A 144,179-nucleotide genomic window follows, 5' to 3' on the forward strand; every position below is an offset into this window, starting at 1 on the left:
CCCAAATATCAAGGTTGCTCTTTTTGAGGTGGCAATAGAAATGTCCATTAATTATGGAATGACTGACCAAGTTGTGTTATATGATTGTGATTAAAAAATCATATGTACTTTGTGATAGCAAAGATTTGGAAATTAAGGGGATTCCCATCAATTGAGGAATGTCTGAACAAATTGTGGTATATGAATGTAATGGAATACTATATTCCTATAAGAAATGAATAATGATTTTAGGGAAAAAATTAGAAATTTTTTTTTAGATTTTCAATTTTAGAAAAACTAGAAAGACTTATATGAACTGATGCTGAGGAAAGGGAGCAGAACCATGGGAACATTGTCTGAAGTTGTAGCAAGATTGTGTAAGGATCATTTTTGATAGGCTTAGCTCTTCTCAGCAGTAAAACGGTCTAAGACTATTACAAGAGAATCATGATGGATAATGCTACCCATATCCAGAGGAAGACCTATGGAGTCTGAATGTTATTCAAAACATGTTATTTTCACTTTTGGGGCTTTTTTTGGTTTTCTTTCTCATAATTTTTACCTTTTGATTTTTTTAACATCATGAGTAATGTGGAAATGCATTTAATATGATTGTACTTGTATAACCTATATTAGATTGCTTTTCATTTTGAGAAGGGAACAAAAAGGAAGGGAGAAAAAATGGAAATCAAAAGATTATAATATCAAATGCTGAAAACTCTCTTTACATGATTGGAAAAATAAAATGCTATTAAGTATGGGGGCTGAAGAAAATTGATATACATCATGGTTTCAGAGCAACCTGCAACGACTTATTGAAGTCATTAAAAGTGAAGTAAGCAAAACAGGGAGAACATTGTATACAGTTACAGTATTAGAGTGAAAAGACTTAGCTAGTCTGATTCCAAGGAACCCATGATGAAAAGTGCTACATACCTCCAGAGAAAGAATTGATGAGCCCAAATGCCCATGAAAACATACTTTTTATGCTTTCTTTATTTTTATTGTTTTATTTTCTTCGATTTTTTATAATATAGCTAATATAGAAATATATATTACCTGCCTATGTATTCTTAGTCATTTTTTTCAGTTGTGTTTGACTTTTCATATTCCTATTTTGGGTTTTCTTGGCAAAGATACTGAAACGCTTTGCCATTTGCTTCTCTAGTTCATTTTAAAAATGGGGAAAGTAAGGTAAACATAGTTAAGTTACTTAGGGTCACACAGTTAGTATCTGAGCTCAACTTGAACCCAGGAAAATAAATCTTCCCTACTCCAGCAACTTTCTCCATTATGCAACCAAATTTCTTGCCTTCTCCAGATGTTGGAAGGGGTAGGAGGAAGAAAGAGAACTTGGAACTTAACATTTAAGAACATGATTGTAATTTTTAATATATATTTAGAAAATATTTAATGAAATAAATAAAAATAAAATTTAAAAGTTATTTTATTGGTCTCAATATTTCTCTTGAATTTTCCACAAATATTGTTGGACTTCTGAAAGAATTGAATAAAAGTCTCAAGGCTGAATGGGCAACAGATAGCACCAGATAATCAAGGATAATTTCACACTTCCTAAAATAAATGTACAGGCACTGGCACAGGATGAAGGGGTAGTCCAAGAATTCCTAAGTCCAGTTATATTTCTATGGATTATAGGTTAAGAAAATTTGAGGTTCCAGATCTACTGGTGGGCGATGTAATAACTGGCATTATAGCCTGTTATTTCATTTACATATGTAGGAAGTTCATGGGATCCCATGGGAGAAATTAAGTTATCCTAATCATGCAACTATACCTCTCTGAGTGTCAGTTTTCTCATCAGTAAAATATATGGTTAGATACAGATATATTTGGTATAGTTTTAGATATATTTAGAAATAGAGATACATATAAATATATTATATATATTATATATTTGTTTATTTGCTTAACATATATACATTATATATGTTTACCTCTATCATCCAAGGACCAGCCTAGTACTTAATCAATAATTGTTGATTCTCCCTCTCTATTATTCATACATGATATGTTTATATACACATATAATCCTGGCCTGCACTGGGAAAAAAATTACATTTCTGTTGTCTGGATAACTGTTATCCAGACAACATGTATGTATATGTAAACACATAAATATAGATTTACAGATACACACACCTTCTCTATGAATATGCTTCTAAATCTGTGATTTTATATTGTGCCTTTTTTATAGCTGAGCCCATTCAATGCATCCACAAAGATTGCAAACAAGCTGTTCTTCCAATAAAGCAAGAACTTTTTAATAATAACTTTAATTTCCTCAGGCTTTAAGGTCTAAAGAATTGCTTCTTCACAACATTGGGGTATGTTGTATCATTGTTATTGTTTCCATTTTATTGATGAGGAAATGGTAACTCTTAAAAATTAAGTGATTTTCACAGTTTTCTTGCCAGAGAAAAGAAGCAACCTTGGAGCCTCCTTTCATTTGGCTTTTAAGTAGCTGAGTCCAGATTTGAACTTAGTTCCTTTTTAATGCAAACCCAATGACCTGTCCACTAAGCTCAGTTATCTGCATCTCATTTTACAAATATCAAGTGTCTAGAAAATATGACTTTATACAATAATAATAAGTATACCTTTATGGTAGGACAAGATTATTGTGCTCCAGTGATTATAAACAATTGCAATGAGATTCTTATTGAAATACATATCAAGATAACCAAGAACAATATTGGGGGAAATCTCAATTTGAAAAAGGATTGTCACTTTACAAAAGTAACTTTATTTAGAATGTATTTTTTATAAATCACATGTCTTAAGGATCATTATTTGAACTTCCTCTCTTACATAAATGTTTCAGATCAAAGATCAAGCCTATTTTACTTACTCAGGGTGTTATGTGACTTAGAGAGAGGTTGAAAGTGAATTCAGCATCATCAGCATCAGTACTGACTGATACACCTTCCTCTTCAAATAGAAATTTAAACTCTTTTGAGCCTGTCATCTTAAAAAGTCCTTAAGTACCTCTTTGAGAAAGGGTTCCTTTATTTCTTATACTAAAAATATTTTGTAGAAAACAACTCCCAAAACTTTGTTATTCACTCTCTCCTAAGTATATTCGGGGTCCAGGGAAATTGTTCTCAAACTTAGGGATAACAGGAAAAAGAGATAATTCATAGGATAGGGGTGTTAGAAGTCATTTTCTTCTATTTCTGGGGTGCTCAAGCACTTCCCCTTAAGAATGGTAAATCTGTAGCCAGTTTGTTCTTGAATATTGAAGCAGACATGGTCATTCCCCAGTGTTGTACTAGAGGACAATGCTGGGACCCTGCAGAAGAGATAGGAAGAACAGATCATGTAGATCTTTGAAAATCTCACATCTCAAAGTCCACTTCCAGCAGAGTGTGTGTGTGTGTGTGTGTGTGTGTGTGTACTTCCAGCAGAGTGTGTGTGTGTGTGTGTGTGTGTGTGTGTGAGAGAGAGAGAGAGAGAGAGAGAGAGAGAGAGAGAGAGAGAGAGAGAGAGAGATCTAATGCTTGACCTAAGGACTTTCACTTTTCTACTTGGGCAGTTCTGTTTCAGAGGCTTTTAGCCAAACTCAACATTGACTTTGCTTTCTGGAACGCTTCAATCTCAGCTAACTCAATCCTTTTATTTAGGACCCAATGAGTATGATAAAATCTTTCATAGTATAACAGACTTCCTCTCTGATGTCATTTTATTTCCTCTGGTGTCTTTTAAAGATTTTTCATATTTAGTCTAAAGCCTGTGTTTAATTGAAATGTGTTTTCATCATTTAGCATTATCAATGCTAAAATAATATGTGGTAGTTTCACGTTGTCTCCCCCAAGGAAATCTATCAAAAAGCTTTTTATTAAGCTAAATGCCTACTATGTGTCAGCCATTGTGCTATAATTTGAGGTCACAAAGAAATGTATAAACTGTTGCTATTCTCAAGGAGCTAATTTTTAATAGTATAGACAAATGTAAATAATCAAGGACCTGTGAGATACATACAGAGAAAATGGAATTTTACAAACATTCTAACATCTGGGAAGATTTGAAAAGACCTTCAGGAAGTGCAATGTAAGCCACTGCTCTGCCCCATGAGTCGCTCAGTGACAAGACTTATAGTGAAATAAAGTAGAAATACATATGGTGAGTATGGGAAACCAAGACCACAGGCAGAAGATATGATGTCCAGGCTAGTTCTCTGGAGGGCCTCAGGATCATTCAGAGTCAGGATCAATCAAAGTCCTTGGTCTTTAGGGGGAGAAGTGAAGGAGGCAGGCAAGCTGACTTGCCAAAGATGAATCCTGGACTCTAGAGTCTGGAGCCTGAAGTCCTCTCTTCTCAACGTGCTGTGGCAGAGAGGCTCTGACCTTTTCCCTCAGTCCTCCATTCCTTGCCTCTGATTACCTCATCACAACACATTCAGCAAGCGTCAACCATGAGGAGAGCCATCACATCACCATATGTTTATAAAACCATTATCACACCTTGAGTAGGTAATTATCCTTAAGTGCTCTGCTGTCTTAAATTCAAATACACCTTTTCAGAGGAAAGAGGCAAGTGACCAGTTGGAGGAAAACTCAGTGTTAGATTTGGATGGTGGGAGTATGACCTCAAGGAAGCCAAGTTTAATGCAGAGGACATGTACCTGTCCTGCTATTCTATAAACATACGAGTGGGTAAGAGTCTAGAAGTAATATTAATGAGAGCAGGGGCTTGTTTGTCCTCTTGGTCTTTGGATCCTCAGTTCCTATGATATTGCTTGGCACAGAGTAGGTTCTTCATAAATGGTTGCTTTTTTAGCTGAGTATAATTTAATGTATACTAAACATTATTCCATGTGCCCATCTTTTAAGTGATATTATTTGTTCATTGCTCTTGTTTTTGGTGAAACCTGTTCTCAAGGCAAGAAATGATATGTCTAAATAGACTTGAATTCAGGAGACCTGGAATAAAATTCTTGATTCTTTCACTTTCTTATGAACCTCAGGATACGTTTCCTCTCCACAGACTTCTATTTCCTCAAACCTAAGCAAGGGGTTTGGATTAAAAGATCACTCCAGTCTCCTCCATTTATGGGTTTGATATCTATCATCTTCCCTCTTCCTCTCCCATGCTTCTCCCTAAAACCTAGCCATTGGTTTCCACAATATAGCAGTTTTATGTCACTGATTCACAAAAAAAGGGAAATGGCTGGATTCAGAAGTATTGGAATCAGCAAAATGTAGTGATCACCCTTCTGCCACCTGAAAGTGGCTAGATTTTTCTTGCATGGCCTGATGGATTTGATATTTTGTGATCTAGAATTCTATGTGTAACACACTCCTATCATACTTGGTCTATGTTTCATATAGCCTATTGTGTCTAGGCAGCCCAGCCATACTTCCTTTTACTCTGTGACATCCTCTTGCCTATCACCTTGAATCTAATCTTTTCTCTAACACTTTCCAACTTTCCAATTCTGAATCATTATAAAAATCTATACTGTCATTATTACTGGAAAAGTTTATCAATCTACATCCCTATGGTTCTACTTACCATCAAATTACTTTCCAAACTAAAATATACATCCCTAAATACTGCTCCCTTTTTAAATGTTAACACCTCTTTTCTGAAAACATTTTTTTTTTTTTTTGCTGAGGCAATTATGGTTAAGGACTTGCCCAAGGTCACATAGCCAGGGAGTATTAAGTGTCTGAGACCAGATTTGAACTCAGGTCCTCCTGATTTCAGGGCTGATGCTCTATCCACTGTGCCATCTAGCTGCCCCTCAAAACAAACTCTTTCTGTTTAAGGACCACCTTTGTTTTATATTTGTATTCCCAGAGCTTTTCACATAAATAAGTTCTTAATAAATTCTGTTTATTCATTCATTCACTCCCTCATTATTGGAAATAGGAAAAAAACCTCTTGTGAGAACAACTTATACATATCTTTCTAGGTAATATATAGATATGAGTATAGATGTATATATATATATTTTTTTCACATATATGTATGTGAATATATGTATATATACACACATTAATTCCAATGAGACATATAATTAATTATTGGAAACACTATCAGATTACATTCATGTACACTTTGCCCAGCCTATTTAATATAATTTATGGCCAAATATAGATCTTATTTTCCCCATTTGGACTTGAACTTATTCAGGATTTGGCCTACAATCGCCTTCAGATTTGTTTGCTGGTCATTAGGATGGTATATTGTGGGAAAATCATGAAGAAGAGTGATGAGATAAGAAACAGTGAGAACAAGAATGATAAGAAAACAGCTTTATTTTTAACATGAAGAAATGTTAAGCATTTTCACAATGTTTTCTAATATGGCAATTATGTGTAATTTCTATTCATCATATGCATAATTAGACATCACTCAAGTTCTCCTTTACTGCCCCCTCATGAAGTAAAGATAATTCTGGATTCTTGAGGTCTTTGACAAGGGAAAACAAGCTGTGGCTGTTTCTAGCAAGCTGAAAAAGTCTTCACTCTAAAAATCTGGGAAAGAAGACTATTTTTTGGTCCAAAAACTATCTATATAAGGTTGGGGGAAGTTCACTGGCAAGCTGTCCTTAGAATATAGAGTTCCTTGATCAGGACATATTTTAAAGCTTACCTACCAGGGCATGGAGACATTGTCAAATGTATTGGCGGAAGAAATAACAATGAATTATAGACTGGAGTATTGTAATGTGCCAAAATGTGACCTGGCTATTTTTATTTTTGTTTTCCTTTCAAGCAGATAACAGTTTAGGCTGCTTGCTATACTTGATAGCCTATATTTTAAAGGTATTTTCTTTCATGAGAGCTGTAGTCTTTGATTACATGAAATTCCTCATGTAGCCTAGAGAAATAAAATGATTTATCCACTGTCAGAAAGGTGAGTAGTGGCCAAGTTAGTATTTAAGTCAAGTTGTCCAACTCCAAATTCACCACTCTTTGCATCGCATATATTTTGTATTTACTTCTCGGTGTTTATGATATGTCCCCATTACTCCACTAGAAATAATCTCTTTGATCAGGGACTATTACATTTCATCATTCTATCACCAACTCTTTGCACAAGGCTTGGCCCATATTAGGCATTTAATTTAATTTCCAATCATATCTAAAAACAGTGTTTTAATTTTTTTTTAATTTTTAGTTTCAAATTTTCTCCCTCCTGCCCTAATCTCCCCCTTATTGATAAGGCAAGCAATTTGATATGGATTTTATGTATTTAGTGATGCAGAACATATTTCCATATTATTCATATTGTAAAAGAAAGCAAACAAAAAAACAAGAAAATGAAATTTATAAAAAATATTCTTCCATCTATATCCATACTACATCAGTTCTTTATATGAAGGGGTTAATATTTTTCATCACCAATGCTTTGGGATTGTCTTAGATGACTATATTGCTGAAAATAACTGTCATTCACAGTTGATCATAGCAGATTAACAAGTAGAAAAGTCGTTCATTTTTATGGCAATGACAATGAAATTTTACATATAGTTCCAAATGTACTTTAGACCCATAAAATATTTTATTGACTTGAACAAAAGCTGTCATCTATTCTTACTTAAATAATAGGGACTATACACCTGATGTGTCAGTTTCAGTACAATATTTTTGTTACTGTGTATATTGTTCTTCTGGTTCTGCTCACTTAATTTTGCATCAGTTCATGTAAGTTTAGGTTTTTTCTGAAAGCAGTGTGCTCATCTTTTCTTATGGCACAACAGTATTCCTTCACAATATTCCTTCACAATCATATACCACAACAGAGTAGATATTTTTAAAATAATTTCTGAATTCAAATTTAATTCAATGGGACATATCATAGAAGATTGCAATATATTTTAAATGCTCATAATTTGAGACAATTAAGAAGAAATAAATAATTAGGGAATAACTCAAGTATCCTTATAATCCAGAGGAAAATGGAAGAAGGTTGGAGATAATGATCATCTTTTATATGATACTGGTAAATTTGTACCTGGAAATTTGATGTTTTAATTTTTTATTTGCTCAGGGAACTTGAAGAATAGAGATGGACTTGATAGAGTACGGAGGCAAATAGAAAGAATACAGACATTATTGAAGTTTCCTCCAATTCCTCTTGCTTGAAAGAAGAAGAAAATGAAGAACATTTTACGCTCATTTTAGTGTCTGAGAAAAAAACATAATATGGCACTTACACATGAAAGTTAAAGGAACTAAACAAGCATTCATTAAGAACCTCCTTTGTGCTAAGTGCTTTACAAATATTGCATTTGTTTTTCATAACAGCTCTGGGAGTTAAGTGCTATTATTATCCTCATTTTGTAACTGAAGAAAATTGGGGTCGATAGACTTGAAGTGACTTGCAAGGGTCACACAGAGGAAAAATCTCTGAGGCCAGATTGAAGCTCCAGTTGTCTTGACTCTAGGAACAATTCTTTATCTATCTGAAAGGTTAAAAAATAAAAACTGAAATGCATGAGTATAGTCTGGAAAGAGAAGTTGGCATAATTAGGAGCAATGGGATGATATATACAAATATATAAAGCAATAATTTAGGTTACACATAAAGAATATATGTCTCTGAAAAGTGAGAATATTTAGCCACAGAAGTATGTTAAGACAACAATCACCCTCTGAAACCAAGGACAAAGGAATTTATATGAAAAGAATGAGAACTCAATGAGCAAATATTCCCATATAGATTCTTCCCCTCTCATAATGGACTTTGAAGTCAAGAGAATTTTGACCTGTATACCTCTAGAACAAATCATCAATTAGCTATGGGACGATAGTCGAGTCACCAAACCTTCCTGAAATTCAATTTCTTCATTTCTAAAATGAGCAAAATAATGGCAATCTATGTCATATGCTTGTGGAGATAAAAATAAAGTCATATATGTCAAGTTCTTTATAAATCATAATGTTAAAATTTATATATTATTGCTTAAACTTTTAAAATATTCCACTTGAATTTACTTAAACTAACCTAAAACCAAAAATATGTCCCTTCTTGAAGTCATAATTGTTTATTTAATACTTTGGGTTTTCTTAGATATTTTTTTGTGATAGCACCTTTTAAAATTTCACCAATGTACCTTTTTTTATTTAATAGCCTTTTATTTACAGGTTATATGTATGGGTAACTTTACAGCATTAACAATTGCCAAACCTCCTGTTCCAATTCTTCACCTCTTATCCCCCACCCCATCCCCCAGATGGCAGGATGACCAGTAGATGTTAAATATATTAAAATATAAATTAGATACACAGTAAGTATACATGATCAAACCATTATTTTGCTGTACAAAAAGAATCAGACTCTGAAATATTGTACAATTAGCTTGTGAAGGAAATAAAAAATGCCGATGGGCATAAATATAGGGATTGGGGATTCAATGTAATGGTTTTTAGTCATCTCCCAGAGTTCTTTCTCTGGGCGTAGCTGGTTCAGTTCATTACTGCTCCATTGGAAATGATTTGGTTGATCTCATTGCTGAGGATGGCCAGGTCCATCAGAACTGGTCATCATATAGTATTGTTGTTGAAGTATATAATGATCTCCTGGTCCTGCTCATTTCACTCAGCATCAGTTCATGTAAGTCTCTCCAGGCCTTTCTGAAATCATCCTGTTGGTCATTTCTTACAGAAAAATAATATTCCATAATATTCATATACCACAATTTATTCAGCCATTCTCCAACTGATGGGCATCCACTCAGTTTCCAGTTTCTAGCCACTACAAAGAGGGCTGCCACAAACATTCATGCACATACAGGTCCCTTTCCTTCTTTATGATCTCTTTGGGATATAAGCCCAGTAGTAACACTGCTGGATCAAAGGGTATGCACAGTTTGATAACTTTTTGAGCATAGTTCCAAACTACTCTCCAGAATGGTTGGATTCGTTCACAACTCCACCAACAATGTATCAGTGTCCCAGTTTTCCCGCATCCCCTCCAACAATCATCATTATTTTTTCCTGTCATCTTAGCCAATCTGACAGGTGTGTAGTGGTATCTTAGAGTTGTCTTAATTTGCATTTCTCTGATTAATAATGACTTGGAGCATCTTTTCATATGACTAGAAATAGTTTCAATTTCTTCATCTGAGAATTGTCTGTTCATATCCTTTGACCATTTTTCAATTGGAGAATGGCTTGATTTTTTATAAATTAGAGTTAATTCTCTATATATTTTGGAAATGAGGCCTTTATCAGAACCTTTGACTGTAAAAATATTTTCCCAGTTTATTGCTTCCCTTCTAATCTTGTCTGCATTAGTTTTGTTTGTACAAAAACTTTTCAGTTTGGTATAGTCGAAATTTTGTATTTTGTGATCAGTAATGATCTCTAGTTCTTCTTTGGTCATAAATTCCTTCCCCTTCCACAGGTCTGAGAGGTAAACTATCCTGTGTTCCTCTAATTTATTTATAATTTCATTCTTTATGCCTAGGTCATGAACCCACCAATGTACTTTTAAAAAACAAACACAAACCATAAAGAATATTTAATATGACAAGAAGTGGTAAGGTCTTAAAAATCAATGGATGAATTAGAACTTGGATGAAGATAAGAAGTCTTACAGTCCCAGAGAGTCTGAGTGTTTTGTTCCTGATTAAACAGAAAGTACCAGCACCAGAATTTGAATCCAGGTCTCCTGATTCTAAATTTAGATAAATGCCTACATTATCACTAGTAGTGAAGACTTTCATAAAATGGACAGCTTGTATATCCCATAACTATTCTTTTGTAAATTGAGTAGCCTTTGTTGTTGGGTACTGCCTCTAAATTATCTCCTCTACTAGCAACTTTCGCCCATCTTATATACTTATCTTAGGTTCATTATGACTAAAGAATGTTTTGTTAATGAATATAAAAGATGCTAAGGCAAGATACACTTAACACCATCATTAAGCCTCAAGTAACTAGGGAGGAAGAATTACATCTTCTCCATGGGAGCCTATTCTATTTTTCCCTTTCCTAGAATTAGAAAATCTTTCCTTATATGGAATCCAAGAAGACATTTCTTTAACTTTTACTTCCTGGTTAGACATCTGCTCTCTAGAGAGATACAGAAAAAGTTCAAATATCTTAATAATAAACTGAAATCTAATAGTGTGATGGAGGAGAAATATGAGGACCAGAAAACCCATCTTCTCCTCTCAGAGAAAATGCTGGATTGGATATCTAGGTAAGGAATCAATTACTGAACTAAAAACTGTAACTTCCTTAACAGCACTTTAGTCAGCTACAAGAGTTAATGGTGCTCAAAAAGTACCTGCTTTGCTCCCAGTGCATAGTTTTAGAATAGAAAATCAGATTTAGTGTAAAATCTGGATGTGTGTGTTATATTTTGTCTCTTCTTCAGATCTGGGATTGGCAGACAGAGTTTTAAATATTAATTTTGTCATTTTAGTGATTAATTTGGGGAGAACTCAAATGTGTGTATAAGGGAAACAGAGCCACCTTGAGTAACCATGGGACCACTAATAGGGAGAGAGTCTTTTATTTTTGAGTGACTACCAAAGAGTAGTCCATCAGTTTGAATTAATTATTCTGGCTTGGTCTTTTTAGTGGTTTTATTTGTTTTTGAGTCTTTGTGCCCATGTCTGAGATTTTTCTTCACAAATATACTAGAGTGGTTCACCATGTCCTTCTTCAGCTCAGTTTACATATTTGGAAACTAAGGCAAACAGAATTAAATGTCTTGGCTAGGGTCACACAAGTAGTAAGTGCTTGAGGCCAGATTTGAATTCAGGAAGATAAATCTTCTGGGCTGTAGAGCCAACAATCTATCCACTGTGCCACCCAGGTGACTGATTAGTCTTACTACTAGCTACTGAGCTTTATTGCTTCTCTACTTTGGAAGGAATCCAAATATTACCTGAATTCTAAAATTCAGCTCTTTGCTGACTCTAATTTGTAAGAAACCAAGCCATTCTCCAATTGACAAATGGTCAAAGGATATGAACAGACAATTTTCAGATGATGAAATTGAAATTATTGCCACTCATATGAAAGAGTGTTCCAAATCATTATTGATCAAAGAAATGCAAATTAAGACAACTCTGAGATACCACTACACACCTGTCAGATTGGCTAAGATGACAGGAAAAAATAATGATGATTGTTGGAGGGGATGCAAGAAAACTGGGACACTGATGCATTGTTGGTGGAGTTGTGAATGAATTCAACCATTTTGGAGAGCAATCTGGAATTATGCCCAAAAAGTTATCAAACTGTGCATATCCTTTGATCCAGCAGTGTTTCTACTGGGCTTATACCCCAAGGAGATACTAAAAAAGGGAAAAGGACCAGTATGTGCCAAAATGTTTGTGGCAGCCCTGTTTGTAGTGGCTACAAACTGGAAAATGAATGGATGCCCATCAATTGGAGAATGGTTAGGTAAATTGTGGTATATGAATGTTATGGAATATTATTGTTCTGTAAGAAATGACCAGCAGGATGAATACAGAGAAGCTTGGAGAGACTTACAGGAACTGATGCTGAGTGAAATGAGCAGAACCAAGAGATCATTATATACATCAACAATGACACTGTATGAAAATGTAATCTGATGGAAGTGGATTTCTTCGGCAAAGAGACCTAATTCAGTTTCAATTGATCAATGATGGACAGAAGCAGTTACACCCAAAGAAAAAAAAACACTGGGAAATGAATGTTAAAAAAAATAAAAATAAAATAAAATTCAGCTCTTTATTTGAGAAAAAATCCTGATTACCTTCACATGCTTTCATGTGAATGGGGACCTTTATTTGGAAACGGTGTAAAGTTTGGGTTATTTAACCTCAACATGTAATCCAGACAAATGCATAAATTTGGCATTCTGGCTTCTCAGGCAAATCTTTAACTGCCAAAAGTGGGGGCGATGGGCTCATTTTCACTATTTCAATGCAAGACTCTCTACCATTTCATCTTTTCTTCCTTTTTCCTTGATAACTTGAAATCATCAATGTACAGTGATATTCTCTGAGGTTGTGAATATATATATATATATATATACATATATATATACATATATATATAGATAGATAGATCTGTTTATCCTTCTGCTGAGTAAACTATACAGCTCTTAAATCTGTCTTCTGTTCTTTTCATGTCTGTTTATATGTATGCATGTACTTTTTTTCAGCTTGAGATCTGTGGCAGATGGGGAAACCAGGTCTCCAATCTGATTTAAATTGCATCTAAAATACAATGAAATTGATTTTGAGGCCTGATGCATTCTCCCACGAGAATGGAAGGATTGCGTTTTACTGCACAGATTTCATGGCCAAAAGTCTTCTCTGCTTAAAACCTTCATGCCTTTGTTCAGATCTATTCTTAATAGTTGAAGCTTCCAGATAATTACCCAAGAATCAAAGTCAAGCTCACTGGCCTATAGTTTTATAGATAACATTGTCTTGAGTTCTAAGAAAATGAGAGGATTTTCCCTCTTCTATCCTGTAGTACTGCTCTTGCTCTACAGTCTTTCAAAGATCACTGACAATGGCTCACTCATTACATGCTGATGGAGGCAATGTAGGCTTGGTGTAAAGGGCAGCTGACGTGATCTTCCTACTTATCCTGTATTTCAATTTCTCACTGTGTATTCTTATTCTTTCCTTTTTGCACTAAAAAAAATTCTCCTTGACAGGTAAATTAGATGCAAAATCAGACTTAAATAGTTGTCTTCTTTCCTTTTAGTGTTACCGAAGAACTAGAAATTAAATATCTGCCCAATGATTTGGGAATGGACAACTAAAGTGAGATATATGAATGCAAAAGGCACTCAGATGGCTCATTGGATAGACAGGAACATCCACATTCAAATCTGTCTGAAGACAATTATTAACTATGTGATCTTGGACAATTCATTTAATCTTTTTTACTTACTTCACTAAAGAAGAACATGACACATTACTCTAGTGATTTTAGCAAGAAAATCTCACTGAAGGTATGCTCCACAAGGTCTTTCATGAAGAGTTGGACATAACTAATATGACAAAATAATATTTTAATAGAAAGCATTATTAATATAATCAATATAATTTCTTTTCAAGGATTTACATGAACTGATGCTGAATGAAGTTAGCAGAGTCAAGAAAATAATAGACATAGTGACTACAATAATTTAAGTGCAAAGAGCAAAAAGCATAAAATAATTAATAGAAAAACTAACATCCCCAAAATAAGAAAAGACACTCCTTTTTGGAGAGGGGGCACAGGTATGAAGCATAGAATTTATTGATAATTTTTGATGTATTGATCAATTTAGTTGATTTTTTGTTTTCTTCTTCCCCTTTTTCTTTTCAAAAAATTGTTATAAAGGGTCATGGAGTCAAAAGAACCCGAATTCAAATATGGTTTTAAATGCTTAACATTTAGTACCTGTCTTATCTTGGGCAAACCACTTAACCCCAATTGCTTTACAAAAGCATTTTTAAAATTAAGGAGGGCTGAGTCTAGGGCCTGTTAAAGATATTTAAGAGAGATTTAAGCAATAAAATTAATATAAACAATTTAATTGAAGCAAGCCTAGAAATGTTAAGTAACTTCTTCACTGAGTAAGAGTACAATTCTGAATAATTGAAGTTCCCATAGCTAGTTTATCATTTCTTCATTCTGGATTGTGTCTAAAACTCATAATTTAATATCTAATATTTATATAGTACTTTAATATTTAGAAGGCAGCTAGATAAAACATGACTTGGAATCAGGAAGCTTCATCTTCATGAGTTCAAATCCAGCTTCAGATCCTTACTGGCTGGACAAGTCATTTCACCCTGTTTTCTTCACTTTCCTCATTTGTACAATGAGCTGGAAAAGAAAATGGCAAATGATGATTACAAAGAATTGGACATTATTGAAAAAAATTCAGAAAAATTTGCAAAGCTATTTGAATAAATTAAATCATTAGCTCCAATCCTATTAGTGAAGTATTATTAGTATTACCTTTCTCTAAATGAAGAAACTGAAGTACAAAGAGGTTATGGGACAGGAATTAAACTTAAATCTTCCTTGCTCCAATCCTCCTACTCAATCCACTCTATCTAGTCTGTAGAATGCTCTAATGAAATATCTCTTCAGTTTTTGCATCTGTTGGCCTACAGTCAAATTTTCTTCATTCTGCTTGACAATGGTTTTTTATAGCAATTAGTTATCCCTTCCCCTCCCTCACTTAATATATATATATATATATATGTACATATATATGTCACGTTTTAATAAGGTATCCATTTCTTGAATATTATTTTAGGCAACTCCTTGACCCCTTTAAGACTCAATGGAAAGTAGGAGGAGAAACTTACCTCCTTTAGGTTTTGTATTCTCAAATATTCCACAATGTTTGCTGATAATAAATGCTTCACAATTGTTAAATTGGCAGGATACCTACAAATTACTCTAGGGATATATGAGGAAGGAGAGAACATTTTTTTGCCAAGATTGGTGGAGAAAGAATGGATCATGGAGAAAGTGACACTTAAGTAGGGTCTTAAAAGGAATGACAGAAGAGGGCATTTCCTTTGTGGAAAAATTGCCTTTGAAAATCCAGAGACATAGAAGAAAATGGCATTTTAAAAATCTTGGAATAGATATTCAAGTTTGAATTGAATGACAACTGCATCGAGTAGAATAAATTCAGATAAGGTTTGGAAATCTATATTGGTGTCATTCTCTGACCTTCCCTTTCCTCTTTTCTTTTTCTGGAGAAAAAAATACTTTCCCAGAGTTCCACTGAGTGGAAATTCATTTAATTGATGAGTAGATAGTATGGGAACCATTAATTTCTTTTACACTATTAACTGTTGGCTTCAGAAAAGAGCAATGTGATAGAATTCTCCTGATTGCATCATTAGTTTCCTAAGAAATAGATTGAAATCACAATTTCTTTTATACTTATACACTTAAAAGCCAGCAGATGGCAAGCTTGAGACTTTTAAGGTATTTCTGATTTGACTTTCAACTTGAAATCTTTCATTTACATATGCATGCACTGATCCAGCAATTACTGAATCTCATGAATGAATCTTCATTTTTAAGTCTATACTATTCTAGAATTTCAGGGTTCACAAGTATTTCACTAGAATCTCAGCCAACAAAGTACCTACTTTGTATTGTTTTTTCTTTGTAACCTCATCCAAGAGCTCCAGTGTTTCATAGGAACTTAGGGCCAACCTGTATCTGACAATAGTTTATCCAGGCTTTAATTGAAGACTTTCAATAAGGAGAAATTTAGTACCTTCTTAGGGACCCCATTCCACTCTGAGTAGATAGAGAGATAAACAGATAGATAGAAAATATACATATAGATATCTTTTAAGAAGTCTTTTTCTCCCTCTGATATGAACTCTATCTGTGTTTTGGAACTTTTACTATTATTTTAGTTTTTGCCCTCTGGATAAAATTAAATAATCTAATAGCTTTCACATGAAAACACAGCAATTATTTGAAGGTACTCATTATGTATTCTCTCAGTCTATTATGGAGGCCAAACTAAATATTCCCATGTATTTCAACTGCCTCTTATAAGATAACAAAAAATAATAAACAAATAAATACATTTTTGTTGCTGTCATTTTAAAAAAGTGGTATCCAGAATTATATCCATTTTATCAAATTTGGTCTGACTAGGGAAGTATGAAATGGTTGGGGGGGGGTTCACTATTACTCCCCCATCTCTGGGAATTTTACTTCTGTCAGTGAAACATAAGATTCCATTATGTAACTGACATATGATACTGTTGATTTTGGCCATCGAAGGAGTCCATTGAAACCCCCGTACCTTTTATAAATTGATTGTTCTCTAGGAAATTATTTTATTATATAGTTTTCCAAGAAGCAACATTATATTGTGGAATACAATTTGTCTTGCATTACACACATTCTTGATTGTTATGATTAAAGATGTTACTTATTCTTGTTTGACTTGGTAAATCCTTGTGTTATCTAATATGATATTCAATTGCACAATTTGTATAATGAAACCGGTCCCAGAAAATCCTTATTTGATTCTCAATATTCTAAATATGCATTAAGCTATATTAGATACTAGCTACAACTGAGAGAAATATATTTCCTTTTCCATTTCTATGACAGCCACAAACTTTCTTCACAGCCACCAACCAGGTCCATGTATCAATAAAAATTTGTCTCAATTTCATTAAGTGAATTGGAACTTCACGAGACTTAATTTCATCCAGGGATCCAGGCTATGTCGGTATGGTTATATATGTATAATGTGGCTTTTTAACTGAGTAAATATGATTAGCTTAGAATAGAATTGTAACCATAATTCCTTACTTTACTCATTATTTTCCCCTCTGAATTCAAATGCTCTCCTAATATGACATAATTTAACAAGCATGCATTAAACATTTTCTATATAGCAAGTAGAGTGCTTGGATCCAAAGATGCAATGATAAAAACAAAAGCTATTTCTACTATCAAGTCTATTAATAGGTCTGAGCTTGCTTCCTCTCTCTGACATAGACATAATAACCTGAACTATCATTGTTGTTAATAATGATAGTTATTGTATGCTATATTAGCCAAACACACATCTCTTCATAAGCACATCACATTTACTTAGGTTTCTACAATTATTACTTAACTTAATCTTTAAAATATTTTATAATAAATTTATGGCTCTTCTCTTAAGAATAAAATGAAAAATGAAAATGAAAAAAAATATAGTGGTGATTAGTAGCAGGAAAGGGGGCAGGCAAAGGAAATGTTTCATCATTTTCTTGGAGATGGTTTTAGGAATAAACTTATGTTTGTTAGAGGAACACAGAACTGATTAGAAAGTAATGAAAATGCAAGACTTTAGAAAATACTAACTTACTAATTAATACTCAACCAGAATGATAGGGTAGTTTTCCAAGAATTTTAAAATATTCAGTAAAACTACAAAACCAAAGACTTTTGTGAATGGTCCTCCTTGTTGGCAAGATGAAAAACAAATTTCAAAATATATTTGGGATCTTAATTATGGTGTTGAATTGTGTTAAACACCTAAAAAATCAACTTGAATCATTTTAATACTTCAGTGAAACAATTTATGAAGAGTACCTATACTACTATAATATCCTAGGAAAACTTCTAGTTGAAGAGACTGTGGAGAAGGCTGGAGAATATGTGTGTGGTTTGTGAGGGAGAGGGGGGGTTAACCAAGCTTTTTCTCAATTCTAGCTTTTATTATTCTACTATCTTAACAGCTGGGAATACCCTGTTCTAGTTAAACAGAAGAAGGTATGAATGAAAAAAAAATCTGTTTAGTTATGGATAGGCACTAACAGATGTCCCAAAAGTCTTAAGGCAGTTTTAAACTAAGAATTTTGTGACACCTTATATCTGTATGTGAGGTTAAAAAGAGGGAAACATTTTCTAGATTCACTTCTTTTTGGAAAATATAAATATATCATTGCACTGGAAACAAAGACTTGAGCTTGGTGACTATATACAGTGATTCTAGGATTAATGTATCACATGAACCTTGCATTCAAATGAGGTAAAAAAAATATTAGCTGGACAACCATGCTTTGCATGCTCAGCACTCTGAATCTTTACTGAGGACAGGTATCTATTATGGATAAGTCAAATGTGAATATGTATAAGTGCTTATTTTCTTTTATCAATGTCTTTTTCAAAGAATTTGAAAACATATCTTGTCAATTTGAGTGAGAGCCCAATGGCCCCCTTCCTGCTCTGATCGGGACTGGCTAATAACTGGAATGGAAGAAATGCTGCATCTGCTTCCCACTGGGACTCAACCATACAATCCCCGAGAATGAGTGGGACAGAACAAACAGGTTCATCCTTCCCCAGCATCCCTAGTAAAAAAAAACCTCTGGGGATTAAATGTTCACCTTAAAGTTGACTTGAGAACTTACCTCTACTAAAAGGGTTTGGGTCTGAAGAAAGAGCCTTGTCCCTTCTAAGGAGTGATGTGTTTCTATAACTATGGCCTTTTGTCTTTTAGGCTCGGTAGTACTATTCTCTACTCTCCTTCCCTCCCTTTCTCCTTCTCCCCCTGTCTCTCTCTGTCTCTCTCTCATTCTCCCTGTCTCTCCCTGTCTCTCTCTCATTCTATCTCTCTGTGTCTCTCTCTCGACACCCTCTTCCTTCGCCCTCCCTCCCCGCCCAGAAAGTTTTGCGCAAAAAGAGCTTTGAGTGTACACAGGTATCTTCTCCCCTCCCAAATCCCTGGAAGCGCTAAAGAGGGAAGACGGGGGAGGTCTGAGGGGAAGGTGCCTCTTGGTTCGTTTGTAGTTCATTAGGGTCTCTGGGCGGGGCTGAGCCAAAGCCAGCTAGGGTATTGGCTCTAAACGCATACATATATATCTGTCTTTTTCCCTCCTCCATCAACCTCCTAAATTCCAATGAGGTCACTGCGATGAGCAAGAACAAGACAAAAAGAGAAGGGGAGGAAGAAGAGGGTGGCGGTGAAGAGGAGGAAGAAGACACAGACAGAAAGGGGCAATCAGACAAGGTCGACTTTTTCTGAGAGACAGCAACTGTGAGGAGCGTGGTGCTGAATGTAATCTGCCTGGAAGAGAGACGGAAGCGGAGATAGAAGGACTGAGCCACTTTTCTATTACGACAGTAACAAAGGGAGAGGAGGCAGAGAGGAAGCTGAGAGAAGGGAGCGAGCCCTCCCACTCGCCCCCCGCAGAAAACAAAACCTCCGGGCTGGGGAAAAGAAGCAAAGGAGCTCCAAGTGCTGGAAGACTCGGAACAGACAGGAGAACAAGCCGGTTACCAAGAGAGGGGGCGTGCAGGTTTCCTGCGGGGACTTTGGATGCAGCAGCACCTTGGACAGCACCCGGGTGAGCGCGTCCCTAACAAAAAGACCTTAAGCTCCAAGCTGCCATCCTCTTGAGAAGAGGCTACTTTTGCAGCATCCCCACTCTGTCTTTCCTTCCCTCCACTTCAGCTTGGCTCCAGCCCCGGAGCAGAAGGAAAGCCTTTGTCCTTCGGCACTTTGAACGTGCCAGGAGGTGCCCCGGGTGCTTTGGCCCGGTCCGGAGAAGCTCGTCTCTGTCTCTGGGAACTGCCTATCTTCCGGAAAATGCTAAACTGGTGAAGAAAGGGGGAAAAAGTTTTGGGGGGTGTACTAGGGGGAGAGAGAGGAGCGCACGGGGAAAGCCGAAGACCAAAGGTGGATGGTCTGTTTCCCGGGCTGATCTGGAAGGAATGATGACCGAGGAAGGATGTGCACCAGCGGCCAGATCATTGGAAGCCTGCTGGTGCTCTCTGTGCTGGAGATAGGGCTGGGGGCGTCCAGCGTGGCCGTTGGGGCAGTGAGCTTCAGCCTGGCCCTCAGAGAGCACCAGCCGCAGCTTGGAGACTCCTCTCCGGTATGGAGCGGGCTGTGTGTACGTTAAGCCATTTCACTCTCTTTAACTCTTGTTGCTGATGATCATTGCGTGTTTAATAGCTCCTCCCCGGGAGGGAAGGCCATAATAAAGCTCCCCCTTGCATGTCAATCTGAAGAAGCATCCCCTGTGCATTGTTCCCATAGGTAGGCTGTGGATGTCCTCTGTGGTCCCTTTTTTTTTTTATTTTTGAATGCCTTATTTGGGTGAAAACTCAGTGAAATAAGGAGTTCTGGTTTATCTGGAGGAGGAAAGGGTCCCCTAAGAGATCCTAGGGATGGCCTTGTTAGTGGGCATAATTAGGGGGTGGCTTTTAAGAATGTCAAGGGCATGTCCTTTGACTCCTCTGTTCCCATTAGAAGAAAGATCAGGCAGAAACATGTCATGGATTTCTTAGGACCATTAAGATCATTAAGAACAAGCAGGGTTGTAATTATTCTTTTGTCGTAGGGGAAATGGTGACCAGGACATACGAATGGCAAGCTATATGTGACAAAGCAAGATACATGGGGTGTGTGTGTGCCTGTGTGTGTGTGTGTGTGTGTGTGTGAAATCTCATACACCTCAAGTAATGCTAATATTGTTTTCCATTGTCTTTTTTGGATGGTTCTCTTTAGATGATTATTTATCACTTAGAAGTATCCACCTGGAAACCACTTTATAAGTTCTAGGCAATCACTTGTTTGTGGTAGAAGGTAGGGGGTAGACAACAACAGACTATGATTCGTGAGAACATTTCTAATCACATACTTCCTCCTGGGAGGTTTCATACATTTTGTGAGGCAAACTGTCAGAATCTGCATCCGTTTTGTTTCTTCCCCTAAAGGTAAGCTTCGAGAAAGCTTTAGGAATTCATTCCTTCTGACAGGGAGAGATCAATGAATTAACTTGTAATTTGGACCTAACTGTGAAAAAAAATGGTTTTTTTCCTCCCTGGGTTCCAGTGAATCTCGTTACCTTTCTAGATTCAAAGTGTACTTTGGAAAACTGATACTAAATAATGTGACTTAAATTTTCCTAGTAATTCTTTTCATGGAACTATAAAATTGTGTAGTTGAGCTTTAAGTAAAAAGAGGATCATTTGGGTGCACAAATGTAATAACACCAAAGATATTTATTCTTAATTAAGTTGATCACAAAATATGTATAATGATGAAGGTTCTCATGGGGTTCTCGAATAATTTAGCAACCGGGTTACAATTTTTCAAATTAAATTTGAGCAGATTTTTTTTCTTTACAAAAAAGAGAAAAAGTGAAATCTAGCTCTAAAAATCTGTAACGTGCTCAAATGATTGTGGAATTTGCTTTCAATGATAATATCGATGATTCCTAAATTGTGTAGCATGATTTATAAAACTTTACACACATCATCACTGCACATTCTTTTGACCCTATCATAAACAACCCAATCATATTGTAGTACATATATATGTATATAATAACTAGTTTATTAGCTAAGAATGCAATGAAAACCTTCAAAATAAATTGTCTTTATCTTATAAAGATCAATTAATATTGTGGAAGTCACGGAGTAACCACAGCATGGTAATAAATGTTCATAATCTTCCCATGGAAATGTTAGTTATTATAAATTATTAGTAGCTCTAGTATTTAGGCCTATATGGGGAGGGCTAGCTTTACTCATGACTTGATGATTGGGACTCTTTCATTGTTCCCCAAGTTTCCTCTTTGGAAAAGCAAAATAAAGAAACTGAAGCCATATATTCTAGATGCCCAGACAGCAGGTGGAGATAGTAAGCAGAGATTAGTCAAAGCGGATGTTTGCTAGCATTTATAGAAAATCAACTAACTACTCGGTTGACTCAATTTCACCTTGCACCTGCTTGTTTGGCATCTTGGAGAAGCAAACTAAAAAAAGGTCATGGTTCTATCTTCATGAGGTTAAAATGCCTGGTTAATTCAGTGAAGGAAAACAATTATAACTTGTCAAGACAACAAGGGTCTGAGAGAAGGTCACCTAAATTGCTTTAAATTGATTTGTTCAAGGTATATGGAAATTGTTCCTAAGTGCCAAAAGCAGCAAATAATAAGTAGGCAAAGGGCCAGTATTTGTGAGTTATTAAAATTAGAGATGGCATTGAAGACCAAGGAAAAGTCATAGAAAAAGTTTCAAGAGCAAAAGGAATAAAATGAGTAGGAAGTAGCTTTTTTCCAGCATATTGTCACACAGATGATAACATTGAACTTTAGGGTTCAGTTATATGCACTTTTGCCTGCCTGGTCCTAAAAAACTCATGAAATCAGTCTTGAGTCAGAAGAGAATTCAAAGGCCATCTCAGTGAACCCATACTTCAACATGAATCTCCTCTCTAAGACTGTACAAAAAAGTCATCCTTCACTAATTCACAAAATAGCTCAATCCATTTTTGCTAAGCTACTTAACATATCTAGATTTTCATTTCTTCATCCATAAATAATGGTATCGGACTAAATGATCTCATTTCTTATTCTTGGCCCTAAAATTCTATGATTTTGTGACCTTATTATTTTGTAGCATTCATGTGTTAAGAGCTAGCTCTTTTTTTCTCCCTTCAAATACAACATAAGGCAAACTTTTGAAAAAGTATAAAACATTGCAAATGTTTATATTAGCTTAAAAACCCTGCCTACTATTTGGTGGAATGTCGGATGAAGATTAAGGAAGATGACGATTTTAATTTCATTCTAGATATTTATTTACAAATTATTAAGTGCTGGGTAAGTCACTTAACTTGTGTTAGCTGTAAGTTAAGTATGATTATTCTTGTAAAAGTTGTTTAAGGAGGTTGTTGTAAATAACGTGAAAAGTGTTTTCAAAAACAGTCAAAGATATTTGAGTTATTATGGTTATTTATTTTCTATGTTAACTCACTCTTATAGTGAATCTACTGCTTCAGATGAGTAGAATGTTGATGAAACTTCAAAGATCTAATTTTTAATGGACTTGTCCTTAACCAGGACATCAACTCAACAGATTTCATGTTGTATTATAGTCCACATATATCCAAACCTTAATCCAGACTATAGCTAGATAGAGATGATAGTGTGTACCTAAAATGAGATTGCACAAAAGAGAAATAAAGAATTTCCTTTTGCTATAATTCTGAATTTATTTATTTTCCTTTAACAAAATAAAAATTAGGTGTAGAAGATATCAAAATATAAGGAGCAACATAGTTGAATTTGATTTATCCATAACCCTCTAAAGGATTATTTTCACCCATGAATATGAAGTAGGATTTGCACACTTTGAACTTCTGACCTCTACTTGGGAAGCAATGCTAAGTATCTGAAGAAAATAAATTATTTGCCTCAGTATAACTTGTAGCAATGCTAGGCTTATTGAATCAAAGAAAAGAAAAGTCAGCAGACTATGAAGCAGATCTGGTAGAGATGACTACCATAGTTGAAATAGTACAGCCAGTAATGAGTCTTTCTTTCTCCAGATACTAGTGAAATCCCTGTCCTTCAGCAGCCAAGGATGTAGTTAGACTTGTAGTAAATCACCATGGGGACATCTGGTGCTTACAAACATCTCCTCCATTCAGGAATATGTGGATTAAAAACACTTTAGGTTATCAGTTTCAATATTTCAGATGCCAAATCTGTGTCATTTGTTGGATCATTTTATGAAGCATCTGGCTCTTTGGCCTAAATTCATACATATATAATGTGTGTATGAGGTGTATGTGTGTCTATACATACATATACACCTCACCGATGAGAAATAACCTAGATGTGTCTTCAAAATTTCAATGAGTGTTAGATTTTACATTATTGTTTACATAGCTAATAGCTACTTTTAATAATATGTAATACTATTACTGCATTAGAAAAAAAGAACAAATTCTAGGGTGACAATCTGTTAATAATGGAATCAGTAACATCAAGTAGTCACTGGAGGAAAAAAATAATATATTAATTCCATTTTACTGTCAGAGTCCTAAAATAAGGAGTGGATTTCCTCAAGTTAGTTAAAATAAAGTTTAACTAAACCACAGTTCACTCAGTGTGAAACTTTCGGTTGTCTTAGCAACCAAATACAATTGCTAAGTGACTCCTATGATACTGAATGGAAGATTCCAGATATCCAATTAGTATATCAATATGCCTGTCTACGGTATTTTCAGAGTTGGTATGGGGAATAGGAATTAGTCCCATTCTATTTGGTCCCAGAGGGAAGAAGTAGGAACAATAGACAAAAAACTATATAGGTTTATATTATTTGGACAGGGGGGAAAACTTTCTTACCCTCCAATGATTCACAAATAGAATAGGATGTTTCAGAAGATACTGTGCTCCCTCTAATGTGACATCTTCAAGAAAAGAAAGAATGACCACTTGTTGGAAATGTTTGGGAGGGATTCTGAATTAAACATTTGTGATTTTTGAGGTCTCCTCCCATTGTGATGTTATGAGACTCTATTTCATATCTATAAAATCTGATCTATATCTATCAAATATCCATATTTATCTCTGTAAAAACTGATCTATATCTATAAAATGCCTATCTTGTAGTAATTAGGTATGAAATGTAAGGAGAAGTTGGAAATCAGTTACTGAAAGGTGTTTGACTATAAATAACCATACTGACAAAAATATTTAGTGCATTAGCTATAACAGAGAAATCTGTTTCCACTGTTTATTTCACTAAGCAGAAATAATGCCCCCCCACAAAAAATAGTAAGATACAAAAGATTTGGAGAGTGTGAGAGATGCCAAAACAAATGTAAAGATTAACTAAGGTTCATCCAAGCAAAGCCAATTATAGTCTTTGCCTGGGGTGATTTTGTATGTGCCAGCTCAGCATCTTAAAGAGTTCAGGATCTCTTTTATGGCAGTTTCAGTTCAGAAGGTGGTACTATTTTATTTTCCATACAGGAATGAAATGTCAAAATATCTGCATTATGATTTGTCTCTTTGAAATTGTCCATATTGTATAACCCAAGCCAGATAATTAGAAAATGTAAAAGTTTCAACAGAATAGAATGTGAGGAAATTTGAGGAAAATTATTTTGGGAATTTCAGTCAGAAAGAATATGGCACTTATTGGTTAGTCCAATGTGGGAGATGGCTAGCTCTCAGAGTCAAGAAGCCTTTCAATTAAAAAATAAAAAAGCACCATGATAACGCATTATCTAGAGTAGACAATTTTTAATTGTGGAAGATAGTTTGTATCTCTACTTTATAGTGAGCCCTTTGGCGTTGCAATGAACTTGGGAGGAAAATGGGGAAATGGATCAGAGTTCAAGCATGAACCACTGACTTCCTCCTTATAATTTACCCTATATTTTTTCCTAGTGTGCTCCCCAAAGCACAGAGATCATAATGGAATAGGAAGGGATAAATATATAATCCTTATAATTTTCTCCTTTCCCACACTCATCTTAGGATAATAGTTGTTATTGTTGAATCATTTTCATTTGTGTCCAACTCTTTCTGACTCCATTTGGGATTTTCTTGTCATATCCTCCTCCAGTTCATTTTACAGATGAGGAAACTGAGGCAAACAGGGGTAAGTGACTTGCCCAGTCTCACATAGCTATTAAATCTCTGAGACTGACTTTGAACTCAGATCTTCCCAATTCCAGGGGCTGCCATACTATTCACCTATGTGCCATGGAGCTGTCCCAAAATAATAGTAGTGAGGACTAGGTGGCACAATGGATAGAGAATTGAGCTGGAAACCAAGAAGACTTATCTGAGTTCAAGTCTGGCCTCAGACACTAAGTACAAGTGAACATGGTAAGTCATTTAACCCTGTTTGTCTCAGGTCTTCACCTATAAAATGTGCTGGAAAAAAAGGCAAAATACTCTAAGACCTTTGCCGAGAAAATTACTGATGTGCTCATGGAGAGTCAAATACAATTGACCAACAAAATTCAGATAATTTGGTCTTAAGAAATCCATTTCACAGACAGGATATTAAAGATGTAGAGATACAAAATTACTTGGCCCAATTCATTCAACTCATGAGCTGAATTTGGGATTTGAACTCAGGCTCTCTAATTTCAAATCTAATATTTTTTTCACTATTCCTGAAAACAATTAGCATATTCAACCTGTGAAAATTTTTTTAAACATATTTCTATTACTTACTCAGGAAAATGCTAATTCCTAGAAAATACAGAAGCAGAAAAATGGATCCCTGAACTCAGGGTTTATTTCAGATTCATTAACTGGAAAAGAGTAAAACAAACTAAATAAAAACAATTATAACAGTCTATAAGTTTTGAATGGTCTGGTAGAAATTACAAGTGCAATGGTTCAAAAAAGAGGGATCCTGAATCTTAGTGAACCTTTTGACGATCAGGTAAGCCAGAAGAAGAGCTCTAATTTAGGTTTGGGGCACTTAAAACTTATACATAAATGAAAATTGTTATTATGATTAATAGCCTAGTAATGTGATAGAAGGCAATTGGATTTGGAGTCCAAAGACCTGCTTTTAAATTCCAGCTCTGCCACTACCTATGTGATCAACTTGCTAGAGAATCTATATTTCAAGATCCTCATCCATAAAATGGTGTTGGATGAAACAATCTACAAAGAACCTTCCAGCTCTAAATTTATGATTCTTTAATCTTGGAAGAACAATTAGAAATTGGATTGGTAAAAGGAATAAGGATCTAGCAGAAGGTAATGAGCAGTTGCATTGCACAAGTATGTTTGTAAGGCAGTTTATGAGATTAACTTGGATGGAATTTAGAATGAGTTTAATAAAATACAATGATACCTAGATGGATAGGCAAGGTAAGACTGCAGTATAGAGGATCTTTAAATCCAGGCAAATGTCAGCCACAAGCAAAGGATCTAATTAGAGGAGACTACTGATAAAACAAGACCACAAGCTCATTGAAAGCTTTCAGTCCCTCATATCTCAACTCTAAACTCAAGAGGTTGAAATATCATTGCCCCTGATATATGGTCATATGGAACTCTGAGTAAAGGAACAAGAATATAAATTTGCAAATCTCTCATTTAAGATCTATTACCTGTTGAGAACTGGTCAAATCAAGAGAATTCTTTGCTGTTAATATTATTAATCATTATTATTATTAAGGTAAGAAAATCAATTTTCAAGTTGTAGTCACTTATTTTGCTTCTGGACTTAGTTTTCTTATACTGCCCCCCCCCCCAAAAAAAGATTACAGAACTACTGTTAGTTATATAGTGGGCAAACAGTCTTATTAGCAATTATGTCATGTTCTTGGTTTTAAATGAATCTTTAAAAATATATAATGGTAATGACTTCCATCAAAGGAATCAATCTAGGGACAGGTAGGTAACATAATGGATAGAGCAGCAACCCAGAGTCACAAGGATCTGATTTCAACTCCTTGTCTCTGACACTTACCCCTTAGTAGCTGTGTGAGCCTGGACAATTAAATTAAACCTGATTGCCTTGCCAAAAATAACTTAAAATGAGTTTTGAGTTAAAACTCAACAAAAGCTCTAAAGTAGAATAAACCTTAGAGACTGACATGTAGTCCAACCCATGATTGAACAAGCACCTTCTCTATAGCATGTCATGCACATGGTTACCTAGCCTTAGTTTAAGTAATAGAATACCTGTGATGAATTGACAACTCTGAGATACCACTATATTCCTTTCATATTAGCTAAAACATCAGGGAAAGATAATGATAAATATTGGAAGAGACATGGAAAAACTGGGACGATAATACATTGTTTGTGGAGTTGGGTCTGATGCAACCATTGTGGAGAGCAATTTGAAACTATGCTCAACCACGTGTTCAAAAATGTTTGTGGAAGCCCTTTTTGTAGTAGCAAGGAACTGGAAACTGAGTGGATGCCCATCAAATGGGGAGTGGATGAATAAGTTATGTATGATTGTTCTATAAGAAATGATCTTCAGGATGATTTCAGAAAAGCCTGGAAAGATTTGCATGAACTGATGCTAAGTGAATGACTAGAACCAAGAGAACATTGTACACAGCAACAAGATTATGGGATGACACAATGTCTTTTTTTTTTATTATTATAACTTTGTATTGACACAACCCATGCCTGGGTAATTTTTCTACAACATTATCCCTCGCACTCACTTCTGTTCCGACTTTTCCCCTCCTTTCCTTCATCCCCTCCCGCTGATGGCAAGCAGTCCTATACATGTTGAATATATCACCGTATAGCCTAGATACAATATATGTGTGCAGAACCGAACAGTTCTCTTTTTGCACAGGAAGAATTGGATGAAGAGAGTAAAAAATAACCTGGGAAGAAAAACAAAAATGCAAACAGTTTACATTCATTTCCCAGTGTTCTTTCTTTGTGTGTAGCTGCTTCTGTCCATCCTTGATCAATTGAAACTGAGTTAGATATCTTTGTCAAAGAAATCTACTTCCATCAGAATACATCATCATACAGTATCGTTGTTGAGGTATATAATGATCTCTTGGTTCTGCTCATTTCACTCAGCATCAGTTCATGTAAGTCTCTCCAAGCCTCTCTGTACTCATCCTGCTGGTCATTTCTTACAGAACAATAATATTCCATAACATGCATATACCGCAGTTTACCCAACCATTCTCCAATTGATGGGCATCCATTCATTTTCCAGTTTCTGGCCACTACAAAGAGGGCTGCCACAAACATTTTGGCACATACAGGTCCCTTTCCCTTCTTTAGTATCTCTTTAGGATATAAGCTCAGTAGAAACACTGCTGGATCAAAGAATATGCACAGTTTGATAACTTTTTGATCATAGTTCCAAATTGCTCTCCAGAATAGCTGGATGTATTCACAATTCCACCAACAATATATATGTCCCTGTTTTCCCACACCCCCTCCAACATTCCGCTTTACCTTTCCCTGTCATTCTAGCCAATCTAACAGGTGTGTAGTGGTATTTCAGAGTTGTCTTAATTTGCATTTCTCTGATTCATAATGACTTGGAGCATCTTTTCACATGGCTAGAAATAGTTTCAATTTCTTTGTCTGAGAATTGTCTGTTCATATCCTTTGACCATTTATCAATTGGAGAATGGCTTGATTTCTTATAAATTAGACTCAATTCTCTATATATTTTGGAAATGAGGCCTTTATCAGGACCTTTGACTGTAAAAATGTTTTCCCAGTTTATTGTTTCCCTTCCAATCTTGTCTGCATTAGTTTTATTTGTACAAAATTTTTTCAATTTGGTATAATCAAAATTTTCTATTTTGTAATCTATAATGATCTCTCGTTCTTCTTTGGTCATGAATTCCTTCCTCTTCCACAGGTCTGAGAGATAAACTATCCTATGTTCTTCCAATTTATTTATAATCTCATTCTTTATGCCTAGGTCATGAACCCATTTTGACTTTATCTTGGTGTACGGTGTTAAGTGTGGGTCAATGCCAAGTTTCTGCCATACTAATTCCCAATTTTCCCAGCAATTTTTGTCAAATAATGAGTTCTTATCCCAAAAACTAGGGTCTTCGAGTTTGTCAAACACTAGATCATTAAAGTTATTGGTTATTTTGTCCTTTGAACCTAACTTATAACATGGATCAACTAGTCTATTTCTTAACCAATACCAGATGGTTTTGGTAACTGCTGCTTTTATAATATAATTCTAGATCTGCAACCACGATGTCTTAAGGCAACTGATTTCACATTTAGAAACACAAAGACACACACAGATACACACACACACCTCAAAGGATTCTTTTTTGGGGCTAATCATGCAGAATTCAATCATATTATCCTTATATGGAATGTACTCAAGGTCATTCATCACTTGAGCCATCCTACTCTGGAAACTATCCAGATTCTCAATGTACTTCCTAAAATGTGGAGGTTTGTTTAATTCTCCAAATGAATATTTATTAAATCTCCTCATCTCTTACTGCTGGGACATTGATTAAAACCTTCTTTTTATGAATCTTAGAAATGACTCTGCTGTACAGCCTGTTCTGAAAAATTCATGTAATATAGATAATGATACTACTAATAACAGTTATTATATTATATATCTATATATGTAGTAGTATGCATTATGATATATAATATATGTAATATTATATATTTAATATATATAATATATAGAACTATAATAACAATAATAACAGCAAGAATATTGATGTTACCATTTACTTCGAGACTAAGTGCTCCTTTTACCTCATTTGTGTTGACATTAAGCCAATTTTCATGAGGAAGTTTCTTCATTTATGGGGCATAGAGACTGAAAAACAGAAAAAAATTAATTTGTCAGCTCAAGACTAAATTCATTATGACCTAAACCAATGTCAGTAATTTTCTCATCCAAAAGATTTGACCAACAGACTAGAAGACCTGGGGAAAATGATAATGCAGTCAATGTAGGGTGTGGTTAAGTTTCCCCTGAAATACAAGCTATTCCTGGGTTTTGATTCAAGGATGTGGCAATGGAGTGACATCTCTGATTTTTGTATTATATCAGTAGCTTCAGATGACAAGGAGACATGTTAATTTGTGGAGTAGAATATGCCAGGGAACTTCTGTGGATTCTGGTTATAATAGTTTCCCTTGGGAAGACAGAAATTTCCTCATTTGACCATGAGAGAAAATTCAATGAAGATAAACCACAAGTCAGAGGCTCATAGGATCTCTCTTGATAATCTAATATGTTTATCTTTCTCTCCATAGCTACAAAAATGGAAAGGACCTCAAAGGACAATGAATCCAATCACCTCACATTTCAAATATGTGTTATACCTCAGGCACATACATTCCTAAATATTTTATTAGAAATAATTTTAACAGGAGGCCCTAAGTAATTCTATTTTACCTTACTTGGAATTAGAATGTATCAAATTCATCAAATTAACTCATGAGGCATCTAAAAGTAGGAGATACATGGCCTAATTTAAAAAAAAAAATCTAGCTACCACTGTGTAAAAAAAAATCCCAAATATTTAAAGAAAAAAATCTCTAGGCAACATATTATTATTGCCCAAAACTAGAAAATAAAGTGAGTGTCCTTTAGGTTTATAGACTCTCTTTAAATATATGATAATCAATATGAAACAAATAAACATCATTAAGTTTGCCACTTTTGTTATTGCTTTTGGTTTTATATTAGTCATTTGTTAAATACACCCCCCATCACTTAGTGACCTTTCCCTTCTAAAAAATAAAAAATAATAAAGCAAAAGCAACTGGCATGCTCAATCTATCTCATGGTATATTGATATTCTACATCTATCTTCTCCAACCTCTGTGTGAAATTCTGGAAGAGACATTCCCTCCAATATTCTCTACAGTTGATTGGCAATTGCAGTTACCCACTTCCTATTTCATTCAATTTTTTTAAATACATAATTGTAGCTATTGAATATATTGTTTTCTGGTTTTATTGAATGCACTCTGCAAAAGTTGACACATGTTTTTTCTGTGTCCATGAATTCCTCAAACGTTTTATTTCTTACTCCATGATAACATTACAATACATTCAAATATGATTATTTCTCAGTTAATAGATGTCTGTGTTTTTTCTTCTTTTTTTCTTAGTATGAAAAATGTCACTCTGAAAATCTTGTTACATGTTGATTTTTTTCTCTGCTTCTTCTCCCTGTAGTATTTCCCTAACAGTGAACTTTTCAGGTCAAAGGATAAGAATGTTCTTTTGGAATGCAGAGTATTCCATCCAAATTTGTCTTACCAGATGTTTGAACCAGCCTCCAGATCTAACAGCAATATGCTATTGGTTTTGTCTTTCTATGGATCCTTCAACATTTACTTATTGTCATTTTGTCATCTTCCCCCCCCCTACATTTCTAAGTGTGAAGAGAATTCCATGATATATTTTAATTTTGATTTTTCTCATCAATAGTGATATAAACCAATTGTGTATGTGCTTGTTAGTAGTTTGCAATTCCAAAACTGAGGAAATGAACCATATATTTTCACTACTTCTCTATTTGATAATGGTTCTTGGCTTGATTGGAAGAGTTTTCGAATTGGAATTAGGAAGAAATGAATTCAAATCCAGCCTTAGACACTTAATTAGACATATAAATAACTTTTTCTTATGTCTGTCTGTTTCTTCTTTTGTAATCTCAGGATAATAATATCACCTACCTTACAAAGTTGCTGTGAGGATAAAATGAGATAATATTTGTAATAAGTTTTTCAAACCTTAAGATAGTACTTATACACACGCATATATAAAACACATAATATATAGTGTGTATACATATGTAAACATATATATGTATATGTCCATGTGTATAATCTATACCATATACACACATTCATGTGTGTAAAAATATCCAGTATTATTACTACCTTGATTATTTATGTTAGTCAACAAATCTATGTTAAGCATTGATTATGTGTCACACATTGTATTAAATGTTAGAGATACAGAAAAGTGTAAAAAGAACCACAGCGTAAGCAGTTCATATTTTAGTAGTGGAGAAAGCATGCAAAAATCAAACATATAAGAAATATATAGAGTATATTAAAAGTGAGAAGCCACTAATAATTGTGGGGATGTGCAAAGACCTCCTGCAGAAGATAAAATTTGATCTAATAATTTTAATAATAGTTTTTTTATTTTCAAGAAATATGCAAAGAGAGTTTTCAACATTCACCCTTGCAAAACCTTTTGTTCCAAATTTTTTTCTCCCTCCTTTCCCTAACCCTTACCCCAGAGACCAAGCAATCCAATATGTGTTAAACATGTGCAAATCTTTTATACATAATTCCACAGTTATCATACTACATCAGAAAAATCTGATCAAAAAGGAAAAAAATATATAAAGAAAACAAAAATCAAGCAAATAACAAAAAGGTAAAAATCTTACGTGGGGATCAGCATTTTGTCCCAACAGTCCTTTCTCTAGATGCATTTAGCTCTCTTCATCACAAGTCCATTGGAATTGGCCTGAATCACATTATTGAAAAGAGCCACATCCATCTGAATTGATCATCACATAATATTGTAATTGCTGTGTAAAATGTTCACTAGGTTCTACTCACTTCACTCAGCATCAGTTCATGTAAGTCTCTTCAGGCCTCTCTTAAATGATCCTGCTAATGGTTTCTTATAGAACAATAATATTCCATAACTTTCATACACCATAATCTATTCAATCATTCTCTAACTGATGGGTATCCATTTAATTTCTAGGTCCTAGCCACTACAAAAAGGGCTGCTACAAACATTTTTGCATACATGAGTCCTTTCCCTTTTTATGTTATTTTTGGAATACAGGCCCAGTAAAGAAACTGCTGGATCAAAGATTATAAACAGTTTAATAGCCCTTTGGGCATAGTTCCAAATTGCTCTGTAGAATTATTGGATAAGTTTGCAATTGCACCAGCAATGTATTAGTGTATTTTTCCCACATCCACTCCAATATTCATCATTATCTTTTCCTGGCATCTTAGCCAATGTGAGATGTGTGTAGTGGTATCTAATTGTCTTGATTTGCATTTCTCTGATCAATAGTGATTTTGAGCATTTTTTTCATATGTCTAAAAATTGTTTTAATTTCTTCATTTGAAAACTATCTGTTCAAATTTTGTGACCATTTATCAATTGGAGAATGGCTTGAATTCTTATAAATTTGTGTCAATTCTCTATTTTAGAAATGAGGCTTTTATCAGAATTCTTGAATGTAATTTTCCCCAGTTTATTGCTTCCTTTCTAATTGTGTCTGCTTTGGTTTTGTTTCTATATTAACTTAATATAATCAAAATTATTCATTTTGCATCCTATAATGTACTCTAATGTTCCTTTGGGCATAAAATCTTTCTTTCTCCAGTTCTGAGAGATAAACTTCTCCCTTTTTTTCAGAATTTCAAGCTTGGGATTTAATTGGTGATTTTTAATTTGTTCTATTTTCCAGTTCTTTTAGTTGCATGCCCATTTCATTGATCTTTTCTTTCTCTATTTTATGCAAGTAAGCACCTAGAGATATAAAATTTCCCCCAAGAACTGATTTGGCTAATTCCCATAAATTCTGGTATTTTGTCTCATTATTGTGATTCTCTTGGATGAAGTTACCGATTGAGTCTATGATTTGTTGTTTCACCCACTCATTCTTCATTAGATTTTTTAGTTCCCAATTAATTTTTTATCCATTTTTCCCTGGCCCTTTATTAAATGTGATTCTTATTGTATCATGATCTAAAAAAGAAGAATTTACTATTTCTGCATTTCTACATTTGATTTCAAGGATTTTATGTTCTAATACATGGTCAATTACTGTATAGATTCCATGTACCGCCAAAAAAGTATATTCGTTTCGGTCCCCATTCAGTTTTCTCCAAAGAGCTATCATAGCTAACTTTTCTAATATTCAATTTATCTCAAATTCTTTCTTATGTATTTTGTGGTTTGATTTTTGTTGTTCTGATAGACCAAGGTTGAGGTATCTCACTGATATGGTTTTGCTGTCTATTTCTTCTTGTGGCTCTCTTAACTTGTCCTCTAGGAATATGGATACTATATCACTTGCTGCATATGTTTACTATTGGTATTACTTCATTATCTATGGTACCCTTTAGTAAAATGTAGTTTCCTTCCTTATCTCTTTTAATTAGATCTGGGGTTTTTTTTGCCTTTTCTTGATATAAGATTGGGATCGTTATCCTTGCTTTTTTTTTTTTTTCACTTCTGCTGAAGCATAATAGTATTTGCTCCAGCCTTTACCTTTACTCTGAATATATTGCTCTGCTTTAAATATGTTTCCTGTAAACAACGTATTGTAGCATTCTGACTTTTAATCCAGTCTGTTATCCACTTCCGGAAGCGTTTGTCTCATCCACATTCACAGGTTAAAATTACTAACTCACAATTTCCCAACACCTTATTTTCCCCAAGTTATACTTTTCACTTTCCTTTCCACTTTCCCCTCCTCCCCAATGTTTTGCTTCTGACAACCACTTCCTTGAATCTGTCTTCTCCTTTTATAGCTCCTTCCCCTTTCTGATCCTTTTTTCTCTTCCACTTCTGTACTTCTAATACAATCTTTTTTTTTCTCCCCTAATTTCACATCCTCACAATAAAGTCAAATATGCCATCTTAGTATACCCCTAACAAAGATACAGTTCTCACAATTTAAACAATACCACATTTCCATACAGGGATGTAAACAGTTTCATTTTTAATAACATTATTTTTCTTCCCTTTTAACTTCTTATGCATCTCTTGAGTTCTGCATTTGAAGATCAGATTTTCTGTTCAGAACTGCTCTTTTCATCAAAAATAAATGAAAATCCCCTATTTCATTGAATGTCCATTTTTCCCTGAAAGATAATATTTAATTTCACTGAATAGTTGATTCTTGGCTGCAGTCCAAACCCTTTTGGCCTCTAGAACATCATATTTCAGGCCCTTATATCCTTTAAAGTAGAAATTTCTAGGTCCTGGTTAATCCTGATTGCGGCTCCTCAATATTTGAATTATTTCTTTCTGGCTGCTTTCAGTATTTTTCACTGGTCTGGGAACTTAGCTAAAATAGTCTTTGTAGTTCTTGTTCTTAGCCTCCCTGTGCTGCACCTGTGCTGGGCCTTTACCTGAGCCTGTCTGATTGAGACAGACCTTTCATGAAGTTCTTCCAAAATATCTTCTGCTGAAAATTTGTAACACTCCAAATATTTGTGGGTTCTATCACTCTACAACCTGTTCAGAGACTTGAACTGGTGCTGATCCTGAGGGAAGTCAGGAAGAGCTCAAATACCTTTCTCCATCATCTTGACTCCACCTCTCTGATCTAATTCTTGAAGGAAGCCATGAAATCTTAATAGGTAGAGGTGAAAAAGCAAAGGATTCCAGGCTTAAAGGAAAGCCAGTGCAATGGCAGAATTGGGAGACTATATCATTGTTCATAAAAAATCCCAGGTAGCTCAAAGTGGACTAGAGAGTGCATGAAGGGCACTGAGAGATAAGGAACCAAGCTGTAGAAAATTTTACTTTGTTTTCTTGAAGGAAATTGGAAACCTCTGGATTCTATTCAACAAGGAAATGACATGGTCCTACTTATTTCTTAGAAAAATTACTTTCACAGTTGAATGAAGCATGGATTTGGAGGAGGTAAAGAATTGATCCAGTGAAACCAATTAGCTAATTAAACAACCTAGAGAACAGCTAATGAGGGAGCAAAATTGTGTATGACTGATGGAGAGAAGAAGATGTATATGAGAGATGCTGTGAAAGTTCAAAAAAAGACCAAAATTATCACTAGAGCTGAAAACTGATGGAATGAGTAGAGAGCCAATGATGTCACTAAGGTTGAGAGGCTGTGTGACTGGAACGATATTCTTTACAGATCTGGTGTATTAGATTTTTATCTCTGATTATTATTCAAAAAATGTTGCAACACATTGCATATCGTGTTAATATTTATATTCATGTAACAATAATGTTATATGTAGTATTATGTTATACAAGTACAAAACCTTTTTTCCTCAATCATTACTCTTCTTATCATGGCTACCTTGATTTTGTTTGTGTATAAGAGTTATGATTTTATGTAATCAAGTTTTCTCTTCTATTTCATCTTTGGATATCTCTTTCATCCCTTGTTTTGTCACTTGAATTTTGAAAGAAATATATTTTAAAGGGCTAAATTTTAATAGTTCCCATGAGTAAGATCCATTTGATTAACCACGGGGAAAAAAATGCAGGTCAAACTCCTCCTTAGTGACCTCTGGGATCTAAGTTTCCCTCTTTGTTGCTATTTTTCAGGAGACATATAATAATAATAGCAAAAGGCCTCTTATACTTGTCAAGATGAGAATCATCACTGGATTATTTTAAAAGAAGAAAAAATATCACACAGCAAAAATGGAACAGAACACAATGCATAATGCATTAAAAATGACATTAAGTTAACAGTGTGGGAGAGATGTGTGGATGGATTGAAATTCTGAGGAATAAGTGCAATTTTCCCTATATCCCGAAGGGTTTGGGCTTCTGGCCAGTGATTTTTTGGTAGATAAGATGTAGAACTAGGATTTCACTTCTTTGACTGTTCCATGCCCATGATTCATATGTTCGATTGAATTTTCCCTTTTTTGATTCTTAGTTTTCCATGATTAAGCTTTTTCTTCATTCTTTTCACTTTTTTCCTATGCCAACTAACATTTCTACTTTGCTACTGTTCAAGCTCATGCTGCATCCGACTCTATGGTATTCTTTTCTACTTAACTGCCTGTTAATTAAACCTTTTTCATGCAATGCTGTTTTACTTTGTTTTTTATTAGCAGAATAGCTCCTTCCCTGTTAAAATATATTTTCTTTGAACACATTCCCTTCAAGAAAAAGTAGAATTGCATCTTTAACTAAAAGTTGAATGATGATGTAGCAGTGGCATATGTCTGTTAAGACACACATTCAATTAGATGACCTTCTAACACTGGATTTTGACTACTAATTCTACTTTGAATTGAATTGTAACAACGGGTTTTCTTTTCATTCTTTTTTGTGGTTGCCAGCCATTTTTATCTTCTCTCACATTTCAAACCTGCTAAGATTCTACATTTTTCACTAGAGAGTTCCATTCCCCACTCTTGTCCCTATCCCTGATCTCAAACCTGATCGGTTTAAGCATCAAGTTAGACCAAGTCACAACTTAGTTAAATGATGTTCATCATCATAATTATCACAACACAAATGGCATTTATCATAAATATTACTTCAATGAATACTTAAAATAACCAGATAATGAAAAACTGGAGCTCAAAGGCATTGACCAGGGTCACAGTCAGCAAAGTCATGAAGAAAGTCTCAGAAAATTTTGTAGGTCATGGATGTGCTGGAATCAGATCTATGACAATCCAGATCCTGATGATACACAAAGATAGATGGTGACAATTGCAATAATTGACCTCTAGGGCACTCAATGGTTTGCAAATTGCTTTTGATTTATAATGTTATTTGAGTCTCACAATAATCTTATTTATTATTCTTGTTTTATGGAAAAGAAAGCTGCATTTGAGAGAGGTTTAAGTGCTTGTTCAAAGTGACAAAAACCAGTCATTTACTGAGATAGGAAATGAACCCAACTCCTAACTCCAAACAAAGCACTCTATCTATCCACTTTGCCTCTCTCATATCTCTGAATCCCCCATATCAGAGGCATAGGAAGCATAGCAGATTTTACTTTTTCTTCTAACAGAAAAATCTCTGTAGCCAAAGGTCATATTCCTATGTCCTACCTTGTTGCTGTCCTGCTACCATCGGTGAAGATGGTGAAGGACACAAACACTGAGGAACAACTCGTATTTTCCTTTGTTTCATGGGCTGCCATGGCCAAAGTCTTCATCACCAGTCTATGTTTGCTGAACATTTGTATGTATTTAACTATTTTAAGTAACTGATCCTCAAACAAACAAACAAACAAACAAAATCATTTTATTGTTGGAACAGTTTGTGAAGCCATGGGGTGAAGTAGTATGTATCTGTTTGGGGAGGGTTGTGGGGTTTGTGACTGCAAGAGTCACAAACTCTTTTCTTCCCCAAATCATGAGTTTTCAAGGATCATATAGTCACAGCTTTTTCAGCTACAACAAATATTAGAAGTTGAGTCCAATCTCTTTCTTCTAAAGATGAAGTGAAGGTAATTTGTACAGTATCACATTAAGTATATGAGGCAGGATTTGTAATAAGGTCTTCCTATCTTCAAATTCTTCATTCTGTTGACTAAACCATCCAACAGCCTCAAAACAACCCACCACTAATACCACAACCAGCATTTATGTAGTTAAGTTTGCATTGCACTTTGCAGAAGTTAAGTCAGTTTATCTTCACAATAACCTTCTTCAGTAGGTACTACTTTTATCCCTATTTTAACTGATAAGGAAACTGAGACAGAAAGGTGATTTGCCTTGGGTCATATAACTATATGACTAAAGTCTAAGGTGGGATTTAAACTCAGATTTTCCTGCCATTAAATCAAACACTCAATTCACAAAGTTCAAGAAATTCACAAAGTTGAGAACTTTATCACTAAAGTTCAACAATTCTTTGTTCTCTCTCCAAAGTGAGGTATCACTCTGGAACAATTTTGGAAAGTAGAACTAATGTTTTCAAAGCTACCTGAATATTTTCAAGCCCCTGGAAAGCCATTGATCAGCATAAGCAAGGAGGAGAAATGCTTAAAAGAGTTCTTTAAAAAAAACAGCCAACTCATTTGTCAATGACCAACTCATAATGTTTAGAAGAAACTTCAAAGCCCTGCACTTCTGAATGTTGGCAACTAAGATGCTGTGCTGTGGTTGCTTTTTGAAGAAAAAAAAAAAAAGAAATCCCGAGATTTGAGAAACAAAATTGCAATCAGCTAAATCTCTTAGGAGAGAAAAATCACATTTGGGGCATGGCTTTTTCATAAAGCCTTGTGAATAAACACGTTCCCACATTCTGCCGTGGGGTGCATTATTTCAATAAACAAGTCACAGATGATTCCATTAAAAGAAATGCCTTAAAACCCACCCTCTTAAAACAGGACCATGTCACATGAGATTCATGCATGTCTCTATCCATGTCCCAGAGGCCCTCACTAAATCAAAATAAGGACTGAATTTGGGGACATATTATGAAACTTAAATAGGCTTGCTTAATGTAAACCCATTTTCTCCCCACTCAGCTATAATCAAGGCAAAAGACATTTCTTAAACAAACAGTTATGTTGGCAAAAGTGGAACAATCCTAGCTGTAATTCATGATGTTTCTAACATTTCCCTTACTGCCGGCTAAAAGGATATTATTTGTACTTGCATGGATATGTCTTTGGCTAGAGAGTAAACATGTGATTTCATTGATAGAGGGGACTCCTAAGTGTTGAAACCCTCTGTAATAATGAAGAATAGAACCTTCTCTGCCACTTAGTCTTAAGAGAGTTTCCTGAAGCACATGGGAGGGAGAGAAAGAAATAGGAGAAAAGGGGGAGCAAGATAGGGGGGACACAGAGAGAGAGAGAGAGAAAGAGAGAGAGAGAGAGAGTGAGAGTGAGAAAGAGATGGAAAGAGAGAGAGATGGAAGGAGAGAGAGAGAGAGAGAGAGAGAGAGAGAGAGAGAGAGAGAGAGAGAGAAGAGAGAGAGAGAGAGAGAGAGAGAGAGAGAGAGAGAGAGAGAGAGAGAGAGAGAGAGAGAGAGAGAGAGAAAGAGAGAGAGAGAGAGAGAGAGCTGGTCTTCCCAACTCCTAACTTTTGATCCTGTGTGTCCTGCTGCTTCTTAGTTTGTTTTTTTGTTTTTTTTTATATGTGGAAAAACCATGACAATACTAGGAAACACCTGATCTGCAAGTCAGAAAGACCCATATGCAAGCCCTACCTCTGTATGTCCCAACTATGTGACTGGGCAAGCTATTTTGTGCCTCAAGCTCCAGGTAACTCTGAAAGACTACACATTGCATAACAAATGCTAACCTGTACTGGGAAAGATAAGTTTCCTGTGCTATTGATATCATGGACCCAGGCTCTACCTTTACTGCTAATTGTTAATAAAAAACCAGTGTGGGGCAATAGAAAGCTTGCCTCCGAGTTTAGACCTGGGTCCAAATCCTGCCTCTAACATATGTTGGATTTGGGGCATATCACACAGCTTCTTATTGCTCTCCTTAGAAATACTCTAAGACTATAATTTGAGAAAGAGTTGGTAGTGTACAGGGAATACATTATGCTGATAAAATCAGAATTCTGGAATAACACAAGAACGAGCCAATAGTGTTTGTGTCACGGGGTCACTCTGAGGATCAAATGAGATAATGCCCATAAAATGCCATATAAATGTCAGCTAGGATTAAAATCATATCTTAGCCCTTTGCTTTGGTCTTTAGGAGCCGTCCCTTTCAGAAACTTTCAAAAGGGGAAAATGGGATGGAGCTGGGGAACTCTTTCACTGTCTTTCTTCAAAGTTTCCATCTGGAACCCATTACTGGCTATGGGCTGTCCAGGAACTGGGGCACTGACATATTGAATTGCAACACAAAGAGTTCTCAGGAAGCTGCAAAGTAAATACTCTGCACATTAACACTGTGCTCAGAATAAGGCACTCAGTGCCAGACTGCCTTGAACCCCACATTAGTGATAGATTGATCATTCCAAAGTATCTCTCTCTCCTCCAAGAAACCAGCTTCATTTTCAGAAGCAATGGGCAGCAAGATCCCCTCAGACTTTTCCTAAGAAGAAGGACTGTGGCCCAGAGTGTTTGATTTAGTCAGACTGACTCTTCCTGAGGTTTATGGGATCAGAGTGAAAATACCATTTAGTAAATAAGAGATATATTCCAGGTCCCGTGTGTGTATTATTTCTCTAGATTTTCCACTTCATATGCGAAAACATCTGTTTATTTTGCCCTCACATGAGACCTGTTCTTTTCCTCTCCCTTTCTTGGAGATGGATAAATTTAAGCCATCTCTGGGAAGTTATTTTAAGGTAGAGTTTTAAAGCTAATTTCTATGGCTAGATTTGAGGGAGTCTCTGTATTCAAATTCTAGGGGGTCCAGGAACTAAGATGGGATAAAAATCCAAATTTTATGTATATTAATCTTTGAATTTAGCATATCTTTCAGTTATGCATGTAACTATAATGGTTTGTAGGCTTTGCCATATTTTTAAAATGATTCAAATCACCACGACATAAACATCCCATATTCTCCCACAGGATGCATTATTTTTATAAACAAAAATAAGCATTATTTCAATAAAAATAAAAGATCAAGAATTCTTATCCTGGTTTTCAAGTTTGTGGTGAAAAGAAACAAATTAAGAGTTCAATGACTTGGTTTCTAGACTCACTTTGACATTCTTCTCTGGGACTTTAGGGTTTTATTACAATTTTCTGGACCTCTGATTTGTTATCTATAACCTAAAGGGTTTGAGTTAGGTGATCTCTGGCGTCCCTTTCAACTTGACAATCTTATGATCTTAAGTTTATCTTTAGATCAAAATATCAAATAGGTTCTATTAGTATTTTATAGGTTCTCTTCCACTTTCTAGAAGTTGTCCATGGGGGAACTTTCTTCTCTCTCCCTGTGTTCTTCTGCTTCATCGCATTTCCTTCCTTCTCCAACCATCCTCCATCAGTAATTTATTCTTTTCTCAAGACCATAGCTTCTGACTAAGCTTTTATAATGGAACTCATACCTCCTTGGGTGAAGTAGTTAAAAAAGACCTTAAGGATTATTTAGTCCAATTTCCAGCATAAGAGAAGAAAGGTCACATGGTCAGACACCACAGAGCCTGTATCACAACCCAGACCCTCTGATTTTAAAATAAAGGGAAAAAATAAAAGGAACCCTCTGAATTTGGGTTCAAACACAAACTCTGCTAATTATTAGCTAAATGATTGGGTTTTTAACTTATCTGGTTCTTCACTGCCTTCTATGGAAAATGAGTGGATTTGATTGGAGGAACCGAGTCCCATATACCATCTGTCTATGATCCTATTATGTTGCACTGCTACTTCTATCTAAAAGCAAGAATATGTGTAAGGCATCTGGATGGCTCAGTGGCTATAGCACTGGGCTGGAAATCAGGAAAATTCATTTTTCTGAGTTCAAATCCAGCCTCTTATGCTTAATAGCTGTGTGACCTTGGACAAGTCCTTTAACCCTCTGGTGTTTCCTGATCTATAAAATTAACTGGAGAAGAAAATACAAAACCAGTCCAGTATCTGTGCCAAGAAAACTCAAAATGAAGGTACAAAGAGTCAAACAGGATAGTAAAATGAGTGCACAACACTTTTGCCTAAGCCTGAGTGCAGTCTAAGGTGATTAGCTTCTCCATTATCGCTAGTCTAGTTTGATTTTCATACTTTGGCCTTAAAAGTAAGGCCATTCTTCATTTAACAAGAAATGTGTGGTAAATGACTAGAGATAAATGTTGTCCTTTGATAGGATAATTATTTTCTGGGCTGCATCCCAGACCTTCCACCTTAGGAAACCTGGACAACGTTAGAGAACATTGTGCACTCAAAGTGGCTGTCTGGAAGGGTCCAGAGAAGCTTCCTCCAAGGAAAAAAAAATGTTATGGTCTCAGAGTTTTTTTTTTTTTTTCCTCTATGCAATTGTGAAAATGATTTAACAAAGTGTTTTCTTTTATGCTTTATGAGGTGTGGAACTCTAGAGCAGAATATCAAAGGTTTGGCTGGATGCCTTTCCTTTTTTATTTCCCAACTCTAGGAAACATAAATTATTCTATGGTATAGATAACCTTCTTGAGTTCAAAAAATAAATAAAGGCATTGAAGAAACAAGGAAGTAAAATCAGGAAAATTCAAATGGATACAACACTTTTAGGTTGACAGACTCTATATGCACTAATTCCTTTGATCCTCATGTTACCCTATAATGGAAATGCTCTGGTCACCTCCATTTTACAGATAAGGAAACTGAGCCTTGAAGGGATTTAATGACTTGCCTAGGGCCATAGAATAAGTGGTCCTGTTAATTTGAAGTTCAATTCTTCTTGACTTTAAGGTCATTTCTATAGCCACTATATCATTCTTAGTCAATAAGGAAGATGTTAATCACCAGGTTCTAATAAGAATAGAGAATGAGGTAATTAATATAGGAAGTTGATGCCTGCTTAAATGCTTGTAATTCTATCAAAGAATCAATTGTTTAGGACCTAAGAGAAGTCATTTTTTTTTACTTCTTTATTTATTAAACACTAGATTACTGTGGTCATTGATTATTGTGTCTTATAAATCTGACTTATTCTGCTGATTGACTGCTCTATTTCTTAGCCAGTACCAAAAACCAAATGGTTTTGATAATGACTGTTTTATAATATAGTTTTAGGGCTGGCACAGCTAGGTCACATTCATTTGCATTTTTTCACTAAATCTCTTGAATCCTCGACCTTTTCTTCTTCCAGATGAATTCTGGAAGATCTAGAATTATTTTTTTCTAGCTCTATAAAATAACATCTTAGGAGTTTTATTGGTACAACACTGAAGAAGTAGATTAATTCAGGTATAATGTCATTTTTATTATGTTAGTTTGGCCAACTCATGAGTACAATTGTTTAGATCTGATTATTTGTAGGGAAAATGTTTTATAATTGTGTTCTTATGGTTTCTCACTTTACCTTGGTAGGTAGACTCCCAAATATTTTATATTATCTATACTTATTTTAAATGGAATTTCTCTTTGTATCTCTTGCTATTTGTCTTGCTTGGTAACATAGAAAAACTGATAATTTATTAGGATTTATTTTTTATCCTGCAACTTTGATAAAGTTGTGAATTGTTTCTAGTAGGTTTTTAGTTGATTCTCTAAGATTCTCTAAATATGCCATCATATCGTCTACAAAGAGTGATAATTTGGTTTCCTCATTACCTACTCTAATTCCTTTCATTTTTTATTCCTTCTCTTACTTCTAAAGCTAACATTCCTAATACAATTCTGAATAATAAAGGTAATAGGCATTTTCCATTTTTTTCCACCCCTGATTTTATTGGGAATAAATAGTTCTAATTTATCCCCATTATATATTATGCTTACTGATGGTTTTTAATAGATGTTTCTTATCATTTTAAGTAAAACTTCATTTATTCCTATATTCTCTTGTATTCTTAATAGGAATGGGTGTTGGATTTTGTCAAATGTCAAATGAAATCATATGACTTTTATTAGTTTGATTATGATTTAATCAATTGTGCTAATAATTTCCCTAATATTGAACCAAGATGAATCTTTATTATTGCTGAAGGGACAGATCAAGAATTCACCAATACTGTTATTGATTAACTTATCAAATCTCTATAATTTCAGAAAAAGGAAAAACAAACTGTAGGATAATAGTGATTTCTATAAGGAATAGTAGACCACTAATATGGCCTAGGGTTTCAATTTGAGTTTCTTCTGAGTATTTTCAAGTCATGTCTGGAATGAGTAACTATAAAGGTGGAAATGAGAATTTAGCTCTCCAGCTACTAGCAACCTAGAAGAAGTCTCAGAACTCCTCTCAACCAATCTTCACCCCTTCTTTAGATCAACAACTTTGGTCCCAGAGAAGAAAAGAGATTCACTCAGCCTAAAAACCTAATGAGTGCTAGAGTAGAGTCTAAGTCTAGAGTGGAATCTCAGTAGAGTAAGGGAAGATGAGAATTTGGGGGAAATTAGAAATTCAATAATTGCTAAATTTTAAAAATAGGCATGTACAAGGAGCCTTTTTTATAATAATAACTTTTTATTTTTCAAAATGCATGCAAAAATAGTTTTCAACATTCACCCTTGCAAACCCTTGTATTCCAACTTTTTCTCCCTCCCTTCCCTTCTTCCCCTTCCCCTAGAGAGCAAGCAATTCAATATAGGTTAAACGTACAATTTTTCTAAACATATTTCCACATTTGTCATGTTGCAAAAGAAAAATTAGATCAAAAGGGAAAAATGAGAGAGAAAAACACACACACAAACATCAACAACAACAAATGGTGAAAATATTATATTATGATACACATTCAGTCCAAGGGGGAAATTTTTAATACAGTATATATCCTACTCTGATGAAATAGGCAACAATGGTAGAATGAGCATTTACTGAGCACACATAATATTCCAGGAACAGCAATAAACACTGGAGATACAAAGATTGACAAAGGACTGATATGTCTAGATGGGCAGATAGACCATGTTGTTCAAATCCTCCTGAACATGCAAACTAATGAGGCTGGGTAGTGTAATGGTAAGAGCTCTCAATTGATTTAACCCCTTTAAAAAATTCAACTTTGGGGGAATTTTTGTTTTAATATCACCTTTATTTCTATGTTCCTGCCACCTTGCCAACCAAGGGAAAAAAAGTAGAGAAAACAAAAAAGCAGTTCAGCAAAACTGAGCAATACATTAACAGAGTCTGACAGTATTTAATGATATACACACACACAGTGGCTCACTTCTGCAAAGGTGAAAGGGAAGGTCTTTGGAAGTTTTCTGGTCATTCCCTTACTATTGTGATAGCCATTACTTAGACTATTTTCCATTTGGGATTATTTCCTTTTCCATCCATTTTTATATGTTTTTCCATGATTCTTCAAATTCTTCACTTTTTATAGTATAATCATTTTTGAGTACATTCATGTATCATAGATTATTAAGTTCTTCCCTAATCACTGAGCATCTACTTTATTCTCAATTCTTTGCTATTACAAAAAGTGCTATATTATTTTGGTATAAATAGGAGTTTTCTTTCTTTCCTTGGTCCCTTTGACTAGGAATGAAACTTTTCAGGCACAGGGAATGACATTTGAGATGCTCAATTAATTACAAATTATAATTTGAATAAATCTCCCATTTCAATAATACTGTATTATTGAACCTGCTTGTCCCAACCATTCTGGAATTGCTCACTCCATCTCTTGCTATCTTTGCCAATCTATGAGATGGAAGGCAAATCTGCAGATTTACTTTGCTTATATTAGTGTTTTGGAATAAATTTCCATCTGGCTGTTAAGAGTTTACAATTTTCCTTTGTAATTTTCTCAAATATTTAAACTGTTCTTTTTCTGTAAATGTTTCTATAATAGAGTTATATAAGTGTTGACCATGTCTTGATATATTTATTATGAAATATTTCATTCTATTTGTTATTACATTAAGTGTTGTTCATTCCTTCAACCATGTCTGACTCTTCATAGCTCTGTATGAGATTTTCTTGGCAAAGATACTGGAGCTGTTTGTCATTTCTTTCTCCTATGGGTAAAGATGAAAAGAGATAAAGTGATTTGACTCATTAGTGAGTATCTGAAACCAGATTTGAACTCAGTTTTTCCTAACTCTAGGCCCAGCCACCTAACTGCCTAAATAGAGCTTATTTCTTCAATATTTCTCCCAAATATTTTTATTGCTCTTTATAAGTGCTATTGATCTTTCAAATTTATTTTTTATCTTGAAATAATACTGAAATTATCGCATCAAGCATCATCTCATAAGACTATAGTTGTCTTTACTATTTTTGCCTGTTTATTTCTATAATATATATACACATACATATGTATCTTGAATTTCTGTTATTGCTGTCACTAGTGATTCTAGAATTATTTCAAATGCTTTGAAATTTCAAACTATGTCATTTAAAAATAATTTACTAAAAGTCAATTATGCAATTATGTATCAGACCCTGTACTAGGTCATGGTCAAAAGAAACAATCCTGTCTCTAAGGAGATAACAATCTACTCATGCTAAATATGACCACATTAGGTAGTTTTCAATCATGTCTGACTTTTCATGATACCATTTGGGATTTTCTTGGCAAATATAATGGAGTAATTTGCCATTTCCTTCTCCAGCTCATTTTTCAGATAAGGAAACTAAGGCAAACACGGATAAAAGGTTTACCCACAGTCATATAGCTAGTAAATATTTAAGGACAGATTTCAATTTGGGCAAGTGATTTTTTTTCTCCTAATTCCAAGCCCAGTGCTCTATCCACTGGGCCACCGAGTTGTATTGCAAAATATGTACTTGATATGTATTAATAGATAAATGTGAAATAATGAAGTAGAAACATACAGAGAGACACAGAGAAAGATAGACAAAGAAACACAAAAAGACAGAAAGAGAGGGAGACAGACAGATTGAGAGAGACATAATTCCTTGTAAAAGATAATTTTTGTTAAGATTTGAAGGAAACCAGAAAGAACTAAGAGGCAGGGGCAGTTAGGTGGTGCAGTGGATAGAACTCCAGCCCTGAAGTCAGGAGGACCTGAGTTCAAATCTGGTCTCAGACACATAACCATTCCTAGCTGTGTGACCCTGTGTGTGCTTTAGCAAAAAAAAAACAACAACAACAAATCCTAGAGGCATACTTATGTGATTCATAACTATGAGTATATTACTCTCTGTCAAAGTTTTAATTTTGTCTTGCTCTACTCTTTCTACTCTTCTCTAACCATCACTCTATACTCCTATCCTAAAGTTTTGCCTCATGTCATTTGAGGAAATGCATTTGTATTTGTATCTGAGAAATGATCAGACACAGATATATTTCGCCATGACTTTGCTACTGACAAAAATAGCTGACAGGAGTAGGAACAGGCTAGAAGTTTCATTCTCTGAACCCATTGTTAGTCTATAGTTGGCCAAACAGTATTGTTTTGACTATTTTTTAATCTTTTCATAACTCAGGGTTCAAGTTCAGTCTAACTTTACCAAGCTTTCCTTTTACCACTTAAAGCCAGTGTTAGGTGTTAGGTGATAATTTTCTCCTTCCTTTACTCTCTAAAAAAGAATTTTTCCTGCTTCAGTTTCCTAAGAGATTTGCATTATTCCATGTTGCTTCCCTTTAGCTTATAGGTTGCTAGTTTTATCTCTAATCCTTATTACTTTTTTCCTTTATTTTATTTTTAATAGTTTTTTATTTACAAGATATATATGTATAAGTAATTTTTCAGCATTGACAATTGCAAATCCTTTGGTTCCAACTTTTTCCATCCTTCCCCCAGATGGCAGGTTGACCAATGCATGTTAAGTATGGTAAAGTATAATCTAACCCTTATTACTAACGTGATCATGGATATGTCATAAGTTTTCTGAACCTCAGATCCCTTATCTGTAAAATGGAAAAAAATAGTATCTATAATAACATTTGTCACATGTTTCCAAAACCAAATGAGATAATATACAGAAAGTGTTTTTCAAACCTTAAAGCTAGCTATTGTAATGTAAATGTTAATATTGTTTCCTTTGTTGTTTTTAAGAAGAAAAAGTCAGAGTCACTTACTACAATGCAATGGAAGAAGGATAGGATTTGGAATCAGAGGAAATGGGTTTGAATTTTCACCACTTTAGAGACCATATATTTGAACCACCTCATATTTTCATGGGGAAACTATCGAGAGAGGAGAAATATCTGAGGTCACATAGCTAATAAGTGGCAAAGACAAAATATAATGCTGAGCCTCAGGTTCTTAAAACTGTAATTTAATTGAGTCTCAATTTCCTCTTCTCTAAAAGTGAGCTGGAGAAGGAAATGGCAAACTACTTTAGTATCAGTGGATTAGAAAATCCCATATGGAGTCATGAAGAGTCAGACACTGAAAAGGTTAAACAATAACAAGAAAATGAAGAATAATAATTCCTGTAATATGATGCTTAGCAGACCATTGAGAAGCTCAACTAAGATAATCTATGCAAAAGCACTTGACTTTATAATGATACATATGCTAGTAAATAATGAATAATACATGATAGGAGCAGTGTAAAGTATGAAATTGGAGTTGGTGCAAGGGAGATAGCTTATTCCTTTCTGGAAATTTGGGAAGATTTTATAGAGAAAGCATCATTTAAATGGACAAAAATGACTAAGTACACAATGATATACTCGATAGAGTATTGGGCCTGGCGTCAGGAGGACTTGGTTTCCAATAGTCCTCTAGTATTTACTAGTTATGTGAGGCTGAATAAGTCATGTTTCCTCTGCAATATAAAAAATATTCCCTGCTCTCAAGAAACTCAGAGGCTAATGGGGTAGACAAAATGGAAATAATTGTACAAACGAGCTATAAAGAGGGATATTTGGAAACAATAACAGAAAGAAGACATTAGAATTAAAACATAGCAAGAAAGTCTGCCTGTAAATGAAAAATGTGAGAGTAATAATTCAGCATTATGGTGAGAGAACAGAGTAACTTTCACAGTAGGAAGAATAGAAGTAATATAATTATTTTTTTTCTTTGACCATTAACATTCTTGTAATGATACCTAGATATTATTCTAAACATTCAGTTATGTATATAACTCTATAGAACATGTCAGGCATATAGTATAGATATTGATTAAATGAATGGGTCATTATCTTATTATTTTATTTTATTTTATTTTATAGCTAGGTTCTATATCACTCATATTGTACATGAAGATTTAAATAAAAGAAATAATGATAGAAAGAAAGTGGAAAAATTACACATTTTGGTCAATATCCATTCTCTTTTTTGGAGGCAGACAGTTTGCTTTTTCATGAGTCCATTGGGATAGTCTTGAATTATTTGTATTGCTGAGAATATCGAATTCACCCACAGTGCTTTATTGAACATGATTACTGTTACTATGTACAATGTGCTCCTGGTCCTGTTCACGTCACTATGCATTAGTTCATGTAAGTTTCTGTTTTTTTTTTTTTTTTAAATCATCCCCCTATCATTTCTTCCCCTGCCCCGTGAGGCAATGGAGTTAAGTGACTTGCCCAGGGTCACACAGCTAAGAAGTGTTAAGTGTCTGAGGCCAGATTTGAACTCAGGTCTTCCTGACTTCAGGGCTAGAGTTCTCTCCACTGCACCACCTAACTGCCCCCGCCCTATCATTTTTAATAGTACAATAATACTCCATTAAAATCACATCCCTAGCTTGTTTAGCCTTTCCACAATTGAAGGCAATCTCTTTGATGTCCAATTCTTGGCCATCACAAAAAAGAGCTGCTCTAAATCCTTCCCCTTTCTTAGTTGCATTGAAAGTTAGACTTAGCAGTGATATTGCTGAATAAAGGGTATGCAAAGTTTTTTAGATGTTTGGGAATGATTTCAAATTGCTCTCCAGAATGATTGGATTATTTCACAATTTCACCAACAGTTCATTAGTGTTCCAGTTTTCCCACATCCTCTCTAGCAGTATATGTTGATTAAAAGAAAAAAAGTATATATTACTTATTCATTCAATATGCAGGTGATAATTAAATCCATGGGAGTTGCTGAAATAATTTCTCCAAGGTCAGCATTGATTTTCTAACTGCTAAACACAAAGGAAACTTGTCAGCCTTCATTCCACATGAATTATTTACAGTCATCCCAACTATCTACTCCCAGAGATGGTTCATGGCCTTGGCCTTGGCCTTTGACCTTCATTACACTGTTTTCTCCTGCTTGACTGCCCATTTCCTCTCCTTTGCTGGTTCATCATCTTTAATTCACTCACTAAGTATAGAAAACTCCCTGGAGCTCTGCACTAGACTTGATTTTCTTATGTTACTTCTCTCTGTGTGTATCTGTCTCTCTGTCTTTATCTGTCTCTCTGTCTCTGTCTCTATCTACATGTCTCTCATCTAACAGCTACCATGCATTCAATCTATATGGATTCAGCCTATTTTTCTGGAAGTCTATATTGTTACTCTCCTACTAATCACCTCCAACTGAATATCCCATTGATGTCTTACATCCAACCTATACGAAATAACATTCTGTATTTCTCCACAAATCTTCTTAAAACATACATAATTGTGTCGAAGGCACCAGTCTCAGATGTCATGAAGCCATCCAGGATTTCACCCTCTCCTTCAGCTCCCATATGCATACGATTGCTTTGTTTTGTCCCTTTTTCTTCCATTGCATGTTTCACATATTCCATATTGTCCCAATTCATGTGGCCTCTCCCTTAGTTGGGCTCTCACCATCATTCCCTCTGGACTACTAGAATAGACCCTGATTGTTTTCTCTACTTCTACCTGTCCCCTCTCCAACATCACTGCCACAAACATATTCCTAAAGCATAGAACTGATCATGTCATTGCCTACTCAAAATTTTTCAGTGACTCCTTTTTACTTCTAGGATAAAAATATAAAATATATACCTGTCCGTTAAAGCTTTTCTCAATATATCTTCCACCTATCCATCCAGTCATATTTCAAATTATTCCTCCAATAGACTATATTCTAATATTTGTTTTCTCTTTCCCTAAATACACATATATGGGAAATAGAGAATAACATGAGGTGGGGTAACCAGGACTAGCCTATTACATAGATAAAAGGAACTGGCATAAAATCATATATATATATATACACAGCCAAGAAGAATTTTAGAATCATCTATCTAATCACCTCACTTTACCTTTCTATAGCATTTTATCTCTCACCTGTGGGCCCTTGTTAAGCTGCCCCTTATGTTTGAATGCCCTCTTCCATTACTCCTCATTCTTAGAGGCCTCAGCTTTTTTTGTGGTTCAACTCAGATACCATCTCCTACATGAAATCTCATGACCCCTTCCCAATGGTTTTTATTCTCTCATTCTCTTACAATTAATCAGCTCCTGTAGTGAGGGAGTTAGAAAAATAATGAAGAGAAGCAAATATCTGAAAGTCAAGCGATCTGGAAGTGTCTGGGAGGAAGGAGTGGCCAACATAAGAAGTAAGAGAAAAGGAGATTTAGTTGTTCAAGTCAAAGACAACTTTTTAACCTTGGAATTAGAGTCAATTGTAGAGATAAGCTAAACATCAAGGTTTGATAAATGAGTGAGAAGTTAAAATATGGAGGAAGTGGATATAAAAAGCTTTCTAGGACTATGGCTGTGAAAGGAGAGAAAGACAGACAAACAGAGACAAAGACAGAGAGATAGAGACAGAAATGCAATGAAAGGGTAGCTGGGGCTATTGGAATATTTTTGGTTATTTGGTTTCTTTGTTAGGATAGGGAAGACTAGGGCATGTTTATAGGTATTATAATGAAAAAGTCAGCAGATAAGGAGAGATCAAAGATGATTGAAATTACAAGAGCATAGTCAAAGACACAGTTACCTTAATGGTAGAAAAGTGATAGTGGAAAGAACACAATTTCCCTTAAGGAAGCTATATTTATGACATCTAATAATTATGTGATAGTGGACAAGTCATTTAATCTGAGCCTTAGTTTCCTTGTCTATAAAATGGTAATAACAATATGTTTGTTATTTAATTCCCAAAGTTGTTATGGGTAAAGCTTTTTGCAAAACTTGAAAGATCATAGAAATGTAAATTATTCTGGGAAAAAAGGAGAAACAATAGTTTTGTAACTTAGTAAAAGGAAGAAATCAGGATCATAAACCTTCATGGTTACTTGTTCTAACCTTCTCATTTTACAAATGAGGAAACTAAATCCCCAAAGCAAGCCAGAAATCAAAGGTAAAAAAAAAAAAAAAAAACAGTTAAATAGTCGCCCAAGTTTTCTCACAACCTGGTGCTCTCCCTTCATATCCAGTCCTCTCCCCAAACGTAGCAACCTTGTTCCATTCTGGGAAAAAAAAAAAGAATTGTTTCAGATTTTTAGCATCTCTCCCTGGAATTTTGATGGGGGGTCTCAGTAGAATTCAGATCAGGGCAACCAGACAAAGGCAATGCCTAGGTGATTTCTAGTGTGTTTAAACATTCTTTTAATCACCTGGTATTTAGTCTATATGATGACAAAAAGCCAGCCAACTGGGTGAACTAGTTTGTAGCAGGTCTTTTTTTAGTGACAAGAAACTGGAAGCTGAGTGGATGCCCATCAGTGGGGAAATGACTGAATAAATTGTGGTATATGAATATTATGGAATATTATTGTTCTGTAAGAGACAATCAGGAGAATGATTTCAGAGAGGCCTGGAGAGACATACAGGAACTGATGCTGAGTGAAATGAGCAGAACCAGGAGATTGCTGTACATAGCAACAAGAAGACTATACAATGATCAGTTCTGATGGGCGTGGCTCTCTTCAACAATGAGAGGATTCAAACCAGTTCCAGTTGTTCAGTGGTAAAGAGAGCCTCCTGCACTCAGAACGAGGACTGTGGGAGCTGAGTGTGGACCACAACATAGTATTATTACTCTTTCTGTTTTTTTTACTTGTATTCTGTTTTCTTTCCCAGTTTTTCTTTTTCATTCTTGATCCGATTTTTTTTGTGCAGTAAGATAACTGTATAAATATGTATATATATATATATATATATATATATATATATATATATATTGGATTTAGAATATATTTTAACATATTTAACACTTATTGGACTACCTGCCATCTAGGGGAGAGGGTGGGGGGAAGGAGAGGAAAAGTTGAAAAAGAGGGTTTTGCAAGGGTCAATGCTGAAAAAATTACCCATGCATATGTTTTATACATAAAAAGTTTTAATAAAAAAAAAAAGAAAACCAGTGTAGACAGAACTCAGGTAGATATTTTAAAAGGCAGTTTGGATTCAAAACAGCGTAAGGAACATAACTTACTGAATGATAGAGTCAGGCTTTTAGAAAGATTGTACCTAACTAGAACATTTCACCAAATTTACAAAGTCGAAATTGAAGAGGTATTAAAATTAAGGTCTTCTACTTGTATTTAAAAATCAACCTTCACAAATACAAGAGGGAAGCATGGCTGAGAAATAATTTTTCTAAAATAGTTTTGGGCTTCAACCATCCCATCTCACACTTCCTTGCTACCTCTTTACTTTCATAAGCCTCAGTTTTCAAATCTGTAGAATGAGGAGGTTGGCTTCAATAAACTCTAAGGTCCCATTAAGCCTGAAATCCATGGTCCTCTATCCTCAACATGAGTCAGTCTTGTGAATCACAACCATGGAATCTAATTCAATCATAGTCTGTTTGTGGGGCAGAAAGGCCAGTACTGTGGAGGTGATATTCCTCTGACTTCATCAGCTTACATCTGGAGGATTAGGAGGACAACATATCAGGAAGTGTTGTCCAAGGGAGGAGGTTGTAGTGATCAGAATATCGCTGGCTCTTAAGACTCTCATATATGATTGTTTGAAAGAACTGGGGATGCTCAGCTTGAAGAAAAGAGATAAAGAGGAAACATAATTGTTGTCTTTGAGTATTTGACAGTCACATGTAAGAGGTATTTGGTTTATTTTACCTGGGCTCAGGAGGGAGAATTGGCATAACTTATGAAGGAAACATAACTCAATGTTAGGGAAAACTTCTTAACAATTAGAGCTGAAAAATGGAAAGGGCTGCCACACTGTCTAAGAAAAAGGTAGAGTCTTTTTCAGTGGAGGTATTCCAGAAATGGTTGGATGACCACTTGTCATTTATGCTACAGAGGGAATTCTCATTTTGGTGGGGGACAGACTTTTTAGCCCCTGAGTTCTCTTACAACTTTGGGATGCTGGGGCTCTAAACATTATAGTCCAAAGAGACTGTTGAGAAAACTGGTCCAGGGGGTTAATTATCTTTTTGTGTCATGGACACTTTTGGCAGGCTAGTGAAACTCATGAACCCCTTCTCATTTTAATTTAATAAACATTAATTAGGTGCTAGACAATGCTATGCACCTAGGTTATGAGAAGAGGCAAAAAATGCATCTTTACCCTCAAGAGATTTACAATCTAATGGATAATGTTACATGCAAAAAATGAAACCTATTGAGTTAAAAATATCAAAATAAACATAAAACTATTTTTAATTTAAGTAATAGCTTTTAATTTTTAAAATATATACAAAGATAGTTTTCAACATTCACCCTTGCAAAATCTTATGTTCCAAATTTTTCTCCCTGCCTTCCTCCCATCTTCCTCCCCTAGACAGCAAGTGATCCAATAAATGTTAAACATGTGCAATTCTTCTGTACCTATTTTCACATTTATCATGCTGCACTAAAAAAAATAAAAAAGAATAAAAAATGAGAAAGAAAACAAAAAGCTAGTAAACAACAACCAAAAAATGTGAATACTCTATGTTGTGGTCCACATTCAGTTCCCACAGTTCTCTCTCTTGGTGTAGACCGCTTTCTCCATCACAAGACCATTGGAACTGGCCTGAATCACTTCATTGTTGAAAAGAGCCACGTCCATCAGAATTGATCATCGTGTAATTTTGCTGTTGCCATGTACATTGTTCTCTTGGTTCTGCTCATTTCACTCAGCATCAGTTCACGTAAGTCTCTCCAGATCTTCCTGAAATCGGCCTGCTTATCATTTTTTAAGAATGTTGCATAATATCCATATACCATAACTTATTCAACCATCCCCCAATGGCTGGGCATCCACACTCAGTTTCCGGTTTCTCAAAAAGGCTGCTCCAAACATTTTGCAAATGTGGATCATTTTCCTCTTTTTTATGATTTCTTTAGGATACAGGCCCAGCAGAGCCACTGCGGGATCAAAGGGTATGCCCAGTTTGATAGTCCTTTGGGCATAGTTCCAAAATGCTTTCCAGAATGGTTGGATCCCCTAAAACTATAACAAATAAAAGCAATTGCCTGCATTTTACTTGGGAGCTCCTAATCTAACCCAACTACAACATTTTAAACAGGAAAAATAAAAACCCAGCCAGTAGAAAGGACTTGCCAAACATTCTTCAGATAAATACTGATAGTGGGATTCAAAACTAGCTCCTCTTGCTCCAAAATCAGACTCCTTTTTGTGGCAATCTAGATTCTGAAATAGGGCAGTGTTTGTGGCAGTGGCAAGAGCAGGAAGTATTTGAGAAATGGTATTTATGTCATAGTGATGAGAAGGACAACCATGGATCCCATAACCAGTTTGACATTATGTTCACTTTTTTCACAATGTACAGTTAAGAAATGATTTCAGACTGCAGCAAGAGTAAAAGCAGTAAATGGAAAATGCTTCATTCAGTGAAGATAAAAAAACCCCAATCACATTAGAGTAGGAGGTGGCTGACAGTGTCATTCTTCGTTTAGCTCATTACAAGCAGTTATAGGCCACCATAAATATGATTTATAGGAGGCAATGTGGGGCAGAGGAGAGATAAAAGCCTTTTATTTTTTACATACCAGTCATTTCCCAATCTGTCTTCCATCCTCAACAAAGGCAATCTTCCCTTTATTGAAAGAAAAATAATTCACAAAACCAAACATCATATTGATATCATCAGACAATGTAGACAATATTTTTCAATGTTGTCCTTTGACCCCCATCCTTTCCAAAAGGAGAGTGATGCTATTTCATCTCTTCTCTAGGACTGAGATTGGTCCTTGGAACATTCAAATCTATTTTTTAAAATTACTTTTGGGGGGCCATTTTATACATTACTCTTAGTTTTGTTTGCTCTGCATAGGTTCACATAGCTCTTTCTTCTTTTCCCTCCTAAATTTCTCATATATGTCACTTTTTAAATGGTGCAAAAAATAGGGATACGAACTGGGTCTATGGTGCGATTAATATAAAGAACTATAACTATGTTAGTGTGAAGAACTAAAGAATGTTCCAGTGAAGAAATTCCTTCTCCAGTGCAGACTAGCACTTTTTCTACCTTAAAAAGTCTCCAGCAGCACTGAGAAGAGAAGACTTCATAGTCGGGATATTTCAAATATGGCGTGTATTCTTGGCTTTGAGCTCTACACAACACTCTCTCTTTTAGGGTGCTATTTCACTATAGTAAAATGGCACAGGGTTTGTTTGGCCATCCCCCATCGTGGGAATCTACTTTGTTTCCCAAGATTTTTTTTTTTTGGTTTTATTTCATATTGGTTTGTTTAATTAGAAACACAAAAGGTGCTGCTGTAAAAACTAATATTTTTGGTTCCTGCCTTTCTGTCTTTGACCTGAACATCTTTAGTGTTTATTCCCACCCAGTACTTCTGCAGCAGAATGGAAAGAAACATTAAATGTACAGTCAAAAGTTTGACTTCAAGCTCTGAGAACTACCTACCAGAGCTTGCAAAAGTCAAATCACTTTTCTGGGTCCAATTGGAAGGGGAGGAACCTGACTAGGTAATCTTTAAAGATAAAGCTATAATTGTATTCACAGTTGAAAATGAATGTATTTATTTCATACTGACTGACATACATATGTCATTCAGACTGGAAATTAAGATAATTTTTTTCTGACACCAGGATTTGCTTTTTATCCACTGATATTAGACACAGTAAACACTTCTTTAAGTGACTTTAACTGAATGAATGATTATTTAAAACACCCAAATAAGCTTAATTTTTAAAGTTTTATCATTTTTTTTACACCAAAGCAATTTCTACCTTACCAAGTCCCATCCAAACCTTTAAGTAAATCCAATCAACCCAGTGATGTATCTGGATTGGTATCTGATGGTAAATGCCATGTTCCACATCCTTTCTACTCCATCTCTCCCAAAAGTGTTTTGTCGTGATTTCTTAGGTCTGAGCTTTATTATTCTAATTCATCAGCCTTCCATTCCTTTTAGTGTTGAGATCATTTATTTTGTTTGGTAGTTGATAGGTAGAGGGTTTTCCTGGTTCTGCTTAGTTTGCTATGTAGCAATGCAAAGGGGTTTTCCTATTTTCCCCCTGAATGCCTAATAATCATAATTTTTTTTCCTGTCTGTTATCTACCACCTAAATGACTTTCAGGAAGTTACTTAACTTTTCTAGACCTCATTTACTTCTGCTATGAAATGGGGACTTTGGGACCTTGATGGGATATTTTATTAGATTGTTAAACTATAACTGAAAGGGACTTCGAGTGTCATACCTTCATTTTTCAATAGAAAGAACTGAGGCTCAGATAGGTGAGCCTCTACATGCATGTGATCTTATTATATTCCATCTCGTCGAGATTTCTCTTTTTATCCTCCTCACTTGTTCATGAATTGCTAAACTACTTGACTATTGAGTACAGAAATGCTCATATTTCACCTCTTCATAAAAATCCTAACTTGTTCCATCTTCTCTCAATAGCTTTTATCCTATGACTCTTCTTCTTTTTTATGGCTGAACTCCTTGAGAAATCCATCTACAATCAATGCCCCAAGTTCTTTTCCTCTAACTCTCTCCTCTCCATAGTCCCCACTGTCATTATTCAGCTGACTCTATTTTCTCAAAAGTTATCGATGACTTCTGAATTACTAAATCTAATGGCCACTTATCTTTCCTCAACCATCTTAAATTCTCTGCAGCTCTAGACACATTGATCACTTTCTTCTTGACCTTCTCTTCTTTCTAGGATGTAATAGCAATGCTTTTTCATGGTTCTCCTCTTGCCTAACCAATTCTCTATCTCCTTTGATGAAATTCCATCCAGGTTACATCCACTAACTATGGGTGACCCCCCCTAGAAACTGTCCTAGAGGTTCTCTTTTTTCCTCCTTCTATAACATTTCACTTGATAATCACATCAACTTCTACATTTTCAATTATCATTTTGATGCTGATGATTCTTGGACCTATTTATCCATCTTCAACTTTGCACCTGATACACAATCTCCCATTTCCAACTACCTCTAGATTAACTCATGTTGGAATTACTGGCGATATTTTAATCTTAATATGCCCCAAATGCATTTGTTATATTTGCTCCTTTTAATTTCCCTAGTGCTATATAGTTAACCAATCATCTTCCCAGTCACCTAGACTCACAAACATAGGTTTCCTTCTTCTTCTCTTCCTCTATATCTAATCAATTACCAAGTCCTGTCAATTCTATCTTTGTATGCACATATTTCTTTGGCCTAATACTGCCATCACTCTATTATAGGCCCTCATCACCTCCTACTTGGATTATTTCAATAGCCTTCTGGTTGGCTTCTTTACCTTAAATGTCTCTTCACTAAAGTTCATCCCCTACTCAGCTGTTAATGATTTTCTTAAAGACTGGGTTTCACCATGTCACCACCCTATTCAATAAATGTTACTGACCCCTTATTACCTCCAAGTTCAAATATAAATTTCATTGTTTGTTTGTTTTTTCTTTATAATCTGGCCCCTTTTGCATTTTTAATCTTTTTACCCTTCTGTGTACTCTAGGATCCAGTGGGACTGGCTTCTTCACTTTTCATTTCACAGTATATTCCATCTCCCAACTCAGGCTATTTTCACTAATTGCCCCCTATTTCTCAGACTTCTCCTTCATCCCTGCCTCCAAGCTTACTCTAAATGCCTTCAATTCTCTTTTCAAACCCCTTCAAGAAGTCTTTCCCAATCTTTCCCATTTAATGTTAGATCCCTCCCTTTAATATCATCTCCAATTTCTTCTGTGTCTGTCTCATTTGTACATAGTTTTTTGCCTGTTTTCTCCCTCACTAGAATGTGTAGTTTTGAGAGAAGGCAGTTTTGTTTTTCTTTGTATTACCGACATATAACAGTGCCTGGGACATAGTGATTGCTTAATAAATTTATACTGAATTGATTTGATTTGACTTAAGAGAATTCCCTGATGTCACATAGCTAAGGAATGTCAGAACTGTAATTCACATTTGGCTTTGAAGATTCCAGGTTCAGGGTTCTTTTTAGTGCTTTACACGCTGATGTATAGATGCCAATTGGAGATATATTAGTCCTTTTTGTAATTACAATTTCTCCTAGATCAATAAAAATTCATTTCTTGTTTTCACGTTCTCACTGGTTATCCTCTGGGACCCCAGTGGGCATAAAATTCTTAAAGTTGCCCCATCAGTCTTCTGCCCTCTAGGCTGAATCATACTGATAGTTTTCGCCATTCCTCAAGGGTCCCTTTTTGCAGTATATAAACATTGTCATTGCATCTCCACAGTCAGCCTCTAAATTTTCCCCATTTCTACATCCATGATGATAAAAAGGATATCTGTTCAGAAGAGGATCCTGGAATGTCTTCCACCTAAAAGAGGATGAGAAACCATCTATCTTATTAAAGAGACCAAACCTTAAGTTCAAAGAAAAGGAGAAATATCTTTGTGTAAATCTGAGCAGGAATTTAGGAATTTAACAGATAAATAAAAATATACAAAATGTGGGAAAGAAAGGAATGGATGGAAATTGTCTTCACTGGACAGTAAAAATAAAATACATTTCAGGGATCTGGGAAGATACTTCATGTTGGAATGGGTCACCACTGCCATCAAGTGGCTGGAATATATTAGGACTTTTTTGCATAGTAGCTCTTATACAATGTAGAAAGATTTTGAAAGTCAGGGGAGTGCTAACCCAATATTTTTATTAAACAAGTGAAAAAAAAAAAACTGAGATCAGAGAGGTCAAATAACTTTCCTAATATCCCACAAATAATGGTCAAAATTAGATTTAAATGCAGATTTGGTATATTTCTTCACTGAACAAGCTCAAATTACTGTACCTGTCTGGGATCTTAAGGGAATAGTATTTACTTACAGTTTGATTAAGTCTTCAGAGCTTCTATGGAAGGCCAAATATGTTGTATCCATCATCCCATCAAAATGAAATTTCCCCATGATTTACATAGAGAATTTGGTGCCCATTTTTCCTACCATCCTGAATCCAAACAAATGTTCTGCCAATTAACTTTGGCAAACTTGGATTCAACTTTACTTACTTACCTATATGACCCTGGGAAGGTTATTGAACCTTTGCCTCTGATTCCTCAACTGAACTGTAAAACAATAACATTTACCTTACATGATAGTTGTGAAGATCAAATAAAATAATTCTTGAAAAAGTATCCAGCATAAGAAAGTACTTAATAAGTGCTTGTTTCTTTTTTTCTTCTTTCCTTTCTTGCTTCTTTTTTCCTTTCATCCTTCCATTTTTGTTTTCTTCTTTTTCTTTCTCCTTCTTTCCTTCCTTTCTTCCTCCCTTCCTCTCTGTTTCCTTGCCTCTCTCCTTTCCTCCCTCCTTCTCTCCCTCCTCACTTTCTTCCCTGTCTCTCTTCCTTCCATCTTTCCTTCTTTCCCTCCTACAATAAAAAGAGAATGTTAGTATACTGAACACTAAAGTTGACTTTGGTAGATATGGGAGCACTTTTACCATCTTTGTATAGTTAAGTCCTGACCAAAAAGGTACAAATGTAGGGGAAACCCTCTAAGCTATTAATAGTCCACATATTAATGAAAAAATAACTTGATAATTCCAGGTTCTATAAGATTCCACAGAAAAGTATTAAAGCCCAATTGGCTTATCTTTTCTGGAAAATAATTTGTAATTATATAAGAAAAAGTCAGTAACCATTTCCTGTCTCATCTTTCAGCAAATAACCCAAGTAGGTCAGACAGAAAGAAAAGTTCCCATAGGTATCAAAATATTCATAGCAGAACTTTCATAGCAGCAAGAAACTAGAAACAAAGTGGGAGGTTATCGATTGATGTGTGAGGGAAAAATTGTGACAAATGCATGTAATGAACTATTACTACACAGTAAAAAATAGTATGAGGAACTCAGAGAAGGATGGAAATAATCATATGTAAGATTGAGAGTGAAGAAAGATAAATCAGAAAAACAATTTTCTCAATACCTTGAAATGATACAAATGATGGAAACCAATATGAAGCCAGCCATCTTGGCTCTTTTCTCATCTCTTCACAATTTTAACCTTTCTATGAATTTTAGCTACTGCTTCTACTAATGATCCTTGCATTACTGGGAAATAAATAACAGGACAAGTCCTGAGGTTAGAAGATGTCATAGAAACAAGTAAAGACTTTTAAATAGGTTGAATTTGACACTGTTGTCTATATTCAGAGCCCCATTCTCATGTCCAGATGCGACTCAGACCTCACCAAAGCCCAGATCTGGATAGTTGCTGCCATTCACCTTCTTTCTTACTGAGATGTTGTTGAAAGGAACTCAAGAAAATCATAAAACTGAGCTGACTTGGTCCACTATCAACTGATGTTGCCCCAGCTCAATCAGGTTCTCCCTACAGAATCATAATCCTTTTACTCTTTCCTAACCAAATTTATCATACATCCCAAAATGGTGCTCCAAACCCTTCTTTCTTGACTGGTAGCTACTTGAGTCCTAATTTAGTTACACATCACTTTCCTGAGAGACATCATGGAACAAGGACAAAAAAATATGGTTGTTTGACATAGGATCTGGCTCAAAAGCATCTGTCTCATACTTAACACCAATGTGATTCTGGACAGCTCACAACCTCCCTGAATCCCAGTTTGTCAAATGAGTGGTTGAAGTAGATGGCCTTCCTTATCTCATATGTAGAATCTTAATGATCCCTCTTGAGTTTGGGGCAACCACCTAATCTATTTTATCTCCTGTTTGGGAGCCTTAATTGACTTGGAGGGGTGGGTCTGACAATGAATTAATTAGTATCTAGAAAGTAATCTGAAATAGAAACTCCCTGACTGGATGCCAACTTTAATTTTATGCAAAAAGTTTCATAAATTCTAGTCTATTATTAACTTTACAGGAGAAGAAAGGTAAAAATAGCTTCATCGTTTCCTCAATGACAAAAAATACTGTTATTTTCCTTTCCCAGATTCTCAGTTAATGGTAATTCTATACCACCATAGATTTGGCATGTTGATATTAGTAATGACAGTACTGAGATACTGTCAGTTCCAAAAATACCTTCAGAATAATTGAAAGAGTATAAGATTTACAGTAAGGCTTCTTGAAGTGTCTAATATGGAATAGCTGCCCTTATAAAAAGACCACATTCAAGATCTGTTTTTTGACATCTACAAGCTCTGTGACCTTGGGGAAATTGAGTAATCTCCCAATTCTCCAGAAACTCTCTAAACATGAATCTGCAAAGAAAAAACTCTGTATCGGGAGAGAGAAATTTCTATCAAGAGAACCTTATACTCATCAAATTACAAATCCAGAGCAAAAAATAAGCAAACAAATCCCAACGATAATACCTGTCCAATGCTATGCTGCCTGCTGGGTCACCAAATCAAATAAAAGCTTCCGTTCTAATATGAGATGACAGGACATCATCAGGTAATTAAATAAAAAGCAATTTGGGGAAGGCAAGCTCAATAAGAACTGGGAGTTTGGAAAGATATCACAGTAACAAGTACATGTGCTATCTCAAAGGAAGAGAATGATTTTCAGAGGTGACAGTTGAGGAGGAAAAAAAATTCCTGACAATAAGAAGAGAGTTGGGGTATACAGGGCTGGTGACAGCCCACTGTGGTTGGATTGTAGTATGGCTAGGGAGAGGATGATGGGGAGAGGGATAAGGATAGAAATAATCATAAAGATTATCATGATAATGGTTATGCTTATCATTATAAATAGCTCTTCAATGATTGGGGGGGGTTATTTCTTTTTTTTTAAATGATTTGCATTTGCTATTGTGTGATAGCCTCAATAGTCTTTTGATGGTAGTTGTTATTGTTATTATTAACTCAGTTTTACAGAAGAAAAGACTCTCAGATACACAATTTCCTTCATTCTTTTTACTTTTCCGTACCAAAGTGTCTGCTTTATTTTTCAGTATTATATTGAGGTAGGAATAGGGGCAGCAGGCATTTTCTTGTTGGTTTAAGAAATTCCCAGATTGGGGAGAAGGACAGAACCCTATTTAGCAATACAGGTCAGCACCTTTTTCTACATCCTAAATTTTTAGTTAATTAAAGCAAAGAAGACAGCTAGGTGGGTGGATAAATTATCAGGATTGGATTCAGGAAGACTTCCTAAATTTACATGCAACTTCAGACACTTACTAATTGTATGTCCCTGGGCAAATCTCTTGCCTCAGTTTCCTCATCTATAAAATGAGCTGGGGAAGGAAATGCCAAATTACTCAAGTGTTGCCAAAAAACTCCAAATATGGTCATAAAGAGTAGCAGGACTAAAAATGACTGAACAAAATTCAGTTATTAAATTACTTGTCCAAGATCACATAGGAAATGTGTCTCAAGCAAGACTTGAAACCAGATTTCCATAGATCTAAGACTGACTTTCAATTCACTCCTTTATGTGAAAGCCAGGCAGGAGAGAGATAGAGTAAGGAGAGGAAAAAAAGAGAGATAGAGACAGAAAGAGACAGAGAAACAGAGAGACACCGAGAGGGCCAAGAATCTGAATCAAAAACAACATCAGTTCTTCAGCCAAAAATTTTTATTACCATTCTATAAAATAAGACATTTTTTTATTCCTCCCTCCAAAAAAAACACAAAGTTTTGTATTTATACAATACATATCTAAATTACTATATATACATATATATGTATATGTGTGTTTAATACCTACAAATACATATAATTTCTTTCCCCATAATTAGTGACTTGAGGTTTATTTTTAATAATTAATTTGCCAGTATTTTATTTCATTAAATATTAGTACTAGACCTTAGCATTTATTCAGCAGATCACAGATCTCTCTACCGATAAAGGTGGAGGAGACAGGTCATCGAAAATAAGACTGGCTACACTAAATCTGCAACAGTTTTGGTTCATTTTACTTAACTGTTGATCAAATAAAACAGTCCTCTGCCCTTGGACCACATAAACCAGATACACAGCATATTTTATGGAAGGAACCAGATTGAATCTTGGTAAACAAATCATCTGGTAAATTTCTTATTTTTAAGAGTGGTCCATCATCATTAAACTTTCACTCCATTTATTTCAGCACAAAGGACAGTCCTCACATCTTCAAAAACAAATAAAACTTAACCTTGGAATATAACCTCATGGTTTCCAAAACTCTTTTCAAGTAGTATCTCATTTAATAATCCTAGGAGGGAAGTGTTATTATTCTCCTCATTTTATAAATGAGTGAACTGAATCAGACAGTTCCCAGGCTCATTCAGCTGGTGGCCAAATTTAAACTCAGGTCTTCTTGATTGCAAGGCTACCATTCTATCCACTGAATCACCAACTGATTGAATGAATCAACAAATAAATAAATGAATGAAAATATAATTTATTAATCACTTTATATGTGCAAAGCTCCAGAGAGACGAACAGAAAAGCAAGACTCTCTTTCAAGAAGTTTACATATAAATAAGGGGAGATGCCACCTAGATGCGACTTCAGCTTTAAATCAAATATGAAAACTCATTGCTCCTTAGGATGCAACAGCAAAGCAGATGGTAGTTGACTTTATTTAGAGTCATTACCATTGAAAAAACTTTGCAGTTTTTCAAGTTTGACTATTTCATGGTGCCAAGGATTCTGGCATCAAAGATTTTCCTTGCTGGTATTTTCATTAGCTATGGCTCCTGAGGAAAAGGGAGCTTCAGCAGTCATAAAGAAAGTTGCCAGGATACATCTCTACAAAGCTTTCTGTTTTTGATCATCGGTATAGGAAGGAGTCTGGAAGAAGAAGCAGAGTTCTGGAAAGATGGTGTCATATTGGGCTCCTGGGCAAAGGGTCCAACACTCTCTCAACTTAGATCTGAGGAAAGGGAGAAGAGAAAGATAGAAGAAATGGTTTAACCAACACATCTCACTTCCTATCCCAGCTTCAGGTTAGCTTGCTGCCCCAGGAGGGGAAGTTGATTCTTAAATCATAATGACATATATTATAACTCAAGAAGTGACAGAAAGTTTCTCTCCACTGCAAAATACTCCTCCGCTGAACTCTTGGACATTCTTTAATTTATTTTTGTTTTTGATATTTAGAAACACTTCCAAAGATCTTAGATTTCACTGATAAAAGTAATCCTGTCCACGATGAAAATGTAACCCATCTATGGCTTAATTGACAGCCTGTGTACGTTTTAGAATCATAGAGTGGAAGGGAAATGACAGACTAAGTATATTTCACTAAGTATATTTCTCTCATCTCACAGATTGAAAAACTGAGGCCCAGAAAAATGCAAGGTCACATGAGTGTAAAATAGAAAAGTAAATATTTAAATCTAGGTCTTTTGACTCCTCCATCATTATTTCCACTGTACAGTGCATTTTTTTCCTTAAATAATATTTAAACAATCTTCACAATATTCTAGATTACTTGTCTTAATTTTATTTCAGTATTCATCATGTACTAGTATAGTTTTCTATATTCTATACTATGCTATATTACTATGTCATTCTCTTATCTGATCATGCAGAGCCTTGACTTTACCACATCTGCTTATAATTTCACCAATTAGAGATTCATTCAGATTAACAAAGGTCACACATGGGAATTTCCATGAATTAATCCTTCACACTTTAGTAGGAACAGATTTAATCACTCTAATTTCTACTAATAGTAATATAATCCTGACTTCTCATAGAATTCAGGGTCAGAAGTGACTTTATGGGTCATCTATCATCAAGTACAACCAATTTCTTTTACACATTAGAAACTGAAGATCAGGGTAGTGAACTAATTTACTTTTTTATTGAATAAGTGTACCAATGTCAACATGTATTCATTGACTGCTTCCTGTGTGCTTAAATGTCAATGGAATGGGAATATATAAGAAGTAGAAGATGTGCTATCTGACCTCAAGGGCTTTTGTGGTGTAATATGACTTTTTTGCTTAAAACATAATTACTTAAGAAAACGTATGATCAAGCAGCTGAACTCTCAAAATTTCAGTTGCTCTGTTCCATCTGTCAGCTAAAACTCAATCAGCACCAATTTTAAGTGCCTTCCATGTGCCAGAAACTATGCTGAGTGCCAAAGTTACAAAGACAAAAGAGGTACAAGAACAAATTTCCTACCACAAAGGAGATTGTGATGTTATTTATGGTAACTTATTAGAGCACTAGGAGCAGGTCTAAGCCTTATTTAATTGAAAACAGGACAATGAGGACTTAGAGAAGGAATCCATCACCCAACTTATTTAAAGCTTGAATGAAAAAGCTTATCAGAAAAGACCAAAGGAAAAGATAAGGATGAAGGATAATTTAATAAAGATAGATGGAAACCTATTACTTGGAGGAGGGTAATCAACCATTCTTGGATTCTTCTCCTATCATGCCCTTTCAAAACTTTTCAGGTAGTAATCAATCATAGGATCATTGATCTAGTGTTGAAAGAGATCACAAAAGATAATTTGTCCAAACCCTTCATTTTTGAGATGAGGAAATTGAGGCACATAGAAGTTTGGTGATTTGTCCAGGATCACAATGATAGAGCCAGAGATGGAATTTGAACGCAGGTTTTCTTACTAAAAAGTCATTGTTCTTTTCACTATGCCATAGCACTTCTCTTACCCAATCAACAAGTGTTTATTAAGCATATAAAATATATAAAGCACTGCACTAGGTAATAGGGATACAAAGATATTAACTAGGGGATCTGCAGAGTCTATTAGTTGGAAGATAGATAGAATCCTAGAGGGTTATGTACTGTAAATGGAGAGAGAAAGGCAGAAACAGAGACAGAGACACACAGAGAGAGACAGAGAAAGAGACAGAGAAAGAGGCAGAGAAACAGAGACAGAGAGGTAGAGAGACAGAGACAGAGAGATAGACACAGACTGACACAGGCTGACACACACAGACACAGCGACAGAACTAGAAACAGACAGAGAGAGAGAAATGGAGAGACACACAAAGAGAATACAAGCTAATTACTAGTGACAAAGAGCTCAAGAAAGTTCCATGAAGATGGTGGCATTTGAGATGAGCTTTGAAGAAAACTAGGAATTCTGAGACCTTATATTGACGGGAGAATGAATTCCATGCATGAGTTCAGCCTGTGTATGAATATAAATATAGAAGATACAATATTGTGTTTGGGCAAAAAAAAAAAGAAAAAAAGAAAGATCCATTTGGTTGGATTGTACAATATTAAATCATGAAGGACTTCAAAAATAAAACAAAGCCAGAGAAGCTTGTGTTTGAGCCAAGAAATAATAGGGAGCAACTTGACTTCACTTACTAATGACTTGGTCACACCTGTCATTTCATTATGTCACTTGGGCATCTGGGTAGAGTGAAACTACATGGGCCCTGTTCTCTTCTTCTTTGCTGAGCTGTAGGTCTCTAAAGGGGGCATAACTCCATATGAAGATTGAAAAGCTCAATCTCCCACACCTCCGAAATGTTCTTTTCTAATACACCCTCTGATACCCAGTGCCATCCTGGAACCCCATAAATGTCCTGCAGAAATCACTAAATAAAAGGGAGTGGTGTAGAGAGGAAAAAAAAAAGACAACTCTTGATTCTTGGTCCTAACTTAAAGCACAAAAACAGCCATTGCACATTATGTATCAGGCTATATTCAATGCCTCTCAGATGATTAATGGATAATAGAATTACCCCCCACCAAAAAAATGAACAAAACATATTTGGCACTCTGTGGTATTTAACATCCTGAAGCTATAAACTGATCTTAAGAGACTCAATATAATTTATTCTTAAAAGTTAAATTAAAAAAGTGGTAATCAATGAGTTAATAGAAATATGAATCATTGTCGTTTTTAATCCAACTACATTTAATACGAATGTAAATGGGGGGGGTCACATACTTCCAACACTAATTAATGTGAGTGGCAAGACATTTTTATCATGTGAGAATGATGCTTATTAAGCTACTTAATCAAAGTGGTAAAATATGTAGGAACAGCTCTTAAACATCTCTGTGCCATCAGCCTAACAATGGTTCTTGGGTGACAACAACCAAATTAATTAAATTGGAGAAAGGTAAATGCTTCAAGTTATTAAATTATTAGATGATGAAAAGCTTGGAATGGTTTGAAAGAACACACAATGCATCTCTGCACTTAAATATATCAGGAAAGGATGTTCCAGCATGGCTATTCCAACATCTGTTTTAAGAGTTAAGCATTAGGCAGACTTTGAAGATCTAAACTCTTGTGCCCATAACCAGAGGTCAGCAAAAAGGGGAGACGGAGGATAATTTTTACCCTTCTTTCCATCCTGTTTATCAGATTAGTAGAGTCTATGAATAACCCACAATCTTTCTAGCCAGAAGCTAGACAAAGAGAAGGATAACTTCAGGATGCTAAAAGGACTCCAACCCTCAGGGTTCAACAGAAAACTATCCACACCTCAGAGCAACTTCATGAGGGGGACATAGGACTTCTGGCTAGCCAGTAACTGGAGTTATCACTTTGACACAAGCACTGTGTCTAGTATACTCTCCCTAGTATACTGTATGTACTTGTGAAAGAGAATGGCACAAACATGGCGATATGTGTGATTTTTTTAAAACCAGCTATCAGTGGTAAAAACAATACAGAGTAAATAAGTTGAGGACCCATGAGTCAAAGTATTAGAGAAACTTCCTCACTCTTCAGATTGTTCCCTACAATTCAATAATGCTTTGGGGAACTTGCCCTCCCAAAATGAGCCAGATTTGGGAGAATGGTCCCAGGAGGACACAATAATAGCTATCAATTTTATGGCACTTTAAGTTTTGCAAAGATGTCTTTTCATAATAACAGATTTTATCTTCAAAATAACCCTCTGAGCAATTTGGAACTATGATCAAAGGGCTATCAAACTGTGAATACCCCTTGACCCAGCTGTGACATTACTGGGTCTATATGCCAAGGAAATCATAAAGGAGAGAAAAGAACCCACATGTGCAAAGATGTTTGTAGCAACTCTTTTTTTATGGTAGCAAAGAATTGGAAAATTAGTAGATGCTCATCCATTAGGTAATAGCTGAACAAATTGTGGTCTATAAAGGAAATGGGATATTATTGTTCTATAAAAATGATGAACAAGCTGATTTTAGAAAGACCTGGAAAGATTTACATGAACTGATGCTGAATGAAACAAGCAGAACCAGCAATAAAATGTACACAGTAAGAGCAAGAATGTATGATGATCAGCTGTGAAAGACCCAGTTCTTCTCAATGGGATTCAAGGAAATCCCAATAAACTTTGAATAGAAAATGCCATCTGCATCTAGAAAAACAACTATGGAGATTAGATGTAAATCAACATATACTGTGTTCACTCCTTTTTTTGTGTTTTCTTTCTCTCTCTCTCTCTCTCTCTCTCTCTCTCTCTCTCTCTCTCTCTCTCCTCATGGTTTTCCCCTTTTCTTCTGATTTTTCTCTCCCAACATGATTCATACAGCAATGTGTATTAAAATTAATTAATTAAAATATCCCTCTGTGGTGCCATCATTACTTTTGATTCAAAGATGAATAAACTGAGGCTGATTTAGTTTAAATGACTTGCCCAATATACTACAACTAGCAAGTATCTGAGCTATTGTATGTATAGGTTATTTGCTCAAAAAACTTCTGGAATTGTGAAAGTAAGTCTCTGGTATGGTGGCTGTTAATATTTTAAAGTCACGTTTCTCTTTAGATGATCATGTCTGCGATTCATCACACAGACATATGCATCTGGCTTCCACTCTGTTTTCAGGCATCCTGAAAATGAACTCTCCAATGTCTCCAAAATTGTGCCAGCTTCACTGGAGACATTTTCCAGATACCCTAGGGCAAATATGACTCCTTTTCCTATGCAAATTTTCTTTAGTTTTATTTCTACTTCTTCATGCAATGCTTTGGTAATTGTAATAGTTGAGTTCATATTTGTTTTTTCTACTGTCATCAATAGGAAGAGTAGTGGGTTATCATAATCTGGAGATATGTTTCAATTTTTCAACTATTTATTGTGCTTCTTTTAAGTTTTTTCATGTTCCCAGGATAATTTCTTTAACTGGAGTCTCTAGCTAAGCAAACTTGTTTTTCTTTCTCAAATTTTCAATGTTTTATACAATGACAATGCTCATAATGCTTTCTCTGCTTTTTATAGTATCCCTATTTCCACATGATCCCCACCTATAAACACTTGGACACTGTCCTAGGAACCATCTGAGATTTTGCTTTATTTTAACTGGAAAAAAATGCCTTCATTCAACTTCTTTTGCCAGTTAAAAGTTCCAAGCCTTGCCAAAAAGCATAACACTCCCCTCACAATACAACTTCCCCTTTATTTATTTATATCCCCATTGCTTGATAGAATACTTAGCACACAGCAAGCTCTTCATAAATATTCTTTCAGTCTTTCTTTTCCTCTTTCTTTCTTCCTTTCTTCCCTTCTTCTTCCCTTCCTCCCTCCTTCCCTTCCTTCTTCATCCCTTCCTTCCTTCCTTCCATCCTTCCCTCCCTCTCTCTACCCTTCCCTTTCTCCCTTCCCCTCTCTCTTTCTTTTCTTCCTTATTTATCTTCTTCCTTCCTACCTTCTCCCGTCTCTTTCCCTTTATCCAGTTATTTAATCTATCCTAACCTATCCTATCCCATTTATCAATTATCTATCACCACTTTCTCTATCTACCTACTTAGCGGCAATATTAATAAAATGTGAATATTTGCTGAAACCTTTTCCCAAATTCACCATATAAACTGGGTTTTTCCATTTATCTAGGTAGACAGATAGCTACACATGTATAAGTAAAAAGATAGATATCTTGCAAGATTAGCAGACTGTTGTTATTTGTATCTATTACTATCTTCCTCTAAGAGTTACTTTTTTTAATTTCATACATTTTATTCTGAATTTAAGAAATAAAATAAGTAAACCCATAACATAGTAGAATAGAAAAAAAGACGATTGTCAATGAAACTACAAATCTTTTGTACATAACTTGCTATTCCTTTTAAATGTATAATACAGTTATCAAATAACATTCCTTTTTTTCCCTCAAAAAAGTTTACATACTAAGATGAGTTTGCTTTTATGTCTGCTTGAGAAGGAGATAAAATGCTTATTGGGGATAAAGTAGTTCCTATATTTGTTTAGCTTCATTGGAACTATTAACTTATTGTTCTTTTAATTTTCCCCTTTTTACTTGTTTTAGTATGCAAAACATTTATATATCTCAGGTTGAAGTTAATTAAATTATATGTCATATCTTCTGCTTATTTATATTGGTTCTTCTACTTTGGAATTGATTGTTTTTATTTTTCCTATAATTAATCAATTGTATACAACATTTAATACTGACATGCCTTTTTTTTCAGTAACCAGTCATTTCTAGGCTGTTAAGTTAAAATACATTTTTCTTCTTTCTTCTGTGAGTTATTGGGTATTTAGCAGCTACAGAATCTTTAATGAATGATAGAAACACACATGATATCTAGGCATGAAACATCTTTAGATTCAATCCAATTCAATTCAACAAACATTTATTAAACAATTATGTGAAGGTGCTCTCCAAGGTACTTCAATTACAAAGAAGGGGAAAGGGGAAATAATGTAAATTCTATCATGGTTAGCTACTGGTACTTGGAAGTTATCACTCCCTGTTTAATCCTGCAGGTCAGAAATTAGAGTATGAATTGACATACTGATAAGTTTGCATGACATAGGGCGATTGAGAATTTTTAGACTGGGTTTGTAGCTTTTATCTTCCTTTTATTCTTTTCTAGCCATGTCAGCAGATGTATTGAAATTAAGTGATTACCCTTTATGAAGTATCTTTTTTTTTGTCACACAAAGTTTATAATGTGCATCAGCTGTTTTTAAACTTTGGCTTCATTTTCTACACCAGAGAAATCAAACTCATGGTCCATAGTCCTTATTTCTCTACAAAAACTCCCAGTGCTGGCAAAACAAGATGAAAATATAATTGGGAAAGATTTTTCTAAGCAAATAAAAATTGAATAAAACATAGATAATGTTTATTTGTAGTGTTCATAAATCAGTGTTCTACCTGATACTTTCCATATCTCCTATCACACAATCAGTTCACCATACAGAGGATGCAGATTGAAATGGGATCTGAAGTTGAAAGACCTGTGTGGAGATCTGGGCTTTGTTACTACACAGTTGCTTCTATTTTCTGAACCTAGATTTTCTCTTTAAAATAGAGAGTTTAGGCTAAGTGGTCTCTGAAGTCCTGTCCAAGTCCAAATTTATGATTCTATGATACCTAAGATTCTATAATTTCCTATTAAAATAAAAGATCTAGATAAAGCTCCTGAACATATTTATGGATTTTATTTGTTCATAGTGAGGAGTATTGTGGTAATGGGGAAGGGAATACTATGCTGTCTTTTGAATAAGCCTCCATTTCCAGAGTACACACTAGTCAAATCTAATCCCTATTCTTTGCTTTCCTCTATTCCAGTTTTTATGCAAGCTCAACTGAAAGACAAGACAAAAAAAAGACTCTCTTGTCTCACAATTCCATGGTCAATACCAGATTTTCAGATTAAGAACTCTCTATCCCTTTACCTTAAACAAAATAAACTGCTATCATTCTAGTGACTGAACAATTATGAATCCAGATGATTATACTCTAAAAAAAACAAAAACAAACAAACAAACAAACAAAAAACTGAAGGAATAATTTGTATTCAGAAACTCACATAACCCCAAGGAAACTTTTCTACATTGGCAATTGATGTTTTTTTCCCTGCCTTGGCTTTTATCACAAAAAATAAAACTTTTTGTTGACATTTTCAGTTGTGATACAGTAGGTTTTCTATCCATGCTAGCATGCTATACTAAATAAACAAAAAGAATCTAGCTTAGAAAACTAAGTGAAATTTTAGGGGAAGTTGGTCTTTCCACTGAACAAAATTGATAACAGGAAAATCTCAGTGCCCAGAATAGTATCCAATGAAGATCAAAGAGGAAAAAAAAAATAGAATGCTGTTTCTTTTCAAAAACATAATCATGACCTCAAATGGCATATTGTTACAACATAGAAATTCCTGCAAACATTGTTTTTATATGGTCAGGTTTCATGTTATTTTATTCTTACCAATAAATTTTACATAGGAAATCTTTTAAAGTTGTTAATGACTAGTTATAAAATTGTAACTTTTAAGGCCAAATGTGCAAGTGTATACTTAGAAACTTTAACATTTTCTACTTTATATTTTTTTTTTCCTTCCCTTCTTCCTTTTTTTTTTTTTGAGGGAGTTAGTAAGGGGAAGTCTTAAATGATCATGAATTTCCCATCTCCTTTATACTTTAAGACTTAAAAAAAATGTTTCACAGACATTCTAAAAGGTCCTGGTATTGCTGTCCTTGTTTACATTGATTCTTCTCAGTCACTGTCTATGGCTACAACAGATTCCTGGAAGCAGAAATGGCAAAGAGCCTAGCAGACATTGTCCAGCAAGTATGTAATGCATCTAATTTTGCAGCATACAATAATCTGAAAAATGGAGATAAAATTAAATCGTGATCATTTCTTTAATTAGTGGCTACATAATTGTATCAATTTACTTATATATTACACTGAACTCTTCAGGTGTATCAGAAGGATTAACTTTCAAGGTAGCAAGGGTAAGGAGTCACCTATTGTACAATATCTAGAAAACTGTCTGTTCTGAAATATGATCCCTGATGATGCTTAAAATTACACTATTGCTGATTCATTCTTTTATGCTGAAAATTAGGCACTGTGATTTTTTTTTACTTTTTTTAAAATTAGGAATATTACTACAAAATCCCTAAATTTTCCTCTAAACTTGTTTTGTGAAGTACCAAGAAATCTGTTTCAAATAATCTCCTGTTGATATCTAAAATTCTACTTTTGTGATTCATTTGTTTTAGACATGCTTCTTTTCGTGGTCTTTTTTTTTAATGGGAGATGAATATACAAAGCAAAATAAATCCCTCACCACTTCAGTATGAATAAATTGATTCTAGGAATTTTTTTCATGAATAAACTTGTACCTTCTGACAGGATAAGAATACTAGATTCCTGTTTGGGAGGCCAGCATTCAGACAAAGGGCACTGAAGGACTGATTTCATCTTTGTCATATTTTCTCCCTTAGGATCAGCCCTATAACTGTGGGCAAAATTCTCCTTTTTGTAGTGGGAGAAAGCATTATGTATTGAAAAGGGCAAGGGATTTGGAATTCTGGGTTCAGATCCCCCCTGGATTCAGAGCCAATTGATACATGGATTGATCATGAATCCATGAGCAAGGCACTTAATCTATATCGATGTCAGTTTCCTCATCTGTAAATGAAGTGGGATTGTAATTTTTTTCTAGTTTTCTAATCCCTATGATTCCTAACCCCTGTAAAGGTATTGCCCACTTCAGACTTTCATAGATTAAGAACCAGATTAAGGGTCCAGCAGCTAACTCATAATGGGGCAATTTGCTGTCAGGAACTATGCAATAATCTCTCTCTCTCTCTCTCTCTCTCTCTCTCTCTCTCTCTCTCTCTCTCTCTCTCCTTTGCTTTTTAGTTTCTGCTTTGCGGTATCTGTGGAATTCTGTGTGCCAAAAAAAAGTCCGGACTTGTCGTAAGTTTTTGCATTGCTTATTTGGTGTCTCTTCACGGCCCAGGGAATGACTGGGCTCATGTCCTCTCTGGTCTCCATGTGCTAGAGGCCACTTATTTATTGGGTATGTAATGAGGGCACAGAACCAAACCTTCCCAGCCTGTCGTTCCTTCCAGAAAACCAGTGGGTCACTGAATGACAGCACAATAGGGAAAGCTTGAATGGGCTCTTTAAATAGCCCTAGAATATAACTTCCGATCCTGGCAGCAATGCCAACTTCTCGTCTCCCACTTTATGGACTGCAGGCAAGTCATGTGACTCTCCCAGCAACCAGCCAAAGCAATTAGCTGGCATCCCTGGGAACTTTAACTGCTTAAGTACAGACCTGGACCTAAGGGATCCCAACAGGCTTTGATTGCAAACCTAATTTTGCAAGTGGACACCCTGCAGCCATTCAAAGTTCGGCTGATTTTGATTTTTCTTTTTTTAGTTCAGCTTGAGTTTAACACCCTGCATGACTCTTTTAAGATCTGAGCCCCGAACACCCCATGTCTAAACTGCTTACAGATGTTCATGTTTTACAGAGCATGAATGCCTAAGATGGCAGGGGGCTTTAGATTACAGAAAGTACCACTGGACGGATGCTCATCTCAGTACACCAGGCTACGTGTGTGCCTGAGTGACCAACTCCTGCTGCCTTCTCTGAAGTTTTACATAAAACTAGAAAATGAAAGGGAGATATAACAGATCACTGTTCTATAGGTTGCTTCAAAAAGACCAAAAAATCAACTTTTGTAAATTTGTAGAGTTAGCTATAACCTTCAGCACCAAGAGTGAGTGGTGTGATGTCTCTCAGAATAAGTGAAGGGTCACCTCACACAGACAGTCACAAATCTTATTGATGCTAATCAGAGAAAAGATAGAGAGAGAAGACTAGAAGATATGATCCTACTTTGGGTCTATTCAATTTATCTCTTGGAAGGTTGCCCCTTTCTGAGACAAGCAATATATGGCAGGAGAAAGAGCTCTGGCATAGCAGTGAGAGGAACTGGGTTCAAATTCTGCCTCTTTTGCTTGCTACTTGTGTCACTTTGGGCAAGTGCATTTAACTCCTTGTGCCTCAGTTTTCTCTTCTGTAAAACAAAAAGGTTGGATTAGAAGGCATCTAAGTCCTATCCATCTCTAAGTTTATGGACTAAAGTACTGAAAATATAAAAGCTCCCCCTCTGGATAAAATGGAAACATTAATAATGATTTAAAATACCCTACTAGAAATGTGTCTTTGAAGGGGGAAGAATTTAGGCCCGGGGACTTGCTCTTCTCCATGCTTGTGTGCTCTTCTCACCATTGTTCCTTCTGCCTTTCAGGGCAATGACTCTACCCAGTTGGGCTCTCTATCTGGAATGGTAAAGTCAAAAGGGGATGATCTTCCTCTTTCTGACCCCTTTTATCAAGAAACACATCAGATCAGATCCTCCACCATCTGCCCTGCCCTTTTCCTCTACTAATGTTTAGAAACACTATTCCATGGATTATATTACTATTTCCTCTTATTTCATATCCAGAAAGATAGTCATAAAAATGATTATGATTTATGTGTCAATCTCTTGCATAGATGATGATCAGAGTAGAAAAAGCATTAGATTTGAAGATAAGAAAACTTAGGTTTAAGACTCCTAAACCTCAAGAAACATCTGATGACTGTGTGATGCTAGGCAAGTCATTTAATTATTCTGTGCCTCAGTTTTCTTATCTGTGAATAGCATTCTCTAATGGTCTCTAATCTTCTTCCCAATTCTAAAACTGTGATTTTATAACACTCATATTTGACACCAGAGATTCCATTTCCTCTCTTGAGTCTTTTATCTTAGCTGGATATTTCGGTAGATAATGAAAAAGTTTAATCCAGTGATAACTCAATAACTGAGTGCCTTCTGTGTGTGATTCTCCCACAGGGTACTTGAGTTTGTTAAAGAAAGAATATTCCTTTCAACAGATTCCTTATTTCATTAGCCATGATGAAACTTCTTAAATCAATGTTATCATGATTATTCATTTGGCTTAAAATATATGATAAATCTGGGGATTCCTGGAAATTATGGTCAATTACATTAATAATTCTTCTAATCTATGCTGATAACAACACAGACTTGGCTCTCAATAAGGCTCTATGACCCTGGAAAGTCATTAAACATCTCACTACTCTAAGTAGCTAAAAATATAAATTGCAAAGCATTAATCTGAATTTATAGGGGAAATTTACTCACTTTGGGAGTTCCTCAATGCTACTCAAATTGTTATTGTTGTTGCTGAATTATTTTCAGTCACATTTGACTTATTGTGACACTATTTAGGATTTTCTTGACAAAGAAATACTATAGTTGGCCATTTCCTTATCTAGCTCATTGGAAATTGAGGCAAATGAAGTTAAATGACTTGCTCAAAGTCACACAGCTAGTATGAGGCCAGATTTGAAAACACAAAGATGAGTCTTCTTGAACCATGCCCCATTCTCTCTGCTGAACCCCCCCACTTCCCCAATCTCTATCATTTTTGAGCCTGTAACAAATTTAGATATGTCATCACAAAATTTTAGAGGAGAAAAGGACCTTCAAAATAATCTTGTCCAATATCCAACCTATAAAAAGAATCCCCTGTGTAACTTGTAGATTTTTGTGCTATTCTTAAAATGATAAGTTTTCCATTTCCTCTGAACACCAGCCCTCTGTCCAAATGGACATCCTTCAAGACCAGACAACACCAGTGTGATATAATCTATCAATTGGCTATCCAGGTACAAAATACTATTATCAACCAGGTAGCATTTATCAGTATGGTTCACATAGCTATCAAGATAGAATTCAAAAAGATAATCGCAATTCTTTGCCTCTTCAGAACCAAGGAAAGTACTTGCCATAGAATAGGCTTTTTATAATATTCTAATGATTACCTATTAATTGTTAAAAAGCAAGATGTCCAGTGTTTCCATTGTTTCCTTGATCCACAGAAAATTCTACGTAATAAAAGAAGTGAGATTAGTTTGATTTAACTTCTTAGTGAGCCCAAGCTCATTCCTAGCAATTCTTTTTTTAAATTTTCTAAGTGCTCAAAAATTGTTTTCTAAATTCATAATTCTGATTAATCTTTTGGTTCTGGGATCCATGCCCTTCCGGTTTCGTGAAAACTGAGACTTCACTTGTCCATCCCCAGATCCGAGTTTTTGATCTACTTTCACCAACTCACTTCAAATCATTCTCCTTCAATCTTAAGGTAGTTAAGTTAAACTACCTTACTTGCTTTGCCCTGAACCTTTTATTTTCCCTTTTTCCTTCTATTCTTCCTCATGCGGTTTCTCACAAGCTGTTCTCATGCTTGAAATTCATTCCCCCTCATCTTCCTCTTTTATATTTCTTAACTTTAACAAGGTTCATGTCAGGTGCCTCCCCCAACAAACCATTTCTGATTCTCTCAATGATTAGTGCTCTCACCCTCTTGAAATTAGGTGACTTCTCATTTTTCTGTATAAATGTGGTTTTCCCACAGTTGGATATAAACTCCTGAAGGGAGAGTTCTGTGCTTTATCTTTATATTCTCAACACATATCCCAGTATCATGATAGAGTGGGCATCTAGTACAATTTCTTGAATTTTGAATTCTGATTAGCTAGCTATGTGTTTAGACATAGAAGCATATATGCATATGTGAGTGGATATAGGTATGTATGTGATATGTATGTATACATGTATGTATACATGTATCCCTATGTATACATATATATATATATACCTATATATACTTATGTGCACATATACATATAGGAAAGACTTTACAGGAATCATTTAATGCAGATTTAGATTTACTAAGTATTCATTATAAAGTCAGTCAACTTATAGGCTCCTGTGAATGTACTCAAGAGCAGATATCCTCCTTTAGAAAACATTTCAAGAACATGGTTTTCTATATAAAAGAAGATTCATATTCAATATGGGGGCTCACGTTCAGTCCTCCCTGGCCATCATACTTTTATGTGTGCCATCTTTTCCTATTAAAACATAATCTCCTAGAGAAAATACTGTTTTTGTATCCCCAGCACTCAACACAGTGTTTGACTATAGAAAGTGTAAAGAAATATATTTTCACTCATTCAATCAATTCAGTCAATAAATATTTTTCAAATGTGTGCTAAGTATCAGAACTAAGCACTGGGGATTCAAAGAAAGGGAAAAAGACAGTATTTACTGTCAAGGAGCTCAGAACCTCTTTATTCACTCACTTGTTCATTCATTCATTTCTTTATTCATGCATTAATTTATTCCATTCATTCAACTTCCCTTTATTTCTTTTCTGACAACATCCACTGTCATACCATATCCAGGCCCACTGGATGAAAATAACCCAACCTAGCATGTCATTCTCTCTTGACCTTCAGACCACCAGACCCCAATAGGCCGTGTGGAAGGAAAAGTCACTTGATTCTTCATACATTTTGGTTAAGCTGAGAATCACCAACAAGGCTTGAGGTGAAATGGAGAATGGCTAAACATTACCATCTGCATTACCCCTGGACCGCCAACCTGCTTGACACTAAATCTGTCCTGATGATGCTCCCTATGAACTTCCAGGCCTTGCCATCTGCCCTGAGATAAAATGGGCTTATCTGGGCTATGTCCCTCCATTAAGGTGTGGTCTCCTTGAGAGCACAGACTGCATGATTTCTATTTGTATCCCTAACCATAAGCACCATTCTTACACATAGAAAGGGCTTAATGAATATCTTTTTTTTCATTAATTCATTTGTAATAGGACTTCTGAATAGGGTTCTCCTCCCCACATTCATTCAACACCCCATCTCTTATTTCTCAACAGATGATCCTTTTTTCAGCCTGCTGCATCTGTGGGCTAATTGGTGGCATCCTGAATTTCCAGTTCCTCCGAGCAGTCACCAAGAAGACATCCTCGCTCTACCCACTGCGCCTGGCCTCCATGTCTCTGGCCTGCATTGGGATTGGGGGCTGTACCCTTTCCTCTTGGCTTACTTGCCGCCTGGCCAGCTACGAACAAAGACGCATGTTTTCTGAACGAGAACACTCCTTGCATCATTCCCACGAAATGGCAGAAAAAGTGAGTTCTGGGCCGGGCCCCATCACTGCCCATTTGTGTTGAAGGGTGCACTCTGCGGCTGGGGGAGCCTGCTGCCACTTGTAGATGAGAAAATGTCTGGGAGACCCATGTCGGCTTAGTCCTGCTGGATTGGTGAGAGCTGTTTCTCAATATTGTATCTTTGCACTTCATGGTTACATATCTCTGCATAATTCTCTGGCATCTCTGTCTATTCAGAGACATAGTCCTAAAAATAGAATTTCCCAAATAATGAAATATCTGATTAATATTAATGCCTATGTATAATACTGGGGGGAAACAGTCCCTGGAGTGTCCTGTGATCACTAATACTAGTTCAGCATTATAATTTTCTTTATAATTCCCTTATAAAAAATTCCCTTCTCCTTATACCCCAAATTTTAACTGGGGGCTTCCAATGGTATAAATCAGATCTAGAAATGCAAAAATAGTAAGGCGGAGGAAAAGGATGACTTCTGACACAGATACTGAGATTAATTTACTAGCTAAATCCAGCAAGGTGATGTTAGGAAGACATCAGTTCAAATCTGCTTATCTGAGCAAATTATTTTATCCCTACTAGCTTTGTTTTCCTGGTTTGAACAATAAGAATAAAGACAAAACCTGTCTCTCAGGTTATCTTAATGATGAAATGAATTAATATTTGTAGTGTCTTTTGTGAACATTAACATGCTATGAAAATGCTAGCAATTTGTAGGAGAGGTTGTTGATGGTGATAGTTCCTGTTCTGTTATCATTAAAATGAAGGTATTGCCCTCCCAAGGTCTCTCTCAACTTTCAATTATCTCTTCGTCCTATATAATTGTTTTTGCTCTTTACCCCATTTTTGGGATCTTCCTTAAAGTTAAATAATATGACAAGCTTATTTCAGGAAGTCCCCTTGAGCCGGGGCTCCTATTGGTCCCATGAAATAGCAGAAGAAATCACTTTCTGTATTTCTATTGAATACTGCCCATATCGTTCAGTCTGCTTTTGCTATTGGAATGCTTCAGTGGAAGAACAATGTCTGTTATAAAAGGAAATCCAGAAAAAAATAATTCGCACATCATCACTTGCATTGCATCATGGGAGGGAAAATGCCAATTTAGGGGCAGAAGGATAATAATTTGCTCCTTTACCATCTTAGTCTGTCACATCAGAGAGGAAATGCAGGCTGGAAATGCCAGATCCTTCATTAGTGAAGTTTTACAGGAATAATTTAGAAAATTAAGAAGAAAATTAAGGGGAGACTGCTAAAGGATCCAAATAAAAGCAATTTCTGATTTATTGACATGGGTTCTCCAAAAAGAAATTCATCTTTGACTTAATGGGCTTTCAAATGGACAGAGGTGAACCAGTAGAAACATTTGCCCATGATCTAACAAATGTTGGCGATGGCTTGCCCTACAGAGATTTCCTCATTCATTTTGGATACTGGCTGTTTTGTGCTTTACATATATATATACATTTGTAAATAATTTATACTAGCATGATTTAGTCATGTTTTACATATGTTTGTCTGTGCAGTATTTACCATATGATTATTATATTTATATTAGAGATTGAGGGGTATTGAAATAACCGACTTGCCCAGCTGCCCGGTGGTGCCCCCGACACCAGAGTTACCTACAAGGTACGCTGAACTCTAGGGAGTTACCATGTCGTTATGTCACATCAGGAAGTACTTGCCTTTCAGAGGGCATCATGAAAACAGCCAATCAGCATGGGCTGATGCTGTGATGTCATTTTCATAGGGGTCACTTCCAGGAGTACCACTTCGAGGAAGTGACCACCTTCTCCATGGCACAGTCTTGCTACTTAAAAGTTGGTTGAATATCTTCAATATTCAGCCTGTCTGGAGGCATCCAAGCCTCTTTGTGCTTGGATGATTCATGCCTTTTTGAGCTTTTGCTGCGTCATGTCTCTAATTCAGAGCCATTGTGCCTTGATTCTCCTTTTGATGTTAACATAATTTGTGTCAGGATATAGAAGAACTATCTATATCTCTCTTGACAAGATTTCAGGAACAGAATTTGATGCTAATACAGTGAAAACTCTCTTAAGGTGCTCCCACCTTCAAAGTTTTCCTTGTGATTTATTTTTAAAGCAAACCCCATATGAACAATGGAGAAAAATAGAGTACCCATTTCAAGATTCACTAGCATGATTAAATAAATCTACCTACGATTTTTACAATATATGTATAAATACATGCATACATATATATATATATATTTTTTTTTATTTATTTGGAGAAAAAAAAAAACATTTATTCGCTAATAGGCAGGTTAGCCTACAAATGAGAGTACAATTCCTTTGCTTTTTTAGGTACATCTGCCTTAAAGACCATTAAATGAAAAATGAAGTCCACCTCCTTTTTGTCTATAGTTTTACTAGGTCTGAATGAAGGTAATAAAAATGAAAGAGGGAAAAAAAGAATTGTTTCCTATAGAAAGCTTTCTGGAATATTTTAAATCACTAAAAAAAAAAAGATGGATAGAGAGCAAGGAAGCCTGGAGTCATTTCTTCTGATAAGTGATTGTTTTGAGTATTTTGCTTGCTTTGAAAAGATGTGCAAAGGAAAGGAAAATCATCCCTGAAAAGTCTGAGCTGAACTTGGTGGTGAAGAGTGACTGGGAGGGGTCTCCTCCCAAGTTTAAATTTATAAATTGCAAGAGTATCTTACAAAGTTCCAGCCACCACTGAGTTACTTGCAATGATCCCCTAATGCATTTTCCTAACTTGTGTTTCACCTCTTTTCCCCTGAAAACTCTCAAACCCAGTTTTTGCAGTAAGCTGGCATTAGAGGAATATGGTACAGCACTTTTGGCCTCTAAATACACTTTCTCAGTTCAAGTTATTTGACTTCTGGGGGCCTCATTTTTCTCATATGCACAATGGGAGGTTAAAATGGCCCCTTGTTAATGAAACTTATCGGATCACTGATGCAATTGGAATGAGAGAAAAAATTGTCGATAATTAGTTGAAAACAGGACAGAAGAAGACCTAGACTTACTGGCAGAGTGCTGTTGGTTCTTCACAGAGGGAAGATAGCCCCAGAAATGTGAGAAGGACATGAAAATATCAGATAAAAATTATCACTCATATTGGAGAATTAGGGAAGCATTCAAATTTCATCTCCTTTCTCTTCTATCTTGTTCACTATTGATTTTACCTAAATAGAAAAAATGCCAAATTTTTAAGAAAGTTTGAATTTAAAATGATTGCAATTCCCCTCTTTTAAAAAGTTACCACTCCCTCTTCTTTTTAATCTACCTTTACAAAGATTTTAAAAACTATAAAACACAACCATAAAGAGTGACCTTGTATTGGTTTCCCCCTCTTCCATCCTTTTACAAAAGGATCTATAAAAAAGAAGAGAGAGAGAGAGAGAGAGAGAGAGAGAGAGAGAGAGTGAATTTGGGCTCCATTAATATGAGTATCTGTGCCTTCAGATGCCAAAAAATAACCTGTCTGAAAATAAATGTGGAATATGTTGAACATGATGCAAATATATGTAGGCAAATGAACAAGGCTTCCCCTCCCCCAAAGAAATCCCCGCTATAATCCATAGTCATGTTCAGAGGGATTTCTGGCTATAAAAGTCCCCTCATATAACTCAAATTAACTTTTTTATAGCCTTTAGATGGAGCCTCTTTCTCTTGGGTCATTCAATGGGTCTCTATTTTCATTTCCTTCCCAAATGACTTTTCCCTATTCAAGTGTTCTTAATAAATGGTCTTTTCAAAAGCAATTTAAGAGAGTTTTTCCTCTATCCTAGTCTTATGATAAAAAAGTCTTTCCCTTGAAGCTACCAGCTGAAATCCCAACCACTGCTGTTAGGAGCCCATTGCTACTCCTATATAGCCAAGAGTGTTGTGGTCATCTCTCCATTTTAGGTCTGTTTCCTCGTTTATAAGATGGGGGGGAGGGTTAGATTACATGATTTCAAAGTTCTCTTTCTAAAATATTTCATCAAATGTACTCAATGCCTACAGGGAGCAAGGAACCTTGCTAGGCTCCAAAGCCCAACCAACCAAAAGGTATGACCTTAATGGAGCTTTCATTCTATCATCCTCTGGTGACCCTTTGCCATTTCCTAGCAGTAAAATTGACAACTGGTACTTGTTACCACCTTTCTTGACAGTCTCTGAAAAAAGGCTTAAGATGTGAACAAATCTGGGTACTTGGTCCCTTTCTATTTTGTATTTAGATCCTTCCAAATCATATTGAGGTAGAGGCCAAGAAAGAAAGATTTCACCTCTCATCCCTCTCACCCCTTTCAACCCATCCCAATCCCTGGTGCCATGTGAATAAAACTTGGCTCTCCCAGAGTGCTGGTCTAGTGCCTCTCTCTAATTTTAAATCAACATTTAATATCATCTATTTAAATGTCACCATCCTACTATAAAAGGTAAATTATCCAATTTTTCAAAGTTCTCTGAAATCTCTGACAAATAAAACCGTTAATTTCCTTCTGCACAAATTCATTTTGATTAATTCATTTTCTTTCTCTAACAGGAAATGACAGACACTATGAGCAATGGAGGACCACAACTAATATTTAATGGAAGAGTATAACACATTAAAAAAAATTGAAACTTTTTTTTTTCTTCCGAATTTCAATCAGAAAAGGATATACCAAAGGATTCATCCAACATGGCAACATTGGTGGCTTTTACTGCCAGGTTTCTGATGTTGTGGGACTTCCTGGAACAATTCTTTCTTGGATTTTCACTAACATTTTCCTCCCTGGATTTGGCCACATGTAGCTCTCCATTAATTTCTGTTGGGCTAAGAACTTTCCAAGAGTGTCCTCAGAAAGGCTTTCTGATCAGCTTTTCAGACCACTTTCATGAAGATTTTTCAGAAGAGAGAATAAATGTAATAAAAATTGGTTTCCAATATGGCCTAAGTCACACTTTGACTAACATGTGAAAAATACAGGGGAGAAAGGAAGGTGGCCTACGATTAGTCTCAATGTGCAAACTATAAAGAATGTCCATCACTTGAGGCTATACTGAAAAATGGACAGCTGCAAGAACACCAGGATTCAACATCTCAGCCATGCCTTGATGTAAAAAAAACAAAACAACAACAAAAAAAACTGTAAATATTTTCAATTTGTGGATTCAGCATATTTCATAATTTATTCATAAAATAAGATAAATAAAATGAACCCCAAATTAGAGGTAAAAAGTGATTTTCTTTTCTTTTCAGAAAGAATATTAGTCAGTATGATAGTTTTACATTATTTGCAAAGTGATTGGAGAGATTGTCAAAAGATGAGAATTTTCTAAACCTTTGTTCTCTTTTATCAGAGTGTGCAGAAGAATCTATAGATCCATAGACAGTGACTCGGGCTACAGAGAAGTGTGTGTACATATATACTGTAAATATAGAAAAATATATAGCATATATTTATAACATACATGTATGTAAATAGAATGGGGGAAATTGGGGAGATTTGAGCTACAGATAAGACCTTATCCCCACACATTTGTGGGGATTTCTTCCTATACCTTTTTTCAGAGACCACACATCATTGAATTAATTTTGTGTGTGTCTTTTTTTTTCTTCTTGGATCCATCTGGTGGATGTAAATATTGCTATATTTGGTGTTGGGTGGTGAGGAGGGAATTTTTGAACAAGATGGTAAAGGAAAAAGAGAAATCTTGGATAAATTAAACCTTATGAGTATGGTTTGTGCAACACAGGTTTTTCTATCATGTTGTCTATTTCATATGAATATAACCCATATTTAAATTGGGCACTTTTGTGTTTACTTATATAGTGTTTACTTTTTCATGGCTTAAATCATTATAAATCCTTTCCAGTAAAACTTAGACTGCTAGATCACAGGTGATCTAGAACTCAAATAATAAAATTCAAAGTGGCTTTGGGTTTCTGTCTTAAAAAAAAAAATTCCCATAAAGCAACCAAGTGTTGATACTTAACCAAAAATTAGACACGCTGACCCAAAAGAGATCTCAGCTTACAAAATGAGAGAACATTGTATAAAAAACTATTCATGCCTGAATCTTTAAATAACCCTTGGTCATTATGATCAGAGATGGGAAATAACCATTCTCTTGGGAAAGCAATACATCTCTTTTGTATCATTCTGTCACCTTTGTTTAACTTCATATTGTATAAAGTCCTTTCTCATGCAATCTCATGTGCTCGTCACCACAACTTTATGAAGCTGATAAAAACAGCTATTATCTGTCCTCATGTAAAGACAACAAAATTAATATCTGGGGAAATTGAATGGCTCCCTTTAGTTCACACAGCTTGTAAGTAGTTGAAGCAGGATTAGAATATGGGTCTTCTTGAGGGCTCTTCCCATGTGCCTTTCAGTCATGCTATTTATGCCTCCATTCCGTTTCATGGACAGAGAACCTCTGATAACAACTAGGGAAATTCATTTTTGACTATTGAAATTTTTCTAAATTAAATATTGATTTTGAGGAGCAAGGGTAAGATAGAGACCACTTTAAAAAATTAGAAAAAGAAATGACTTCTATTAGAGTTATCATGACATCCTTTATAGCGGGTATCTTACTGTGACATAATTGAACTCAAAAATTATGAGAAGGGACAGATTTTTATTTAGAATCTTGCAGTGTATTTTATGCAAAAGAAAAATGTTCAGAACTTCAAATAAGACAGAGCTAGAATTCTGTTGATAAGTTGCAAACTGATTAATCCTTCCCTTCCCAATATGGATATCAAAGAACCTAAAGGTTTATTTAACTTTTACATTCCCTTTGGTTAAAAAACATGGGCCAGTAGCCTCTTTGGGAATGATTTTTTTTCCTTTTCTTACTAAAATCCTTGCCAGCTTATCTGTATCTCTATATTACAAGCCAACTCATTTGAGAAATTATCCACTCATCCCATGAAAAATCATAAACAATTGATGGCATCTGGGTAGTGGGCATGTGCCCACCTGGCCTCTCCTCCTCTAAATCTCAGCTGGTCAAGGGCACTCAGTTGTAGCCCAGCTTTTTAAGATCTATTACTTGGAAGATTAGAGGTTTGTTTTCATTTATTTTTAATAACAGAATAAACCTCAAAGGCAACTCAAAATGGTGTTTCTTCCTTTATGGCCATGTGTGTACAATATAGAGTTGAAATGTCTTAGACCCAGAACTGTTTTCTGGATAAAATATTGATCCCTCTTAAAAACTTTTACAAAATCCAAAGGGGAAAAAAATCTTTTTTTTTTTAAAGTAGCAAATAGACAGACTATTGTTTCTTTAAAAAAAAAAAAAGATGTCATCAGCAACTCTAATAACCATTATGATTAAGAAAAAGAATCAACAACATATGCTAGATGACATATCCATATATCTCTTTTCAAATGCAATTATTGTAAGTTTAAAAAAAAAGTTTCAGGGCTGAAATCACATTGAGGTTAAAATGGAATCTTTTCTGATCTCATTCCAGACAAGGGAAGGAGCTTGGGAAAACATCACAAACCCATGCCTGTGTGCTTGGAAATTTAATTTTCATCACACATTGAATTAAGAGCTATAATTTTATAAGTGCTATATTCAAGAGTTGGCATGAATCAGTGCCCTCCAGGGGGGGACTGTAATGGGAGACCTAACACCCAACTGTCAGGAAGGCTGATGTGGTACTGAGATGGAGAGTCCAGCCATGCCATGGAGGGTCTTGTCTTGCCAAAAACCTCAGAGGGAGAAGGGGGAATCTGCATGGAAAATGGAGAAATCAATCGGGCTGTGGTCAATAAGGGGGAACAGTTGACAGAAGAGTTGGTCCTGTGACTGTGCTGATGTGTGTCTCTTTAATAAATGAGGAGTGTTTTTGAAAAATCTGGCTGCCGTGGGTTTCTTTTCAATCTGACAGCTCAGAGACTTGAAGCAATTAAAATAAAAGTTTCCTAGCGAGTTTAGAAAAAACCAACCTGATCCATGTGCAAAGACAATAGCTGCAAATCTAGGAAGGGCTACACATACACATTGAAATCAAAGATTTTCTGCATATTCTAGAGACAACAATGATATAGATCTGCAGAATGTTGGCCATTATTTCAAACCTCATTATATTTGAGCCTCTATTATATTATATATGGCATATATATATATATATATATATGGCTATTATATGGGGCCCCATTATTCTCTGTCCACAATACATACATACACACATGCATACATATATGTATATGTATATATATATATATATATATATTTCTCTAAGCGATAATCACCAATAAATAGATTTACTAATAAAAGGAGTAAATCATCACTGGAACAAAACAAAACAATATAGAATAGATAACAAGGTGGTATGTATTAATTATCTACTTAAGATCCCTTTCAGGAGACCTTAAGTTGGTAATGATTCAGAGTAGGCAAAACATCCTATCTCCAACATTCAATTTTTCTGAACATTAGAAATGATTATTGGCCCAATGGATATTTGATTTTGGATGAAGGTAATAGGGAAGAGATGTTTGGAAGATTGGCCCTTTGCATTAAGTGCAATGATGAGCTACTTAAAAGAGGGTTGGGATAAACAGAATAAAATAGAATAGAAAAGGTGGCTTTGATCTGAGTTCCAGTGCACAAAGCCAAGAGGACTGCACTCTTTCCCACAGGATTCCAGAGTAGGATTGTGTTTCAGAAGTAAATTTCTCTAACCTGCTACTTGCCAATTAGCAACTGACTGGAGGGGCAGAAGTAAAAAAAAATGGTGGTGTGGTTTAAGGAATTGAACTGCATGCTGTGTGAACATGCATGGATGCTCCAGGGGGAAGAGTTCTCTCTATGAATACAAGTAGCGTGCCTTCCATGACTTAGTAAATAAGACCTAGAAAGTTGTATATGGCTTGGGAAAATTGAACAACTTAACCAGAGTCAAATGACAAATATCAGAGAGAGGCTTTCAAAGCATGTCTTCCTATTCCTGAACTCAATATATCATTTGTCCACTGTGCAATTTTGACTCTATCCAGAGAGGCAGTCACATTAATTAGAAACTTATTCTACAATAAGTGGCCCTTTCCAACAAATGGGACGAATTAGCTTCCAGATGACTCCAGCAAAAATCAATTACAAGCAATCTGTGGTTAAGTATCAATTAAGAAAGGACATCCAGGCCTTCCTTTCTGCCAACCTAACATGCTGTCTAATATTTTGGATCCCTACCCTGCTCTTGTAGTCTCTGTTATTAGTCTTTGATATGTTAAAGACTTTGTCCTTCCGCAAGAAATGTGGTTGAGGTGGTGCAGTGGATCAAATCTGGCCTCAGACATTTAACACTTCCTAGCTGTGTGACCCTAGGCAAATCACTTAACCCCCATTGCCTTAGCAAACAACAACAATAACAATGACAACAACAACAACAACAACAACAACAAAAAACCAAACAACCAAACAAAAAAACAAAAACAAAAACAAAAAACAAAAAATGCTGCTGAGCCCAATGAATTATTCAACAAGATTAAAAAAAAATAAGAAGTTTCTTAAAATCCCCGCAGTGGTCACAGTTCCTGTAAATTAGTTACCTGATTGAATGCAGCCATGGGTTAGTCTAACAACCCAACAATCTCCTGATGAACCTTGTCCTGAGTGCATATAGTCATCCCAAAGAGCATCCACATTCATCACCTGATGATGAACAACCTGATTGCCAGATCCTCCCATTAGGACTGAACAGTCTTCTAATTCAATCATTCAATCATAGGGATCTCTGGGGTCCTTTTAGGTGACAAAAAAAAAAAAAAAAAAACTTTGATATTTATCTCAACTTTTGTTTTTTTTATTCTCTTCAGCTTGAAACTTTTGTCATTCTAGATGAGATCTTTTATTCTTCCTTTTTTCTCTTGAACTTCTAAGTTCTCTACCTTACATATATTACACATTTTAAAATACCAATACTTACCTTATGCATCTTTTGTCAGATGCCTTATCCAGTTGACTATGTATCATATACATCATTTTAGAGACTTACTCAGAGCCTGGAAGCATAAGCTAAACTCACATTATGACATTCATTCTCAAATAACCCTTTTTCCGTTTATAAGATGATTTTATCACAAAAGTTTTGGGAATGAGTGAGGGAAGGAGTATAAGAATTACTCCCATTTTGCAGATGGAAAATAAATTTGGCTGTTTGAATAGAGATCAACGGTGGAGACAGAATAATCAAGTTCATGTCTCATATTGGACATATCGCCAATGGGCCCAGTGTGACTTTGAGTGAATCACTGAAAATCTTGATGCCAATCAGTGTTGCAGAGAAGGTGCTGATTTGTATGAACAGAGAGAATTTTCTTTATCTGAGGGTCCCTTCTATTGGTAAAATTGAGGGTCAGTATTCATTTCCCCCATTTTATTTTAAAATATATTTGCATTTAATTTAACAAGATTTTGAGTCTAAATTTTTCTTCCTCCTTTCCTCCCCTTCCTTCTTCCAAAGATGATAGACAATTTGATAGCGTTTATACATACAGTGTCATATTTCTATATTATTCATTGTGAAAGGAGAAACAGATCAAAAAAAGGGGAAAAAAAAGTCATGAGGAAAAAAAAAGGGTAAGTGAGAAAAAATTCAGAGTCCATCAGTTCTTTCTCTGGATATGGATAGTATTTTCTTTCATGAGTGCATTGTATTTGTCTTGGATCATTGTATTGCTGATGGAGCCCGAGTCATTCGTATTTGATTTTAACACAGTGCTGCTTATGCTGCGTACAATATTCCCCTGTTGCTTATCCTTTCACTTTGCATCAGTCCATGAGTCTTTCCAGAATTTTTTTTTTATCTTGCTGTTAATCATGTCTTATTGCACAATACCCTTCCATTACATTCACATAACACAGCTTATTCAGCTGTTCCCCAACTGACGGGCATCCTCTCAATTTCCAGTTCTTTATCACCATGTCACCATCATGTCACCCTGAAAAGCACTGCTATGAATAATTTTACACATGCAGGTACTTTTCCCCTATTTTATAATTTCTTTCTGATATAGACCTAGTACTGGTATTGCTGGATCAAAGGGTATGCACAGTTTGGTTGCCCTTTGAGCATGAGTCCAAATTGCTCTTCAGAACGGTTGGGTCATTTCACAACTCCACCAACAGTTCATTAGTGTCCCAATTTTTCCACATTTTTTGCAACATTTATCATTTTCTTTTTTTGTCATATTAGCTAATCTGATAACTATGAGGTGGGTATTTCATAGTTGTTTTGATTTCTCCAATCAAAATTGGTTTCTTCATATGCCAAAGAGTAGCTTTAGTTCTTTCAACTCAAAAATGCCTGTTCATTTCCTTTGACCATTTATCAATTAATCAGTGACTTGTCATGCCCCCATCTTACAGAGGAGTAACTGTAGGTATAAAGGAATTGTGTCATTTGTTCAGGGTCACACAGCTCACCAGCAGCAGAACCAGGATTGAAGCCTAGATCTAGATCCACAGCTTATTCAATCTCGCATCCTGTCTGAGAGGAAATTTGAAGTAATTCAAAGGATTCTGATTCTGGGGGATTCAGATGTTCATAAAATGACTGCTGGGGCATTCAGAATTCATGTCTATAGGGGATGGGAATCACTTCCTGAACATAGTAAGCATTCAGGCACTGGCTGGTACATCCCTTATCTTTCTTGTCTGTATTACACACATCCATGAAATATGAATGTAGAGAGGAAACCCACTGCCAGCCCTTCTCACAGAAGCACCTGGGGTGGATGCTTGCTTACAAAGGTACAACTAAGATGAAACTTCAGGGCCTCAAAGTTAGAGGAGGTTTCAAAAACCGTCAAAGGCTACCCATATACAAGACCAAAATGTTGTCTACACTGGCGGCTACTTTTTGTGAAGAGGAATCTGACAGAGGTGACCCATGTCGCTTTGCACATGTAAAGATGGGGAACATGCAAAAGGTCACTTAGTTACCTTACCCCAACTTAGAGTGTTAAGATGCTATCCCTTCCTTTCCTTATACATTTATCATCTCTGCAAAGCCCAAAGATTCCCAGAAGCCATTTAGTTTAATCCCCTCATTAAATGATTGAGAAAATGGAGGTCCAGAATGGTTGAGCAGCTTAGCCAAAGATCCACAGCTAGTGTACGCAGAGATACACTGTGTGTAAAGATACACAGAGGCAAGATCTGCAGACAAGACCTTGGGATCCAGATCATCAGAGTTATTTCTGAACATGTTTATTTATTATTGGCAAGGTTTTTCTGACATCAAGCCTAAATTTTCCTCTTGGCAGCTTGCCCCCATTTCTTTTCGGGCTGCCCTCTGTGTTGCCCTTTGCACAGGACAGCCCTTCAAATACTCAATCTGGACCATGAGGGCCCTCCTGAGACTTCTCTCATCTGCTTATGGCATGACTTCAAGGCCTTTTTCATTCCAATTCTTTTCCCCTGGAATTTTTCTAGGTTATTAATGTCCTCCCCAAATGTGGCAGCCAGAAAGTAATAGCAATCTAAGAGAACAGCATATTGTGGGGGCGCAGGCAAAGCCCTAAAGGGAAGTGGGGAAATCTGCAGGCTGTGTGGAAAGGAGGTTTGAGAGCTGGGGAACTTTTGGCTAAGCATCTCTGTGATTGTTCTTTCTTCCCTGTGATTGCCTTAAACTTTTTTTTTTATTATTATTATAGTAACTTTTTATTGACAGAATCCATGCCAGGGTAATTTTTTTACAACATTATCCCTTGCACTCACTTCTGTTCCGATTTTCCCTCCCACCCTCCACCCCCTCCCCTAGATGGCAAGCAGTCCTATATATGTTGAATATGTCCTAGTATATCCTAGATACAATGTATGTGTGCAGATCCAAACAGTTTTCTTGTTCCACAGGGAGAATTGGATTCAGAAGGTAAAAATAACCCAGGAAGAAAAACAAAAATGCAAACAGTTTATATTCATTTCCCAGTGTTCTTTCTTTGGGTGTAGCTGCTTCTGTCCATCATTGATCAATTGAAACTGAATTAGGTCTCTTTGTCAAAGAAATCCACTTCCATCAGATTACATCTTCATACAGTATCGTTGTTGAGGTATATAATGATCTCTTGGTTCTGCTCATTTCACTCAGCATCAGTTCATGTAATTCTCTCCAAGCCTCTCTGTATTCATCCTGCTGGTCATATCTTACAGAACAATAATATTCCATAACATGCATATACCACAATTTACCCAACCATTCTCCTATTTATGGGCATCCATTCATTTTCCAGTTTCTAGCCACTACAAACAGGGCTGCCACAAACATTTTGTGATTGCCTTAAACTTGCAACTTGTGTGTGACTTGGGAAAGTCATGTCAAAAGCCTCCATCATCCCTTTGCCCTGCATCTACTGAAGTCTTCCTGGCAATGAGGTCCTGGGTCCTTTAGACTGTGTTGAAATGTCACCTGAAAATGTCACTTTTCTGAGCAGGACATGAAGAGGCTGTCGTGGCAATTGTGCTATTCTGCTCATCTTGTGCTTTGTCATCCTTTAGCTAATGTCAGCTAATGAAAAGAGTATTCACACACAGTGTCCCAAAAGATTTAGTGCAGCATTTGATCTTTTTGTTGTAATTTTTTTAATCTTTACAATCTAAAAGAGCATCAAGACTCTGGGGTCACCCAATACATCTTCTAAGAGTTGGAAGACTATAGCTATTATCTCTTTTGAACCTCAGCATAATCCAAAGGTGCTAGAAGTGCTAGAGAGGTTAGCAAACCCCATTTCACTAGCAAGAAAACAGGCTTGAGAGATTCCATGAGTTGCCATGGGTGCTAAAGCTGGGAAGTATCAGAAGCCAGATTGCACCTAACTTCCTGTGCTACAGCTTCAGTGAGTAAGGCCCCATCACAGCTTTTTTACAAAAAGGGCATCACACCTATTTTCTCAATCTGAATTTGTTCCCCAAACTGTCCCTGTCCCCCTTGAGTTTCCTATCACTTACATTTCTTAATTATCTCAAATCCAGCAGGAGGAAAGCAAGATTCCACTCCCTGTTGCCCAATCTTACCAAAAATATTCCTTTTGTTTCCATCTCCAGAATGAAGACTCCACATTTTTCCCCAGATCTCCATTTATCTCTTATTCTAAGTTTTCATCTCTTCTCTTAAATAGACCAAAGTAACAGCCTCCTATCTGGTCTCCCTAAAGACAATTTCTGAATTTTTATTCAGTTTTAATAAGAAAAGAAAATTTTATATTTAAAAATCTAGCTCCTTACCTCTCCATTTCAATCTCCACAGAGCAGGGAAAACTGATAATCCTAAAGCACAGATCTGACTATATCTTTGCCCTCTTCAAGGCTCTTCAGTGATTCCCTCTGCCCTTGGGCACCTTTGATGCCAGCTGAGCCGGTTTCAGGGGCACTCATCCACCTTTGGTGTCCATCTAATTCACCCACCTCTCACCTGTGGCTCCAAGAAGCCATAACATATGAGGCACCTCAGAAGATGGGCTAACCAACCCACTGGTGAGTTGGGGCCGGGAGGAATAGAGTGCTTAGTGTTCTCTCAGTCAAGCAGCCAAGACACCAAGATCACCCACCACATCCCTGGTCATGGCCAATCGTCCTGATTTTTACTGCGCCACTGACTCAGGAAGAGAGAGTTAGGTTGATGACTTTGGGGAACTCTGCTTCACTTCCATTCAATTCACCCTCAACTCAAATGATGCCATTGGTCCTCTTTAAAAACAAAGAACAAACAAATCACCCAGTATAAACTTGTGTCTGACAGTTAAAAAAAATTCCCCATTTAACTCCAACCTGTGTTAATAGGCTGAAGACAAAAACCAGAAGTCCTTTAAGTTTGAGGTAGAGGATCCTGGGAGCTGACTGGCAGTTTGGTCCAAAGAGGGAAGGAGAGCTAGTGAGAGTTGCTGCTAGCCATTAAGTAAACAGCCTCATCCAGGGCACATTGCTCACCACCACCGCCTAGGGTGACTCCTTCTGGTCTCCCTCAACACAGTAAGGGCCCTCCTGGATTCCAGGAGCTTGTATGTGTATATATGTACGTGTACGTGTGTGTGTGTGTGTGTGTAAGTGGTGTAAGTGTATGTGTGTGTATTGTAAAACCTCCCAGATTTTGAATTGTGATATTCAGCAATCTCTAACTAGGATTGTTTGGGACTCTTTTTCTCCCTTCAATTTTACCACCAGCATCTAATGCAAGAGCCAACAGGAAGAAAGAACAGGAGACTGGAGGTCAAGTCTTCCTTCCCATATTGAATTATCACTTATTAGTTATATTCTCTTTAATCCTTTCCTTAATCTTTTGTAGCTTCATCAACTTCATAAAAGGAGGAGAAACATCTTATTGGCTTGAATGAAATAGGCTGCACAAGTGACTTAATTTAATTTTCTGTATAAAGCAATTATTATGCATCTATTAAATTGAGACTCTGTGATAAGGAGGATATGATTTTTAAAAAGTCAGTCTGCTCTCAAGAAGCTGCCATTTACTGAGAAGATGGAGAACATCCACAGAGCAGTGCTCATCTAGGTCCCATGTGAATAATGAGTTCCACGAAGTGATTGGGTATATTTGAATCACACTATTCAAAGTTATATTTAGATAAAATATGGTCCTTGCTTCCAGCTTCCAGCTTCCAGCTAAATAATGGGACCACTTTGTGGCATTCATTATTTGAATTAATCAGTATCTGGCTCTCTGGGGATTTTCCCCCCTTAAGTTCTAAGGTGCAAGAGCTGAGTGCTGATTGGCAGTGACCTTGGTCTTGTCCATCCTAACTGTGGGGCTTTTTTCTCAGTCACCCATTCCTTGCCATTGCGCCAGAAAACTGCCAGCTTCTTTACCCTCTCCTTGTATATCTTTCACCAGCTGCCAGCTTCCCTTTCCTTGTGTCCTCCTGGGGAATACCCACATAAGTTTTCCTTCTACCTGAAGCTCCGTCTTCATGTTTCTCTCTTGTTTTTGCAGATCCTTCCTCTCAGACTCCCTCCTAATTGTCCCTTCTTCTGGCTCATCCCTGCCAAACTTCCCTGCCAATGAAGCTAGGATCATTGGCATTGTGGGTGGAAGAGATTTCAGAAGTAGGCCCTGGAAGCAGAGGAACCAGCATGAGGACTAGGGCTCACCAGTGTCTCCCGCTTCACTAAATTAAAGTGAGCAAAATCCCGACGCCAGTGTTGCCTGCCTCCAAAGTCTGGGATTATGGCCGAATTCTTAGAGATGGGCAGAGGGAATTCAATGGTTGATAGGAAAGAAATAGCTAACAAATGTCCATTGGGATTATTAATAGACACTGAGGCAGTACCAGAACTCCAAAAAGTCTTTGTTTTCTTTTTCAGGTGGCCTAGAGACACATTTTCAGGGCTATTCCAATGGCTCACAAGATCTATCAGGCCCTACCAAACTATAGTAGTTCCATTTAGGAAGAGAAGGGAAACTAGAGGCCAGAGACCAAATCCTCATTTTACAAATAAGGAAACTTGAGGCCCAGAGAGGGAGATTTACCCAGAGTTACACAACTCATCAGCTTCTTAGGACCTTCTGACTTTAATCTCAGTGCCTTTCATGATGGTCTAGTTGTCTGTTGCTAGAAGACCAGCCAAGCTCAATCCAGAGGTATATCAGCAGCATTTATAGGAGGATGAAGGACATTTTTAGCAAGAGCAACTCTCATCAACCTTTGTTTGCTTCCTTAGTATGTCAACCTATTCTGTGGAGTGGGGTGGAGGCAGGGGTCTGTGTTCATGCCCTGAGTGTCAGTACCCTTGCTGCCAAAGGCACCTGATAAGTAGCATTTGAAAGAAGAGGATCGAAGGCCATTCTGGGGCCATGGCTGTTGGGACCTAACTCCTCTCAGGGGATTCCTCAAAAGCCAGGTCTGTGAGTCAGACCAATACAATGGCCTTCTGACTTCATGGTCACATTTTGTTTCTGCCAAATGCAGCGCGACCTGCCTCCATCAGCTACTTCATTCATCAGGTAACTAGACACCTAGATAGTGCCATGATAATCTTTCTGTCATCTGAACACCGGGCATCAGTTGGCCAGAAAGATATTTATTTAAGGGCAAAATAATCTGTCAAGTCTCATGACCCACTTCCTCAGGCTTAAAGAAGTTCTGGGCTTCCTGCACTGGCACAATACAAAGGGTCCCCCAAATTGCCTGATCATTCAATCAATAAGGATCTATGAAGTACCACTGAAATCGTCTCATCCACTCAAAATCATATTCTTATGGTAAATCCGGTAAGGGCTGATAAAAACCCATAAGCTTTGAAATTTGGCAAAGGTTTTTTTTTTTGTTTGTTTGTTTGTTTGGAGTTTTTTTTTTTTTTTAAACCCCAATACAAACTTGAACTGTGGATTTTCGCTACAAGAATGGCTCGACAAGGAGGAACCCACACAGTCCATGACTTTAATAAAGTCCAGTAAAGTGAATAAATCACATATCCCATGTGGCCTGAGGGTTTTCAGAAGCCCTCGGTTGATCCATGGGAGCTGCCACTAAACAGTTTGCCTAATTAAAATGCTGAACAAATCACCCTACATGATTTAGAGGCTGTGATCTCAAAATCTTTGCTTAATGTCTCAGGTTTTATTTTTAAAGAACATTAAGTGAATTCACATGTTGGGCCAACAGAGGTGGCAGCCCGCTACCTCCCAGGTCACTGGGCAGATGGGGCTTCCTCTAGCAAAAGCACAGATTTAGCACCGGGGCTCCAAGGCTACTGCTCCCCTCAGGGGCAGGTCTTATTACCAATGTTCAGAATGTTACTGGAGTCTTACAAGTGGGAGCTTTGCTTGCAAATAAAATTTCAGAACTTGGCACTTTCTCACTCATTTTTTTTTCTCTAAATCACTTTCCTGGAAACATATGTAATACTTCTTACACAAAAGTGCATGGCAGCCAAGAAATCCAATTATTCCAAATCCATAAATCACAGGTTGTCAGCCCCCAAAAGAGAAGAAATATAGGATGGGAATTGTTCGAAATGTCAATGGCCGGCAAAACATATAGAACATTTGTGTTCAGATATTGCCAAGAAGCTTGGATAGAATTAGTAAACCCTGGGAATTAGAGATGACCGTGTCTGAGAGCATCTAGATCAGACCTAACATTTTACAGATAAAGAAACTGAGGCCCAGAGAAAAAGGGATTTGATTAAAGAAGTAACAAACACAGCTATGCTTGGTTTCAAATGGAGGCTTTCTTACCCCAAATGACAATGCGCTAAACCCACTCTGGCAACTTGTCTCTCCATCTCTGTCTTTTCTATAGGTTTCTTTCTTCTCTTTCTCTCTCTCTCTCTCTCTCTCTCTCTCTCTCTCTCTCTCTCTCTCTCTTTCTCCCTCCCTCCCTCTCTCTCTCCCTCTTCCTTCCTTTTTTCTTTCTCTCTTTCTTTTTTCTTTTCTTTCTTTCTCTTTCTTTTTTTCTTTTCTTTCTCTCTTTCTTTTTTTCTATTCCTTTCTTTTTCTTTTTTTCTTTCTTTCTTTCTCTTTCTTTCTTTCTCTCTTTCTTTCTTTCTTTCTTTCTTTCTTTCTTTCTTTCTTTCTTTCTTTCTTTCTTTCTTTCCTCCCTCCCTCCCTCCCTACTTCCTTCCTTCCTTCCTTCCTTCCTTCCTTTCTTACTTCCTCTCTCTACCTCTCTCTCTGTGTCTGTCTCTCTCTCATAGTTCCGATGTTTTATTTTTGCACTTGCACCATTACTTGACATATTTCCTTCTTTTTTTATTTAAAATGTCTTTTATATATTTAAAATAAAGAAAAAAAAATAGAAAAAGAAAAAAAATTGTCATGTGCCCAGCAGAATTCCAGGGAGGATTAAAAATGAGTAACAATAAATCTCCATTTCAAGAAAGTACATATAATAATAAAAGAGATTGTATTTATACCTGTTCATCTTCGCTTTTTTGTAAGTTTTCTTTTGTGCTCTACTATATACTTTGTACTTTTCCCTCTCTTTCTTCCCCTCTCTCTCCCCCAAGCAGACCACAGTTAAGCATGGATATATTTATATAGATGGATATAGAAACACACACATATATACACATACACACATATATATGCACATACATACACCTACATATATACATATATACCCAAATATATAGACATATTCTCTCACACACATAGCTTAATATACACACACCTACCTGCATACACACAGATATATACACACAAGCACATGCATATACCTACAGATACACATGCATGCATGTACATGCACCCATACATAAACCTACCTGCATATATAGAGAATATGCACACATATATACACCTACATATATATACACATAAGTATGGGTACACACATGTATGTATATACATATACACACATATATGTATACATATGCATAGATGTACATAAGTTTAAAACCATATTATTATGGATGACATATAATGTAGATTTCTCTCTTAACTGAATTTTTAAATCAAATTTTCCTTCTTTTAGGTTCTTCATCCTTCTATCTCTCTCTTCCCCTCACTCTTTTTTCTTCTCTCTCATTTTTCCTGCCCCCATTTCAAGTCCACATTTAAAGAAAGAATACTAAGGGATTACAAATAAATGCTACTCCTTTAAGTATTGGAGAACAGTTTCTACTAATTAATTGCAGCGAGAAGAAAAAAAAAAGTGGAGGTGGGGAGTGCCTTTCCTTTGTGCAGATGGTCTCCATCTCAGTTGAATTTCTAATATGGAATCGGACCTAATTATGGTTCCTTTTCCACCAGAGACCGGTGGCCTCATCTTCTTCATTAGGACTCAGGACATCCATTTCTTCAAAGAGACTCCTAGTAGGGAAGTACTAAGCTCTTGCCTAATTCCAGCTTACTTTATATTTCTCACGTTGTCAGAGAGACACAGAGTTGTCTGAGATAGAACTTTCCTATGACTTTGGGACAACTTCTTGGCTACAAATTACTTCAGCATATGAGATCCGGTTCAGAGGGCTCCCGCTTCTTCATTAACCACAGAGAGACATTCAGACTTCCTACTGAAGATCCAAGAAGGATCCTAGCCACTCATTCAGAGCTGCCGAAACTCCTTTCCATGTCTCCCAAGGACTTGCTTCTCTGAATCCTTTATAATGTGGATAGAGAAGCAGGACTACATCCTATCTAGTAGATGGGGAAAATAGCAACATTTACATGCTCTCCAGTCAGCAAACACTAAAAGCTGAGAGGGAGCATAGTGATAAATAGAATCCAGCTGTTCGCTCGGGCTGGCCCTGTGGCCGGGGTTCACCATTGCCATGGCCGTCCAACAGCTGTTTGGAACTAACCAGCACTTGGCTTTATGAAGTATTTGGAATAATTCCATCTCCCAAGCAAGGAGTCCTGGGAGCCATCTGAGGCCTCTTGTATCTACATCAAAGCAGAAATGTGCTACTAATGCCACAGAAGGTCTCAAGTTTTCAGAGAGTCATGGAAGCCAATGTGCCAAACCACAAGCTAGCTATGGCACTTATATAGCAAGGACTGAAAGTGAAAAGAGGCTGCCTCCTTGGGGTCAAAGATTATCTGCTTAAATTGCACAATGAATCTCCTTTGAATAAATGAAGGCAGTGATGTGGAACGGTAAAGGGGGAGGGATGCAGTTGAAGAGGGGTTTTTCTCCCTTCCAGGCTTTGCAGAGCACAGGACTGACACCTAAAGTGAGAGGAAAAGAGATGTATCAGTAGAAAACTCTAAAGGAGCCCAGCTCCCACTTAGCTTCAGAACTTCTAAATCTGAGGTTTTTCAGATAATAATCATTGAAGTAAGCTTGAGCCCGATCCCTGTATATACTCTGGGTCTGAGTCTTCAAGAGCCTTCAATGAAATAGTCAACACTTTGTAATAAAATAGCCAAGTAAAGAGTAAAAAATGTAAAATCTTAGATGTATTCTCCATTCTTCATCCAAAGATAGGGACTGTGTCTTGTTTGACTCACTGTGTGACCTGGAAGTTCACTTAACCTCTACTGTCTTTCAAAAAGAAAAGAAAAAGAAAGAAAAAAAGAAAACTTGTTTGAACTGAGAAAACTATATTATCTTCGCGGTAGGTGATCCAGCCAATCCCCTCTCAGCTTGTGTTCAGGAGCCAGTTTGACCAGTAAGTGACACTGCTGTCCCCGGCCTCATTCTATTCACAATGGTGAATTATTCACTACTGGGGGTAGTGGCTGATCCAACACCCCCAAGTGTTCTTAGTGGAGGCTCCCCCGTTCTCTGCAAAGCTCAGAGATCTTGTCCCTCCGTGTTCTCCTCTTGATCTCTCTGATTTGGAATTGAAAGCTGTCCACTGCCTTATTTGTCGCCCCTCATTGCTTCCCCATGCCCACACACCCTCCTCTTGCTTGTGTTCTCTTTCCATTGCTCCCCAAGGAACTCCATTCTATGGTGAATAAAGTACCCTTCAGAGGACACCCCTTTCTCTCACAGGAAGAGATTTCTTCCTCCTCCTTTGCTATCAAGGAAAGGAGACTCTGCTCTAAAGACAGAACCCACCCCCAGCTATTCTCCCTAATGTGAATGTTCTTTCTCTCATGCCCACTTCTGTGTTTGGACAAATAAGCCTCTTCCTTATTCTCCACCAGCACTTCTAGACCTCCCCCTTCCTTCTACAAGCACTCAGCAAACTCTCCTTCCAGGTTTACTCCATCCAGATTTAGTAGCTTATTGAGGTCCTTGTCACACTCCTTCACTTTGCCTCCAATCATCATTTCTATTCCTATCCCCCTTCATTAATTGCTATTCTTGTCCCCATTTTAAAGATGAGGAAAGTGAGGCAAGTAGAAATTAAGTGACTCGTCCAGGGTTATACAACTACTGCAACCAGATTTGAGTTCCAGCAGCAGAATAAGAACTCAGGAAAGATTCTACCCCCCAACCCCCAGCACACCCTCAGCCTTTCATACTGTATTCGCTGGAAATAGAGAATGCCAAAGATCACTCTGTCCCCGTGTGAATTTTGCAATTAGAAGGGATTTATTTCCTCATTTTAAAAGAGCTTCCTGAAATCAAAGGAAACCCTTTGCTAATTCTGTTCTACAGGGAGCTCCAACAGATGCCAGGGAATTGGGTATTTCCAGAGCTGACCAAGCAGGGTCCCATGACAATTGCATTGGCCAAATTTCTTAGAAGATGTTTAGAGTCTCAGGGCAAAGATTCATAAAATTCACATGTAGCAATTCCAAGGGGATGCAGGGATGGTGAAAAGGACACCCTCTAAGAAATACAGTTTTCATCCTCCTAATTCAGAAAGAGACCCCACATTTGATAAGAATGGGACTTTAAACCCTGGAAGACCATCTGCTTCGGACTTCCTGTCTTCCTTCAGCCCATGCCCAGCTTCCCAGAGTAGATCTATTCCAGGGAATCTCCCAACCATGTGAATGGAACGTTGAAACACTACATGACTATTCTATGGGGAAGGGTCAATAAATCTCCTTCACTAAAGAGCTGCTACCAGAGATGGATGGCGCTGAGAGATGTGAGCGGTTTCCTTTAGACAAACACTTAAAAAGTCCTGGCTCCAAACCTCGGCTATCTATAAATCAAAACAGAAATACCACAAGAAATAAGCATCTTGAGAAATTAGACAAAGATCTGGATTCCGCCTGGGCAATAAATGACAAAGAGAGGAACACCACCGTATTTCAACATTGCCATATCTGGTCCCCAATAAAATAGGATTGAATCACGCACAGCCATGGACTAACTAAGCAGAGTTCCTGATGGTGAGCAAGGTCAAAGGAGGCTGCCAGGGAAAGGCCAGCCTGTGAAGGGCTTGATGGCTAAACAGGATTGATGTTTGGTTCCAGAAATGATGGGGAGCCACTGGACTTTGCTGGGAGAGGAGGGAGCAGCGATCTAGTCGCATAGAATTCCGTTTTATCCATTGTCTTCTTTTTATAGATGAGGAAACTAAGTCCCAGGGAGGTCAAGTGATTTCCTAGCAAATTAGTGACAAAAGTCAGAGGATCATAGTTCTAGACCAACTTTTCTCAAACTTCTTAGTCTCAGAACCCCTTTACTCTCTTAAAAACTATTGAAGAACCTTTCCTCCAATCAAAAGCATTATTTATGTATATATAATGTATCTGTTGATATTTACTATATTAGAAAGTAAAACATCTTAGTATTGATAAGGAAATAGTTTTGACAAGGTCGTCTCTCTGAAAGAGTCTTGGGGACCCTCAGAGATCCTTGGCCAATATTTTGAAAGTCAACAATAAAGAGAGAAGAAATGGCAAATGTCATCTAATCCAAATATCTCTTGAGGAAACTGATTCCCAGTAAAGTACTAATGTACTAGGGTTCCATGGGGAGCAAATAGTGGAGCTGGGTTTAAAATCCAAACCCTGTTTTTTTTCCCCCATTCTTCCATAAATCCGCTGTCCACTTCTGTTTCTTATAAATCTATGCAGGTTTGACCTGCAAAAGGTCAGATCTGTTACATTCAATAAAACGTTGCTTAATTTATTAAGGATCTCCCTGCTGTGTAATGCCCCTGTCAAGCATGTTTATTTTCAAAATTTAATAAAGCCTAAGGGTTTGAGAGATGGTGGAGAGTGCTTTGGTAATGAAGCAGTTTAGTTGTCTGTCTAATTTGGTGGGGTAGTTGGTGGGGTTTGGGGATCTGAAAATGCAAAACTCTTTTGAAAGAAACTGCAAATTTTAAAAAAGATCACGATTGGTGAGGTTGTTTGCCTCTCTTTCTTGACCAATCTCCAGTCCAAGGAGTTTGTAAAAAGAGCCCTTTTTGGCATCATCCATTGAAAGTGAATGTGTGCCATCTGGCGACATGTTCACAAATTACACGCCTGCCTGATTAAATTAGAGACTCTAATGCACTCTGTTGTGAATAATTATAAGAATAATGATCGATTCTGTAGTTATTTAGGGTTTGCTAAACACTTTACAAATACTTCACTTTATCTTCCCACAAGCCTAAAATGTCGGTGCTATCCCATTTCGCCCTGTTTTAGAGATGAGGCAACTTTGGCTTGGCAGGATCACAAGTGGAGTGATCAAGAAGACCCCGATGTTATTGAACCCTTATTTTATTCCAATCAGCATCGATCAGTTTCTCTGATTGCATAGAGGTAGTAATTATAAATGCTGATATTAGACTTCAGAGCTGTGAACTGCTGGTTGTAAGTTTACTTGCTTAATCACGGGAAGGTAACTAGAGACCCTCCATCCTTGTTTTTGCCTTTTGCAGGTGCTTGGTGGTCACTTATTCCCAAATTCATGTGATCGGACAAGAGAACGCTGGAACTCCAAGATGCCAAGTGACCCCTCAGCTTCTCAGAGTGGTAGAGGAGGCTGGGACCTTCACAGCTGTCCTGCTTTCCTGCTTTCAGTCCTGCCAACAGTCATCTAGGCACCAATCACAGACCTTCAGTGAGAGAGATCCCATGCTTTTCCAAGTCCATTCCTTCATTTTAACCTGACCCAAGGTCAGGTCTGAAGGGGACTCTTTCCTCCTTCCCACATGGACCCCAATTCTGCCTTTAGGGACCAAGGTTCTCCTTTGCAGCACCCTGCAGCCTGACTCCTCTCAAAGCTAAATCTCCATCCTTCCTACAGTCAATCCTCATGGGTCCCAATCTGGCAGCTCTCCCCAGCTCTGGGGGCTGCTCAGCATGTTAATGTTCTTCTCTCTCAGTGGCACCAAAGGGCAAGGGCTGAGCTCTCTGGCAGCTGTACTAGGCACGGGACAGCAGGGAGACCCTCTCCTCTATCCTGGAAGCTCTGCCCAACCTCATGCGACCCAAAGTGGGGCAGGGAGGACAGGGATGGGCCTCTTCCAACTGCCAACAAGCCTGCCACGTCCTGACTGCTCAGGGCCCTTCTTTGCCAGCCATGGATCCACGGGTGACCGTGTCCTCTGTGGACCTCTTCTTTCTTCCTCCCCTCATGCGTAAGCCCTTCCCCTCCAAGCCATGGGGGCACTGGGCCTTAAATGGAAAGGACGCTGAGAAAACGCCGGATCTGATTCCTGCATTTTGGGGCAGAATCACTTCTGAGAGGACGAGAGGACGGTGGGATGTTACAGAACCCATGCAGCGTGTGGGATGTATTATCTCCAGAGATACATGTGTGTGTGTGGATGTAGTACATATGTGCAGACACACGCACATTGCTTTCATGTTGATAAAATACACATCTGAGATACAGACGGAATAAGTGTGCGGGATGCACTGTATGTATGGATGCAGATGATTACGTACGCACACGCGCACGTGGCTTTCATAGCGGTGAGACGCACGTGGCAGGCGCAGAAAGGGTTCCGGGGGTGCGTGCGATGGATTATAGAGAGACACACGTGTGCGCACAGATACAGACGCGCAGACACCCGCACGTGTCGTCTATGGTGAGGAGAACACAAGCGGGAGTGCGTCCCACGGGCGGGCACGATGTGTCAGAGACACACGTGTGTGCAGACACACACACTCACACACACATGCACACACACGCACACACAACACACGCACACACACGCACGCACACAACATACGTGCACACACGCACATACAACATATGAACACACAACATATGCACACACACAACATACACACATGCACACACACAACATACGCTCACACACAGGCACACACAACATAACACACACGCACACACACGCACACACGCACACACACATGCACACACACGCACACACACACGCACACACTCACACACAACATACGCACACACGCGCACACACACACGCACACACGTACACACGCGCGCACACGCACACACACGCACACACACAACATACGCACACACACGCACACACTCACACACAACATACGCACACACACACGCACACACACACGCACACACTCACACACAACATACGCACACACACACACACGCACACACACAACATACGCACACACACACACGCACACACACAACATACGCACACACACGCACACACTCACACACAACATACGCACACACACACGCACACACACACGCACACATGCACACACTAAACATACGCACACACACGCGCACACACACACACGCACACACGCACACATGCGCGCACACACACACGCACACTCACACACAACATATGCACACACACGCGCACACACACGCACACACACACGCACACACACGTACACACGCGCGCACACACACACACAACATATGCACACACACGCACACGCACACACATGTACACACGCGCGCACACACACACGCACACACACACGCACACACGTACACACGCGCACACACACGCGCACACGCACGCACACACACGCACACACACGTACACACGCGCGCACACACACACACGCACACACACAACATACGCACACACACACACTCACACAACATACGCCATCACACTACGCACACACAGCATACACTTCTACACACAACATATGCGCATATACCGCCAGCATGCACACACATCGCATTGCACACAATATATCGCATTAACACACACACTACTTCACACATGTACACGCACACACATTTACGTCATACACACTGCTCAGCAACACACACATCAGCATACACGCGCACTACACACACAGCATAACTTCACACTACAACATAATGACGCACACACACGCAACACACACGCATTACATGCACATATTCACGCATACACAGCAAATACCTTCACACACAATATACGCACACACACGCTTATCACACACACGCTACACACGCATACACAATATACTGCATACACACATACTCAACACACACGCATTACACACACGCATACATGGCATACATACACACGCATACACACAATATACGCTACACACACGCATTAATACACACGCATACACCCGCTATAGCATACTTGTACACATACACATACATACTACTACACACGCATATACTGCGACATACACATATCGCATACTAGCACATGCAATATACGCATACATACACGCATACACAGTACACATGACACCTATCTACACGCATATACTACACTAAATATACGCATACACACGCATGACAACACGCATACACTGCACGATACACATGTAATACATACGCATACACATACAGTCATCACACATACAATATATCGCATACACACGCATACGCTTATTACGTTACGTATACACGCATGCACACACACGCATACACATGTCACAGCGCACATATCGCAATACGCACAACACAACATACCACACGCATAATACTTACACACAACTATAGCATACACGCATACACACGCATATGCATACCACGCATACACATACGCTTACACACAATATACTGCATACACACGCACAGCATACACACACGCATACACTACGATACACAATATACGCATACATACATATACACGCATACGATACACAGCATACATGCACACCATCGACATACAATACTACGGCATACACACACGACATACACAGCACACACGCAGCACACACAACACGCATCACACTTCACACACATATACGCATAACACAGCACACCACACAGCATACATGCATACCTATGTACCAAGCGCACACATCACATATAACGCATTACACACGCACATAACGTACACACACACACACACACGCATACACGCGTACGATACAGCACACACACGCATACAGCCATCAGCTACACACAACATACATCGCATTACACACGACACGCAACACATTATCGCATACACTACGCATACGCGCACACACACACACGCACACACACGTAATAGTTACAGCCTACACACGCGCACACACACGCATACAACGCATCAACACGATCACAGCGCATACAACACACACGCATACATACATACGCATTACATCCATACATACGCATACACATCGCAATACCTGCATACCATCATACGCATACACGCGACATCGCACAGCATACACCAATACTACGCATACACACACACACTACACGCATACACGCATACACACACGTATACACAGCGCAATACACGCGACACACAGCATACACATATACGCATACGACATGCACGCCATACTTCACACACACCATACACACACGCATACGCGCACCACACACGCATACAGCTCACAACATACGCACACACACACGCACACACGCACGATCACTACACACAACATACCGCAACGCCTCGCAACACACACACGCACACAGCATTCACGCTACACTGAGGAAAACCCTGCGCGACAGCAGTTCGGGGCCTCTGAGGCGCGGCATTGCAGCGACACGTTACACGGCATGTCCCAGCACACGCATAATGCGACACACACGTACTGACACAAGCACAGCGCCTCACTGAGCGTATACACCCGCTACCTACGCACAGAGCTGAGTGCCTGCAGCTCCTCCCTAACGAGGACCGGGACACACTACAGCGAGGCGCTCCATCTGCGCCGGCGCCAGGCCTGCAGGCGCGACTCCTGAGCTCCGGACACGAGGAGCATGCGCTCACGCCGGCACCGCCGGCCCATCGAGCTCCAACCAGCTAGTGAGCCAGAAGGAGCGAGGACGGAAGGGAAGCAGGCGCTGCACTTCCTCGCGATTGTATTCCTGGTCCTGAGTGCACGAGGGCGCCCCCTGGCGGCGGCACACCGCTACCGCGCTCCTGCGGCTCCTGGTGACGCATTAGCGAGGGGCGGGCCTCAGAGGGTCACGCTGACGTTCACGCACGCGCGGCGCCGGTTATGACGTCAGCGAGACGCGCCGGGCCGCGCCGAGGCCGAGGAGCTGAGGGAGAAGCGCGGGCGCATGGCGGCTTCTGCGGCCGCGGGCCCCGGTTCCGGGCTCCAGCTGCCCACCTTCGCGGCGGCCTGCGCCCTGGTGAAGCCGGGCTCGTGCCTGAGCGTGGGTCCGCACCGGCGGCACGTGGCTCTGTCGCCGCGCTTCCTGGACCGCAAGCGGAGCGGCCTCCGGCAGCAGCTGGACCAGGAGCTGCTGCGCTACTCGGAGAGGTGGGGCCGCGGTCCCGGCGGGGCGGAGGGGGGGCGGGGCGGGGCCTCTGGCGGAGGGGAGCGCTGGAGGAGGGGCAGGGCCCGGGCCGTCTCCAGGGGGGTGGAGGGGCAGCTTAGAGGCAAGTCTCTGATCCCGCCCCCCCCCCCAGCCTGCGGGGCGTCCCCGTAGCCTACGACAACCTGCGCATCGTGGGCGAGCTGGGCGACATCTACGACGACCAGGGCCACATCCACCTCAACATCGAGGCCGACTTCGTCATTTTCTGCCCCGAGAGGGGCCAGAAGCTGCTGGTAGGTGCGGGCGGGCGGGAGCAGGGAGAGCGCAGGCTCCGGAGCCTGGGGCGCTGGGCCCCCTTCAGCTCCTGCCCCGGGGGCCGGGCCCTCTGGCCTGGGCGGGGACTTTGCTCATGAGTTACCTGTCACTGAGTGGGTCCCACGGGCTGTCACGGGGCGGGGGCGGGGGGGGGTCAGTTGGGTCCCGGGCGGCGGCTGCCGTGGCTGGGGCTCACGCGCTCTCGTCCCCAGGGCAAGGTTAACAAAGTGGCCCCCAGCCACCTGGGCTGCTTGGTGCACGGCTGCTTCAACGCTTCCATCCCCAAGCCCGAGCACATGGCCGCGGAGCAGTGGCAAGGCCTGCACTTCAGCGTCGGGGACGAGCTGGAGTTCGAGGTGTCCCGCCTGGACTCGGACGCAGCCGGCGTGTTCTGCATCCGGGGCCTGCTGCTGCTCAGCAGGTGGGTGCCCGGCCCGGGCTTTTCGCAGCCCCTTCTCTTTTTACAGCTACTTCATCCCTCTGACTAAAAGTCTGTCTTATAAACTGGAAGAGAGCATTGGTGGCTGTCATTTAGCTTCTGATCGTCCCCAGGTCAGACCTTTAACTTGCATCTGGGAAAACCCCCCGACCCAGCCTGAGGTCCGGTACATGGGAGAGGGCCAGGATTTGACCCCACATCCTCTTGCCCAAGACGCGCTCCCTGCAGTGACCAGGAATTTTAGCTTTGAACCATAGGGCGTCTTTTAGTTGGAGGGAAGACTCTTGAAAGCGTTTGTGGCCTATTCCCGGTCAGAACAGCGTGAACAGGGGCCACTGCAATCCCACAGAACAGAGCCCTGGGGCTTTCCTGCTCTACATGGTCTTCAGACTTGTCCGGAGCCAGAAAGCCGGGTCCTTGGTCTCTGCAGAAAACTTGTTGTGCTAGTGCAGGACTCAACCCGGGTCATCCATGTTCTTGGTGATGGGCCTGAGAAGTCCCGGGTCATGAGCGTCAGAGCAAGTTTGAATCCTGGTTTGGCTGAAAACAGAGCCCTAACTTCCTGGTGCCTCTATCCACAAAGAAAGGCCTTTTCCTCCTGGGAAAATGAAGGCTCTGAATTGGAATGGAGGATCAGAAAGAAGGGGAATCGGACGTACTGAACATGTGGGTGTTTAGATCAGGAGCAGTTCTATGTGTCTCCCTTTATTTCGTGCTTTATTTCTTCTTCACACCTTCTCTTCAGGGATCATAACAACTTCTTCCAAAAGTGGAGCTTTCCAGGGTACTTGATGGGAGCTGGGAACCTGGAGGATCTCAGCTGCCACCTGATGGGAACTGGGTGACTGGCTATGGGGGAGGCCGTTGGTGGGCGCTATACTCTGTGCCTGGGTCCTAATCTGGGTGCTCAGGGACGCCTTCCAGTGCTCACTGACCTCTATCCTGTTTTTCACAGCTTGCCACCCACCGACTCTGCGCTTCCCAAAGGTTCTGGCGACGTGAGCAGCGAGACCGAGCCTGGAGCAGAGGGAGAGAAGCCAAAGAAGAGCAAGAAGGGGCTGAAGAAGTCCTGCTCGGCCTGGGGTGACCTGCCGGCCACTCTACCTTCAGACAAGGCTGAGCCTTCAGACAAGGCCGAGCCTTCAGAAAAGGCTGAGCCTTCGGACGAGGCTGGGGCAGTGGAGACTGACAGCCCTGCCCAGGAGGCTGAGAAGGAACTGTGTGAGGAGCAGGAGCCTCGGATGAAGAAGAAGAAGAAGAAGCACCATCGAGAAAAGCAGGAGCCACTGGAACTTGACCCTCAGTGCCAAGCCAGCGACTCAAGCGGCTACCAGAGTGACCACCAGAAAAAGAAAAAGAAGAGGAAAAGGCCCAGTGACGAGCCTGAGGGTGCTGCGGCCCCGGAAGAAGAGCCGAGGCCGAAGAAGAAGAAGAAGAAGGAAAAGGAGTGAGGTCCCTGTGGGGCCTGGAGAAGGTCAGGGCAGATGTACCCTCTGGCTTGGCAGGAGGAAGGAAATGGCTCCATGGGAATAGCTTCAAGTCAAGGGTTACTTCTGCCCAGAGGGATGGGGCCCAAGGGTCATGTCTCGGCTCTCCCCAAGCCCAAGGGGCCTCTGAGGCGAGGAGAATAAGAACTCTCTTTTGGAGGCTTCAGTGTCTGCCAAGGGAAGACCACCTTCCCCTCCTTCCTTTGAACAGCTTGGCAGGAGCTAGGGAAGGCACAAGCCTGTCTTCTCAGGAGCCCCACAGGGGCAGGCCACTCAAGGAGCTGGCATCCCCCCTCATAATCTAGAGAGAATTTAACGTCACTCAGGATTGTCCTCATCTCTGGGCACATCAATAGCTCCCATTTCTTAATATGCCAAGCCGTGCACCAATCACATGTGGCCCTCACAGTAATCCTAAGAGGGAAGGGGGAAACTGAGCTCTGAGAAGCCAAGAGACTTGTACAGGATCAGCTAGTCTGAGGCAGGCTGGATTTGCATTCGGGACTTCTTGTCTGAGGCTAGCTTTAAACTCAGGTCTTCCTAACCCCAGGCCCAGCGCGCTTAACCACTGTGCCTCTGCTGCCCTAAATATGGTCCTCAAGTTAGGCTTTGCATTAAGAAAACTTGACAGTCAGATAGAATAGGGTAAGACTAGATTTCTAGAGTATTCATTTTTGTGAAAAGATTGATCATAGGATTATTTTTCATTGTCACATTTTTAAAACAGGTTTTCATTTAAAGAAGTTTAATTTGTGTGCAGCTTTTCTGAAGTAGGAAGGGATTTATTGTGAAAATTAAGGTATGTGTGTACATTCTAATAAAAAGCTAAGCGCTCTGCTTTGAGGTATATATAAAATGTATTTATAGGTTTACAAATCTCAGTATTACTAAAGTGCCTTTAAAATTGTATGTGAAATAAAGATATTATTTTATTTAATTTAGCTCTTTTTTTTGTACTATAAATTTCATTGGGAGTTTAAGTGTTTTAAATTCTGTTACTGTCTAACTAGACAGTATCAATAATTAAAGGTGAGAAGCAGTTAGTATAATTTTCATAGTAGAATTTTATTTTTGTATTTGATTTTTAAAAACATAATTATGTTCCTGAGAGTTCATGTGAAAAAGAAGTTCATCGTCATCTTGAGTTGCATGTTCACAGAGGTTGATGATTCTTCCATGATTGGCAGCTCATCTTAATCCAATGCCCTTTTGGGTTTTAGGTTTTGAGGAGAAATGGATTTAGGGAAGACAAGGAAAGAGTCAGCATAGCCATAGTCACCAGAAGGAGCTTGACTGCTCTGCCGTGGTCAGGTGTACATAGACAAGGACTCAATGAGCTACACAGAACAGTGGCCATTTCTTTTTATGGAGGTCACACCAGGACCTTTGATTACTAAAGTCCATTGAATTAAATCCTTTGAATTAGAAATCTGATTTCCATATTTTCTTCAGTTGACTTTTTTCCTGATACAGTTAGAGGAGTCTCACATGCCTTTGATCTGAGGACCTGAATCTGACTCTTACTTAATCCTTTACCAGCTAAGGAACTAGAAGTAACTGGTTTTCCTGCAGAGCTCCTTAATTGAAAGTATTTACAGATCATCTGGGAAATAGTTATTTTAGTTTGCAAGTTGGTTTGGTCTAGTCACAAGAACATTTGGACAAGCAGCTGGTTTATAATAAACATTTTTATTTAGCACAAAAGCAGCACAACCTGAAATGTAGACCTCCCAGAGAGATCAGCACATAAGAGGAGTCAGAAAAATGGGGGAGAGGTTCATTGTCAAAACCAGTGCTGGTTTTAAGTACTGGTTAAGATTAATGGGCATGCCATTAAGATTAACTTACCCTATGGCAAGTTAAGGTCAAGGGGAAATGAAAATCTTGAAAGAAGGGGAACGTCAATCATGTTTCATTAAATCAATGGTAGCCACTGGTTGTAAATATAATTCCTACTGCCTTTTGACTTTAGTGAGGAAAATGTCAAATTAGTATTTTCTTTTGCTGATTTTTACTATATCTGATGTTTGTGGTTGAGCTCATTATAGTCTAATCACTGAACAAGCAAAATACTTATTAGATGTGATTCTCTTCAGGCATTTTTGACCTTGGGCAAATAGAGCTGTGTAACTGTAGTAAGGGAGTTTCTGTATTTATAAAGTTGTAATTGTGACAAATTAATAGTGAGTAATAGTAGTATTTGTGGAAAACTACTTTGAGCAAATGAAAGAAGCAAATTGCTATAGATCATATTTTTCTTATTTCTAGAATCTTTCATCTGGGCCTTCTGCCAACTTCACTGTTTTAGAATAAACAAATTACAACTGTGACCAAAATGAACAATATTCTCTACAGAACTTGTGACGAGAGGTTTGTTTGTGTTCCACCATCATTCTAAAGCAAGACATATTTGAAAATGGGGGGTTCTGGCTTCCCTGCAAACCTGGATAATGTTGCTTTTAATTGCAGATAGGGTATATTGATATGTCAGGTGCACATTAGGAAGACTTGCCTAGAAAGGGTAACAGCAGAGAGGACCTCTAGAACTGAGAATGGCCAAGGAGACCCAACTGTCCAACATCTACACTAATTGACAAACTGGGTAATAAGGGCAACTAAAGAGCAAAACTTCGAGACTTTCATTGATGTCAATGGTAGTCAAGTCATTCATGCCTGTTCACCTTGGACAATTCTGTCCAGGTCTTGCATTGCTTAGTCCCACTCTGTTTCAGGCCACAAACAGACACATTCAAAGGACCTTGCTGTCCTGAGGGAGTCCTTGGACTCTGGGCTGCCTCTGCTCATGGACAGACCCAGATCTCTTTGGCAAGTATCCGTCTCCATGTTTTATACCTCCACCTGATGACTGTCAGCCAAGATTCTCTAGGACTCTTTCAAGAAATTATGAGTACTTTAAACATATACAGGAGACTTACCTTGTGGGAAGAGGGCCCCAAAAGTGGCCTTTGGCCTGAGTGAATCAAAGCACCAGAGTAGCATCTTCTGTTCTCTACATCTTTTAGGCAGCCTTGAGAAGGTAACGATGGGGGTCTACCCTGAAATACTGCTTCCACAAGCCTCCTAGTGGATTTATGCATAGTTTTTTTCCCAAACTCATTTGATAAAAGTAGAGATAAATAAATCTCTGTCTATAGTTCTAGAGTTGTTGCTATATTTTATTTTTCCTAGTTAACAAAAACAATTTTTGACATTCATTTTTAAAACTTACAGAAATTGCAAATTCCCTCTCTCTCCATCCCCGTTGAAAAGGAAAGAATTTGAAGGTTACACATATGTAGTCATATAAAACATTTTCATTTTAGTCTTGGTGTGAAAGAAAGTAGATTTCCCCCCACCCCCCCCCAAAAAAAAAACCCTCAAGAAAAAGGAAATATTATTTTATTTATTTGATAATTTTCTCTTTTACATTCAAAACAAGTTTTTTTTTTTTTTTTTTAACATTTGTTTTTATAATTTTTGAGTTCTAGGTTCTCTCCCTTCTCCCCATAATTGTGGTTTCTTAACCGCATGTGAAGTTATGCAAAACACTTCCATAAAAGTCAAGTTGTGAAAGAAAACATAGATCTCCCAGCTTAATGAAAACAAAAACCCTCAAGAAAAATTAAGTAAAAAAAAAAAAAAAGCTTCAGTCTGTATTCAGACACAATCAGTTCTTTCTCCAGATATAGTTTTTCATAGCAAAGTCATTCACAGCTGCTCATCCCAGAAAATTGCTATTATTTTGTATTATGGTACATTTCACTTTGAGTTCATGGAAGAATATCCAGGTTGTTCTATTATAGTTTATTTTATTTTTTTAACATCCCATCACAAACACATACTACAGTTTATTGAGGCATTCCCTAATTGATGGTTATTCTCTCAAATTTCCTATATTTCTTCCCTGAGAAGAGAGCTGCCATGAATAGTTTTTGTACATCTAGGTCATGTTCCTTTTTCTTGGTTTGTTTTTTGTTTGTTTTTTGTTTTGTTTTGTTTTGAATCTTTGTATTTATGCCTAGTGATGGTGTTGTTAGGTCAAAGAAAATCCCCGAATTTATATCCCTTTGGGTATAGGTTATGTCTTTTGATCATTTATCAATTGGGGAATGACTCTTTTTATAAATTTGACTCGGTTCCCTTTATATATGAGAAATGAGACCTTATCGGAGAAATCACTTTGAAATTCTGAAAGAAAAATTTTAAAAGTATGCTTCAACCCGTATTCAGACACCATTAATTCTTTCTCTGGGTATGAATAGCAATTTTTTTTTTTCCTTCATTAGTCCTTAGAGTTGTCTTTGGAGTATTGTATGGCTGAGAATAGCTAAGTCATTCATAGCTGATCGTCTCATAACATTGCTGTTACTTTGTAAACAGTATGCTTTATTTTGTATCAGCTCATGGAAGTCTTCAAGTTTTTGATAATTTTGTATAACACAGTATCCCATCATCAAATGACCCCAGCTTTTTAGCCATTCACCAATGGATGGGGATCCCCTCAGTTTAAAATTCTTTGTCACCACAAAAAAGCTGCTATAAATATTTTTATACATATAAGTCCTTTTCCTTTTTGTTTTTTATCTTTTTGGGGATTCAGACCTAGTAGTGGCATTGCGACAACGAGTATTCATGGTTTGCATGTGGTTCCAAATTGCTCTACAGAATGGTTGAATCAGTTCACAATTCTACCAGCCATGCATTAATGTCTTACATGCTCTCCACCATTTGTCATTTCATATTAGATTCATTAAGGGGACAGAATAGGTATGAAGTTGTATTTCAGAATTGTTTCATTTTGCATTTCTCCAATAAATAGGGCATTTTTTCCACAGATGGCGATAGATTTGATTACTTCTTTTAGAAACAGTGTTTTTTAATTCTTTATCAATTAGGCAATAGCTCTTATAAATTTGACTCAGTTCTTTATATGTCTGAAAAATGAGGCCTTTATCAGAGATATTTGCTTCAAGATTTTTTCAATTATTATTGCTATTTCCCTTCATCATATTGTTTATTCTGTTCTCTTTTCATTCTGCCTCTCCTCAAAAGTGTTTTACTTCTGACTACCTCTTCCCCCAATCTCTCCCCACTTCTATTATACACCCCTTTTCCTAGCTCCTCCTCCTACTTTTCTATAGAGTAAGATAGATTTCTATGCCCACTTGAATATGTATATTATTCCTTTTTTGAGTCAATTCTGATGAGAGTAAGTTTCACTCACTCCACACACGGGTCAGGTCCTCCCTCTTCCCTTCCTTTGTAAAAAGTTTTTTCTTGCCTCTTTTGTGTGAGATGATTTTCCCCATTCTACCTCTCCCTTTCCCTTTTTCTCAGTATATTCCTCTCTCACCACTTAATTTTATTGGTTTAAGTATCATCCCTTCATATTCGACTCATACAGGTGCACTCTGTGGTTATATACTCCTTCTAACTACTCTAATGATGAGAAAGTTTTCATGAATTATAAGCATTATCTTCCCATGTAGCAATGCAAACAGTTCAATTTTATTGAGTCCCTTTTCTCTTCCTTGTTTATTTATTTATGCTTATCTAGTCTTTTATTTGAAAGTCAAATTTTTGGTAGGCAGAGCCATGGTGGTAGGGATTAGACAGGTTTTTATCTAAGCTCTTCTGAGTTTACTTCAGAATCAACAACAGATCAAACCTCTGAACGAATTTTGGAGTGACAGAATGCACAAATATTTGAAGTTTAAAAATTTCCAGCAGAAGATATTTCAGAATTTCAGGAAAGATCTGTCTTAATAGGGCAGGGGTGGGAGGCTGCCCAGCATAGATACAGTGCCGGGGGGCCCAAGGCAGAGTAGGCACAAGATCCTACTGGGATGCTTTCAGGCAAAATACAGCAGTGTTGGCCACTCTGTCCTGATTCAGAAGCCAATGGAGTAGCAAACTAGCTATGAAACCATCAGCATAACTATAAAAGGGTTAGAGACTCAATAAAGTTGAAAATGCTGCAAGCAACCAGAAAGAAACAATTCAAATATTGAAGAGCCACAATCAGGATTACTCAGGACCTAGCAGCTTCCACTTTGAAGGATCAAAAGGCCTGCAATCCGATATTCTGGAGGGCGATGGAGCTGGGACTGCAACCAAGAATCGATTATCCAGCAAAATTATGCATTATCTCTCAGGCAAAAAGATGGACATTCAATGAAATTATTTTTGATGAACAGACAAAATTTGATCTTCAAATATAAAATTCAAGAAAAAATCAAGAAGAAGAGATAAAAAGGGAAGAAGAAAAAACTTTTTTTTTAAAGTTTAAATGTTTACATTATAGGGGAAAATGGTATATTTAGTTCTTGAGAACTGTATCTATTCTCAGAAGATGTAGGTATAATTTGACTTTATTATGATAATATAAAAAAAAACTGAGGGAAGGAGAGATTGTACTGGAAGAAGAAAGGGGAGGTAAAATGGAGTAAATTACAGCACACGAAGAGGCAAAAAAGACCCATTACAACTAAGGGAAAGAAGGGAGAGGGATGACATTGTGTGAACTTTAATCCCTTCAGATTTTGCTCAAAGAATATCAGTCATATTTAGTTTGATAGAAAAACTTGTCTCACCCTATAGGGAAGTAGGAGAAAAGGGAAAGAAATGAGGAAGGCTAATAGAAGAGAAAACAGAAGTAGAAGGAGAAAGGTATACAAAGGGGAGATGGGCTGTAAAAGGGAAGGGCAGCCTAAGGAAAGTGGTGGTCAGAAGCAAAACACTGGGCAGGAGGGAAAGGGCAAAATAAAAGAGATGTATAACTTGGGGAAAATAAGATAGTGGGAAATGCAGAGTTAGTAATTTTAGCTATGAAAGTGAATGGTATAAACAGAAGCACATAACAGACTGGATTAAAAGCCAGAATTCTACAAAATGTTTACAAGAAGCACCTTTAAAGCAGAGTGAGTGATACATATAGAATCAAGGTGAAAGACTGGAATAGAATCAATTATGCTTCAGTTAAAGCAAAAAAAAAAAAAAAAAAAAAAAAAAGTAGGGGTAGCAATCCTGATCTCAGATCAAGAAAAAGCAAATATATATTTAATTAAAAGGAAAAAAAAAAGGAAACTATATTTTGCCAAAGGACACCATAGATAATGAAGTAAAATCAATATGTAACATATATGCACCAAATAGTATAACATCCAAATTCATAGAGGAGAAGTTAAGAGAGATGTAAGGACAAATAGACAGCAAAAGTATACTAGTGAGGCGTCTCAAATTTACTCTATCAGAACTTAGATAAATTGAACCACAAAATAAGACAGAAGTTAAGTATGACAGACTTTGGAGAAAATTGAATGGGAACAAAAAGGATTATATTTTTTTTTTCTTGGCAGTACATGGAATCTACATAAAAGTTGATCATGTATTTGGTCATAAAAACCTCAAAATCAAATTCAGAAAGGCAGAAATAGTAAAGTCATTTTTTTCATATCATGATACCATATTTGCAAATATATTTTCCTTTTCTTTTTTTTAAAGCTTTTTATTTTCAAAAGATGCACAGATAATTTTTCAATAATGCCCCTTGCATAGCCTTGTATTTCAGATTTTCTCCTCCTTTCTCCTACCCCTTCCCCTAGATGGCAAGCAATCCAATATATGTGCTACATGTTAAAATATGTTAAATCCAATATGTGCAAACATATATACAATTCTCTTGTTTCATGTGAAAAATCAGATGAAAAAGGTAAGAAAATGAGTAAGAAAACAAAATGCAAGCGAACAATATCCAAAAAAGTGAGAATGTTATGTTGTGATCCACATTCAGTTCCCACAGTCCTCTCTCTGGGTGCTGATGGCTCTCTTCATCACAAGATCATTGGAACTGGTCTGAACCAGTTGGTTCATTGTTGGTTCAAATCTCATTGTTGGAAAGAGTCACTTCATCAGAATTGGTTGTCATATAATATTGATGTTGCCATGTACAATAATCTCCTGGGTCTGCTCATTTCACTTTAGCATCAGCTCAGTTAAGTCTACCCAAGCCTTTTTGAAATCATTCTTCTGATTGTTTCTTATAGAACAATAATATTCCATAACATTTGTATTCCATAATTTATTCAGCCATTCTGCAATTGATGGGCATCTACTCATTTTCCAGTTTCTTGCCACTACACAAAGGGCTGCCACAAACGTTTTTGCGCATGTGGTTCCCTTTCCCTCCTTTAAGATCTCTTTGGGATATAAGCCCAGTAGTAACATTGCTGGATCAAAGGGTAGGCACAGTTTGATAACTTTTTGAGCATAGTTCCAAATTATTTGCAAGTATTTTTAAAATAAAAAGCTATTATTTGAAAAAAAATCAAATGTTTGGTTCAGTTCAGGTCTTTTCATCAAGAATAGTTGGAAGCCCTCTATTCATTGAATATCCATTATTTCACCTAAAGGATAATACTCAATTTAGCTGGGTAGGTGATTCTGGGTTGTAATCCTTCCTCCTTTGCCTTCCAAACCTTTAATGTAAAAGCTGCTACATTTTGTGTTTTTCTGACTGGGACTCCATGATGTTTTCATTGTTTCTTAATGGCTGCTTGCAATATTTTCTCCTTGCCCTGGGAGCTCTGAAATTTGACTATAATAATCTTGTTGGTTTTCATTTTGCTATTTCTTTCAGGAGGTGATCAGCGGATCCTTTCCATTTCTATTTTATCCTCTGGTTCTAGAATATCAGGGCATTTTTCCTCAAAAAATGCTTGAAAGATGATGTCTGGCATGGAAAGATACATATATTGTATTTAACATATATTTTAATATATTTAACATGTATTGGTGTACCTGCCATCTGGGGGAGGGATTTACAAAATTAATTTTTCCCCTGAGGCAATTGGGGTCAAGTGACTTGCCCACAATTACATAGCTAGAAAGTGTTAAGTGTCTTAGGTCAGATTTGAACTTGGGTCCTCCTGACTTCAGGGCTGCTGCTCTATCCACTGTACCACCTAGCTGCACCAAGGAATTAATTTCTTCAGTGAACTGATTCAGCCAGTTCAACTTTATTTTTTTTTTCTTCAATGAATTTTTGTATTTCTTTTTCCTTTTAGCCAATTCTACTTTTTGAGACATGTTTCTCCTCATTTGTATCTCTTACCATTTGATCTATTCTTTTTTTTTTAATGTATTTGCTTTGTCACTAATTTTTTTGTATCTCCTTTACTGAACTGTTAAATAACTTTTCATGGATTTCTTTTATCACTTTCATTTCTCTTCCTAATTTTTCTCCTACCTCTCTCATACTTGATTTTCAAATCTTTGTACACTCTTCTATGACCTGAGACAATTTACTATTTTTCTCATGGTCTTTGAATGAAGGAGTTGTCTTCTGAGTGTGTGTTTTGATCTTCTGATTGTCGATTATAGTTACTTTTTATAGGCAAAATCTTTTTTGCTCATTTGCCTTTGAACTCTTCCTTGAAATAGGGTTCTATTTCTAGGGCAGAGAATGCACTGTCCTAAGTAGTTTTGTATAGCTGTTTTCAGAGATATTTCAAGGAACCTATAAGTTTTCAATTATACCTAGGTGGTATCAACTAAGAAGAGGTGTATTCTTTTGGTCTGTACTCTGGTCAGTGAGTGACCACAAACCCTCTTTTCTGCCCTGGAATTATAAAGAGGGTTCCCATTTTAGCCTGCAAGCTCTGCTCCGTTAAGGTTCCTTTTCATCCTCGCCACCCAGGAATATTTGGACAAAACAAGAGTCCTCTTTCATTGTTATCAAAAAGATCCCTTTTAGTTCCTAACCAGTTGTCTGACTCCCTTTCCATCTGTGAACTGAGAGCTCCAGAAGCAGTTACTGCTGATTCAGTGGCTTCTAAGGCCTGTTTCAGGTTTGCTGGGACCATGGTTTGTGCTAGAGCAGCCTATGCTGGACTGTGCTCTACCCTCATCCTGGTGCAATAGACCTTTCCCTGTTGACCTTCTAAGTTGTTTTTGACTTGTACATTATTTCACCCCCTCCTCCTATGGGTTTTTCCACTCCAGGAATTATCCTATAGTGACATTTAAAGGTGTTCAAAGGGATTTCGGGGAGAGCTTAGGAAAGTCTCTGTCCTTTCCCTACCATCTTAGCTCCACCCATCTTTTTTTCCTAATAATAAAATATGAGGTTCCTCTTTCAAGCTAATGACTTGGTTTTTGTCCTTGCTGTAACTTGTCCCCATTAGACAATTTTGTTCAGCTGCTTTCAGTTAAAAAAATTATTCTTGGCAGACCACAGAAATAAAATAAGATTTCAGGAATTTATCTATCTCATTTATGTAATGATCAAGAGCAATGTAAGGATTTTTTTTTACCTGCCTATCTGTCTGCCTAATAATTATACAAATATCAAAATCCAAGAAAAAATTATAAAGAAGAAAAATATTGAGAAGTGAATATAGAAACAGATTTTGTTATTTTCTCCTTAAAGTTGATTTTATATATGTATGCACATACATATTCATTATACATATACACTATATGTATATGATTTCCTCCTTTAAATACAAACTAACAAATATTCTGTATAGATCCTTTAGGCTTTTCTCAGACACTTTACACATCCATGTATATATAACATGTACGTAAACATATATCTTTATATACAAACATATGTTATGTGTATAAATATCTATGGGATGCATATGCTATAAACACATATTTTACATGCATATTTATATACATCCATTTGAAATCCTGTGGTTTACAGATACAACTGTTGATGTCTAGGAGATCTTGAAGCTGTTTTTAAGAGGTTAAATACATTTTGTGAGTAGGGATGATTTCTTCTTTATTTTTATAGTTCCAATACCTAGCAGAGTGTCTAGCTCATCATAGGTGCTTCATCAGTACTTGTTGGTTGATAATATCTGAGAATTAAGAGTCAAAAAGGCTTTACAAATGACCCAGGCACTTATTTTTTTTTTTTATGTTTTATTCGTGCTTTTTGTATTTTCTACCACAACTGTAGGTTAATAATCCTTCTCACATTTAGCCCTCATTTATAATAAAAAAAAAAAAGAGTAGTTAAGCAAGACACACAGACTTTACCAATTGGCCCATGAGGAAGACACATTTCACCAAAGCTCCTTGTGACCTAAAATAAGACCTTGAATATCAAATGAATTCTCATCTCCTTTTTTTGTGTTTTCACTAACATCAGTGAAATAATTGTGTAGCTCTGATCTATACTTTTTATTATGATTCAACTTATAGGTGTCTCCATTGATTCTTGTGACATAATGAGGTTCCATTTTATTCATATACAGTAGTCCACTGTTCTCCATTCTGTGGGAACCCACTTTTAGTTTAATTTAGTTTTTTTTGTTATAAAATTTAAAAAAACACTTATGAATATTTTTGTATGTATTTTACCATTCTGGTTTTAAACTTTGTAAGTAAAGTATCTAGTAAATTCACTGAAACAAAGGGTATCCACAATTCAGTACTTTTTTTTTTCCTTTCTTCATCCAATTCCAAATTTTGTTCCAGAATGGTTGGAGCAGCTCATAGCTCAATTTACTGATAGAATGTCAATATTTCTGTTTTCTTAAAGCCCACTCCACTATAAAATATTGTCACTTTTTATCATCTTTCACAGTATGCCTTGTGTGTATGGAAAAGGTGGTCAAAGTCAAATTATTTTCATTGGCATTTTTCTTGTTACCAGTTTTGGAAAATGGTTGTAGTTGCTGATATTTTGCATGTCTTGTTTTGATAATTTTGCATCCTTATGCTATTGGAAGTATTCTAATTTAGAATATTTGGAACACCTCTTCCCTGTGTTTATCTTGTATATTTTGCTTTTTTTCAGAAATATTTGAAGTAAACATGTTTTCCTTACCTGACAGCTCTATTCTATTTGCTTTATTTAACCAAATGCTTTAAATTAAGCTGTATGTAATGGAAATTGTCTTTTATTGTTTCTTTTGTCATTTCTTCTACATCTTTTTTGGTTATGAATGTTTCTTCCATATTCCTTCCATAGTTGTGGAAAAAAAAAACTTCTTGCCCTACTCTCTTTTGTTTTCAGTGATAAAACCACTCAACATGTATGACTTATGACTTTAATTTCTGAGTTAAAATTATTTTCTACCAACCTTTTGTTTGGAAAACTTTTTCTTTTTTTATATCAACGAATGGTTTTAATTATTATTGCTTTATTTTGTAATTTTTGGTATCTGATAATGATAATCACACCTTTTCATACTTTCTTCACCATTTCCCTTCAAATTCTTGACTTTTTTAGCCTGCAGATTTTGTTATTCCATCCATTACTCGAAATTAATCTCTTTGACAGTTTGGTTGTTATAGCATTAAATGTGTTAATTAATTTAGGAACTACTCATTTTATTAATTTGTGCAAAATACCCATGAATATCTCTTTAATTTTTAGTTATTCTTTTATTTTTTGCAGACTACTTTGTAGTTTATGTTCACAAGTCCTAGAAATGTCTTAATAGACTAGTTCTTAGATATTCTGTTTATATTATAATTTTAAATGGAACTTATCTTCTGTCATTTATGTGTGGTTTTGACTAATAGTGTGCAGATGTGCTGATAGCTATTTAGTTGGGGATTTCCTACTTTTTCGAAGCTATTAGTTGATTCAGCATTTTTAAAAATTCTCATTATTTTTTGTAAAGTGTCATATCCTCTGTAAAAATAATTTTCTTATTTCTTTGCCAATATCATCTGTTTAACTAATTTCTTATTTCCTCTTCCTTTTCTAGAATATCTACTGTTGTGTCAAATAGTGAATAGAAAGGGTTGCTTTGTCACTGTATTTATGGGAAAACTTTGCATTGTTTCCCCATTGTGAATACCTTTGCAGCTCTTGAATTTAGATGTATGTTGCTAATCACTTTACATGAGACCTTTCCTTGCTTGTTTTCAGTTTTATTTAAAATAATCCCTTACATGTTATCAGAAACTTTATGTATCTGATGATATGTGTTCTTATTGCTTTTGCTATTTCTATGGTTACTCAAGTTAATTGTTTTCATTATGTTGAACCATTTTTTGCCCCTAATGTGAATCCAACCTTGGTGTAATGAATACTATGTGGTCACATTACTGTAATACATGACCCTCTCCAGTGCTATCTGACTCAGAGAAGGGACTTCTGACAAGACAGCTGAAGAAGAGGTTGAATCCAAGCCCCTCCTTATTTTTATCATTCTCCAGTTGCAAAAAAGCCAACAAATATTCCAAAAAAGAAGGAGGGTTGAAAGGAGAGGAGAGAATGAAGCAGATGGCAGGTAGATTGAGTGATAACTTCTCTTTGGCAGTGAGCAATAGAACATTTTCAATACAAGGCATCACAGATGGACCAGAAGTAAGATTGTTAAAGAAGGAAAAGTCAGCAAACAATATTAAAAAGAATGAGGTAGATGATGTTTGTGGACATATGCTTAGGGGTTTAAAAAAATGCAATTTTAAAACACCTCAGTGAATTACAAAATAAAGAAATACAATCTGCAAGACTCCCAGAGAAATAAGGAGACCACTTTAAGAAACTCCAGATTATCTCTGAAGGGAAAGAAAATAAATAAAATTAGAAATAAAGATCAAATCAACTCAAACCTTTCATTATGTAAATAAGAAAAGTAGAATTTCAACCCAAGTCCTTTGATCCAAATCCAGCATCCTTCTTAAATCTTAAAATAGAAATCAATTGTTCACTTACATTTTGTTTTATTATTCATTTCCTTTCCTTGTTGAACGGATTTTTCTTGTGCAACAAGAATTACATAAATTACATAAATATGTTTACACATATTGGATTTAACAAATATTTAACATGTATAACATATATTGGATTGCTTGTCATTTAGGGGAGGAGGTGGGGGGAAGGAGGGGAAAATCTGAAACACAAGGTTATGCAAGGGTCAATGTTGAAAAATTATTCGTGCATATGTTTTGAAAATAAAAAGCTTAAAAAATAGAAATCCAGACCAAGAAGAGGAATCCCCTACAGTAAAAAGAAGACCCTTTGGATTATTGTAAATGTTAATGCAACATAATCTCTTTTTAACATATGCAACTTGAGAATTCAAGCACCAAGCTTACACGTATTTTTCAAATCACCAAATTAATTTTTGAAATGGAGTCATCTGGACCAAATCATATATGAGCAAGCACCCCTACTCCAAGGCACCCTCAAAAAGCAGTGGCTTCCCCTCTCCCTGGAAGCATTCTGGAAGAGCCTAGGTGGTCATCTCTCAGTTCATGTTACATGAGATGACCCCCTGAGTTTCTTCCCACTTCTAAATTTTATGAATGAGTGATTCTGTGATACTAGACCAATGGAGATCCCAACCCATATATGAAGTCAAGTGTCATGTCCTTTCTGAGTCTTCTCCAGGCTGGTTCTCTTTCCTGCACAGTAGAGTTTTTCATCAAGCTTGCCAGATGAGAAAAAAAATCATTTTATTAACTAATAATTGAATGTAAAAGGGCAGAACTCTTGACAGCTTTTGGAGATCCTCAGAGGCAATCCACTTAATGTTTGGTCTTTGTTTCTACTCAAGATGGGTTGTCAGTGGCCATCCTTATGAAGACAAGGGTTTTCAGAGGTTGATTTATTTGTTAGCAATGTTTTCCTCTCCTTTGGCATTCGTGGACATCTTTATTGCCTTGTTTTGCCTTCCATTTCTTGCATATAAATGTTCTCTACCCCCGTCCCCCATTTAAGCCAGTTACCCTTTTTCCAAATTCTAGTGCAGAAATCCCTTATTGGGCACATTCCTTTGACAGCTTATACCAAATTCATGTGAATCCCTCCAAGTCATGCATTATAAACATAAAGCCTAATTAAGAATCAATATTAAAATCAACAAACACGCTGTTAGCCTGGATTTTCAGCATGAAAATCAAAGGCAAAGTCTGTGGAGGGACTGGTAATTAGTTCCACATTTGTTGGACATAATTTAAAAATGTGTTGGCACCCCTGTCTCAAGGATAAACTGGGACAAACTCCACTTGCCAGTTCTTGTTCAAGGAAACAGCCATAGCAGGTAAAAGATCGGTTCAAACAGGGCCATAACCGCTGGGAGTTTAAAAGTAAATAAAATGAGTTTATAATTTATGAGATGATGAGCAGCAAAGGGACGAAATCTAAACATTCTGTTACTCAAAACACAAAAGCACTTCTGCCTCCTTTATTCCATATCCTGTTTATTCTGTCTCCTGCCATGTATTATGCTTTTCAGACCCGCTTGTCTTGAGCCAGCCCCTGACTGGTACCTGGTCACAAGATTGATTCTAAACCAAAATTCCAGGCTTGTGTGTGTGCTTTGGGGCATGTGGGCCAACCTTCCTGAATGATAAAGCAGTTCCAACTAATAATGTGTGGGGTAGGCATCCATCTCCTTCTCAGATACACCTTCTCTCATATTCCTGGTGACCAATAATTTCAGAAGGCTACAATTTGGAGCTAGAGAGGGCTCATCCTTGTGGATTATGGTGAAGATCAGCATGATACCTTCTGTAAAGAGCTTTGTCAGTGTTCAAGAGATGTTTAACCAAGAAATCAAAACCATTTCTAGTCATATTAAAAAAAAAAAACACTATTGATTAGAGAAATGCAAATTAAGACGACTCTGAAGTACCACTACACATTTCTCAGATTGGCTAAAATGACAGATAAAGACAGTGATGCGTGTTGGAGGGGATGTAGGGAAACTGGGACACTGATGCATTGTTGGTGGAATTGTGAACATATCCAACCATTCTGGAGAGCAATTTGGAACTATGCCCAAAGGGCTTTCAAACTGTGTATACCCTTTGATCCAGCAGGGTCTCTACTGGGCCTGTATTCCAAAGAGATCTTAAATGCAGGAAAGGGACCCATATGTGCAAAAATGTTTGTAGCAGCCATTTTTATAGTGACAAGAAACTGAAAACTAAGTGGATGCCCATCAGTTGGGGAATGGCTGGATAAGTTATGGTATATGAATGTTATGGAATATTATTGTTTTATAAGAAATGATCAGCAAAGTGATTTCAGAAAGACTTGTGTAGACTCACATGAGCTGATGCCAAGTGTGAATAGAACCAAGAGAACATTGTATACGGCAACAAGAAGATGATCAATTCTGATGGATGTGGCTCTTTTCAAAAAATGAGGTGATTCAGGCCAGTTCCAATGATCTTGTGATGAAGAGAGCTATCTGTACCCAGAGAGAGGATTGTGGGAATTGAGTATGGATCACAAGATAACATTTTCACCTTTTCTTGTTGTTGTTTTGCTTTTTTTGTTTTCTTTTTTCTCTTTATGATCTGATTTTTCTTGCTTAGCATGAAAAATATGTAAACATGTTTAGAACTGCACATGTTAAACCTAAAAAGAGAGAGAGAGAGATGTCTAAATGTTAACTTTTATTATTCTTTCCTTCTGAATCTCTATTTTCTTGTTTGACAAATCAAAGGCTTGGGCTCAATGGCATCTCAGGATTCAATTCTAAATTCAATGATTACACCTTCCTATGATTAGATTATTTCAGAGGCCCTTCCACTTCTAAAATTCTGACAATCCAAAGGTAAATCATTCTAAGATTATGTAATTTGCTATTGCTTTTAATATTGCTGATTGTCAAAGTGGAGGCCGCTAGGTGGCACCATAGTGCACAGAGCACAGGGTCTAAAGTCAGGATCATTTCTCTTCTGAAATCCAATGAGGCCTTAGACACTGACTAGCTGGGTGACTATGGGCAAGTCATTTCACACAGTTTGCCTCAGTTTCCTCATCTGTACCAAGAGCTGAAGAAGGAAATGTCAGAACTCCAATATCTGCCAAGAAAACTGCAAATGTGGTCATGGAAAATTGGACACAATTGAAAAACAAACAACAAAAAGGGGGAAATCAGCTTATTTTTTTTCTAATAACTTTATTTTCATAAACACATCTTTTCACTCTTAATATCCTATGGGATTTTATCTTTTGACTCATGGCTAAAACCTTCCCCTGGGTGTTGTGTGCTTTGTTAGAATATGAACTCCTTGAACACAAGGACAGTAGGGAGTGTGTGTGTATGTGTGTGTTTGTGTGTGTGTGTATGTGTGTTTGTGTGTGTGTATAGATATATCTATATATATAATATATAAAATATACCTATATCTCTTTATATATATATATATATACATAGATACACACATATACATATATAATCCTAGCACTTAGCAAGTACTTTGCAAATATTAAGGACTTTAGTAAATATTTCATTCATTTCTTTATTCCCTGGAAAACTAATGAAGAGTTCTGATTTTAAAGATTCAAAATCACATCATTATTTTAATTTTTCTGTCAGTTCTTTTCTCAGCAAAAATCACAATTTTCTTTGGTTTATTTCAGTGTGTGCTTTTTCTTCCAGGAGAATATGAGTTGCTTGATGGTAAGATGTGTTTTATGTCTGTATCCCCAGGACTTAGTGTAGCACTTGGCACATTATAGTACTTAGCATGCATACTCATTGGGTTAGACGTTCATCAGTAGAATTTGTTGGATTCCTGAGCTTTGTCGTTTGACCTTCCTGCGTTCCATGGTTTTTGGAGCTTTTTCTAATAGTTAAGCCTTTTGGATACAAATAGAGGGCAGCAAGAACTAGGTGAAGATCATCAGAAAAAGCGGATGGGTGTGGTGTTCTAAAAATGGATTTGGATCACGAACTCAAGGCACATAACTGGTCTGAGCTCATGGGGATCTGTCCTAGGTACATCCTATAGAATACAGTCAGAGGCCCTCTTGTGGCTAGACATCAAAATGAAAGAGACCTCTCAAAAGAGCATATAGAGATTGTCCCAGTGTTTTTTCACTTTTTTTTTTTAGTAAGCAGGCCTATAAAGGCAATGAGAAGCCAAGCTCATTACTCATTTTAGGAAAAGCAACTAGTTTGTTGAAATACTCTGATCTGAGTGCTCAATTTTCATCAGAATGGGGGGGGGGACTCTTTTATCACATTAGGTCTCTTCTGTTATCCAACAGAATAATTTTTGGCAAGGGCAGGTCATGGGATTTTCTGCTATGTTCCAGGTTCAAACCTCTACTCTATTATTTTAGCATAGTGACACTACCATTTATTATATGACACTTTATTTGGGCACATCATTTAAGTTATCTATGGCTTGACTTCCACACCTCTAAAATAAAAACTCAGCACTCTATCAATTCATCAAACATTTATTAAGGACTCGCTATGTTTATTATGTCATGATCGGATCTTGGAATACTCATGAAAAAAAATAATTTTTCCTTTGAGTTCAGTTCAATAAGTATTTATCAAATGCAAACTCCATTTTCTGCTTTATTTTGTGTATAAAAATGTTTTTGTATTCAAAATATAATAACAATTATTATAAAGACTAAAATACAAGAATGCAAAATAAATAATGAAAGAAACAAGACATCAGTGAAATTTATGGTCCAAAAAGGCTGTGATGTGACCAAAGTGCAGGAACATCAAATGGATTGTCTGTGCTCCACTTACTCCATGGAAAGTTGGAAGAAAAAAAAGACTCCCATTTCTGTACCTTTGCAAAGACTCTTATCCCCACTTGGAAGGCTATTCTTCCTTACCTTTACCTCTTAGCATCTCTCCATTCTTTTAATGCTCAGCTCAAATTGCATCTCCCTTTGTAAGATCTTATCTGATTCCCTCAGCCACTGGTGATTCCTTTCTGAAATGACCTTGAATTTATTTTACATATACTTTGTGTATTTGTTTTCCCCAATAAAATGTAAGCTGTTTGAAGCTAGGAGCTATTTCACCTTTCTCTCTGTATCTTTGCTTGTTTGACTGAACATCCTGGTCATATACACGACAGAAGAACTTGGAGGATGTGGTCACTGTCCTAAGTTGATAAGTTGTGTTTGAGTTGGGATCTGTATCACTGAAGTTGATATTGATGTTGATGTCGATGAGATTATACGTCAGTTGAAATATTGACGTACGATGACATAACTTGAAGTCAGCTAAGAGAATTAAATTCTAGAATACCAAAAAAGCAGATTCTTAAAGCTTTTTCTTTCTTTGACTAATTGTTCAAAATCACTAGATGCTCAATTTTGTTGTTTTAAAAGGTAAAGAAATTGCAAAGGGCTCCTGGGACCTTCTAAGTCAATTCTGTACAAATCTTGACATTTGTTGGAAGACTATTCTGGTACATTCATGCATTAGGTGGAAAGAACACAGGGTGGGGTCACCAGGTGGCTCTATGCATTAACATTTTGAATGTAGGTAAGAGGGCAGATTTTCCCTCTTAGAGGTATATCCCAACTGGACTGTGAAGATCTGCTCCTCTCATATCCTGGACACTTTCTCATAAGAAGGGGAAAATGCTATCCCCTGCCATGTTGCCTTTTCTAGTCCCATTTCTATGTTAGCCCTTCACCTGGGTACAGCTGCAATGCCGTCTTTTGTCCAGCAGAGTGTGGACAAGGCCCTTTCTTGTTACATATTGCTACATACTGGTAGGTAAATGTGGGCTCTTAAGTCAGACCCACAACCATACTCATTCAGCATAAAAAGAACCCTTTAATTCAGATCTGTCTTTTGAAACCTTTTAGGCCTGCTTTTATTTTGGTAGAGATGATTAATTTTCAACTTCGATTGAGTTCAGGGAAGTTGGCATTAGTACTGCCAATTACCTTGGAGATTCACTTATGAAGACTGGAGGAAACAGAGGGAGTTTGTGGCCTTTGTCCAGCATTCTATAACTACATCATTGCTTATCTATTTGCAGCAGAAGGGGTGAGTTTCTTGGTCAGGGTCTTGTTGTGTGAATGAGAATAGCAGAAGGATGACCATTGTCATGACACTGGCATGCTGGGAACTGCTCTAGAGTCTGATCCCTGGTCAGTGATTTATTATCTCTGTTGAACAGACCTTTTGGGCCTTGGCTTCCTCATCTGTAAAATAAGTCCAAAAATAGTCACTCTCTAAGGTCCCTTGCAGATAAATTTTGTGAAAATAATTTCTTTTGCCATTGATACTTTGGCTGGACTCTATCAGAAATATTGTCTCAACTCCATTGCGTGAAATTCGTATCTTTCTTGTTGACTGTGGGGCAAAAGAACTGGGAAAGTTTCCTCTGGTTAGTTTGGAAAAGGAAAAGACAAATGAACCTCAGCATAAATGATTTGGCTCCTTGATTCCCTTCTTTCAAAAAAAATATAAATTAGAACAAATGTTAAAATATGATGTGTTGGTTTTAATTATGCAGTGTTTATATTAAGCCTCAGGGCAATGGCTCAGCCTCCTCATCCCATCTGACTCAATGTTCAGTGTCCAGCATTTACTAAATAAATTATTATTCCATGGAAGAAGAAAAAAGAATGCTGCTGCTGTTGTTGTTGTTTTAAAAAGCTCACTAAGGCACTTTATGGGTTTGCACCACTGACGAAAGAAGCACCAAGAAAACGCTAATTTCAGTCTTAGGCAAAATTGGGAGATCTGTCCTATTTTCCAAGTCACCCCCATATTTGAAAGCTCTTCTCTCTGTGGGTCCTCAGTCTGACCTAGGGTCTTTGGTTTCTACATTTAAATGTGATTTGATTGATTCCCAAATAAAGAAAATTTGCCCAGGGTCACAGATTTACATAAATTAAACACTTATTCCATGAATCATTCATTTCATGAGAATATCTAGAAAGGACACAAGAAGTAGATGGTATTCAAAATAGCCCAAAACCAAACTGCCTTGAAGATTTAGTGAAAAGTACTGACTAGTTTTGCTTTGGAAGGATAATGTTTTCATTTTGTATTTTGAAATGGTCACAGGACCCGGTTTAGATAAACTCCAGAAAGATTATTTTATACACTTCTTTTTCTTGACCTAAGTCCCAGCCTTCAAGAACTTGATCTATGATTCAGTGAAGAGAAAAGAGATGGGAGTAAGAGATAAAACTCCTCTGCAGATTTTCAGATGCTGATTTTGAGTTTTTTCCAACAAAAGTTTATAGACTGGGACAGTTCAAATCATAAATGTGACAACCGTAATCTCAAATAAAGCATATTACCCTACTGCAAATCATGGCTGGAAATTTTTCTGGTTTTTTTTTCCCCTTGCAGACAGCTTGATAACTCTAAGACAACTGTAGGTTTTTCCATTTCATTTACTATACATAATGAATCTGTTCCTTCTAAGCAAAAAAAAAAAAAAAAAAAAAAAAAAAAAAAAAAAAAAAAAAAATCCTATAAATTTTGATTATAGATTATATTTCCAACATCTCACTGTTTTCTGTCATTTTTCACAATTGCAGGCAAGCTGACATCTATATAACTTGGGATAATGTTTTAGAAAGATGTTCAAGGGATCCAGAAGAGGAGCCCAGCCTCTCCACACCCTCCCATAACCCCAGCTCCAGGGCAAATCATGGAAGTCAAAGTTTAGACACTAAAATGGATTTTTGCTCTCTCGGGCAACCTTGAGAATGCACATGACTTTCAAAGTGGTCTGGAATGGAAATTTGTGAAAGCCTCAGAAAGGGGATTTTCTTTCAGTTACTTTTCTATCCTTTCTCTGGCTCTTCCTTCCTGGCCCATTATTGAACCTTAAAAATAAGAAAACTATGAGTGATCATTATAATTATTGGTGATTTGGTGTTTTGTTTTGTTTTGTTTTTTAAGAAAATTATTTTTTTAAACAACAAAAATGTTGAATGTGGAGATCGACATCTGGCTGCATTTTGATCTGTATGTTAAAAAAAAAATTACAAATAGGCCATGGGTAACTCAACATAGCTTCAAAGGGGGAAGAAACAATAATAAATTACCTGGATGACTTTGGACAAATCATAACCACCTTTGATTTCAGGTTCCTCATCCATCAAATGAGGAGATGGATTAGCTGAAGTTCTGAGGACCCTTCCAGGTCTAAATCTGTGATCTTATAATGAAATGTTCTACGCTCCCCGGGTCTTGGTTTCCCTATCTGTAAAATGAAGGGATTGACTTGCTGGTTCTTGATCCCTTTCAGCTCTAACTACAGCACCCTGTATCTAATAATAAGAATGATAATAGCAAATAATTAATAATAAGAAAGCGTCTAGGTGTTTGGAGCTTGAGGGATTGGAGAAGTGCCTGCTTCACTTGGTTCTTGAAAACCAAGGCTTTCCTTCTCTGATAAGATTCCAATTGCCTGCTCAGTTTTAATCACTTCTAGGAAGCAATGCAACCAAGGAGTTCTCCTGAGAGTGGCAGCCCTTCTCCCCTATTCCTTGATGATTTGGAGTTCAGAGAGACTTGGTTTCAAAATCCCTGTCACTCCTTGCTGAAAAACCTTGGATAGCTTCTATTACTCCTAGAGATGAAGTGCATAGACCCATGAATACATAGAAAATCCATGCTTGCACATACATATAGCCATGCATAAATGGGAGTCTATCTGTTTATATTGCCACAGCTATAAATAGACACAATATGTATATGGGCACATCTATATGTAAATATATATGTATAGCCACGCCACTGGTTGGAAATGTTTTAGTAGGCATTTCTTCACTTCTGAGGTCTCTTCCCAATCTGAAATTCTGTGATGCTCTGAGATTATATTCCATGCCCAAATTCTTACCTCATATGTGTTGAAAAGATCAAGCGTATTCATAAAATAACCTCAGTATCTGTAGAACTTTCAGGCAGTCTTAAAATTTATTTTTGAAAGGCAATATGGTCCAATGGGTAGAGCACTGAGGATGTATTCAGAGAGCTCTGGGTTTAAATCAGACATCGGCCGGCTGTGTAAAAAGGCAAATGGCTTCATTTTTCTTTGCCATGGTTTCCTCATCTCCAAAAGAGATTAATAGCATCGGTAACTTTTGCTTGATGTGGCTGTTCTGGGGCTTACATGATATCAGAAGTCCAAAGGAGTTCTACATATCATTTAGTTCCATTCTCCCATTCTATAGATGAGAAAAGTGAGTGTGGCCTACAGGGACCACAGTTATTAATCATCAGAGACAGGATTTGAAATAAGGTCTTCTGACTACAGAGCCAGGACCAGGTCTTATAGGACTTTATAATTAGCAGCTATTATATTGGTTTTATTACAGAAGCACTCTTAGGAGAATCAAATGGAAGCCATTTCTAAGCACTGGAATCCTTACAAATCTTGAATAATTCCAAACTTCTGCCTGGAATCTAGAGCCCATGCCCTGCAAGGAGGCTCCTTTCTACCCCCATGGCCCCATTAATTGGGATCTTCTGCTTCCCAGTTCCTTCCAATTGATCAAACCTCCTTCTCTGGTCCTTTCTTCTCCTTTGGCTAATGTATGCACCTTCAGACTTTTGTTTTACCTATGTCTTAAACAAAGAAGATCATAGATTCAAAGGGCCATAAGCCCATAATTATCTAGGAGAACTAAGGGTTATTTGGTAATCATTTATTACGCTCCTACTGTGTGCCAGCCACTTTGATAAGCATTGAGGATATTAAGAAAGCCAAAAGTCAGTTGTTGCTCTCAAGTGCTCACGAGGGTTTCTAGAAACTCATTGAAGAGATGACAATAGATATGTCTGATCCAACACAACAGAAAGAACTTAAAACAAGCTTCCCAGCTGGCCCCCTTGTGGCCAGTCATTTTGCTCTCTTGGCCGTCACCTACTTAACTGCTACCATCCTCCTAAGGCCCAGGTAACCACATCACTTCCCTGATGAAGAATCTTCAGGGATCTCCTATTGTCTCTAGAATTGAACAGAAACTTCTCTGTTAGTCGATTATAATTCTTCAGAGTTTGGCTCCCACCTTCTTTAAGGCTTATATTATTCATGAAATTCCTCTTTCGGCTCTTCACATTCTCATTAGATTAAATTTCCTTTGGCAAGAATTATCTGGCCCCACACACCTCAGGTCAGATTGGCTTCCTTCATGCTGGTCAAATATCTTCTTCCTTCTGGTAGCAAAGAGCTGGGAACAAGTTAGCTGCCCATTGACTGGAGGACTGAACACAAAAGCAATGGGACATCCAAGCCCTAGAAGGAACATGAGTCTGAAGAGTCTAAAGAAGAATGGGAACTGATACAAAGTGAAATCATCAGAATCAGAAACGCAAAATACACAATGGTGAGCATAGGGTAATGGGGATAACAATGACAAAAGTACAACAATGATGGGGGATTTTTAATACATAAAGAAGTTTATTAGCACAACTTTTATACTGGACTCAGCATCAGTGCATTTTCCTAACCCTCACTTTAGAAGATTAAAAATGGCCATAATTAAAAGTGAAGCTTTCAAAGACAGTAAACAGCTGTGGTAAGAAAAGAGAGGGAAGGGCAGGGGGAGCTAGGTGGTACAGTGGGTAGAGCACCAGCCCTGAAGTCAGGAGGACCCGAATTCAAATCTGACCTCAGACACTTAACACTTCCTACCTGTGTGACCCTGGACAAGTCACTTAACCCCAATTGCCTCAGAGGAAAGAAAAAAAAAAAAGAAAAGAGAGGGAAGAATAATATGTGAAAGAAAGAAAGCATGGTAGATAATAATTGAAGTCATTCTATATCTTTCCCTATAATAGTCCTCCACCTCAAGAGAGTGGATCAGAATTTATTCCTGTTTCATTCAGGAAATTCAGAGATTCAGAAAATCCAGAGAGAGAAAGAAGCACCAATAGATTTGTGTTCATTGTTGCTATTTGACATTTCCATACAAAGGTCTATTTTAAAGAAAATCACTTTTGGCAATGGCACACGGACATTTGCACAGACCAGTTTTGTCAAAGGATGACTCAGAATAGTTGGGTGAATCAGCAGGGCACTGGGACTTCAGTTTCATATAGTTCAATAGACTTTCCAAAGGGTTTCTTACCCAGAAGGATCCTTCGTGGTCTGTTTAATATAAAAGAAAAGGGTTGTGACCACAATCATCAAGCTGACAATAATTTGATAGGTCCATAGCACAGCGATGCCTTTTTGATGCCGTTTGGAGAATTTCCATTGGCTTCACTGTTGGGAATTATTATATGGATCTATCGCTGTATTCACATTGCATTACAACACTGTGGGGCAGCCAATCTATAATGCTAATGAAATAGTCTCAGTGCCTTTAGTGCCTTTAGAGTTTTTGTGTGTTCCAAATGTATGATGTAATCAGTATTGTAGTTGAGAGAATAATTGAAAACTGATTTCTTTTGCAAATTAATTCCCATACAGTCCTTCCTTATACAAACAGTGTCGAAACCCTGAAGTTAGAATGAGAAATATCTTAGGAACTTTCCAGCAGGATGTTGATTGGAAATAGCCATCATTTACATGAAATTAAAACCATTTTGAAAGAATAAAATAAACATTACTTGAATGAAAAAGGTGGCAATTGGGAGAAAAAGATTTGCTTCAAATATCTCTGCTATAGTGTCAAATACTAACTATATAGAAAGCCAGCAAATATATAAAACTAATTAGTCATTCCCCGATGAATATTGTCAGCAAATAAACAGTTCTAAAAGAAGAGGTTCAGAGAATTCTCAAAGAAAAAAAAAGAGTCGCAAGATATTAACAATAATACCCAGGGGCAGCTAGGTAGTACAGTGAATAGAAGGTCAAGCCTGTAGTCAGGAAGTTCAACTCTGACTTCAGGCATTTATTAGCTGTGTGACCCTGAGCAAGTCATTTAGTCATGTTTGCCTCAGTTTCCTTCTCTGGAAAATGAAGTAGAGAACGAAATGGCAAAGTACTCCAGTAGCTTTGCCAAGAAAACCCCAGATGAAATCATGAAGAGTCAGACATGATTAAAACTGCTTGAACAACAAAAATTAATCCAGAAAAATGCAAGTCCAAACAACTATGAGAGTTCACCTCTATACAGAAAAATGGCAGAGCTGTCAAGATTGGAGACGTTGTTGAAAGAAAGGCACATTAATATATAACTTTCCTAGAACTGTAAATTGGTACTACCATCTTGGAAAGCAATTTAGAATCATACTAAAAAGGTAATTAACAACAATAATAATAATAATAATAATTTCATATACATAGAATTTTAGGGTTTGTAAGAAACTGTATGCATATTATTTCATTTGATCCTCACAATAACCCTGCTAGATTGTTATTTTATTTTAAGGGGAAACTGAGGCAGACAGAGTTTAAGTGATTTTTCCAGAGTCTTTCAAAGAACTCCAGATAATAAACGATGACAGGGCCTGAATTAGGGGAACTTTAGGAGGAGATTGAGTGAAAAAAAATAGGAATACAAGTAGGAAGGAGGAGACAGAAGTGAGTATTCTCAAAGGAGATTAAATTAGATTCAGGGATCATCAGTTTGGGGAGCGAGTATGAAAGGAGCCAGAGATAACACGAGAAGGAGATGAGTTGGAGATGTCCACAGAGTGAGAGATGTCAGATAGTCTGGGGGTAATTCTGGTGTCCAAGGAGCGTTAAAAGAACGAGGGTCTCTAAGTGCACTGGATAGAGCCTCCATGGAAGTTTACTAGAAGCATATAAACAAGAACCTCACAGGCAGGGGGTTATGCATAGTTGTCTCTATAAGAAGAGATGGACCCCAGATCAAGGAGATCAAAAGCTGTCTTAAGTATAGAAGTTAATTCGCCTGGAGCACAACTCTGCTTTCCAAAGGACAGAATCCAATCTGGTGGCTATTCCAGTGTTTATAAGGATGTCATGTGGAAGAAGGAGTAACTGTATTCTGCTTGGCTCCAGAGAATAGAGGCAGGAGTTATAATGAGCAGAACGTGCAAAAAGGCAGATGTAGGTGGAATAATTTCAAACCCTTTCTAAGAATTAGAGCTCTGCCATAATGAAACAGGGAATCTTAAAAGTAAAGCACCATCGATAGTGGATTTTCCCTCCTTGGGGGTCTTCGAGCAAAGGCCTAATAATCCTTTAATAGGAAGGGATTAAAGTTTCAGGTACAACGGTTTGGTCTTGTTAGACCACATGGCCACTGGTCCTTCTAATTCTGAGATTTTGTGATCCTGAGTATTTCTTGATTGCCCACTGTATGTTTTGCCATGTTCTAGGGGCGAGAGGGTATACACACTGGTCACTGGGTTGTTAGATCAGCTGTAATTTCTCTTTAGTTTGTTTACGGCTATCATAAGCAGTGCCATATGTGGAAGTTTCATAAAGACTTGACCCATACCACTTCAGTGGAATAATTCACTTCTGACTCTTATAGTGTCTGTTTGAATCCATAGCTTTAAGTTCATTCTTGCTCTTTTATCAATATAATCACATTCTAAAAAGACAGCAAAATATCCTGAACAAATAATAGATTTGGAGGTTGGAATACCTGGGTTATTCAGACTCAAATTGGTTTTGTGACTCTTGGAAAAAGACTTGACTTCTTGTCATCTCAGTTTCCACAAGCATAAAATGGGCCCAATAAGACCTAATTCCTAATAATAGCTACCTCCTAGTAGTACCTTCCCCCCAGGGATGTTGAGAGCATCAAAGAAGATAATTCTTAAGGACATGTGAATCCTGATGACATCAGTGTTATGATTCACACATTGAATACATTTCTTGCCATGCTGAAACACCATTATCCACCAATCGAAAAGAATTCAGACAACAACTGTAGTAGCTTCTGGTTCTCTGCTCCCCCCACCTCTGATCACCGATGAAGCCAGATCTTGAGATACTTTTGTGAAGAAGGAGAAGTCTCTCACCAAAGGCTTTGGGGTCATGATTTGTCCTTTATTCTGTCTTCTATCTTTCACTTTCCCTTCAAGAACACTTTCTTAAATATTGACATAGTTCAAGAAGAAAACATATCCCACCCCTTCTAAAATTAAAAGTTCCATATGTAATATCTATCATTCAAGATAAATAATTTAAAGAATCCCTTGGATAATCATGCTTTGGAACTAAAGCCAGTAAAGAACTGAGGGGTGTTCAAATGGCTGATTTGTCTAGTAGCATTTTCTTTTAAGCCATGTACCCTTTCCACCAAAAGGGAATTTAATGATAACCAATGTGATAGATTGGAACACACTTGTATGCAGAACTTTCCTTACATTTTAGATTATTGTTTCATTTTTGTTGTTGTTGTTGTTGTTGTTGTGTGTGTGTGTGTGTGTGTATGTGTGTGTATGTGTTTGTCTCCGTTGTTTTTATTGGAGCTCATTCATCCTCATATCTTACTCTGGTAAAGGACCTAAAAGAATACTTGTGTTCTAAAGTAGAAGAGGCATTTGTCTTTTGTTATTTAAAATGGACATATCCCAAATAGCTTGTAATTCTACCACATTACCTCTTCCCCCCACACACATTTTTTCCCCTTTAATATTACTGTTGTGTTTACTAAGCCAGATGTGAATGATGTCTTTGATTTATTTCTTCTAGAATTCATTAGTAAAAATCCACAAATTTTATAGAAAAATCTTCAAACAGAAAAATAAACAAACACAGTCTTTGTTCTCCATAATTGCCAAAGTCATTTCTAAAGTCCTATAATTTGTTAGCATTTCTTTAAACTAATAATGCCACAATTCCCTTACTTATGTGGGAATTCCAGGAAGCATGCTGGGATAGGTTTGAAAATGTGTTTATTCTCACACAGGGCCACACGGCGGAGTATTGCTTTATCTACAGACAATGTTTCTACCTGAAACTCCCTATAGTTTTATTAGTTGCATGAATAATAAATTGAAGTTTCATTGAGTTGGTGAAAAACTTTTTTTGGATTATTTACAAACCATCTTCTAATTGTAGCTTGGATTTACTAATATGTAAGGACCATTTAACTCAAAACTCTTAGGGGTCCTAGACTCCAAGTAAGAAGATGGGGCCTTGAAAGCCAGAGTCCTGACCAATCTTGAACTTGAATCCAGTTGCAGAATAGTAAAGAGTTGGCCACACTTCTTTTGCTATACCCATGCAAGGGGACTGTTAGCACCCCAAATGGCTTATCCACCTCTCTTTAACCTTTCTTTGGCACTGAGTGTTCAGTTTTTCCCATACTACCTGAATCTGCTATTTGGAGCCAATCAGAGTAAATCTCATTTCCTCAAAGAGTCCTTCAAATACTTGAAGCAGGTGTTCTCTGGAAGTTTTCACACACCTCTACAATTTTCTTGAGGGGGGAAAAGATATTCCATTCAACTGATGGGAATCGCTTCTATTTACAATTCTTTGCCACAAAAAAAAAAATGCTTTAATTTTTTTTCTATAAATAGAGTCTTTTCACTTAAAAAATCTCTTGTGAATTATGTACCTAGCAGTGGTATTACTGGATCAAAGGGTATACAATTTTATAACCCTTTGGGCAAAGATCCAAATTGTTCTCCAGAATGGTTAAATCCATTCACCACTACATCAATAGTGTTCTCATTTTTTTCTACTTTCCTTCAAGCTTTTACCATTTTCCTTTTCTGTCATATTAGTCTATATTATGTCTGAGATGGTAAATAATTTTTTTTCTTAACTTTACTCTCAAGATCATCAAACAAATAATAATGATGGATTGATTCCCACATTTGATTATTGGTTCTCCTGTGAATGCACCTAGTAACTAACATCTCAGAACTTTAGAAACTATTATCTAAACTAAATGACATGGATATCCCCCCATGTTAGAAGACCACAGAATCAGATTATAATGGAGGAAAGTTGCAAGCTTGGAAAGGAAATAAGTAAATAGGCATCCAAACCCAACATTTTTGGAAAGAGCTTGAGTGTCTGGTTATTGCTTACGAAACTACAAAAGAAGTCTTAGGAAACAAAATAATTGTATGTTTAGCTGTCTCCTTTCATACTCTTTAGCTTACAGGAGTTGTCTAATAACTAAAAGAATTCGGCATAACCCCCACTTCTTATAGTCATGAGATGGGGAATTAGTTTCCTTATAATATCCCTCCTCAGAACCCTTGTACTTTTAAAGGTTCCCATTTTAATTTTTCTGATATTCTGTCCAGACTGGAACCCACTATTGGGAGCTCTTACATGTTCTCCAGTTTCTTTAGATTGAAGATCCCCCTATCATTTTGGTACACTCCAGACTGCCTCAGTGGAACATAGAAGGACCTGGCATGCTGTGGTCTATGGAGTCACAAAGAGTTGGACACAACCAAATGACTGGACAACAAAAGAACACCTTCAGGTATATATCATGATCCCCCGACCTCTCAAAATCTCAAAACAAACCTAATTTTAATTGACAGGAATATATCCAAGATCTTTGCTTTCACTAGTAGATAGAACTATGGGGAAGAAACTCCCTCTCCCTAGTCAAGTCAGTACCTTCTGTAGAACTCATGGTGAGTTGCCTGGGGACAGTGAATGGTGATGATCCCACAGCCAGGATACACATGACAGGTAGGTTTGAATCTTCCTGGCTCTATCCATTAGGCTCCACTGTCTCTCAACATGTGCCTATGAATTACTGTGTGTATTTGTGTGTGTGTGTGTGTGTGTGTGTATATATATATACACACACAGTAATATATATATATATATATGTATGTATATGTATGTGTGTACATATATATGTGTATATATACCTATATATCTACATAATTACATATAAAGATACAGATATTATGTATATGTATAAATAAATAGTATATTGGTATGTGTATCTGAATATGTATAGATTGTCTTTCTATCATCAATCTCTATTTGTCTATCATATATATGTCTCTATTTATCTGTCTGTCTATATCTATCTACTTATTTATTATCTATCTCTAACTATAATCTATCTATCTATCATCTCCTTATATGCAGATAGATGAAGGATTTATGATTTTGTAGGTGACTCCTAATTTGGGAACTCTCTCAGGTCCCATGTAATCTATGACTTGGCATTCTAACATCAGAAGAAGTTAACTGATTTGCCCAAAGCCTCTTGGCCAGCGTCTGAAGCCCAGCTGTCTTCCTGTGTCCTTGTATGTGGACAAATTAATTTAAGTGTTTTGTTTGCTTGTTTTCCTGCATATAAAGTTCTGTCTCTACATTAGCTCCTTTAATCCCGAAACCAGTCCTATCAAGTAAGAACACCAGGTAGATACAGACCTAGGGTCAGGACAACTGAGTTCCCATCTGCCTTTGCTGACTTACAAGCCATCAGAGTCACTTAACCCCTTTCTGTCTCAGTTGGTTCATCTGTAAAAAGGGGATAGTAACAGCATCTACTTATCAGAATTGTCCTGAGGATTTTGCAACCTGTAAAACTGTGAGTAAATTCTAACTGTTGTTGCTCGAGCAGACAATAATGGAGTGTCAGATATTGGAAATCACCGTCCTCACTTCTTGTTGAGAATCATCACCCTAATTTCTGAAGCAAATTCAAATTTTTGAACTTTAAAGCAGAAAATTAAGTTAATTGAAAAGTCTGACCACATAGGAACATGTTGTCTAGAACTAGCTTGGATACAGTCGAATATTCCTTAATAAAAAGCTCCTAACTGATGAACTCTTCACCACATCCCTCTTTCTGATGTGTACACAAGATTTTGTCCATTAAAAATAAAAACAAAAATCAGGCAACATTTTTTTAAATTTCCCCAACCAAATTCATATGGGTTCAATTTAAAGGCTTTGCTCCAACCAAAATACATTATTTTCTCATTCACAAACTTATAATTTTGTCAGAAAAAGAAATCAGATTTTTCTGGCATGCTCCGTGCTTCATAAGTTTCCTTGGCTTGCTCCTTCAGTTGGGATCCACATTTTTACCATTCTTCGCCCTGGATATTTGTTCTATATTTTGGTAAATATGACTTCCAGCATCTTGGTCATATCTTCCTAAGATGACGTTTAGCTAGAAGGTGAAATTAGGGTATTCCTTTGGAAGAATATTCTTTGGAACTTTTAGACTTTTTCTCTTGATCAGGAAAATCCTGAGCTTTGCTCTCACTAAAGCTGATAAGACAATTACAGAGGGTGAGAACTTAGTATCCAGAGACAGGCGTTCCTCTCATGTAGGAACAAAGGAAAAACCAAGAAAATTCAGGGAACTAAGGAGAACCATAGACCAAAGGCCTTCCTGTAGCAGCTCCCTCTGACCCTCCTCCCAAGATCTTCTAGGTGTTCTCTGGGTACAGCCCAGCTCCTTCCTACCCTCGTGTATAAATTAAGAATACTGACTACTTTCTTGCTCTAACTTGATTCTCTGTGTTCGTTTGAGGATCAAATTAGGGACATACACCCTTTATATCTTGACCTGATACTGGTCATATGAATGAATTGAGTTGTCCCGAGTTACACAATAAGTTTCTGAGGCCATATTTGAATCGAGGAGTTGAATCTCTAGCCACTGTGCCATTTAGCTGCCATATAAAT

The 144,179-nt window shown here is 37.1% G+C and overlaps 2 protein-coding genes across 7 annotated transcripts; both read left to right on the plus strand.

Annotated features, from left to right (window-relative positions):
- Window positions 1–19,141: 19,141 nt before the first annotated feature.
- TMEM196 (transmembrane protein 196) lies at window positions 19,142–86,806 on the plus strand. Of its 6 annotated transcripts, none has more exons than XM_031940660.1 (5): window positions 19,142–20,350; window positions 75,686–75,742; window positions 80,588–80,842; window positions 82,399–82,472; window positions 85,470–86,806. In XM_031940660.1, the coding sequence occupies exons 1-5, from the start codon at window positions 20,186–20,188 to the stop codon at window positions 85,609–85,611; spliced, it is 693 nt and encodes a 230-aa protein (XP_031796520.1). In that variant the 5' UTR covers window positions 19,142–20,185; the 3' UTR covers window positions 85,612–86,806. The 6 variants fall into 6 exon arrangements, 5 of the variants coding, with proteins under 5 accessions (XP_031796520.1, XP_031796517.1, XP_031796518.1 ...); XM_031940657.1 differs by lacking the exon at window positions 85,470–86,806 and adding an exon at window positions 85,361–85,428; XM_031940658.1 differs by lacking the exon at window positions 85,470–86,806 and adding an exon at window positions 85,361–85,428 and having other exon boundaries at window positions 19,142–20,332.
- A 22,617-nt stretch (window positions 86,807–109,423) lies between these two features.
- On the plus strand, window positions 109,424–112,885 carry TWISTNB (TWIST neighbor). The gene is made up of 4 exons (XM_031940661.1): window positions 109,424–109,705; window positions 109,855–109,996; window positions 110,231–110,439; window positions 111,413–112,885. Exons 1-4 carry the CDS (start codon window positions 109,503–109,505, stop codon window positions 111,906–111,908), a joined length of 1,050 nt encoding a protein of 349 aa, XP_031796521.1. The 5' UTR covers window positions 109,424–109,502; the 3' UTR covers window positions 111,909–112,885.
- The last annotated feature ends 31,294 nt before the right edge of the window (window positions 112,886–144,179 follow it).

The sequence above is a fragment of the Sarcophilus harrisii genome, chromosome 5 (genome assembly GCF_902635505.1).
Source record: "Sarcophilus harrisii chromosome 5, mSarHar1.11, whole genome shotgun sequence".
NCBI lineage: Eukaryota > Metazoa > Chordata > Mammalia > Dasyuromorphia > Dasyuridae > Sarcophilus > Sarcophilus harrisii.

Excerpts from the sequence above, each read along its gene's own strand:
- TWISTNB (XM_031940661.1), top strand. The coding sequence starts at position 109,503 with ATGGCGGCTTCTGCGGCCGCGGGCCCCGGTTCCGGGCTCCAGCTGCCC. Across the intron at positions 109,706-109,854 it reads CTGCTGCGCTACTCGGAGAG|CCTGCGGGGCGTCCCCGTAG; the intron begins GTGGGGCCGCGG and ends CCCCCCCCCCAG. Across the intron at positions 110,440-111,412 it reads GGCCTGCTGCTGCTCAGCAG|CTTGCCACCCACCGACTCTG; the intron begins GTGGGTGCCCGG and ends TGTTTTTCACAG.
- TMEM196 (XM_031940660.1), top strand. The coding sequence starts at position 20,186 with ATGTGCACCAGCGGCCAGATCATTGGAAGCCTGCTGGTGCTCTCTGTG. Across the intron at positions 20,351-75,685 it reads CGGTATGGAGCGGGCTGTGT|TTTCTGCTTTGCGGTATCTG; the intron begins GTACGTTAAGCC and ends TTTGCTTTTTAG. Across the intron at positions 75,743-80,587 it reads AAAAAAAGTCCGGACTTGTC|ATGATCCTTTTTTCAGCCTG; the intron begins GTAAGTTTTTGC and ends ATTTCTCAACAG.